Raw genomic sequence first — 144,179 nt, forward strand, 5'->3', positions numbered from 1 at the left:
GATTTCAAGGTACAGCAGAATGCATATTTCAAAATGAACCAATGGTATACAAAGCAGAGGGACAAAGGAGCACATGGAATCCCAAAACCCCATGTTGCTACAGATGTTCAGCCATTGCCAGGAAAGCAGGGCTCCATCACATGTAACTGTGACTTGGGAACACAGACACCATCACTCCAGAGGTCCCTTCTTCTACTTTCCCCAGCTTTATAAGCTGACCATGACACCCCATGGTGTTGGATATACCTTTGGTCAGTTTGGGCCAGCTGTCCCAGCTGTGTCCCCTCCCAACTTCCTGTGCACCCCCGGCCTCCTCACTGGTGGGGTGGGGTGAGAAGCAGAAAAGACCTTGACTGTGCAAGCAATGCTCAGCAGTAATGAAATACAGTTATCAACACTGTTTCCTGCACAAATCCAAAACATAGCCCATACTAGCTGCTATTAAGAAAATTAGCTGTATCCCAGTCAAAACCAGTACAGTGTATTAGTGATTTGTTCCAGCCTTTCAGAAATGAAACTATTCTATATGTATAGAAGTTATGTCACAGTCTATTGTAATTTTGAAATTTAGAAAATGAATGTTTCACCTTAAAAAAACAGTGTGGTTTGCATATTTTTACATTTGTGTTGTGAGATTATAAAAAAATCCAACAGGATAAGCTAGAAAAAAGGTTGTAATTGTAGCCACTGATAATGTACTGTATTTATATTAGAAAATTCCATTTACTCTTATATCTGAAGGTAATGTGTGCAAGTAGAAATTTCCTTTACTTACAAAGAGAAGTAATCTAATGTAGCTAATATTTTTACAAGGTAAAAACGTTGTGTACTTTATTAATACAGGAGTGCCTGGCAAGCTTATTGAACTGTATGCTGGTGTAAATATTGGATTTGTTTGAAGCTTATTCATTGGGCAATGAGTACAGAAGTACAGAAAATACATTGCGCATCACTTAAGTTGGCATGTATTGGGATATACTCATTCTTTCTTTCTTTCTTTTATACTGTTTTAAGACCTTTTCTGGAAAGATATAGCCAGATAGAGCATAGCTCTTTCTAATACTCTTTTGTTAGAAATAAAGTTATATAACATCTTAGTGAGGGGAAACATTTTTTTCTCTCTGCCCATAAAGAAAATTGTACACAAAGAATTTATATAGTGTTTTCAAGATTTCCCCTGAAGTACGTATCTACCTACAGATGTATTTTATTTGGATTCTAGTCTCCTTCAGAAATTAGAAGCCTGGTTTTTGTGCATCTTCTCAGGTTAAATAAACTGTGATGGGACAATGATATTTTCTTCTTCTGGCAGAAATCATAATTCAGCTCAGGTAGTCTTGTGCACTCATTTTTCCTTTTCTATTTTTTTGGTTTTTTTTTTTTTTTTTTGGTAATTTTTTTAGCAACTGTAGAAGAAGAAATAGTTCTTCAAAGGAGACGAGGGATACTGAGATTAGAGGGTGATACATGCTTTAAAAATATCTGAGTTCGATGATATTGGTAAAAAAAGGGATCGAAGCAACGGGGACTTTAAATAAATGTGACACACTTCGCCAGGGGGTACCCTTTAAAAACATAAACATTTGGATTCAGGGTGTTTAAATACTATTTAACCATCCTTAGCTGGGTTAGTATTAAGAAAGGACGTAAATTACCTGAATAATATTTCATTACACTTCCAAGACTAATCAAGCATTTCAGTCTCTAGACATGCATTAATGCGCACAGACTTTCAGAATAAATAAGTTCTCTTCTTGTTGAGATGCGAGACAATTTACGGGTAAATACAAGTACACGTGTAGATTTCCCTTGCTGTGTGTTCAAACAGGCTGAAGCCATTTCAAGAAGCTCATTTTTATAGTGCTAATTAATTGTAATGTTGGCAGGATAGTTCTGCAGGGTTAAAAAGTATTCTTCTAGTCTTGTAAGGGACCCAGTTGAGATTGCATAACCCTCTACAAAGGGTTCATTTTTCAAAATTCTGAAGTTTAAAGGGACCAGGTACTTAATTGCTGCCTTTTCAAATCAGTACTGTCATAAGTAGCATGACTTTTTTTTATTTGGTGGAACATCAGGATGAAAATGTAAAAGTATCAAATAATGTACTGTACGTGCACATCTGACTTTTTACTAGCTTTTGTTTTAGGAATAAATGAATCATTATTAAATTTCACATTGAAACATGTAGCTGTCATATAAAAGTGATTCCATTTTCATTTTGACCACTAGGTACACGATTAATCTATAGGTAAATGAATAGTAAGAAACTTTTTTTTTTTTTTTTTTTTTTTAATTTAAGGATTGCCAGTAAGCAAAGATAAACAGTTTAAATGCTTTCACATATTAAGCATAAATATTGGTTCAGGGTAAGCCAAAAGTATCTTAAACCACCAAAAAGTATTGCATGAGCTGTTAATGGTAGTGCAGCTGCAGTGACAGCAGACTACAAAGCAGTGTATATTCTTCGTAATTAGGCTGCACTGTTAAAGATGCTGGCATTGAAGCAGTCACAAAGGAATGGGAGGAAATATGCGGAATGAGATGATGGAATGAGAACTTCCAATAATGGAAGCACTACAAAACACAGATTTTCCTCATAAAGAAAAGAAAAAAAGATGCATTTGTGTTAAAGTATTTTTGTCTTCCATTCCTACTAGTTTGAGCTCATAAGCTAGTATGGAAAGTGTTTTACCATTTTTATTACAGTGTTGTTCTATAAAACAGCATTTTTTCCATCTGTATGTCTGTGTGAATGTAATTGAGATGCATAGAACATTAGGTGCATATTACAAGCATGGAATCTGTGTTGTTCTTTCAGACATTTTCTACTGCACTTGGAGATCTATTCTGCGTACAAAAACATTTTTCGGTATTGGGGGTCTTGTTGTGGATCATTGATAGAATTTGGAGTAGGAAAGTAATTAGTAATAAGGGGAGTTAGTAATAAGGTGCATCAGTTCACAAAAAAGAGTCTATACAGTATAGCTAAGCATTAGTGCCTGAAAAGTTGCCAAGTGAGTGCAGTAATTTCCATAATTATGCAGTTAAAACTGTCTGCATCATGAAGGCATCTGAGTAATGTGATGATCATATTGTTTTATAGGATGAGAGAGGGATGAACTCCATGCAGCTTGTTAGTAGTTGCCTCAAGACTGTAGACAGACTTGTCATCTGATTTATCACAAAGCGAAGAGGAACACTGTCAGAGCTAGCAAATTATCAGACATTCCAGCTTTCAGTATTACAAACACTAACAACTTTTGACATAAGATTATTGAAAGTGCTTCTTTAATAATAACTATAAAATTTATTACTGTAGCACTTAATTGGATCAAAGTGCTTCTCAAAACAGGTGACAAGGAATACTGCCTATCCTGAGGGCTTCTCAGGCATGATTTATTGCTGTGTTAAAAGTGAGATGCAGTCACAGACATTGATAGCTTTATCCTGTATAACTGTCATTTGCATATTGACATTTCTAAAAATGGAATGAAACACTGGTTTTATTTGGCTAACTTCTTGTAGGATCTGCAAAAAAATTGGTCTGAATGAGGACCTTGGTGGTACTGTAGGTCAACTCAGAAGAAAATATATGTAGGATATTGGAAAATATAGGCAATTTCATAGATGAGTATGGAAGCTTTGAGCAAAATATCAAATGGGAGCACAGATTTTGCCTTTTTGTTGTGGTTGTTCTAGTAAAATAAATAGTCAGGTGTGTAGCTGTTCATGGCTTAGTCTCAGGGAACAGTACTGTCAAGAGACGACATGCCAGTTGGTGCTCACTTGGAAATATTTAGACTACTTAATTTTGCTGTGGAGTGTCTTTCTTTGGGAAAGAACAACTTTCTCTACTCTCTGTAATGAAACATACGGACTGTTCACTTTTAAGACTTATTGTAGGATTTGTTTTCTACCCGCTCCTTTAAAATCAGCTTATGTGAGCCAAGAAGTTAATCAAAATACAGTTCACAACACAAATGATGACTTGAAACTAATTTTGTAGTTACTGATTTTCTGTTGTAAAGATAATCCTGCTTAATGATACAGTATTGTGCTGCAGGCAATATAGATGTTAATTGGCAACTCTGGTGTGAGATTGAATGCCTCTTAGGAAGACACTGGAGAAAAAACAAGCATGGAATAAACATATCCCTTGATTAAAAACAATTCAAGTCCATTTCAAAATTTTTGCAAATTTCCTACAAATAAGTAGCAAATCATGAGAAATTACACATTCTGTTTTGCTAAAGTAGAAACTATTATAAAAAGCTTTTTATCCACAGGAGTCAGCAGAGGGTCAGGTGTGCTCTGAAAAGCCAACACAGCTCCAAAAGTATTAAAATAAGTTCTGAGCTGTAGGCACATTTCAGCCTCTACTCTTGGTTCAAGGACATTGCTTTATGTGAACTTGTAGTATGAGATCTGCACAGATAATTAATCCTACTACCTTGAAGGTATATTAGGTAGTTAATGGACATGACTGGCCATCATAATATTTATATGGGTATTTTCTTTTATGTTTCAGGCATGTTTTAGTCCACAGTTAAAAAAAACCAAAACAACCTACAAAGCAAGACTCATTTGACTAGCCCAAAAATTACTGAATCTAAGATAATAATTTCTAATCTATCTTGCACTACGGTATCATGAGAAGCAGAAACAATGCAGCACAAAGAGGGAGATAAAAGGAACGGTTTAATGTTAGCACTGATGCATTTCAATTGCTGTTTTCTGAAAGTTAATCTTGAGATTTTGATGGCCTTCTAGAATTCTGTTGTGTTAATTTGTGAGTAAAAGCAGCAGATGCTTGGAAACAACTGTTTGCCTCAGCCTCGTGTGAAAAGTGGATGAGGAAAAGAAAGGCAAATGATAGTTCACCATATTGGCTTTTCTCAGTGGGGTTGGAAGTGACTTGTTCTCCAGCTGGTTCTGAAAAACAAACAAAAAAATAGGTTAAAAATCTATATATTAAACATGATATATTGCATATATAGTGATTCTTTGTATGCCTGTTGGAATCAGGGGTCAAATACACATTTTGACTGTTTTCTCTCCTGAGTGGTTAGCAACATGCTGGGAACTAAGTTACATAACACTGCATTAGAAAATAGCACAAAGAAAAATCCCTTCTATTTCTTAACTTATAATTCATTATTTATTAGAAAAGCCTGATGGACTGTGAGCATTAAAATTTTAGGGAGTAGGAATGAACTTTGTGTTCTGTACATGCAAACTATGTAGAATAAATCAGTTTTAGTCTTTGATTATAACCGGCACAAGCTACTGAAGTTAAATTAAGCGTGTTATACAAATGTGTTTTTTCTGTCAGTATTTTCCTGTATCACTCCAGTTTTTAGTCTGAAGCAGAGCATGTTTAGTTCAAGTTCTCAGTCATTCAGGTTTTAGAAAGTGGTTTAGACAGTTTCTGTACTAGCTTAATTTACCTCCACCACAACTATGACAAAAATATCACCAAAAGATTTAAAAAATAAATTATTAGCACTCAGTGTTGTGATGTTACCTAAACAAAGACACTCAGATCCACCACTAAATTATCATAAAAACCCCCATACATTTGGAGCTGGAAGTTTCAACACAACTACAGACTTCTTTAGGAGGTAACTAAATTCAAACTTTGAACCTGCAGTGATTTCACTGGGCAGTGAATCTGTAATTACTTCTTTACCTATTATTTATCCTTCCTTAAGGAAGGATTGTTAAGACTGGTCCATCACAGGAGATTCTCACTGCCTCCTTCTGGTAAAACAGCCGTATCTCAGAATTAAACATGCTGAACAAAAAGACATCACAAAGCTGAGTATGTTTAGATGACCAAATTCAACATGCATTGCCTCCCTAGTGTTTTCTACCTCTCCATATGGGACTGCAAGGCTTCAGTCCCCCTTTCAAGGGTGACATCGATACTTATGCATTCTTGAAATCCAGGTTCACTTTCTGGATAAGATTAAACATAAGGTTAACTATACGTTGTGTCATGTTTCTGTCTGTATTCAAAGTTCATAATGTTTCTGTCTGTATTCAGAGTTCATCAGGTACTTTGAATACTTCAACATCTCGGCTCCTGCCTGCTGATGTTGCATCTGTGACATTGAATGAAAGTTCATCTTTCAGTAGGTCAATAGAAAACTCTTGTTCTGGATCTAAATTTATAGTTAAACTAGGCATAATTTTCATATCTGTTTCTTTAAATGTATGTGTCCTATTATAGTCCTTGGTAAATTACTTTGATGTTTAATTGTTAAAAATCTGTGCTCTGTGTTCATTGGCTCTTACAGTGCCTTATATCCTAGTCTGCTGCTTTGATGATCCCCTTACTTTTGAAATTTACATTCTTGTGGAGGTAGAGAGACTAAGTCACTCTTTGCCCTTTTGTTTGATAGGTTAAATTTAATTCATATCTCTAGAAGAGATGCCTCACATGGCTTTGATCATTCTTGTGAATCATCCCCAAATGTTCTGTGCTTATATCTAGCATGAACTCTAGGAATAAGAACTAGATACATTATGTAAACCAAAAACATTTTTTCTGGTGGCATTTTTTTCTGGTGGCATTTTTTTCCAGGGAAAATACTTACGTGTTATAGGGATATATTTCCAGATATGTTTGATCCCCGGAATAATAGATAGGACTACAAGAGGTTATTTTGTCCTTGGACGTATTTCTTGCATGAAGACAGTATATACTATAATCATGTCTTTGCTAAGAGCTGCTTTTAAAAAAATTTCTTTAACAGATTGCACAGCCTTTCTAAGCAACCTGTTCTTTTACTTCACTGTCCTCACTCTTCAAATATTTTCATGATTTCTAATTTAAATCTCCTTTTCTGGATTTTAGCTCATCACTTTTTCTTTTGTCTTCAGACTACACAAAAATAGATGAATTTTCTTCTTTAAGATCTCCTTTTGCATTCTTAAAAGATTAGCATGCATGTTGTAGGTCAAGATATATATACCAATTATAATTTTTTTAACTTCTTTTGTACTATCTCAATTTATTCTATATCCTTCCTTATCTGTATTCCTTCAAAATGAAAAAGAAAAAAATAGCCACCAAATGCTTTAAGAGTACTGAGATGACTAAAAGATGTTTTGTGGATGTTTTTAATGCACCACTCTTGCATATAAATCCAGAATTACATTTTAACAAAAAAAAAAGATATTTTAACTTCTGTTCAGAGATGCAGTGTATTACTAAATAGTTTTCTGAAGTATTGATGGCTATCCAGTCTAGTCCTGCATTCTTCCTTACCAAACTGTAAAGGTTGCTTTTCCTTTTGTTATCTGACATGAAACCATAATTACTGCCAATTTAATGGTGATCAGACTGGAAAATGTTCTATTCACCAGCAGGCTAATAGTAGTGACAGTTTCTTTTACGTCCCTATGTGTTTATTTTTAAAGTTAAAACCATAGGTTTAAATATATATTATTTCTAGGTCACTCAATTTTCATTCTTCCACGTGAAAGGCAAAAATAAGGCATTTGTCGCTCTTCAGCATCAGGACTAGGCTTTGCATAATTTCCACGTATAATGCTGAGGACTATGACATCATTAGAAATTTATTTTATCCTTTAATAAAGAAAGAGAAACAATTCCCTTACGTCATTTGCCATAAACAAGGTTGTATTTTCCTGTTCCACTTATTGCTCTGAATTTGGTAATCCTCATTCAGCCAGTAGCCCCACGGAGGCTTATTTTTGGAGGACTAGTATGTGGTATGTACAATCACATAGAGGAATATTCAAAAGTATTAAGAAATAATTGGAAGAAAATTACAACAAATTAAATTTTTGGTCCCTTAGAAGTTAGTAGAAAATATATAAAATTAGACTTCAAGTAATCTGTCTTCCATGCTGAGAAATACCATCTCCCAAAGCAGGGAAATTCAACTCTTCTGGTACTTTTGTATGTGTTTATTATGGTTTGTTTTACCCAGCAGGACAATAAATCACTTTTACTTTATTGGAAATCTACTTCATGTAACTTCTAAAAAAGAGATGAGATGTATCATGTTCTTCTTTTCTGTCATGATAATAAATGAATGCACAATAAATTAATGTTTTGTTGTTCTTATTTTTAAAATAGTATGCCAATTAGGAGTAGTTTCATACAACATCCTTAAGACTGTAGAATCTGCAAGTCTTTTGCAAAATAACTAAGAAAGAGTAGTTTTTATGTGTTTGTATTGTTTTAATGTGTCTCTTCCCATCCCTGATAGTCACCATAGTTTTTTTCTGATAAATTACAAATTTGTTTTAGATGTACAGATGTCAGAGTAATCTAGGGTAAAGCTTTAAGGTGTATCTGCCCATTTTTCCAGGCATTATTTACATTAAAATGGGTGGGAGGAGCATTCCACGGCTAAATAACATATTGTTAAACTAGAAAAAATAACCTGAGGAAAACCCACCTCACTGTTAGACTTTAAAATGTGAGTTTGCAAGTAGATCTTTGCATGCCATGTACTGCTTTGCAGAAAAGTACTTTCCTTCCAGATTGCTACTGGTAAAGTGTCTTTTATCTGTTTTATGTGTTTCACCACACTCTTGACATTCTGCTTTCAAACTATTGTGTAAACTTCTAATGTGACTTGGCAATGACTGCTTCCTGCCAGCATTAATAGTGTCAGTTTTTTCACTTATGTTGCAGGTTGTTTATGTTTAGAATATCTGCATTCTTGAATATTTTTGGATATCTCTATAGCTTTTCTTTGAATTCCAGATGGTGCTCCCAAATGGTCATAATCACATGCAGCACAACAAACCTCTTTGGTTTAACAGCAACTTCTAAATTTAAGTAAAATATATACAGTACAATGCAAATAGCAAATAAATAAATAAACTAGGCATCATTATTTGGGAAACTCTCACATTTCTTTTTTTTGTTACCACTTAAGCAGAATTTTAGAAAGTATTCATTGTGCCTTTCTTTGATCTTCAGAATAGGAGATAAGGTTAGAATCTGACAGGTGAGAGAAAGTCTTGGACAACTGCAATATGAATGGCAATTTGCAAAGCCTTGACAGAAGCAGGCTAGAGCAGGGAACGTGGAGGATGGTCAAGAAATGGGTTATGTGAATTCTCAACTGAGATACTGCTGTTCCGAGGCAGAAGGATTGTGTTTATTGGGTAAATGAGCTTCAAGTCTGGGAAGGACTGTGGCTGTGTGATAATACTGCTTAGAAGTCACCACACAAAAGGGCTTCTTGAAAGCATGTGATGCACAAAGCTGGCTAAAAAAATCAAACAAAACATGAAAATAATTACTTTAGGAAGATCAGTGCCTGAGAAGCAGCATGAAAATAATGAAGACTAAAATGAATGGGAAACTTAACAATGTATTCAAGGATGAGAGTCTATTAGGATTTCTGATGCAAGATAATATGGAAAGAGAAAAATAATATTATAGTAGGAAAAAGGGAACTGAAGTTTTTTCTCTTCATTATCTTCAGAGAAACACATCTTTAATTAATAAATACTTATAATAGTCTTCAAATTTTTTTGCATTGACTTTGTTACAACTGGCTCTCCTTATGAATAGCAACCTAACCCATTACAAATTTCTCCAAATATGTGTAAACCCCATGATATGGCAAAAAACTGGATAATAAAGGGACTAATGGAATAATTATAGTAATATAATAATAAAGGGAATAAATAGATCACATAAGTGAGGAATATGCCTGTTTTCTCAGCTTTTTCTAACATGATATTTTCTCTGACAGCTTGAAAGATGAAAAGTAGAGTATCATATTGTCTTTAATTTCCTGCAAGATAAATCTGAATACCTCCACTGAAATTGTAATTGTAGTTTTCTAAGAAAAGTATCATTCAAATCTGCAATTTCTGCTATTTCATATAGTGTTTCATAAGACTTCAGTAAAATCAAACACTTTAAGAAAGCCATAGTCCCCTGAGAAGTTTCAATACTCAACAGCAGAAAATCTATTTTATAGCAGAGTTTCATAATGATTTTCTAAGCCATTGACTTAAGAAAGGCCTTATAGTTTCCTTTAGTCTCACATCATGGATTGTGATATAAAGTAGACCCAAATAAGGTATTCTATAACTTGTTTTTTTTCCTTTTAAATTAATCAATGATTATGGTATGAAATAAAAAGTTGATTCTACCTGTTTTACACAGGGTACTATGCTATTTATCACTGTAACAGCTATCCTCCAGTGTTTCATTAAATCTGGGGACAGCATTTGTCATGTGCTACTTGATTCCCTTTTTTTTCTTACAATGAAAAATCGTTTGGCAGGTTTTGCCCTATTATTAGTATTGCAGCTGTGCTACTGTTTAGTGCACATGTTGTTTTGTGATAATTTAGTAGACAATAAGTTCAGAAGAAAGTGCTTGTATTACTGCCAAGTTTTGCAATTATTTTAACTGCTGGGGAAAATTATATTTTGCACATCTGTTGTGAACTTTGTAAACAACACGTATCACCTCCATCTGGAGAAACAGCAAACTGTTGATATCCATTTTCTCTCCAGAACTTCAGAAGAGTTTGAGGAGATGTTATCTCCTCAAGGATCAGGCGTATGAAATAGTTTGACATTCTTCACTCTTTTTGGTACTGGGATGGACAAAAAGTATTTTTCAGCCCATATTGTCTTTTTTCCAGTGATGTGTTAAGTCCATGAATTGATCAAACCTATCCTGACTCCCCTAGAACATCCTGCTTCCTTCCAGCAGTCAGCTGTGTACCAGAGACTGTGTTCACAGGTTTTTCACAATGGATTTGTCAATTTACATTTTGAATTCTTTTCTACCTTTTCTTTTATACCATTGATTTATGCAAGTTTGTATGGTAATGTGGTTCTACATTTCAACTGCATGTTGAACATGTTAGATGAAAATTCTTTAATTTTAAAAACCTCCAACTTGTCTGATAATTTACAATTTGGTTTTTGTTTTTTTTTTTTTTGATCTTGCACTGTGAGAAAATGGAAAATAGGTATTTCAGTTTTATACGATTCATGATTTTATAATAATTTATCATGTCTTCCACCAGGAGTCTCTCCTCCAGTAGGAGAGTTGTTATCAATTTGATTCTTCATGTAAAGAAGCTCTTTTGTTTCTGAGTTCCTCCCTGCCACTTATGTACTTTTAATGTTTTTATTATAACTGCACTGAGATGTGGAGATCAGGACCATACACAGTATTTGTCATAGGTACTCACTCTGAGTTTACATCATGGCGTGGTACTGGTTTTGTGTTTTGTTCTTTATTTCTCTTTCTAACCTGCTATTTGAATTGCTGATCTCTCTTGAGTGACAAACTTTTTTGTAAGACTATCTCTGTGGACCCTTTTCTGAGCAATAAATAGATACTTGATTTTGGTATTTTGTTTGTTTTTTATTTTAAATCCCTTTTACAGTTTGTTTCATTTTGTTTTGAATTTATTGACATAGAGTTTCATCTGATATATTAATTCCAAGTTGATATTATCATAGGTAATTCTTTTGGTCAGCTTTTCTTTTGATAATCTATCCTCTTTTAATAATCTATCCATTTACCCTTTAAAGATTGTTCATATATTGATATTAATTTACTAACAGACTCTGAATGAATGCATTTGAACAGTGTACAAACCACATTTTTCTCTTTTGAGCAATTAAAATATTTTAAAAATAAATGTAATTGTTATAATTCTTTTTTCAAAAGTTAAAATATTACTATAGTACATCTAGTACTATATAAAAGTTTAATTTAGAGTTTTATTTAAAAGTTAAAGAACTTTTAAATTTGCTAAATGATATGGAATTCGAGTATGTTACAATCTTCAAGTGTCACATTCTGTACCAAACCTTATGCCAAACTGAAGACAAATCTCTCTTCTGGTGTGTTCCCTCATTAATCACTTCAAGAAGTCATCAATAGGAGACATAAATGTCACCTCCAATGGATGTAACTGTTATGGAGTCTACATATGCCAGCCAAATCTTTCATTAATATTTTCTCTGACTTCATAGCAAATTGATCTGATTGTTACTATCCTGGGTGTTTAGGCAACACTATAACCTAAATATTTTCCTCCATCTATATTGCTATGGTATCAGTATGCTTAGTTTCTGTGGTCCTTGTTGATATGGGTCATGTACAGTTAACATGATTTAATGTATATCTCCTTTCTTCTCCTGGTTTAGCCTTTGTTCTGTCTCTCTATAAATATCCTGCCATCCCATTCATTATCACCTTCTAGTAAATTTTTGGGATGCATAATAAATATTAATTAAAAATCCTGTTACATAATATCTTAACACGCCTATATGATAAAATAAATTCATAACATCTTCTATCTGAATAAATTGACTTTTAAACTATGAAAACTGGATTTGGTCTCTGCAGCTGAGTTTTTCATTCATTGCATGTTTTAGCTGAGGAAAGGTCTAGGCTAAGTAAAACTGAGAGACATAAAAATCATTTCAGTGGCTGGTTAAAATGGCTAATTTTAACACATCTACTGGCATTATCTTATAGAACTGAAGTCAGTCCCTCAAAGTTAAAATCGCTTAGACAACCACAGAAGCTGATGCTTGCTTTGAAATATTTCTTTGGAGGATTATCTATTAGGCAGGATTTGTCCCCTGCTTCTTACAAGTCCCTGTGTTATAGCTATCATCTATAAAAGTAATAGTTGGCCTTTACAGAGCCTCTCACATCCCCTGAACATTACACAAATACTAATATTCAATAAGTCCATCTGAGGTAGATGTATGTATTATTAAACAGTTTTTCTTCACATGATTAGAAGATGTTCTGACAATGCAAAGCAGTATCTGACAATTTTAGAAACTTGTTTCTTGTGCACTTGGAGATTTTTTCAGATATTGTTTAACATTTTACTATTAAATGACTAAGTGACTTCTTGGTTTCTTTCAAAAGCAAAAGGAAAAATACTCAACAGCCTTTCCCAAAAATTTAGGAATGGGCTTTATTAAGAAAAAATGGTTTTACTGAATCTATCCAAGAAAAAAGGACGTCCTATCTGGTCAAACAGATTTTAATTTTTTTTTGAAAGGGCTCACTGAAATCTCTGTATTTAAGTAAGTGCTGAATCCTTCTGTCCTTCATGAACAACTACAACTCTTCTGAAGACTGAGATAAGCCAAACAAGTCATACTATCTACAGCAGAGGAGAGTAGTGTATTTTAAAAAACTAAAAATCCAAATAGAACTATACAGGAAAGATTAGCATGGCTCCCACTCAAAGATTGCCTACAATTTCATGGACAGAAATTAGACAATGTCTTCCTTGAGAACAAATGATGCTACTCACCTGAAAGAACCTTATGAAAGGCAGGTTGGCCAAAGAGAAATAAGATAAATGGGGATGTTGGAGAGGAGGGAAGTTGAGCAGGGAGTCAACAGACAGCTCTCAGATGCTTGGAAGGGAAATCTTCTGAAGGCATGTAAAGCAAGCGGATAGACAATGTTTAACACAACATTAAAAGCCTTTGGAAGTTCCTAGGATAAGGACTGAGTGCAAACTTTCAAACAGGCCTGGAAAAATTTGTTTCAAATCTCTCTCAACTGGGAGAGTCACGCTTTGTCCCTTTAAAAGATAACTTACTGTAATTTGTATTCTAATAATATGTGAGCATTAAAGATTCATAGGGCTATGCTTGCTTTCAGAAAGTTGCTGGCAACTCAGCCTATACATTTGATCTATACATAAAACAAAATCCTTTAGGGTGGAAGCTACAGTTTCTCTGTGCGATAATGTTTATTAATCTTCCCTTGCAGTAAGAGCACATTAAAAGATTAGGCATTTCACTGTGTAAGACATCATTTCTGTCCCTGGCTCAGGTAATGGAGTTTCTTGATTGCCTTTATATTCTTAGGTGCTGTACACTGTCACTAAGCAGAGAAGTATCTAAAGTAACAGCCTGGAATAAAATCAGAACTTTTATCATCCAGATGAATTTATTTAAATAATGAGACTTTGACTGTGATAAAGGAGATTTATTTGAGAAAACAGTAAGGTGGATGCTTTTTTTTCTTGTCCATTAGGTCAAAGCTTTCATGCACAAGGCCATTAGTTTATTTCTGTTTCACTCTGTTCTTACAGATTTAACATAATTCTTTCACCATTTAATGACTAGACTTGCATTATCAGTATCACCTGATACTGCAGGTATCAGCATCAGCAAACTTATTTTTGTAATGCGCTTGCTTCTGCAGCTTTTTAAAAATAGTATAAATTATTGGAAATGGTTTGAAATCTCTATGTACAATCAATTTAGTATCACTCATGTTTTTTTTTGCCTCTGATATCGTAGTATTTTTCTGTATATCTGCAATATATTTTATTATTGCTGTGATTAGTGTTTAGAAATCGGTGCCTGCAAGATGGCAGATGTCATCAGAATAACGAAGGCCTCTTCCTATACATTTTGTAGCAAAATGCAGGTCTTTTGTGTTCCTTATATATGTTTTTCAAGCTCTAGAAATCAGCACATGGGTTTTGGCACAAATTCTAAATTAAATGATCCGCCTATCCTTGGAAAATGATTGCTGTCATGCTTTGCAGTGGGCATGCAGTTACTTCAAATTATGCTTCCTTAACAAATATGGAAGAGTACACGTTAAAAGCAATGGTATTCCTTAAAGCTTTTAAAAGGTAATATGTCAGTTACTAATGCATTTGCTGTAATTTAAATGTTTAGAGAAGACAAAACAGCAGACTTAACATATATTACCATTGCAAATGAGAACAATTAAGTGTACACAGATACATTGCAAGTGATTTGATTAAAAAAAAAATAAACCTTTCATTTTGGCAGTTAACCTCTGTTGTTCATATGACTTTTGTGTTTAATTGAACTTATGGTTCCAGTACACATTAAACTGAATCATTCTATTCAACATTATATAAAAACAGATGTTTCACTGCACTTGTTGCAACTTTGGAGAGATGTTGTAAGTTTGATGAAAGATTTCAAGAGATGATGATGTGCTATTGAACATCATTGATATAAATTAAAGGATCAATGGGTTTGACTTGATCTGAGTTTGAAATTCTATGATTTAACATTTTAAAGAAGATTGGGGAAAAAAAAACCCTACAGCTTACCTGTTTAAGATCATAGGGGTTTAAATTAAATCTTCGTGTTTGGATAGGTAAATGTTGCCTCCTAGATTTGCATTTTGGCAGTAGAATGACACATGATATTTGGTGGACACTGATATTCTGTTCCTGCAAACAACAGTAAAATTTGAAAGTGATGTCTTTCCTACTAAATTCTGCCCACTTTTAATTCTAGGAGAAAACCTAGCTTTAAACAAATGGGTGTAAAAATTTTGGGTTTCAAGTCTGGTGCAACAGAAGCTATCTTTGAAAGGCTATTGCAGTTATTGCCCATATGGGAGATCTGAGTCATGAGGCATTAAGATCACATGAGTGCAGACAGGATTAGCAGTGAAGCTAGAAAGGGAATCAAAAGTCTTCTATTCCTTGATCAGGGTCCTGTTCATTGGACCACAGCCTTTTATCCTCACTCTTTCCACATGGGAAAACATTTAGGTGCATTAGGGGTTTCTTGTATTTTGCCCTTCATGTTGCTCCTTGAGCCTTTGTGACAGGTGGAATTTGATGACACTTTCCACTGTCCATCTATTTTGTGTAGTGTCATTAGAGTGAAAGCCGAGAAACATTGATTTATTTTCCCCCTTCACTGACAAAAGAGAAAAAAGTATGCTATATAACTTTAATGGAGCACTGACAAGAATCACTGCCAATATCACAACCCCTTCACTTTTTTTACCTGCCAGCAAAGTCAGAATTTAGGAAACCTCACTTGAATAATTGGGTTACTTGCTTAAACTCTAACTAGAATGCTTAAGTGTTGTTGTATATTCAGACTTTTGGAGGCATTGTCCTGGAAAGTGTTCTTCTCCTAGGAGCTGGGGTGAGTGGTAACTGCCACTGTACCTGTGATTTAATTTCAGTGGAGAGGTGAGAAATAACAGCACTTTCCCCGCAAAGCTTGTGCTTGCCAGCTCTTGGGAGAAGCAGAAATGAGAGTCAGGTCTGCAGTAGGGGTGGCAATATCAGCTGGTAAGAAGTGTTGTTTCATCTCACCTTAGTCTGACCCCAGCTAGAAGAAGTTATTCTCCATTCTCCTGGCTTTAGGAAACAGCAGTTAACAGCTTCAAAGTAGCTCTCTAAACTTGCTTTTCACAAATATTCAGCTGATGTATCAGTTTGGCGTGGTGGGCTGAGATACAGGATTCCACAGAGTACTCAGACCTATCCAGCAGTGCAGAGACCAAGCAGGCAAAAACCCAGAGTCAAACCAGCTCTGAATGTGTGATGCATGTGTAATATAATCTGCTAGCCATTTGTTTATCATTTAGATGTGATTGACTATTGATTGGCTATTGTGTTGTCATTGATCGATGAGACAACATGCAGAAAAGGGAGAGGGCAGAGCAGTCTGGAGATTGAAACTTGAGGACGAGGGTAGGAGGGTGGGAGAGGAAATAATTCAGATTTCCTTAGATGCATAAAATGACCCTGCATTTCGTATTCAGAGTGGAGTATTCCTCCTTGTCTCAGTATTCAATGCTTTACAGTATAGAGATGGGAATCCTGGATATGAAATAGACTGAGAAATTCTTGGGGATAGGATAGGAAGGAAAAACAAGTTCAATGCTGTGTATGTGATAACTATATAACATGTTTCTTCCTGAGGTAATTTCTGATGTGAAGGTTTTCTTTTTGAATTCTGTATTCTATATGAATAAAGATTAATTCCAATGTCAGCAGAAAATGCTACTTTTAGGCAACAGGGCTTTTTTACCACATTCTTTGAAATTTCAAGAAATATTTTTCACTACACTAGAAATCTTGTCTGCAATATTTTAAGTGAATACAGCGCGAACATCTGACAGCATATAGTTTCCTAAGAGCTGAGGAAGGGATATACACATCCAAACTCTCAGTGGAATTGTTTTGGATTCTCTCTGCTTATTCTGACTGTCTCTGTATTCCTGCCTTAGCAGTTTCCCATCTGTGCTCACATCCCAAAAAAGCCCCCAAACCAAACAGAAAAACCTGAGCCCCTCCTCTTCCCACTCCCACCTCCCCAAAAACCCCCAAAAAACCAAAAAAAACCAACTAAAAAACCAGCAAAAGCTCTGGACAGAACAGTTTTTACAATGTGAAGGGGGAAAAAAGTCTTAAAGAACAAGAGTAATTTCTGAAAGAAAATTTTTTAAAAGTACATGCATAATCTTTCAAAATAAAAAGAGACAAGAAAAAGATTTTCATCTGTTTAAGAAGGGGTGGATTTTAGCACCACTTATTTTTATCTCAATGAAATATTACTTCAATACTTTAAATTCTCTGATTAAAATTCACAAAGTTTATTAAAAATACATCACACCTCTCTCGATGGGAGCTTCTCAAAAATTCTAGGGGTCATAAGAAATTTCTTTTTCTCCCTTCATTCTATAGTCACAGTGAATTCTCCAAAGAAATAAGAATGAAAACTTCTTTATAAAGCTGAGCAGCAGATGAGGTTTATTTTAGAGATTTTTTTTTTCTTTAACCTAATGGACACATTGACATTTTCAATTTTAGATTTTATCATTTCTCCTTAATAAATACTCTGATTGTCCACATAATTTCAGATTTTATGAACATCTATTTTTTTAAATGCCTACATTTTTAAATGTATGCACACCCTTTTTTTATGTACACCTCCATTTGCCTTCAAAGATGCTTGAAATTTACTGGAATTCTGTATACTAGAGGGTAAAACTAATTTGATAGAATTAGCAGAAGTCTATTTTAATTTCCATCAAGATAGAAAATAAAAGGGCTTCAGTTACAAGAAGCAGGTAGTGACTGTGGAAGAGCAGCTGCTTGCTATTTACTTTAATTAAAAAAGTTGGAACAGCTAATGGATAATTTAGGAATAATTAGTTTTGAAAGTGATTGAATCACTATTTTGATTATCAATAATTGAACACAGAGATCCCAAAAGGGAATCTGGAAATTACATTTTCATTCAATACTTTTTATTTTAGCTCCTGAACTAGGAAAACTATTGAATTATGCGCAAAACCCTGCTTGTGATTATGTTGTATGGTACCATTACTTTCTAAATAAAAAAGTTTAAAATACTGAACTTAAGTCCTTCTTTCTAATCATTCTATTTTTTTTCTTTAAAAATATGACTAATTCAAACGAATTTGTAAAAAAAGTAGCTGCATGATCCATCATTTTACACATTAAAAAAAAAAGTTTTTACAGGAAAATATAGTTTGGTTATAGCCAAACTAACCTGCAAAGGCACAGATACAGCATGCCCCAAAGGGTGAAAATCAAGGCCAAATTCAAGTCTAGGAATTTTCAGATATCCTATATATTGTGCATTTCACTGTGAGTAAGATAAATTTCTTTAAATAAGATAATTGAGCTGTAATAATTTTTTCTTTGAGCATTTCTGTGCTGTGGACATCTTTCTCTTGTTATTTTCAGAACCACATGGGAGAGAAGAGCCGTTGGGTATTTGTGGGAGGGGCAAGGCCTTTCAGGTCCCTCAAGACATCCCAGAGATGTCTTCAACATCTGGGAGCCTTCGTGATGTCCATATGCTTTGGAGGCAGACTATTTTCAGATGAGATAGGGCAAATCTAAAGTCTCAGACAGAATGGTTCCTGGGGGGCTGCACATGGAAATTACTCAGCCAGGTGTATGATGTGCCTCAGAGGCCTGGCTGTGTCCCAAATTACACAAAAAGGAGCTTGAGTTCACCATACTGTCTTGTTTATGCAGTTAGCATCAAGGGTCTTAAAGAGATGCAAAAAAGTATTCCCATTAACAATTTTTTCCCCCTAAATATAATTGATGAACGAAACAGTGAAGTGTAGGAATGACAGTATTATAAAACATTAAGTTCTACTGCTTCATTCCTTTTTAGCAGGGAAAGTCAAGCCTGACTGGTCAACTTCAAATTTTCTGACTTTAACCAAATTCCATTAGAATCACTAAGGTTATTGGGTAATAGCTAGCTTATCATGGAGAACAATTACCCTGACTTGCCTTTTTTGGTTTCTAATGGTGGAAAATATCATTAGCCTGAAGCTATGTTTCTTGTTAAAAGAAAGACTTTCTGGCCATGACCTGATTTTTTTTTTCTAATTATATATGTACATAATCATATTGCCTTTATAGATTGTTCAATTTCATATTATCAGAGGGTAATTTAGAGATATAATAACTTTGAAGCTGCTATTCCTGATATTCTATAAATGTGGTATCAGAACATACATATGGACCATATTTCTTGTCACTGGAACTGCCTGAAGGGCTTGGAAAATGAGAGGAAGGAAGATAGGAAATTATTCTTCCAGATTTGAAAAATCTTTTTTTTTTTTTTTAGTACACATTAAATGTGATTTGATTAGTGTTACTGTTTTATGCTTTCTTTTCTCTTTGAATAATATTTTTTCTTTCTGCATTCTGTTTCTTGGAAATGATATGTGACATACCAGGAGGTTGAGGTTTTTGTCATAATTCTCTCATGTTCATAACCAGTTTGTATTCTTTCTTGATTAAATCATGGAATATAGAGTACAAGTTCTGTATTTCAAATTAGAAGCTTTGTCCCAGGTTTAAATATCTAGAGTGTTGTTCTTCAAATACATGAAGAATAGCAACTAGAAATGGGAAAATAACACTTTATAAACTACGGTACATGTGTGGCAGCTGCCATAAATATGAGTTACTTCTGTATCACAGACATTTGCTTTGCTTTGGAAAAAACCTGTGTGCTTTCTGTGCTGGGCAAATTGATGTATTGAATTTGGTTTTAAACTGAACTTGTGGGATTAATGGGTATTCAGCGGTGCTGAAAATACTGTATTGGCTGACTTTAGTTGTCAGTCACTAAGACTGGTGATAATGTTCATAGAATCGTAGAATGATTAAGGTTGGAAAAGACATCCAAGGCATCAAGTCCAACCGTCAAACCTTCAACAGAAAACCACCATGTCAACTAAACCCTAGCACTAAGAGCCACATCCAGTCATTTCTTGAACACTTCCAGGGAGCACTCTACCACTTCCCTGGGCAGCCCATTCCAATGGCTGACCACCATTTCAGTGAGGAAATTCTTCCTGATATCCAACCTGAACCTCTCCTGGCAAAGCTTGAGGCCATTGTTGCCTGGGAGACCAATTCCCACCTGCCTACAACCTCCTTTCAAGCAGTTGTAGAGAGCAATAAGGTCCCCAGCTCCCTCAGCTGCTCCTCACAGGACTTGTGCTCCAGACCCTTGACCACCTCTGTTGCCCTTCTGTGGACTCTCTGCAAAACCTCAATGTCCTTCTTGTAGTGAGGGGCCTAGAACTGGATGCAGCACTCGAGGTGTGGCCTCACCAGGGCCATGTACAGGAGGACTATCTCTTCCCTGGTCCTGCTGGCCACACTATTGCTGATACAGGCCAGGATGCCAATGACCTTCTGGCCACCTGGGCACGTGCTGGCTCATGTTCATCCACTGTTGACCAGCACCCCCAGGTCCTTTACCACAGGGTCACTTTCCAGCCACTCTTCCCCTGGCCTGTAGCATTGCATGGGATTGTTGTCATCCACGTGCAGGACACAGCACGTCACCTTATTGAACTTCATCTATCATTGGCCTCTGCCCATAGGTCCAAAATTGTTGAATAATATTTTAGTGGATGACAATAAGAATTCTTGTTAACCTGGCTGGAATTCATGATGTTAGCTTCTTCCTATATTTGAAGCTTGTAGGGAAATTGTTAAATATCTTGAGTCAAAACAAACTCAAGGTTTCCTTGATTGTGGAGTATTAACTTATATACAATAAGGAGGAAAGTCTATTGCTGAAATCATATCTAACTATCCATCCCATATTTAGTTGTGTTCCTATTTCACAAACTCTAAAATTCGCATATATACTTCCACCTTCATAAATAGAGAAGAATCATCTATTTGCCTAAAAAAACCCCTGTACTAATTTAGTTTTGTTCATTGTCATCAATTTAGAGAATTTACCATTTAAGAAATTCTTCTTTTGTGAAAGTGTTGCAGTCGCCCTTGCAGAGCTATCTGCTCAGGGCATGCCACCTAGCGCAGAGGCGCCTGAGGAGCCTTGGGAGCTGAATGAGGTTTAGCTTGTGGTGACTCTTTGAATCACTCCCAAGATCCTCTGTGCTTGAGCTCATGAATATGCACCTGTGTTGTATCTGATTGGCTCCCCGCATCTCCTCCTCCCCTCTCCTTATATAGTTAAGCTTCTAGAACCTTTGGCTTTGTTCTACAGTTAAGTTGATGATGATTGGTTCAGTCTGATGTTCCTCCCTCCTCCAAGTTGTATTCATTAGTCCCTTTCAATCTTTCCTCCTTGTGATCCTATTGGCCTGTGCGCCAAGACTCCTCCCCTTTGAACCTTATAACCCCTCTCAGTGTCCGTTAAAAAAACGTTACACAACCCTTCTCAAGGCTCTCCTGTCGATGCCTCCAGCCTGCTACCATCCTCCCGTCACCTCTCCCTTTTTCCTATAATAAATCCTCTGGAATCCTCACTCGAGAGCCTACATCTCTTCCTTCATCGTGCCCTCGCCTCCCTTTGCTACGCTTCCCTGGGAAGCTCCGCGCTACCTGTAGGCCGGCTCCCTGCGGGTCCGGCTGGGACTGGGCTCTGCGAATCCAGGACAGTCACATGAAAGAATGTGGCACACATATCTGGTGCCTAAAATTCTGTAATTTTACTTTTCTATGTTTTCACAGTCCAAATACTCCTTGAAGTAAAACCCATCTTCTAGAATTACTAAACGTCTTCACATTACCCTTGGTTACCATTTTAATTCCTCCAGCAGTGTGTTTCTTCTGTCTGTATCTGCCCTTTGACATGTCTTAGCTAGTTCATTTGTTTATAAGATCTAAAGCTAGAAGTCATGGAACTTTAAAAAAAAAAGCCTTTCAAGCAATAAAAAAATTATAAATAGCCTCATAGTGATGCCTTATATGCTGGTAAAAAAAATTTGAGATGCAGACAGTATAGGAAAAGGGTATTATCTTGGTTTAATAGGATTCCAGGTGCACCATCACGAAAAGAGCCCCGGGGTACAATGAGTGTATAATTTTATGGACCTCACCAATTAGCATACCTATCTAAAATTTCCCAATAAGAAACCTAACAAATGAAGTAATTGCCCCCTCATTCAAACTACCTCCCCCACAAAAGGTTACAACTTAGTTTACAAAAACATGTCCCAGGGATGGGGCTCTTTCAAGGTTGGTGCCTCATGTTCTTGAGATTGTGGAGATTGTTTCGTCTTCTCCAAAGAATTCTGAACAAGGCTAGAGTACAAGGGTTATAAACATGTGGGCTAAGATATAGGGAGTGAAAAGTACAGGAATGGGAAAGGGTAAAGAGTATATATAAAAGGGTATAAAAGTATAATGAAAAAGGACAAAAAACCCATCAGGCATCAATAGTTGCTGAGCTATCATTACCAACAAGGAAGCATATGGATGGATGGGTTAGGATGAATGCATTAAACAGGAGTAAATTATAAAAATTATAAAAACAGGTAAGAAAAAACAATACTGGGATGCAGTTTAAACATTTTGTTAGCTAGAAAATTCTAGGTTTCTTTGCCATTTGTAAAAAGGGTATTACGCACAATGTATGACTTGTGTAGGCTAGATCCAAGATTGCCTAACCACATCAGTGCCTCCTGTCATGTTCTGCAGCCTTATTAAGATTTATGTTATATAAAGGCTATTGTGCCTGGTCTAGCTACTAAACTCATGGTCAAGTTTCAGTATTACCACTATTATTCTCCAAGTATCAAAATTTATTTCTAGGTCCCAAATGTTCTGTTGAAATTCCATGTCATTTTTTTTCTTTAATGTAGTTAAACTGAGTATTTATGTCTCACAACAGGAGTGTTGTTAACTAAATCAGTTTTTGGTTGCCAGCTTCAGAAAACAAAATATTTTCCAGAAGAGGATCCAGGACTGTAATATTTAAATAATTCATACTAAAGAAATTGTTTAATGAAAAAAGTCATAATGAATTCTGATAGATGTTCTGCATTTGTTATTGGATAATGTCACTGACTTGAAATGTGTTTGTTTTGCTCCTGTGGCTGTTACTGATGCTGGGATTAGCAGATTTATTAACTCCAGCATGTCTTCAGACAAAGTGGGAAAGTAATTTAGGTCTGTGTTACGAAAGTGGAAGTTACTACACAAGGACCCTAGGAAAAACTGGGAAGAGAAATTTCCAGAGAGGTGTCTAGTGATGGCAGTTGTGTTAACCTTTGCCAGCGTCACAAAACAAGGACATGGAAACAGTTATGAAAGATGGCAGAATTAAGGAAGGTGAAAGAACACAGTTGCTTAGTGTTCACTGAGTTGGTGTCTTCTTTGTTATCCATGACTCTAGAATCACTGGAGTACCTATCATAAATTTTAAATTAATGTCCAAAATTATGCCCCAAAATCACAGCTGTACAGAAATCTATCTCTGTACAGTTGCTATCTGAAAAATAAATGTGCCTAAATTCTGACTTGGAGCTCTAGCTTAATTTGCGTGTTTTGTTCATGATTGGAATTCTACAGTTCAAAATATCCTCACTGATATCCTTTTAATCTCTTACATGAATTCCATTAATAAAATGTCCTAGGTTGCAATATAGATGCAGTTTTCTATTACCACCAGCTGTGGGCCGTTAGCTGCTATCACCTGCTAATGACCCACTCCAGATGACAGGCAATGGGCCATCCGTTAGCTGTTACCAGCTGCTAATGACCCACCCTGCATGACAGGCAATGGGCCATCAGGGACCCACCGTGTGACTCATGGACTTATCTCATCCCATTGTGGGATGCTCTGCCCAGGAGGGAGGAGCCAGGTGTTCCCAAGTGGATATAACCTGGCCTTGGAACTGCCTGAGCTAGCCCTGTCTACTGGGTTCCCAGAGGACAAGAGCCACCACTGGATCTTCAGCTGGAGACTAGACCTTCACAGGATCACCGCTTCAACTGGACTACTTCAGCTGGACTGCTACTACCACCCTAACCTGGTGTCAGGTTGTATCTGACTTTGTCAGTGCTTTTCCTTGTATTATTTCACTTATTTTTAATTTTAGTCTTGACTTGTGATCTCCCACTGGTTTGTTTTCAAACCAATACATAAAATAAACTGTGAACCATAAAAATGACAGGTTAGGTTTATAAAGCAATTTTTACAGATTCAGTTCCTTTTTAGCAGAGGTGGAGGTGGTATCAAATCAGACTGATTTGCCCAAAACCCAGCCTGTCAGAGAGTACAATCAACACATTTTCAGGGGGTTGCCTAAGCACTTAAAGGATATAATAATTTTGTAGTACTGTAAATGTTTGGCCCAATCCATAGAATAATTTCCAGGACAAGATATGTTCTTCACATTTTTACCTGTCATTACCATATAGCTGTCATTTGTTTCTTCTTTTTAAGAAAGTGTGTACACTTTTGTGTCCAGTTCCATTAATTATTCTGCCAGCAAGCCAGTCATTGTTTCAGTATGATTCAGTATGGATGTATATTTATTACGTATGTTCTTTTTTTTCACTGGATGATGAAGGGAATGCTTAATATGTCAATCCCAAAAATTTCTGTTACACTGTATTGACTTCTCTACTATGAGGTGATAATCCAAGTTTTCAGGCTCCTAGCCCCATGCTCAGTTGACTACCTATGTTAATGTCTTGCCATAATAGCTCTGTTAATATATGTCATAGAATTCAAAATACTAATCTGTAAGATTCAACATTTATATGTAGTTTGAAACTGAGAATTACTCAGAATGATGGAATTCCCTCATTAGAAATTACAGCAGTAATTAAGGTAATAATCTGTGTCCAAAAATGCTTACAGAAAAGTATTAACTTCATTATATGACAAGTTTTAGTTAACAAGAGTCAGCTAATAATTTTAAATGCTTACAATGAGAAACTGATACTTTAGTTGCTTTTTTTGTTAGTTCACCGACATACAGAGTTTGGGTTCTAAATTTCATGCAGGAGATGTGCCTGTTTATAAATAACAGAGAATTACCCAGTTGAATAACTTGTCTCAACATAGAACTGAGGTAACAACCTGGGAACATACCAAAATCACATGTGGTAAAAAACAGCATTTTTTTTCTTTTAAGTGGCTGAAGTGAAACAGAGAAAACATTTTACTCCATTTTACTCTGGCTTTTCATTGCCTAACTTTCTTCTTAAGTAATTTTAGAGATCCTAATTATCCTACGTGTTCCAGCAGAAGATACGCTAAAGAGAAGATGGCATTTTCCCAGAATGAAATGGGAATAAGATTTATTCAATCAAATGGACAATCTAAACATGGAAGTTTTAGTTCTGCTACAGTTCTTCAGCTTAGTGCTAAGCTGGGCTTGACTTGGGAACTCTGTTCTAAGGTGTGTTTTTGATCTTCATTATCAGAGCAAGTAAACTAATGATCAAGACTTTCCTTTTTGTTTGACTGGTATTGACAGATGCTGCCTGCCGCTTGTAGGAACCATAACATAGACGCATTCAAAAAAGTATCTTAAAAGGGTAATTCAGGGGCTTAAGCACATGCATTAATAATTTGAAAGTTTTGTCAGTTGGGAATAAAAGTGTCTGCATTTACTCAGCATCTAAAGTAGGCATCCTAAATTTCCTACCAATGAAAACTCATCATATTATAAAAATTATAATGACATTTTAGAAATAGTTGCTGGATTTTTTTATATATTTTGCTCCATGTTAAAATATTACATACCTGCAACTTTCTTAGCCATGAGGTACTACAAGATCCATACCTCATTTTGGCAAATGCAGGTGACTAAAACTAGATGGCAAATTCCAAGGTATCTTAATGTGTTCTGTGTTGCTTTGTCACTCTTCTATCTAGAAGAGTATCACTCTTCTTTCTCTACTAATTTGGTTTATACAACTTCAGAAAAAAAGGACTAAATATTGAAATCAGACTGTGATCAATCAAAGAGCATCAAAATGAAAATTGGAGGGGAAGAAAGAAAGTAGGGCTGAGGGGAAGATAATATACTGTGTTACTTATAGTAAGAACAAAAAGACCTTATCTGTCTGCCCTTGTACTCCCTTTCCTGAATAATTTAAAGCAATAAAGTATAACAGCCAAAATGTTATATTGACTATCTGAGTTAAAGTGGCTAAAAAGAAAATCTTGGCGTGATCAATATAAGTGAACTATTAAGCTGAGAAGGGTCTTTCAAAGTCATTGTTTATTAAGCTAAAGTACTGCTCTATGTTAGCTCTCTGTTTTGTATTAATGAAGTGTATTTCGTATGACATCATTTTCCAAGGATCAGATATCAGATATAGCTCAAACTCATAGATCTATCATTTATTATAGTTTAAAAAGTTAGTTTTAGAAGTTCTGACATGATCAGAACCTGCTGATTTTAGATGGTATTATTTTTCTTCACTCCAATGATCCTTCCAAGACTTACCTTCTACTTTTCCTAGATGAGTGTAAAATAAGCCTAAAATCATACTCTACAGAAATGCTTATTTCCTCGTAGTAATACAGCACAAAAAATTTTATAATTGTATTCGTCTGTAATAGGTTACGTCATGTGTTAAATTAAGTGTGATAAAAATGTTGCAGCTATATAATTGGAATATAATTGCTTCAGTGCACACCTGTCTAAAAATGTATTTGCCTTAGAGATGTGCATAGATGTACCTAGTCTAATAATCTGCTCTCTCCTTGTAATTGGATCTCCTGCAGCTTAAACTACAGCACATTTTATATTAACCTTTCCTAAGCTAGAAGGTAATATGGACATGCATGATGGAAGCCTATTTCTGCTGGTTTAGATGAGGTCTGTTGCTTTTGCTGAACACTGAAAATAACCACTATTTTGCTTTGATATTAAAATTGAAAAGTGCATGCAGACCACAGGATAAGGACCTCCTCAGGAAGAAGGGTGAAAATGTGTTCTGAAAGACACGAGAAGAATGCTTTTGTGTTAAAGAGCAAATAAACAAAACATTTTGAAGTGATGCAGTTCAGAGCAGTTCAGACCAAATATCAAACAAAACAATAAAGGACTGAGTGCTGCTGTAAAGCACAATAGCAAAACAGATGAGGTCGCATTTCATACTTACAATTAAAACTGGAAGTGTGTATCTGTCCAATTAAGGCAATAGTAAGGCTTTGGGACCATACTCCATTTGTCACCATTGATTCCAATTAAACTCAGAGATTCTCATTTTAAAGAATGGTGAGTAATCAATGAGCAATTAAGAGAAGAAGACCTTGAAAGTAACTTATTCTAGTAAATCTGTTATGGAAATGTGCAGGCACATTGCCATTAAACCACTTAGAGCAGTGATAACATGCTGCAGGTGATATCATTTGTTGCTCTTTTAGCCTAGACTGTAGTGCAAATAGCTTTGGGTTTAACTTCTTAAATTCCTGGGACAACAAACAGCATCTCTCTGTAAATCCTGGTCTGGAGCTTGCTGGTTTGTTCCCTGTAACAAGCCTCTATGACTCCCATCTTTATTATTAGTAGCTTAGAAAAGATAAATCAGGTCCTCAAGGATCACATAAGGTTAAAGTTATTAAAGGCAGAAAAGATGTCAATACAGGGAGTGCCAAAGGTGAATTTCAAGAAAACTGTAGCAGAAGGTTCAAATACATTAATTTGCCCTTAGGTACTGTAATTAGTTTTTATTCCAGGACTGAGGCAAGGAACTAAGGTCAAATGAACTTCTGGCAAGCATCATGCATGCAAACATGATTTGCATAATAATCTAAGGTTTTTTTGTCAAACACAATATATATGTTTAAAAGGTGTCTTGTCACTTCAAAGTGTCTTTGTCATGCTGCCTGTCTGTAATCTTGTTCAATTAATATATTCCTTTTTTTTTTAAAATTACTTCAGTAACACCTAATTAATCTTGTTCCAGATTTTGCTTGTTGGACTTTGTACCTACAAGGTCAGGAGCTGTTTCCTCTTGAATGTGTAAATGTTTTCCCTGGAAAATTACACACATGTATGGAAATATAAATATAATTATTTATCAACATAGTTTGAATTTATCATATTGCCACTTTAACTATCCAAGGTAATTTAGGAAGTTATTCTACAGAGTGCCATTGCATGACTAGTAACTAATTAATGACTGGAAAACCACTGTGCTATCTGTATGTCTGGACACTTGTATTTTCTCTATTTTCTGATTTGTATTTTTTTTCATCATTACAGCATTATGTAACCTTTAAATTACATTCCTGTGTATAACTTACCTGCCATAGTTGTTAAACTCAAAATCTTGCTATTGAAAAAAAAGAAGGCTATATATGAAATGTAAACCAAGGAAATTTATTTTTCATTGCCTAAAAATCCTAATAGATTTTACTAAGACAAAACAAGGATATTATGATTAGTCCAGTTGAAATAATACTAACAATTACTGTCCAAATTAATATCAATGAATCCCATTATTTATATGGTTATAATGATTATATCAAGCCTTCCAGTCATCCTTTGTTGCATCTATAGTCCTTAAGGAGTTGGGGGTGGAGGGGGGGTGTTGCACTGAGTTGTCAGGATCCTGGATTCCCGACAGGGAGGAATTGGATAATTGGATGCTGGTGATGAATTTTTTCCTCTTCTTTGAAGGAGTATATATATATTTTTCTTATTATTCTAATGTCTGCTTGGGGTAGTTTAATGTTTACTCACATGATTTACATCTTGCCTTTTTTTCACTGGTCTGCAATTCTATGATATATCTTAATTTACAATACATAGTATATTTTATGTAGGTGAGATACTTGTTCTTTTTTGGGGGCTTTGTTTGTTACTCCAACAGCAGCTTTTGCCCACCTCTGAAGTCTACATTTCACTGATGACCTGTGAGCTGCTTAGAGACTTGGGGAATCCAGTGTTACTCTTTGACATTGTCCTTAAGATCTTTTTACACATAACAGAAGATATTACCTTTTCTTGACATTTTCAGACCATCAAGCTACAATGACAACAAAATCATTTTCTCATGAAAAGCTCTAATTATATATACCAGTGTAGTTTATCACTCCCAGTTTATACACCAACCCAGCTGAAAGAAAAACACCCAAATCTAGTATTTTTTAATGATAAATGCAAAGACTGTTTTTAGGTGGTTTTTTTTTTTTTTTTGGTTTTATTTTTTTCTTTCAGAAATAACTCGTATGCTATTTGGGAAATATATAGGTATTTTTTCACTTACTATGTACCTATACAGGATTTTTCTTCTTTTTAGTTGGTAGATTCATTATTGGACCTATGATAAAATTATTACTAAAAATGAAGAAAGATTTTTCTTCCATAATCACATTTTAAAAAATCACCCAGATTTGAAAAAAATAGAGATTAATTATTTTTAAATATCCTCTTACTGAAGCTACTTATGTTAATATGTTTAGATGGAAGTATTTTTGCAAGTCTGACAATGAAATGACATACAGAAAATTGATTTGAAATAGTTCATGGGCAAATCAAATCCTCCCTATTTCAAATACATTGTTTTGTTATTTTCTCTGGCAGATTAATTGCATTTATATACCCCTAAACAGGGTCATAATGCTGGAGGAAGGAAGTATGTGTGGTTTCTCTATAAGGCATTCTTTAATCGGAAAATGAGAATTATGTGTGTTGACAGATTTATGTGCATTCTGTCTTGTAGCATATGGTGGTGCTGATAAGAACTTGTAATAGTCTGTCTAAAGACCTCACATCTTTGCAATACACAGTGCTGAGTGCCTGACTTTCCATGCTCATTTTGAACTTCAGGAGGAAAAAAAGTGAAATGCAATATTGGAGATTGAATGATGGAATTCATGACACTCAATGTCTTTTGCTGGACAAGACTGATACGGTGAAAAAACCCCCACCATAACAAATCACTTGAGTTACTTTTGCCAGTGTGTTCTGTTGTGCCAAAATAAAATATCTTGATTTAAGTAGAGAGAATTGATCTACACATCAAGTAAATTCTTTATGATAATGTTTTTTAGATATCTTCGATTTAGGTAGTACAATTTTCCTGGTGTCTCTGGTGCTCTCAGAATATATTTACACTAATAATACAGCTTTGTCTTGCATTGCTATATGTGTGCATGCATCAGTGTAGCTCAGCTGTTGCTCCTCTAAGGAGCACATGCAGAGGCAACTCAGTTTAAAATTTAGGCCAAGAAATTTCAGAAATGTATGGACTCATCAACAGTGCTAAACTTGAAGAGTTAATCTTCTATACTGTGTTACTGCACAGTCATGGCAAATGCTGTAGGTAAAGGAGTCAGCAGTTTTAGTCTAAATGCCAATTTTTTGAGGTTATGATTTATCCACTGCAGGGGTGGGAAAAAGGTGCATGTTGAATTATCTGCCACTTTGGAAACTCTAGGCCTCTTAGAGAGATGTGATTGTTCAGAAACTGTGAAAACAATTCATGCAGCTTGGATAGTTTTGGGCTGGAAGCATAAGCAGGAGTAATGTGGAGGAGTTATGTGTCAAGTGGATGCCAATAATTTTGTCCTTGATGCTGTGAAATATTAAGCCCTTACCTCAAAAGTCTCCAGAACCTACAGAAACAGATTTATTTGTTTTTGTGAATGTACCAATTTTTTGTAATTTCTTGGATTGTCTGTAAGGTTCAGATGTTTTAATAAATGGTTCTTCATTCTGGGATTGAGTGAAGACAAGCAGGGTTGTCGCAGGTTTTTACACTTCATAAAATGCTCTCATTCTCTACAGCATAAGATAAATTTTTGGCATGCCCCTATGAGTTAGGGAATACTCTCCAAAGAACACAAAGAATAACTGTGATTGTTGCTTTTTTAACACAAAAATGGGTAGAGCATATGAGGAAGAAAAATTTTAATAGTATGTGAAGGTAGTAATGTGGATGACATATAATTCATCAAGTCACTGTTTTCAGTGCATAAATCCCTCAACTTACTTGAAGGAAACCATTTCAAATATATCTACATTCATTGGTAATCTGTACATAAAGATTCTAGTTAATGTTGAAACTGTCAGGATGTCTTGTGTAAGACTGAATTTTAAGTTTAATAAAGTAAAGTAATGCTATTTTAAGGGTTCATTTTGGCTTGTCTTACTGGTAGTAAATAAGTAGAAATAAAATTACATCTTGTGTTTCATATATATAGTCATGCTATCTCTTACCACTTTAGCTCACTTGTCTGTATTTTTTAGTCTTTGTGACACAACTATTTAGGAATTACATTATACACAATAGATTTTCATATTTTTAGAGGTAGTAAACCTGTACATGTTACAAAAAACCGAATAATTTTGTATATTTGTTACAAGGGACTGATATGCTGGGGATTACACATAAAGACAGCCAAATTGCAGGAAGTAGAACTTTTGTAAGATGATAAAGTGTAACACTTTCAATACAGGCAAATTCCAATATTCGTAGGCATGATTATTCACAAACTGAATAGAGAGCTTTGAAACTCTGTGTACAGTGCCATTCTCAGACAGTTACCCTTTGCTAGGGTTACTTTATTCAGTTCCATCTCACTAATGTTGCTTAAAACAGGGTCACTGACAGCACATGGTACTTTCCAGATGGTATATTTGTACCAGACGCAGGGGTAACACAATTTTTTATACAGCACACACCTCATTTTCTTTAGTTATATTTCCATTATAGTATCCAGCTAGGTAGCCTGAAACCACCCTTAAGCCCAAGTGATTCTTTTGTGTTGGTACTTTGATACAAGCTCATACTCAGATGTAGGCAGGCAGGTTAGTGTGCTGGTTTGGACAAATTTTCTTGCATTGACTACATCTGCCATCACGTGTGCCTCAACAGATCAGTCAGCTGAGATATTCCTACACAGTTCTCAGCATTATGTGTTGAAATGTCAGCTGATACTGCAGTGGCTCCACCAAAGAGTACAAAGTTGTGGCTTTCTCTCTGACAGTGAGGACAGTCTGAGCCTGGGTAGGCAGTCAGGCCAGGGACCATGCCACAGGTCAGCCAGCTTGCTCACAGGCTTCTCTGCTTCTAATGACAGCTCTAGAAAGAGCATCCGTCGAGGAGTGCCACAGTGAGCTCCATTTTTCAAGCAGAGGGAGCACCTTTCACATTTACTTGGTGACAAAAAGTCTATGATAGATTTCATCATCTTCAGGTCCGTGTGTTTCTAATTCTTCTCCTTGAGTGTATGTGTATTTTTCTTTCATGGATTGTTCCAGGCAATAAGGAGCGCCAGTGTTCAATGTATCTTTCTAGGTATGACAGAAGGGCAGAAGCAGTGACAAATAGAGTCAGCACAGAGAAGCAGAGTTATTAATTCAGCTTCCTCTCTTCCTTTCTTCTGACGCAGAAATTTGTTGTCCCACAAGCCTAGAGCAGAGCAAGGACCTGTGCCAATTCCAGTTGTGGGAAACATATTCTTGCAGTAGAGCAGGTGCCTTTCTGAGAACATTGATTCAAGAAGGAGGAAATGGAAAGTAAAAAATAGGCAACGAAGTGAATTATCAGGAGGTTATTTTACAGGAGGTCTGATATAGTAGAGAAAGCAGATAGCTGTGTGTGTCTATATACAGGGACTGTAATATCCTTGAATATTAGGGAATTCGGCAACTGAGGAATTATGGTAATGTTCAATTGTTACTTATCCTCATGTCCTTTAGTCTTTACCATTGCAATTATGATAGATATGAAGATGGAGAAGATTGGACTGAAATTTGGGGGAATCCCCCACCCCTAAAAATAAAACACTTCTCCTTAAGATTTATCTTTTATTTTGCACAACAATAAATTTTATAGGCTTACTGGAGTTTTAATAAGACCATAAACTTTTTGCTCTATATGTAAATTGAAGCAGTTGATTTATTTTATAATGATACAAATGAGAAAAGCTACTGTAAAATATATGTGATTCTCTGAAGTATGTATTTGATTACAAAGAATAATGCTGGAAAAATACGCAGCATCTGATGCAGCTAGACAAAAGAGGCAGGAGAATAATTAAAAAACAGCACACTGATTTATTTAAAACTCAAGGGTCTGCTTTGCAGCATAAACCAATATATTCTGCAAAAGACCATTTTGGAAAGTAACTTAAGTTACCAACCAGTACAAACTTCAGCCAAGGCAAAATATGTATGCCTCTTCCAATCTCCTTGCCTGCAGGAGTATGCTTTGTGCCAGTCATAGTTAATTTTGAACTAGAAATCCATGTGGGACTGCCAGCTGGAAGCAGGGGAATGAAAACTATGCATGTAAGTGCTTCAAACTGCTGAAAATACAATGCTTGGCATTTAGATGTCAAAAAAATTGCTACTTGTTTATTGTCAAATTAAATGCCCTCAGACTAAGAGCTCATCTATAATTGAAGTTTATTTTTAAAGAAAACTTCAACAACCTCTCTTTCTGCCCTTGCCACCCAGTTTTATTATTTCAAGCTTATGCTTTTTCAAGGAACTATAGATTATACATAACACTTCATCTCATGGGATGAAGTTGAGATCAGCAAATTTAGTAGTTTTCTATTATTTTCACTAAAAAAAAAACCAAAAAACAAGGGGGAAAAAATGCTATTACAGAATCATGGAGTAATTCAGGTTGGAAACAACCTCTGAAGGTCATTTGGCCTAAGTTCTGCTGAGAGCAGAGATTTATATTGTTAGCTGAAATTATTTAAACAAAATTACCTCAACATGGCTGAATGACAGGAGACGGTTTTTTCCACCTCATCTATCTAGAGTGGGTCTGAAGGCTTATAAGTCAGTTTTGAAACAGACAGAGATCTAGATTTGGAAACTGAAACTGGTGATGCTAATCTGAACCAGTGTTTATGCAAGAAAATAAAATTTTTATTTCTTATCTATTGTCCCTGCAGAATTCGTGTCTCTTTTCCCTTGTACTTCTCTAATGGTGCACAAAGCACAAATTCATGAATTCTGGTGAGTGGAAGTCTATTAGTCTCTTGTTTCCACTTTACAAGTGGTGATGGATCACAGTGGAATCCTGATGTGTTTGAAAAAGTGCATTAGGTTGCTCACCTAATTAGATCATCTGATTAAGAAAGATGCATATCACCTAGTTGATCATTCAGTGAGAGCTCATCTCTGTTGAATGTACTGGCTCTGTCCTTCATGAGGAATTCCTCTGACCTTAGGGATTCTCTTGACAGAATCTGACCCTTCTTTCGAGCTTTCATTTTATGGTTTGATGGTCCATTTCAGCTCCTAGCTCATATGCATTCTTAGTGCACATTCTAACATTCAGATTCAAGAGCTAAGACTCTCAGTAACTCCCAAGCCTGCTATAGAAATTTCAACTGTAACTCTATGAAATTAAGTTTTAAGCTTCTCAGGGTTTAAAAGCTTTGTCCCAGACACCTTTGGCTCTTTGGCTGCTTCTTGTAGCAAAGCAATGACTTTATGTGCACAGCAGCATGGCACAAGCACAGCCTTTTGGGATCCAGCCATCTCCACCAGCTTTTGGGTGATAGAAAGAGATGGGAAAGGAGAAATGTAATACAAAATAGAGGAAAGGGCAAACAATCCAACTAGTTTCTAAAAATAATATTGGCAACTGTTAAATAAGATAAAATTATTTTTATTTCAGTCAGGCAATCATATAAGGGTAAAACACATACTACTTTAAATCAAGGTGTTTTAAAAAGGCTGAAGTGACAGTTTTAACAGCTACTTAATTTTCTTTAAAGAAAACCAAACAATAAAATTTTAAATTTCTGCTATAACTTCTGAAATGTAACACTGCAATAAATGAATTAATTTTTCCACTACTTGCAGTTTTATGGTGCTATAAGGCAAAGGCAGCCTGCCTGGTCTAGGATATTATACTGAACCTCAGCAAAATAAAAGAAACCCTGGAAACTTCAGACAAAGCAAAGAAGATGAATGAGAGAGGTGGAAAATAATTCCATAAAGGCATGATTTATTAGTAATGGAGGTGGGGAAAATAGACAAGTTTTGGGTAAAAGGAAGCAAATGAAGCAGTTGAAACTGCTAAAGAAACATCAGAAATTAAGAAGCAGGGAGAGACAGAGATTCAAATTTCTGAATGTATTTTTTCTCAGGGAACATAGTACTTTCTTGCAATCATGCTAGTGATAAGGTCGATATTGTTACCAGGGCATTCCAAAAAGTATTTGATTTTACTAGGATTGTCGCATTTTAAATTAAAGATTTTCAGTCTGCCATACAGATCTTTTGAAGTTCCTTCATAATTTGAGTGATATTAAGAATTTTTCTATTTAAGTATGTTGGAAACAAATGTGAATCATGTCAAGGATAATTATGAATTTGTTTTCAGTGCACCTGGAGACAGCTTTTTGTGTGAAATATCTCCCCAAAGGACTATTCAGTCACTGAAAGCATTCTTAGGAAAAAATATCAAATCCAAAATCCTACCAGAACAGTTTTCAGAATTTATTCCTGTTATAAGTACCTGGATAAATTATATGAAGTAAATTAAAATTATCATTTTTGTAAGTTATTGAGTATGTAAATACACATTCTATAAATTTTGTATCTAGTCCACTTTCATGGTAACTTGCTGAAAGGTTTTACTTTCTATTGCAATAGAGCAGAGATTTACATTAGCTGTGAGAATTTTTTTAACAGCTCTACTAATGAGACAGCATCTGCTAAGCCCTGTTACATGACTAGTTTTAATCATGTGACTATCCATCCTCATTTTGTTTTGCTTAAGGATGGTGACACTTTGGCATAATTCAACATCCTCACCTTCACAAAAGAAGGATTTCCTGAGAATTCATCAGAGTGTTCACCTGTTTCTTTCCAGAAAAGAAAACCTTTACATGATCACCAAGGTTTGGCTGAGGAGTAAAAAGCAGTAGAACACTGTCATCAGGCTTAATTTTTGTTTCTGTAGTCTGAAAGTGAAAGCCAACCTTTCCCAACAAAGAAGAAAGAGGTCACTGGGTCTTTTTTTTTTTTTTTTTTTTTTTTTGGGAAATACCTTGATCCAGAAATTTGGTATTTGACTTTAAAACCACTGTTAACAGAATACAACAAAGTTTCCTTCTCCATCCATCTTTTCTACCAGACACAGGTCTTATAGAGCACCTTTCTTTTTGCTTTTCCTCTGGCAGTATTTATTTTCATGTCCAATGTAAATTTAAAACTTATTAAATACTAAAAGTTTGTTTTAACACCCTTTCTCAGGTGTGTTGTTATTCTGTCCCCTAAACCTGAAGCACTAAAGTAATGACAATAATGAAAGAAGCATTAATCATTTGCTTGGTTCAGTAGGTATGCCTGTCTTTTCATACTTTTTTCCTATTTTTCTAGAATGTACATTCTCTGAAAGAAGAGACCTGACTTTCTATGTGTGCTACTTTGTAATAATACTGAAATGTTACTAGAGCTCCCTACTGCTACAGATTTCTTTCCATTACAGGCAATATTTTTGGTGCATGTACAATGCAAACTTCAATATTAGGAAGACCTAGCTGGCTTGGCTAGTGGAACAGAAAGCAATTTAAATGATTTATCATGATGGAGCTGCGTGGTGCCACGTAGTTTATTGTGCAAATGCGTAGATCACTGTAGGCTAGAGCCCCTTACAGGCCAATGAGTGAAATTTATGCATCACTTGAGATCCTCAGATCTCTCACTTGCTGCCTAACTTAATAAAATATCTAAATTTCCTCAGAGTACTGGCACAGGTATTGCCTAACTATGCAAATGCTAATCCAGTCTGCCAAATTGTTGAAAGCATATCCGTATGCCTGTGTGGTAGCTGAACTCTCGGTACAGTTTCTATACTCCTCTGTTTATAAGATCTCAGACCATGCCCACAAAAGACCAGGACTAGAAGAGACTTTATAGATCTCTCTGAATGATGACTGCTATAGCAGAGGGCTAGAATATATTTTCATAACTATATCAAACCCCATCTCAATAGTACTTTTATGCTCTTCCCTTACCATTCCTTTCTGCCCCAGCTACCATACAAAAGTTGCTTGAGGGCTTCCCCTGACTTCTCCTTGAAAGTTTATTCATAGCTGTATTTGTGCTAACAGTGTTCCTCCCTTAAAGTCACTATTCTTCCTCTTTAGTGTATATCTCCTGCAGTATTTTAGGAAGAAGAGTTAGATTGTTCCTCAGCCTTCATTTTCATCTGTGGAGAAATCTAGTGGTCTTTTTAATCCTTTCCCATGACAGATTTTTCATTGTCTGAAATAGTTCTTACCTTACCAACTGAATAGTTCTTACTTAATTCTCTTCCTTTTTATTTAATATCTTGAGATTGACAGTTACCATATTCTGAATGCTGATGTGCCAGTATTGCATTTGCCTTTTAGATAGCTGTATCACGTTAATATACCAATATCCCATTAACCTATTGTTATGTGAACTATTTCAGTCTCTGACACCTATGATCAACAAATACAATCAGGAACTTCTGTTTTCATATGGTAGAAATAAATATGAAATTATAAATGTTTGAATATTTTCAGTTATTATTGTACAGCTGTGTATTTAGTATTGCTGAATATCCACTAACATGGTCCTTCAGGTCATTTACCCCTATGTTTTGTTAACATTGTCTCCTGTCTTTGTGATGAGAACTCCTTTTCTAACAATGGTAATTTGTAAAGAGATCAGGCTGATAGCTAATTTTTTCTTCCCTAATCAATCCCACCCAGGAGTTTCCTGTTTAATTCTGTTTGGTGTTGTCTCCTGTTAGACCAATTCCTTGTTCAGGTTATATTTCTATTAATCTTTATCTTCGTAGCAAGACTACTAGATTTCAGTGTGTCAGAGTGTTAGAGCCCTTATGGATGAACTCTTAATTCATTACCCTGCAGTGGAAATAATATCATTTTTTAAAAGCTTACATTAAATTTTTACATCTTTTAACAATCAAAATTGAGTCTATAGGTAGATGGAAAATGTGTCCAAAAGCCTTGCATGTTATTTCAGTAATATGAAAAATTCTATATTTATCTGCTTATTCTTTTCTCCTGTATACAAGTATTTTTTTGTTTTTCAGAAAAATTCCTCTTATGGAAGCTATATTTAAATACATGCTGTCTGACCTGCAACTTCATTTTTCACAATTCTTCCACAATTCTGGGCTGGAGTTCAGCTTGTGATTATGAGTAATTCATATATGTTTAGTTCCTTGAGATCTGTCTTGATTTCTGTTACAGTATTTTTAGGGTTTTTTAAATATACACTTTTATCTGCCTTGCTGTTGTCTACAAGGTTGATATGCTCTGTTAAAGACTGTAAAAGACTATTTATTTAATTATCATTCATTATTGTTATTATTATTATTATTATTATTATTATTATCCATTCTGCATAGCTTCCACCTCTTTATAGCATCTTCTTCTAGCTCTGATAAAAACAAGGTTATGTATCTTCACTACCCAAGGTCATTAATAGCTGCCTAGCTGAGCCACCACCTCTCAGTGCTGCTCACAGAACCAGAGTTGGGTTGAGGTTGGAAGGGATGAGGTGTGGACATCACCTGGAGCTCCTCTGCTCCAGCAGAGACACCAAGCCAGCTGCTCAGGGCCATGCCCAGCTGGCTTTTGGGCACCTCCAAGAATGGGGACTGTACCACCTCTCTGGCCAGCTTCTACAGGTGCTTGGTTACCCTCACAGTGAAAAAGTGTTTCTGGATGTGCCTCTCAACTCATGGCTCTAACTCAGCTGGAGACAGAGGTGCCCAAAATTTGATTTTGGCGATGGCTTTAATAGCTTGGTCCCAATAAGATTTTAGTCTCAGATTTGAATGTGTAACTTCATCATAAATGCAATTTAACTATACAGCTGGATCTTTAAAAAATTGAAATGCATGTTTACTCTTATAGCTGGACAAACCAAAAATTAGCATTAAATTAAGGTATTTCTCCTGTGACTTTTTGTTATCTTTTTTCCCTCAACTTTTGGTAAACTTGCAAGTTCAAGTTCCTATTATTCCCAGATATCCTAAACCAAAAGGGGTAGTGCTGAGAATGCCAAAATATTTGCAGAAAGCAGCTATTTGTAGAAGCAAGAAAGAAAAAGCATTGACCTCATGAGGACTGTCACCTAATCATCTCCTTGACAGAAGTTAAGAGAAAATCATTGTATTATTAATTGATATTTGGATTACAAGCTTCTATTTAATTTGGGAGGAAGGAGAGGGGAGGGATGGGGAGAAGAAAAAAAAGGGTTTTTTTGGGGAATTTTGCTTATCTCATTCACATGCAGAGGTCAGCTATGCTTTTAGCAATGGACATTTTGCCCTCTAGTGGTTTCTTTCGGTTACAAAATATCCGAGGAAAATCTGTGCACTCAAATTCACCCACTTAGATTCTGGTGTGGACCTGCAAAACAAAACTTTTATGATTATTTTAAAAATTATGGTTTTTCTTTTATTTTTTATGTATTCACTAATACACCTTTATGACTCTACCTTTAATTGTCCTCACACTATCCTCAGGATGTATTTTATTCACATAGATTGTTAAGGGGAAGCTAAAAGCCACTGTATTTCAATTTTAAAGTAGGGGCAAGAAAATTAACTGGCAAAGATTTTGATTTTACTTCAACACAGTGACACTGTATTGAAATTATGGATAATATAATTTGTTGCTTTATTTAACAAAACAAAGTAATGAAAGCTATGTAATAACTGAAGCTGTAATACACTTGCTAGAGCAGCATATATATGCTGCAAAGTTTTTCTTTAATTCCATAGCAATTATCCAATTATGCTTATTTGGGACATGAATTGTGGATAGAGAGAATATGCTTCGTTTTTTTCTAGAGTTCGTGTCACTGCTTTGGTGCTCTGGGAGTATGAAAATGAAATGGTACCACTTATATTTTAATTCTTATGACTCCAGCATACTGGTTTTCTGTTGCAATAGTTCTATGTATTTTTTGTTACGTGAGGTTTTGCTGAAGTGAATGGCATGTTGGCACCCTCAATTTGTTTGGAGCTATGCTGTGTAGAAATAATAGTGCACAAAATATGTAATATTCTTATGAAAGATAAGGAAGAATCCTAATTAACATGCTTGATGCAGCACCAGTTGAGATTAAATATGCATGCTACTCAGAGTTGTTCTCTTCAAGGCAACGTAAAAATAAATATTTAGGGGATATTTCAAAAAGTCGACTTCAATACTAAGTTTCATTGCATCTATGAATTCAAGTCCTTTCTGATTGGAATAAGAAAGATTAATGGATAATTGCTCTCCAGTTCTCTGTGTCATGGTTCCCAAAATACTCAGTTTAACTAGTCCCTGAAAAGAACCACTGATGGATTGATAAAACTCAATAGTTTTAGAATGATTGGATTGCAATAAACCTGAGTTAGGTGAGGCTATAAATCAACTGTAAAAAAAATTGAAATCACATTCTTCCTTACATCACAGTCAAATTTCCATAGGTGATAATACCCTGAGGAAAAAAATGTATTTTGTTTGTTCTTTAAGACTTTGCAATAAGTGAAAATGCCGTGCAATTCCTTCCAGTGCTCTATTTTTACATCTAAAATGTTTGTTAAAAAATACTTATTTTTTAAACCCTTTCCCTCCACTTTAAATTTTTTAAGACAGTATCATCCAAAACACAGTATTGATTGAAATGAGTATTTTTTTCAAAAAAATTCCCAATTTTATGAGAATAATGGGATTTTTAGAGAAAAGTAATAGAGAGGTCTTTCTATGAACAATGTAATTTTGAGTACTGGTCTACAAATATAGGACAAAACCGCTACCAAGTAAAGAAAATTGTTCCTGGGTCTTTTAGGTGCTTCAACCCTGAAGAATAAGGGCTGTAGGTCTGCTAAAGTGGCATGAGCTGCTATGGCATGGGGAGAAAGTTGGATTAAGAATGTTTATGGTTCAAGAGTAACCTGTTTAGGAAGCTGAGAGAAATGTATTAAGATCAGAAAAAAAATATCTGTATATCTTGTTTTAAAAAGCAAATTTTTCAGTAGGAAGATGTTCTAAAAAGGAGAAGAATTTTAAAATGAGGATCAGGAGAAAAGGTATAAAAGAGATGTGTGTGAAGATCAAAGAGAAAACAATGCAGTACTCTCCTAATTAATTGTAAATGTTCATAGGATCACAGAGTCACAGAATATGCTGAGTTGGAAGAGACCAATCATGATCATTGAGTCCAGCTCCTGGCCCTGCACAGAACACCCCAGGAGTCACACCATGTGCCTGAGCATGTTGTCCAAACGCTTCCTGAACACTGTCAGGCTTGGTGCCTTCTCTGGGGAGCCTGTGCCAGTGCCCAACCACTGTCTGTGTGAGAAACCTTTTCCTGATATCCAACCTAAACCTGCCCTGCCTCAGCTTCATGCTGCTTCCTCAACTCCTATCACTGGTCAGGAGAGTGGAGAAATCACTAGGGATACTTTTTTGTCTGTAGCCGGTTCTCTGGTTTCCTGCTGCTGTTTTCTTTTCTCATTTTGTTAATTTGGGGGGTGGTGGAAGGCAAGGCTCTGCCTTTTGTGTGGGAAAAGCTCTTTTCCCAAGGATCTTACAATCTTTGCTACCATTGCTGATGATGCTTCAGATCACCCATGGTGGACATTTCTAGTAGTCAGGTAGACTCTGCAGCTCAAAACCATCATGTGTCATATGTTACCAAGGTCTCTGCCCAGAGCTGCAAAGCAGCCTTGGCTGCTCCAATGTAGCCATTATTGCCCAGGACCACATTTTCTGTCTTCCTCTTGAAGGCTTCTACCCTTGTAGCTGGAATGAATGGGACAGTTCTGTGCCCAGCACCTCGGGACTCTGATCTGTGAATTCCTTCTTAAGAATTACCACTGGAAAGATGTGCTAATAGGAGGGGCAGTTTAATCATAGTGGCTGAGAGATGAATAATACTCTCACAACTTCAGAAGTGCTCCACAAGAACAGGGGATGTTTTGAGGTATTTATCACTTTGGTACCACTCTTTGGTCTCCCAGGAGGATTTCAAGTCTCCAAAGTTGAACCTGGAGAAAATCCAGTGAACCAGAGATATGTACATATGCAAGGTTCTTGTGTATCCTTCAGTGAAGTCAAGGCTAGTATAAAAAAAGTTTATTTTGGACAGGTTGCCATCATTTTTATGTGAATACAAGCAATTTTTCTGAACATTATGTGAGATGAACTACAGCAAGGATTTTTGTTTTAATTTTGTTTTTCCATGATAATTGCTACCCTTATCCCTAATGCCTAGTTGTAATTTTTAACATTAAAAATTTTTGCTCTCTTTTTGAATATTTTAACAGCACAAAATATTGCCATTTTTCCTCCTTTACATATAGTACAAAAATGAATACTGAATCAAAAATGAAAATTGTATGTCAGTTTTGTTCTTCATGAGGACACCATAAATCTTATGAATTGCTGTGACATGCTTTAATATGCTCAGCAGTAGGTGATTGTTATGTAGATTAATCAGATGATGTTAATGTTCAAAAATCTTATCACAAATAGCATAAATCACATATTGAATATTGAAAATCATATAATTATGGCCATTTAAGATGCAATTAAAAATAAATTATCCCAAGCAAAGCAGGTTTAATAAACAGAAGAATGCATTAAACTTGATTTTATTTTAGTTTTTCTTTCTTTAATTTTATGCTAGAACATTAAAATATCCCCTGAGGAACAAGCACTGTAGGTTATTAAAGAATAAAATTATATTTCAAAGTTTTATATTCATGTCATGTGAATATCTATATGGAAGATAAACAGCTTTTGAAAATTTGCCTGAAAATAGCAATCCATCATGTTTAAGGAGAGTTTTCTTCCAGTTTGCTATGCTAGCATTTTTGCTATAGTGTCAGTGGCCTTAGGAAAAATGGGATTGCATAGAGATATTCTTTCATCGTAGTAGAAATTTTATCCAATCTAAATGCTTTTAGAATGAGAATGCAGTTAATTCTGAAGAAAATCTTTTCTCTTCATTGCACCTGCAGCTATTATGTGGTGCTCTGTGGTTGCAGTTCTGATATCCTTCTAACCTTTACCTAAGGCTGAATGCAAAAATGGAGCCTTCAAAAGTTTTAATTTATTAAATTAGCTAAATGAAATAAGAGTTTCTTTCCTGATTTGTGAGTCTTTAGTCCTTTCAGAACTATGCAATACTTCTGTACTTTTGTGCTGCACATATCATCTTCCCCCTCCAAAGTTTAATGTCTGATTATGATTTTAGGACACCATAATTCTTGCTTTAATCTGTCTCAGGGACTTTAGATTCAATAAAGATTACTGCAAATGGTACTCAGCAAAGCTTCATGCACATTGTCTGATCTCCAGAGTGAACTTGAGTCCTAGCTCCTAGTAGTGAGGTGTGCTTGTGAAGAAGGGAAATGCCAAGCAGAGTATTTCAGACTCCCTTTCCCACTCTGGAGGTTGTGTGCCTAAGCCAAGCCTGCAAGCACATCTTCACCTACTCAAGCCACAGCACCAAAGGTGGGCCCTTGGGAAATTAAGGACTGTTGTGGATTGTTTCCCTCGTTAATTATCAGAGGATAATTAAAAGATTTTCCCAGGGAGTTGAAAATCCCATTGAATGTGCTTCTCAGCCACAAAGGATTTAGACCTTGCTGCACATCATTTTAAGCATTAACTTTAAAATATGTTTGAAGGATCTAAGATGAAAAGTTGTACAACAGAGTGTGAGGTGATGCACTTTAGCATTAATAAAAACATTTCTGCAGTAAGCCCCTCAAAGGAAAATAGAAGTGTAAAGAGTAGATCAAACTCACTGATTTGATACTGAGAGTATCTGCAGTGATTCAACCATGAAAATAGCCAACTAAAGTCTGAATTGTGTCAGAAGAGGTATTTACAGTAAAGAAGGAAAAAGTTACAGTAATGGTATGATATTGTCTAATCTGTTATGTTCAAGAAAGATAAATTGAACATCTGAGTTCAAGATAGGATTGACAAATCTCCCATTAGATTAGACAACTTACAAGAGGGGAGCAGAAATAATTTTCTTTTTTTTAGATCAGCACAATGCAGGCTGAGGTAGGATATATTTGTTTCCTGCAAATATCTTGGAGCAGTATGACCAAAGGTTAGAAGATTTGTTGAATTAAGGACAATATTTTCATTAAAACAGACATGTACATATTTTATTTGAATTAGGCTTGAATCTGCGGTTCCTTGAAAGCAGGATATTTGCAACTAGCTCAGAAAAGATTTTATATTGGATAACCTCTCAGGCTCTGGGTTCAACCTCTTGCTAGTCATCCATGGGGGAAAATTAATGTGAAGCTTCTAAATTGTAAGAACTCACATTTTCTGATGAGTCTTACTGAGAAAGTGATCTACAGAATTAACCACATCACTCCCTCTACTGTGTGAATCCAAAACATTTTGCAGCTCAGTAACTGGCTGTGCATCTTGTTCTTGCTCATCATATGGTCTGAGAAACAACATTTCAAGTTAGATGCTTCAAGCTCTTTGAGATCACTAAGAAAGTTTCTGGGAGTGTGTTTTAAGGGATAAATGCCTTTCAAGTCTGCAACTTCAAGCTCAGGTTTTCCTCATGCCCATCTACTGGAGACCAACCCAGGAGCTTAGACTCGTGGGGCTCAGTCCAAGACTGAATTGTTTGAGATCACACTGTAGGAAAGATAAGTGCATATTCTGGAGATATGGGCACACAGGACATGGACAAGGCTGCCTGCACTGACAGCACAGGCGAGCTGTTCTGTAAGCAGCACAGAGTTGTAGGACTTACAAGTGTTGTAGCTCCCTAGTGGCAGCATGCACAACACTCACTGGGTTCAAAAGTACACATGTATTTCTGGATCCCCCAAGCACCAGCATGACCCCTTTGTCCACCCAATACCTTTGCCTGGATACCTCTTACCTGTCCCATGGGTCCCCTACTTGCCACCCAGTCTAGTCTGCTGCTTGCTGCAAGCAGGCATTTGTCACACAGGCAGTCCATATTTGCAGGATCCCCCAAAAAGCAGCACAGAAAGCTTCCACCCAACTGATACCCCTGTCAGGAACCTCCTGTGGCTTTCTGCTCACCAGCTGGTTCAGCTTGGTGTTTGCTTGTAAATACACACACAGACTTGTTCCTTCCTGATCCTCTTCCCCTACACTTTCTTTCATTAGTTTTGTGTAGTATCACAATGTATATATCCCAAATCTGTTATTATTTCCTCTAATATCCCAAATCTGTATTCTTTCCTCTTGTCTTCCACCTCTTGTCACTTACAAAGTCCAGGTTACTCCATCTCAAAGCTGCACCTGTAGTTTCCTAACAGCCCATCCTTTAGTTATTGGAGATTTTTGGCCTTTGACATTGTCCTAGTTTTGGCCAGGATCAGGAGTTTATCCTGTACCACCTCACATCATTTCTGGGGGGAGGGAAGGAACTCTCTGACTTCTGAAAAGAAGGGCGTGACTGCCAGTCAAAAAATGCTGGCATTGTCTGCCATTGTTCATTGTCATGGGATCCACTGTGAGCATTTTGCATGTGAATCACCCTCTCTTTAGTATACTTTTGTTATTAATATTGTTGCTATTGCTGTTAATTTTCTTATTGCCATTTCCAATAAAATTTTCTTATCTTGACCCTTGACCTTCATGTTTTGTGCCTCCAATTCTCAACTTCTTCCAGATGGAGTGGGAAAGGAGAGGGTAAGAAGGGAGTAAATTAGGGTTTCTTGTGTGTGAGAGTCTTGGTGGAGGCACTGAATTTGGGTGTAGCGTCCATAAAACCATGGCAGACATCTTCTGTTATCCCTTTCCTACTGAGGTTGTGTTTCTGTGAGGTTTTCTTTATTTCTTGCACCTTTTCTTACTATCCCTTTTTGCTTGAAAATCTCCTTCCTCAGGTAACCATAATGAAGAAGACACTGACCGTCTGCTTACCCTTTCCCTGTGCTTGGGTTTATTTCAGCTGGATGCTTTGGTGCTCAGAATCTGTGGTGATAACCCTTCTTTATATGAGCCATTGGTTTACAAGTCTTTTTCTGGTCATTAGAGAGTAAAACACGAAAGTTTTCATGACCACCTATGGAAAGAGTCTTTGGAGATATTTCTCTCTCCCCACCTGCCTACTTTAGAAATACAGTAGATCAATAGCTCACAAGCATGTAATAAGCATCATTCCTGGGCACTGAAATATTATCTCCCACAATATTAAATGCTCTGAGAGTTCCTTGCATGCTTTTAGCTTGTCTCAGTACCTTCCCAAAGCATACTGAGATAAAACCAACAACTGGCTTTCTGACAGCTCTAGTTTTTAATGCCAGGATAGTTAGATACCAGTATAAATGTATTCCATGCCTTTTAAAATTCATACCTAGGACTCTTCCTGGCCAAATTTAATTTACTAGAACAAGCCTTAGAGATTTTCTAGTAGCACCTGACACTCAAGATTAGTTAAAGGAGAGTCATTTAGCTCTCATTTCCCTGAAAACAGTAATTTGCTGTCATGTTGGTTGCTCTTAGCTGTCTGAGCTGGTAGATATGACACAGAACCAGAAGAAGATCTGCAATTATCTGGAGTAGCAGTGGGAACCTGGGAAGATATGCTGGGACATGTCCCAGGATGGTGTTTTGTTTAGATAACTCAATATCACCCTTATTACCTCTGTTCCCTGTCACACCTAGGATGTAACTGTGTGAAGTTTAATATTGCTGATTAGGACAGGGGAAGGACACTTTGGGAATGTCCAGGTAACTCAGAGTGGTCCAGCCAGTGGTCCACAAGCCAGATCTCATATATTTCAAGTTTCCAGGACTGTATATATAATTTCTATGGCACCTGTGCAAGCTGAAGTACTTGTCTGCATGAGGTGTCTCTAACAGCATTACTACATGTTGTGTTCATGCTCATATGTGATGTAAAATAGAAAAGTGGTTGGATCCCTCTAGGACAGGGGTTGGGAAATGTGGATTTATCTGAGGGAGACAATACTTTCTTGCTCACCACCCTCACATTGATTTAATCAGTGCCTCTTCCACTATCCCCGGCAACCCTTTAAGACAGTATACCTATGGAAATGTTCAAGGGTGAAACATCTTAAGTTATGTTAAAACTTATTTTTATAGTTACATTATGTTTCATTTACATAAATCCTGTTGCTTCAAGATTTATGGGGGAGACATATATTAATTTGTGTTTATCTCCTTTTTTGTGTTGTCATCAATGATGCAATTCCTAATCTGTGTTTTTCTAAACAGTACAGTTGCATTGACTATAGCAGCGACACCAGCTGGTGTGCCAGGGTGAAAAATATGTTTTCCTTTTTTGTCTTTGTCTGACTAAAGCTATATAAGCAATTGTATTCTTGAAGCAGATTTCATAACAGCTGCTTCCAACTCTAATTCTTTCTCTTTCCATCTGTCTTCTCCTAATTCTGCTGTTGGAATGGCTAACAGAACCCCAAGGGTGCTGTGAGTTTCTGAAAAAAAAATGGGCACTCTCTAGCAGCATCTGAACAATGAAAGCACAAAGTTGCATTTGAATTTAACTCTACTTTCCTACTCTAAATAAAGACCTGGGGGAAATGAGAGCTGCACAGATGCTTTGTGTGAAAAACACAGACTTAAAAGAAGTCTGAAGTTGGATTAAAAAGCAAAATAAAAGTTTATGGAACCCTTTTAAATGAAATTAACACCACCACCCAGGAACCTGGATTTGACTAATTCAAGGAAAAAAATCCTTCTGCTAAATGCTGTTTTAAAATGTTCTGTTTCAACTAAATAAAAACAAAAAGGTAAAAAAAACCCTATACATATTTAAATCAGGTCACCACACCAACTCTATGTAGCACTTCATAGTGCTACAATAAGTAAAAAGTGCAATATCTTCAGAAAATGCTCAACATACCCTACAGACATTTTAAAGATGGAGGTTCTCATAAATTAACCTTTCATGTAATGTGCCTATGTAACCTACCGATTTACATTTTCCCTGTCACTTAGAACCTATTTTCAGTTTTTAATAGAGTAATATTTCTTGGTGATTTCGTAGTGATCAATGTGTTTTACAGAGGCTGGCAATCTGTCACAAGTGAGATGTGCCCCCAGGATTGATACCGAGCTCCATGCTGTTCAGCACCTTCATAAATGATCTGGAGGATGGGAATGAAGCTCAGCAAGTTTGCTGACGACACTAAAGTGAGTGGTGAGGTGGACAAGCCAGCAGGGAGAGCCATCCTAAAGAGAGACCTGGATTGGCTGGAATGATAGCAGTAATGGTACAAAATTTAACAAAGATGAATACAGTCATGCACCTGGGATGACATAACCAAAGAGTTCAGTACAGACCAGGATCTGTGTGGCTGCAGAGCAGTCTTGCTGAAGGCAGTCTGGAAGCCAAATATGTCAGCTGGGTGGCTACAGCAGATTAGATCCTGGGCTGTTTCTGCAGGGACATTCCTGGCAGAGTTAGAGCCAAGAGCATCACATTGTACTCAGCATTTCTCAGGCTGCACCTGGAGCACCATGCCTGGTCATGGTCCCCACAATTCAAGGAAGAAGCCAACTGGAGAAGGTCCATGAGAAGAGACTGAAGAAATCAGGGTTTTTTTCCCTGGAGAAGAGAAGGTCTAGAAGAGGTATTTCTTAATGGTATTTCAGTCCTTAAAGGATAGCTGCAAAAAGGATATAGGCTCCCTTTTCACAAGGAGCCACCTGGAGAAGATACAGGGAAATAGATGCAACTTGTATTGGGAGAGGTTTTATCATGATATAAGAAGGAATTTTTTACAGCAAAACCAATCATTCAATGGAACAACATGCCCTGGGCTGTGGTAGAGACTCCATCACTTACAGTTTTCAAGGTGCACAGAGTGCTAGATAATCTCATCTAGGTTCCCTTTTCCCCCAAAAAACTGGATCAGATGATCTTTTGAGGTCCCTTTCAGCTAGAGGTGTTCTACAGTTCTGTCACATCCATCAAATGGAAGGGCAAGGAAAAAGTAGCTTTTTAGGAGACAGCCTCAGTTCTTATTTCAGTAATAATAATTGTTTAATATCTGTTTCTACTGAATTGTCTGACTACCCAATATCACCTTCCTTCGGGGTAAGCAGCAAGGTGTTGACAAAAGGCAACCACACACTAGCACTATTACTGACTTGCTCTTCCAGTTAGTCTTACCATCAGAGGCTACTTTAATTTTTTCTTCTCTGATACCTGAAAGGGAGCAAACATCTCTCAAAGGGAAGCGCCTCCTACATGTACCCCATACATGTATTTTATTCTCTTTTCGCCTCCTTGCTATTTGTTACTATTTTTTGCTGCTGAAAAGGAGTGGCAATTGGAAAAGTTTGCAGTCTGAATTTCACATAAAAATAGCCTTTTTTTCAGCCATTTAAAATATGAGATTGGCAGAGTTATCTGCTCAGATCTGTTGCCTATTTACAGTGCATGCATCTTATCTATTTGCTGCAAAGTCACTGAGGTAGGACAACAGTGATCTCTCAACATCTTCAATTACTCTGTGTTAGGCTTGTGTCCTTTCTAAGTTTTATGTCTAAGTTACTCAAGCTTCATTCATCACATCCTTGGCTCTTGATAAAAAAATCCCATTCTACTCAATTTTAAAGCTCACTACATCCACAAATAATTTTTTCTGTTTAATTATTTTTCTACATGTCAATCAATAAATATATACACACTTTGGTGCAAATATGATTACTAAGAGCTTTATTTATTATGCTATTGATGTTGTATAATATGCTGTATAATTTGATGCTGTATAATATGAAATATTGAACATTTGTTCCCATTCTTTTCTGTAAAAGACTGTCTTTTTTTTTAAATGAAGCCAACAGTATAATAATGGGGATTATTTTTGGCTCAAAAATTGGGACAGAAATAATTTTTTTCATCTGTTCAACACAAGGAATATAAATTACCTTGTAGTAGTGAGAATAAGGAAGATCAGTCATGCTTCCTGAGGGGAAAGGAAACAAGGGAGTTGCATTTTAGTCTATTCTCAATGGAATATTTAATATCAGACTCCAATAGTTCATAGAACTGAAATTCAGTGCATCATTTTAATTGTCTCCTGACAGTGCTAGGCAAAAACGGATTAATAAATTAGATAGTACTTAACTTTCTCACAATGAAAATTCATTCTTTTATATAGAGTGTTGACATAAATTGCATTTGGGTATTTTTTATGGAGTAATTATTCTATTGGCTTTTAGTAAACTGACATCAGATTTAATATTTTAGGGTGACATTCATCTTACCTAATTTTATTAATCTAAAAATAGGTAAATGTCAAAAGAAACTGTCTGGGATTCTTGAACAGCCAGTTGACAAAGACACATGTAGTCCCAAAAGCAGATTTATACCTTTACTTTAAGTTTGTTTAAACTGTAATTTGGAAGAAAACCCATCAATTTTTCTATTAATGTAGCTCTTTATAGCACTGGAAAAGCCTAAATTAAAGCTATGATCTAATCAAAGTTTGTTGATGTCTGAGGTTGCACACAATTTCATCTTTTATCTTCACACAAGCAGTCATTTGATCAGCAAGGATAAAAAGACTGCATTTAGTTTATGTGACTTTCCTGATATTCTCAGCACAATGAGAATTTTATGGGTCTTACGTCTTTCGTAATTTTCAAAGCAGAACCCAATTTCACTTGACAACAAATCTTAGTATGTCTGTGACTTATCTGATGTTAGATGGCTATGTGAGAGTGTTATTATCACAGGAATGTCTTTAAATTTTTTCTGTAAATTGGAGCCAGGGTGATGGGTTGATTTACAAGAACTATTGTCGTATATTTTCAATAATTTAAAAATGTCTAAAGAGGGTTTATTTACACTTGCAACACATGCTATTCTAATATGACAACAATAGAGGCCACTATGGTTCCAGAATTCAAAATCTGAAGAAGTCTATAAATTACTGTTTCCTGCAGAACAAAAACAACAACAGTGATTTTCAGGTAATGTTTGCCTTTTAAATTCTAATAAAACATTAAATAAATATGTCTTGATGATTGTAAACACTCCTTGCTTGAAAGTAGATTAAATTCAGTGGGAAGAAGATTTTGTTTAAACTGTATTAGAAGTTTAGGAATTATATAGGAGGATTAGGACATTAGTATAGGAATAAATCTTTGCAGTTGGAGGTCCTGGGGTGTCTCCATGAAAGTAGAGAAGTCAGTATCATTGTTTCTACTTTTATGCTGTACTGAAAAATGTATTTTGACACTTATTCTGGTTAATATTGGTTCAGAGCCTGCTAGTGGATATGTGGTAGTAATGAAGTGGCTGGTTTTTTTTTTTAATTATTTGTTTGTTTGTTTGTTTGTTTTATATGCTAACATGATTATTTAGTCTTGCAAAGTAGCAAGGTGTCATTATTAAAGATTAGGCTACTAAATGCATAGGTAGATACAAGTTCATGTTTACACTGAGATGTTTTTTCGACACTGTCATGAAAACTCGGAAGTGTTAGGTGTGAGTTACTCTGAGCACTAAACACTGGTAAAATAAAGGACCTCTCAGGGATTTCGCTAGGCTTTGCTTATTTTCTGTTGGTTACAGTGGTTTGATATTACAACTCCCAGTTCCTGAGCACAGCCACGGGGAACAAGTAGAGGAGTGGAAATTTGTTCAGGGTATGGCAGAATGCCCAGTAATTAAATATTCTTTTAAAATTCAAAATCCTCACTTGAATAGTTGTTTCTTTTGGAATTTGTCTGGAAATCGGGTGTGTTAGACTTGACCTAAAATACAACCTGATGCTTGTCCACTTAAAATGCTCCATGTGGGAAAGGCTTAAATTTTCTCAGAGCTCCAATAAAGGCAGTGATGCTTGATGCGGCCACAAGCACAGAGAGCAATTGGGACATAGTTGAATTGTTATAACTTTGATGCCTATCAATTTCACCAGGCAAAAGGCCAATTGCTGGAGGAGCTGTCTAAGGGAATACAAGATTTAATGGTGATACTATCAGTGAAAGTGTCGCTCATCAAGTTGGAGAAGATGCATATTTTATTTGGGTATTGTCCAACACTAAATTAAAGTAATTTCACTCCATGAATTGAACAGTCATCAGATGGTTGTTGGCTGCTTTCAGGTTGAGCTGGATTTAACTGTCAGTTTAAAGATGGGAGATTCAAATACTTGAAAATGAATTCTGATATCACTTCTGTGTGGTAGCTAGACAACACCTTTAATTTTGGAAATAACTTCAGTGAAATTTTCTCTCTGCATTGAAGTCATCGTGTTATTTCACAGTTACAATAGCAGAATCTAGAAAAAAAGTAATAGCAAGCTTATCTTGCTTTCTTTCATTGTACAATTATTTGTGCTACGGATGATATCAGAGATCATGAAATTAAATATGGGGCAGGTCTTAGAGTAGCTGGAAGGCTCCTCTTAATCCTATATGTTTTTCTTCCAATGCCTAATGAATTCTGTATTTTTTTCATTCTCCCTATGATTGTTAGTAGGCTGTTTAACATACTCATATCTACATCTCAGATTTTTACCGCTGTATTCTATGTCCACAAATGCTGACAGAATTCCCTATCTGAGATACATTATATGTGGCAAAAAGAGAGCTTTGTTAAAAAAGCCACGTTACTTTTGTTAGGTCACAGGCTAAATTTAGAAAAACCTCTGGTTTTCTGTATCCATTGTAGAGATTTTGCCAACATGTACCAGTCAAGCAATGTGATTTTATGTCCATAGACCTTTTTCCCAAAATGCAGACATTGGCAAAACATGGTGATTTCACCTACAGAGTACATCTGATTCAGACAGATCACAATCTATAGCTCATAATTCATGAGTTTATTCAAATAATTTGGGATTTGAGGATATTGCATTTCTTTTCTTTTGTTTATTTCTTGCAAATCTCTTGGAGACCCTCTGGAACAAAAATTTACCTATTCCTTACTCAACAGTCATGATGATAATGAAAAAAAACCCCAAAAAACAACCCAGAAGAATCTGAACCTTTAACATTTATGGAGGTCAAATAGAGTTGGAAATTCCCTTTAGGGATGAGGATTGTATTTTTATAGAATAATATATCTCTTTAATTTCCTTAGTATGTCTCAGTCTAATCTAATCTTCATACTGCAATGTATCAGAACTAAACTCTCTACTACTATGGATTGCTGTGGTTTGTTGAAAACCTGCCACAGTGTAGCAACAGCACTGTCCCAAAACAGAGCAGTTGCAATTTGAAGAGGCTAACATTAAGAAAATTAATCTTCCAGCCCTCTGGACTGATTCTTCACCTGCCCAGACTAAAGCATGGTGCTATAGCATTATCCATAGGGCCAGGTTTGACCCACATGACCACATCAGTCAGTGAGGACTCTCTTAATGGTTGTCAGCAAGGGGAAAAATGTCAGAGAAAAGGCAATTACAGTAAGAAAAGTGTAGTTTGAAAAATTACTTTTCTACACTATGCTTCTGTGAATGTGAAAAGTACAGTCTGTAGTCTGTTAGGTTTAAGAATGACCAGAAGTGGAAAGATGTTTTCTCAAAGTCAGCACAAACTTAATAGGAGACAGAAATGAATATTCTGTGCTTTCAATAAGAGACACAAATGAGGGAGACAGAGGAAAAAGGGTTAAACAAGATTCGATGTAGTCACAGGTGGGTAAAAGATAGATACATAAAGTATTTTTCTAGTCCTACCATGTGTCAGTTGGCAATGCTAATAGTAAGGCATATGCTTATGAAAAGTAGGGATTGGAGTGGGATGGCTATGCTATGTGACATCACATTGCAAAACAACACACCAGCCAGTTTCTCTGTCAGCAGGGGTGTAACTCTTCAGTAGCTCAGATTAATGAGGGAAACTTCAAAATTCAAAAAAATCAAGAAGAGAGGCTTTTCTGGTAGCACTGCAGCAGGAGGAGGCCTTACTTTCTCCTAGTGATTTATTTTGAATGTGGTTCTGCCACATTTGTACTTATCTCAGCCCATATCACTGCAGGGATACCACTAATTACTTGTGGTAGAACTCCTGCCAGGGAGAGCTACAGGCTTGTAAATCTGGGACTTTATGTGTAAGGCTCTTTCATCCCTGAATGATATTAACAGAACTGACCAGAGTGCCATTCACTTAAGAAGAGTGATAAACTCTCTCCCAGACCCCTATTGCTAAAAGCATGGTTTGGAGGAAGCAAGGGAGCTCAGAAGGAGAACAAGGAATAAGAAATTGAGAATGAGTTAAAAAAATATCCAGTCCAAAAATAAGGTTATTTATGTCAGTTATCCCGATTTTATTAGGCAGGTTTGGCTGTGTTAGCAATTCTCCTGCAGTCTTTAGAGTGCCCAGAATGCAGCAGCAGAGTTAAACCTTGTCACCTTTGAATGACATAGTTCAGTTGAATGCTTGTAAGGTGAACAGTTCATTGCAGCTCTAACGCAACATTTTGATGCTCTCGAGGCAAAGATCAATAATTAATGTTCCACTAGAGACCTTAATGGCACAATTACCATCACACATTGTTATGTGTTGTAATGACATCTCTCATAACACTAATAACTTATAAAAGCATAATTGTGATAACACTTGAAGGAAGCAAGTTAACAAAAACCCCCCTCAGTATCCTCCCTGCTGTCTCCATCTTCCCAGCAGTGGATGCTTGTATCTATGATGGGGATCCTAAGGCAAAGTAAGCATTAGATAGTTTTTAATTATAGAACACTATGTAAAATAGTCCAGGGAGTAAGGAAAAAACCAGGTTTACATCATCCATGTGAAGACAGTGGATTCTCACATAGACAACAAGCACAGTGTGCTGTCAGGTGTGTTTGCATCATGAAGACCTAACAGACCTAGGTGGATATGTCCTCATATCATAGGCAGGATCTCAAAAGCTTAGTCATTGAGCACAAAGAAAATAATAAACCAGCCAACTAATTTCTCTTATTTCTGGATTTCTGGCATTCTTTATTTTTTTTTAGGAAGCATTTCATTCTTGTGGTTTCCTTGACAGCAAATTTCAGTTTTATCAAAGGTAGGACAGTATGGACAATTCATCTTTAAAATTTTACCTTAACTCTGGAACTCCAGTTAAATATCAAGTGATAGGGCTTGATATTTACAAATGGTCACTTTAGCTCAGGGAATCAAGTACCTTTAGGCTTCCTCTGTGTTTGGTGATGAGAGAGACCATGCTGCAAGGAGCAGTTTTGAGTATGTAGATATAGGCTACTGCTCTGGATCCTTTCAAAACAGGTCCTCTAGCAGTGATTCAGCGTATGAATCTAATTTTCACTTTTTCATCATCCAAAATTATTTTCTTTCCATAAGTATGCAAAAGAAATTTTTTAAACTCCATCCTATCACCATGTTCTGAGGAGATATAATTTCAGGGGAATTTTGGTGCATCACCATTCAGAAGAAATGTCTGAACTGAATTATCAGAGAGCAATTTCCTGCTCTAAGGTCTTGAAATGCTCCATTCTTCCCTTTCTTCTTAAAGGAAATATGTCTATTTATACAGGAGTGGATCTGCAGTGCACTGTGTGAGACATTCTGCCCAGCATTAGGAATAAGGGCTGTGAAACAAGAACACACCTTCTTCCTAGTTTGGACACTGTCAATACATCCAGTGCCTTCTGCTTCCTCCTTTTTCTCTTGTGCATCCAGCCACCAACAGGAATGATTTTGCCTTTGGTAAAAAATGAAAAACATGATTTTTATGCCAATGTACTTCTGCAAGGAATGATTTCATTTGTGTACAATGAAACCAAAGTAACCAGTGAAACTTCTTCATTGGGTAATCCCATCAGGCATTATAATATGCAAACCACTTCTGATGATGGGTTAACATGTTATTTCATCACACAATAGTGAAAAGCATCCCAAGGTATTCATCCTCACTGTGTTTCTCAAAAGAGGAAAATTAATAAGGTAAATTTTAATTGAGCTATTAATGGTGAAGTAACACATGAAAGGGATCACTCTAATATTACAATTCACAAATCAAAGGAAATATATGGATAATAAGTTTTAATGCACATTATTGTAATTATTCACAAGTTTGATTCATTTTAAGACATTTTATTTTTCTTTCCTTTTGCACAAATAGCACAAAGTTTAAAGTCCTTGTAAGCCTTGACTCCCACAGTTCTGAAATATTTGGATGATAAAACATGAAATTGCCCGGGCATTCAGAACTAAGATTTAAGTTGTGTTTTTCATAGCATATTGACTATGGACCAAAGTGGGATCCCTGCAAGCCTGGGATTTCATGTACTAAAAATATATTTTTGTAGAACAATGTGATAAATGTACCTTATGTTACAGCAGGTGTATTGGCCCAAAGATAGAAAGAAGATCTGGATTTTTTTCTACCTTTACAGAACTTCATGGTAGTATAAATAGTACACGTTTTTACCTGAGACACTCAGCATACAGTTATTATTGAATGTTTTTTCTCTTAATATTTCTCTTCTACTTCAATGCCATCTCAGCAGCCAGACCTCTGCACAATTTCTGACAATGTGCTTTGGTATCTTCTGTGTTTAGTAACTATAAGAGGACTCAACGGTCATTGGCACATCTATGCTATTATGATGGAAGGAGTGGACAGAAGAAGTCAGAGGACATCTGTGATCTAATTTGGGGTATTTTCCTGTCAGAGACTCAACAGGAGGATAGAACTCAGAAATGCTGCATAAGTAAATTGGCAAAACCAACTATTTTACAGTGTAAACAAAAGATCAGGAGCAAGTTTTTCTCTCTGTCACATTTTGAATTGTTCTAAGGAAAAGAACTGTCCTAAGACTAAGTCTAAGTAAGCTAGGAACCCTAAAATAGGTACTTGAATTTTCTACATAGCTGGTTCAGACTTCAAAGGCCAGCAAAGGCCAACTGAAAGGAATGTATTTATACAGGGGACAAATAATTTAAGAAGGCATTTTTCAGCTGGCATCTAGAATATAAATACAAGTCCTGTCCCATAGTCTGGGAAATATGTTCTTTTGTTTAATCTTGGAAACAAGGTTTCTCTTGTTCCATTGGCTTGGTTTTTCTAATGGACTCATTACTGACAATGGCAAAACACTTTTATTCACCCATTAGCAGTCTTTTTGTACAAACTAGAATATAAGATGTTTAAGAGAATATTTTTTAATATATTCTAGATTTTTGATTGGAAAAGGGTTTGATGTAAGACTAGTCAATATCAATAAGCTTCATATAATGACAAAGTAGTGAATGTTTTTCAAAATATCATGTACAATATTGCTGACATTTTCCTCAGTTTTTGGTGCTAACAGACAAGAAGAAAATAGTAAGAATATAATCGAGGTATGTAGTAGCATGTTACTTTGTCAGAAAAGGACTTATACTGCAACTGCATTCAGACGAGCAAAGTGAAGAAATATGTCCTTAAATGAAGAATCTGAATTTCACTTCTCTCAACTGCTTTTGTTGAAGTGCTATCCTGAATTATGATGCAAAGTTATTGATACAGAGACTTAATTTCCTGGAGGCCAGCTTGCATTCTGCTCGGGGACTGAAACTGGGGATACAACAGCTACAAACTGAAATACTAATTTTTTTTAGGCTATTGAATCTTGAACATGGGTCAAGCCTGTCCAAAATTTTGCAAGAATTAGATAATTCAGCAAAAGAAAAGAAGTTATGCTTTGGTCATTGTAGTATTGCAATTTTCAGATCTCCATGTGCTCCCTTTGTTTCCCTACCCTGTATGCTATTGGTTCATTTTGAAATATGCATCATGCTGTACCTGAAAGCTATTGGTGTATATCCTCTGCCAATTTTCCCTTCCTCCTTCTGGGACTGGCTCAGAGAGAGCCAGTCCCGCCCCTTTCCTTTCCCTTAAAAGCCAGTGTCTGCGCCGGAGAGAGGTCTTTCATCTCTGTGCTGGCAGCCCCTACCTCGGCCCTGCTTCCCTCCCCTTCTCCTTTCCCTGTAACCCTCTCCCCCTACCCCAAATAAACCTCCCTGGCAGAACAGAGATGGAGTTCCAGTTCGTTCCTTCATCCCACTATTATTTCCTGCTGAATCTCTGTGGCTCGGAGGCTGCTGCCACGCCGCGGGACCCCAGGGGCCGGGCGCCCCGAATCCGGTGGAATTATGTGGACCAGGGACCCGGTTCCAGCTCATGCAGCCTCCCCGGACCCTGCCACATCAGGTCATAATTCAGTAGGCTAGATGTAGGCAACTTGTAACATTGGAGATGCATGAGGTGTCTCAAGCAGATATAGGACTGAAATACAATAGTAATGTATAGTAGATTGTTAATAATGCCCCCACCCTGGAAGTGTTCAAGGCCAGGTTGAAAGGGGTCTCATGATTTAATGGAAAACTGGGGAAGCAAAGAAACAAACAAACCAACCGAAAACCTACTCTAGAAATTGAATGGACAATATCTTCTGTTAGGAATTGCAGACAGAAGTGAAATCACCATAAAATAAATTTTTGAAAGGGTCTGCTCTATATATTTAAGTGATTGGACAGGATATTTCAGTTATGTTGATACTGATTGTTATGATGTTGATTTCATTTAGCTAACATTTTTTATTATAGCTATAAAAGGTATAGGTTGCATCCCTGCACTTTTAACAAATCTGTGATATTGGGAAGCAAGGATAATTGATTTAATTGAGGAATTTAGATAGATTACATACTAGGATTAATCTTCTAACTGTGAGGGTACAGAAGACTACTCAGGTGATGTCCTAGCAAAATTTCTTCATGTTCACTGCCAGCACATTCAGATTATGTCTATATGTACGTCAGAATCTAAACTGTTCTTAAAAAGCTCTCTAGTTGTATAAAGGAGATACAGAAAAAAAAGTATTTTTAAGAAAGCAAATGCATAAAATATCTCTAAATGTTATTTTCAGTCATGTTTCATATGATAGGATTTTCTGGTTTTTTTCTAGGGTTGTCCTTAGAGGATCTATCCCATTCCATTTTAATTTTGCAAAGTAACACTTTAAGTCAGTATCTTTAAGATAGTAAATATTTCACTTAATTTTTTTGACAGACAAAAACGTGAATTTTTTATGCCCTGTTTAACTTGATTTTGTTTACTTTTGACCCCATTTAATTAACAAAATATTTCTTTCAAATCTGGCTTATAGGCTAAGCTTTCTCTTAGATTTTAAAAATATTGTCACTGCTGCCAGATTTATGGTCCAGTGCCACCCTAGCTGACACACAATAATTTAGTACACAGAAAATTTTGCATAGAAAACCAAAGAAAAACGTTATTTTCTTTAATTATTGAATTGATATAAATTATAATTAACATAATACTTGGAACCTAATTAGACTACCACCAAATAATTAATCTTGTGTTTATGTACCATGTCCAATTTGCTTGTGTTAACCCCTAACCTGCACATTATGACTTGGCATTATGCACTTGTAATAACAGATGTTCATTTTATTTTTGTAATTACCTGAATATGAGATTTAGGGTAATTATTTGTGCTACTTCATTAATAACATACAGTTGGAAAACATTGCTAAAGAAAAAAAAAGTATCAATTTACAAATACTTCCTATACTAAATGTATTTGTTTTCAGATTTATTTTAATTAACTGTAACCTGCTGTTTGAAAAAAACAGTGGAAACAAAATGAAATTAGAAATAGGAATTCCAGCAGAGCTATTTCATGCAAAGAAATCTGGAAATATTAAATAAATTGCCAAGAGCACTGATGCAATCAGTATAAATGGATTCATGGAGGAGAAGGAGAAATTAAAGCTGCAGTGACAGTATGGAAGGGGGAGAAGGAAATAAATTTAGAGAGCTTGCGTGCTTGGGTCAAGCAATCTGACTTAGTTTAGTAATTACTTATTGATGTGTTTCCCTCACCAGGCCTGTATGTAGATTCACACTTTTACCATCAAAATCATTTGTTAACACAACAGAAGTTCAGACAGGGTCAAAACCAAGGTCCAAAAGTTCAAGCTAGGGAAGAGATCTTTCATTCTGCAGCCCAGAGTGCAATAGCTGTTGGGTGATTGGTGACTTGTTTACCATATGTGCTGACCTAGGATTCTCAGCGGCAAGCTTGGACAGTTAGAAAAGGAAATAGTTCACTTACACAGTACAACAAGACTACCATAGGTCATGGCTATTAGTGGCCTACTAAGCTTTTTATTTGACACAACCTCATAGAGGAAAGTCTTTTTGCCTATGGCAGCAAAAAAATAACATTTTATCCACCACATTTCTTTAGAGACCCTGCTTTTCAGAAGGAATCGGCTAATAATAAGAAAAATATTTGAGGCTTCGCTGGGATCTCACGATATCATCTAAATATCTGCAGTAATTAAATATTGCTCTCAGAGGATGTTTTGTACACTAATTGGCAAATGCATCAGCTAAGAAACACTGGAATGGTTTATAGCATCTCCCTTATTTCTTCCATATAGAAATGAAAATGGTTGTGGGTTGGAGAAGGGATAGAAAAAAACTGCAACACTGACTGCTTTTAAAGCATTCCTGAAAGGGAAGTTTGGAAAAAGTTACAGAAAGTATATTTTGAAAGGTTATTTTCATTTTAAGGGATGCACATGACAGATCAGTACAAGTAATTGTTCTGTGATACACTCAGGTTTTAAAATGAAACAACTCAAAAGATCTGTGTGTGTGTGTATATATATGTATATATACTATATACATATGTATATACAATAGCTGTTTTTTGAACACTTCGGGAGTTGGACTTATTTGAAATATTCCTTTAATCAAAAAAAATCTCACTGGCCAAATGGGAGATCATTTTGTTCTATGTTTTTCAGTCACAGAAACCAATTTGAATAACCCTTTTCCTTTTGTTGTTCTCATTTTGCAGCCTAGAAAATTTTATAATAGCATCTAACTAAATTTTTAGTCAAAAGTAACCTACTAACATTATTCTGACTTCCATCTGTGGACCACAGTGAGTCACATCTCTGTTCTCTTGATATTTGGCTTAAAACCCAGCATTTTTCATTCTTGTGAGAAATATACCAAGAATAGAACCTCATGGGAAAAAGTCTTATTTTTTCAGCATTATGACCAGCCTCTGCAGGGGTTTTGGAATAATGTCTGTGTAAGCCAATGAGAGTTAGTTATGTGCTAGCGTCTGGTTTAGCATTGCCTGGGTGAGGAAGGTGCTTATTCATAAGCTGTAACTTTCCTTAAATTAAAAAAAGGTACACAAATAAATATGTATATTTGTGTCTGGTTTTGTTTTTGGTTAATAAGTTGGTTTTTTTTTTTTAATTAATTTTAAAGATGTGGGTCAAAGTTATGATAGAGGCAGAATTTTTTGGATTCAGATTTTCTTGTTTTGCAAACTTGTGCTTAATCTTCAAGTCTCTTACTAACTCTTACTATGACTTAATAACTCATTGCATGAAGTTGGTAATTTATTCAAAATAGATTTGGCCTTCATTGTGTAAGTTGTTTTGTCTCACAGGAAATGTTCAGTGCTTTATAACTCACAGTAGATGATTGTAATACAAGTTGAATGACATATATGGCTGTGTGACTTTTAAATTGTTTGAAAGGATGAGCTATTGATAGATAGCTATTAAAAGTCACTGTAAACAGCACAGACTGTCAAACTAGGGAACTGTTTATTGAAAAGAGTAGAGCAAAAATTCCCTAATGATTTTGCTAAATCAAGAAAAATTATTTCAAACTAGTATAAGACTGCAGCAATGTTTTCCATCTTGGGATTTCATTTCAAGGCTCATATTTTTTAGCGCATTGTCACAAACCCTTCACTCACAGAATCAAGCAGTTGCATGAGAATCTGCCTGTCATATTGACAGAAGAATGCTTGGAAATGCTAATTAAATGAACTATTAAAACTGAAGAACAAAAGGAAGATAGGAAAATGTAAAATTTTCTATAAACTTTGTGATTGTTCAACCAGTCTATGAGTTTTTAAAACATGAGTCATACTTTTATGATTGCCTGTGGCTGCCAATAGACAAAATTGTGTTTCAGTCCACACAGGTTTGTCAGTAAAACCAAAATATAACCAGTGTTTCTGACAGAAGACATCCCATTATCCATCACTTCTTTTTTCAGTTTGGTTTTAATTAAGAAGTTCTTCCATATAGTCAGAATTTTAGATTTGACTGTGACACAGTGTTGTCTGTCAATTTGCTTCCTCTCCTTTCATCATTAGCCAAGGCTCAATTTGAATAACTGCACAGGAATAAAAATAGTGTTGGAGGAGTACGTTGTATGCTAAATTGACCACTCAATAGATAGGAAATTCAGAAATATTTGTGCCTCTGCATTTCTAAGTTATTTCTGTCATGTCTATAATGCAGTCCTTAATTATGCCATTGCACTGTAATTTTTTCCCCCCATTAATATTTGCTTTGTTTATCACACTAGAGGGACCTCCTTTAACTGAGGCTTTGCAGATAAGAAAGCTACTGAAGTTTAGAAAGTGGAGGTATCATAGGAGTGTACCATAGGATCAGGAATGTGATACCAGATGTGAAGGCTGGGGTCCAAACCATCCAAAAAGATCCTAGTTTGAGAGCTTCTGCTCATATTGTGTATATGAAGCAGAACCCAGCTTACAGGAGGGATTTCAAATGCCTTTCACACCATCTGCTTCTAAATAATCCAGGGTCTTTTAGGATTTTGTAAATTTGTTTTTAGCTTTGCCAAATTACCCATATTAAAAAAAAATGCAACATATTTTTCTCAGTTTGTGGGTGACTTGCTTCCAGAATAACAGAAGGCTCATCCACACCCATTCATCTCCCCTCAAGTTTGTAACTGCAAATTGTCTGCAACTCCAAATTTGCTCTGAAGTGTCAGGTCTATAGCATTTCAAAGTACAGATTTGTTTTATTGTAAGTGAGAATATGCAATTTTTTCTTATTCCATGTCAGCATGCCTGTGACTAATATTAGTAAATATTGGCCCAAGAAAGTTAAAAAGAACTTTGACTTCAATTTTTTATATTAAATGCCAAATGTGCTTTGAGTCTGAAACAACATCAAACAGGTGGTAGAAAAAGGAGAATTGAAACTGGTGTACAGATCACAAGGGATGTAGTGCATTTTCCATCTAATCTATTTAGTTCTGCATATATCGCCCAGTTCCAGGATCTCTTAGCACAGCGTGATCTATAGGTTTGCACATTGCTCAAGATGCATGATCAGATCTCAGAAAACAGCAAATGCTATCAATAAAACATGAAGCAAAGTTAATTACAGGCTTCCATTCAGTCACCCTGCTGCTCACAGTCCATTAAAACGAATAATTCCTAACATGTGGGAGAGATTGACAGACATTTTATAAACTTTTTATTCTCCAAGTTGTCCCTGTGTAATAAGTACCTCCTGTACACTAGGAAAGTGATTAACTATCAATTTCAAGTGGAATAAGGAAAAAATATTTAAAGGACTAATGAGACACTATTTTTACTGCACAGTGCTGTGACTAACCAATGAGTCAGATGAATGCCTCTGTCATTTTAATTAGTCATTGAATGAACCTCTATTTTATCCTCAAACTCTAATATCTTTTTTTCAACTTTCCAGGAATGCACTTTTTGAGTGATGAGACCAACATCTTTTTCAAAGGTCCTGCTGGAATAAACACACATTACATGTTTGTCTGAAAGTAAGGTGATTTTGTCTTGCCAATTCCTTTTAGGCCTGCATTTGTATGTCACTGTCACATTTAGGATACACATGTTTACAAGTCAAAGTCATCTATTTCTGTTATTTAGTGTCTTAAAGACCTAAATATTTGGAAAGGTTTTTTCCTACTGCAGTCAGACTTCGGTCAAATGTGGAAAGTGCTGGTTATCTTTTCTTCCATTTCCATAACCCATTGATTCAATTAGAATGAATGCTAACTCATTTTTCAACACACATTCTTGCAAATTGTCTTAATCTGGCACGTTAAATGCATGAGGGTACACACACATTCATCTTCTGATGGATTTGATAACCTCATTTAATGAGTTTTCTAAAAATTCGCTGCTATATTGAGACCAGAATGGTGGATGTCTGTTCAAATTTTTGCTTTTTGCACAAAGTTCTATAGGTAAGCCATCATCTTGGGAAAAATATTCCTTGTTCCTTCACTTTCTTTTGTTCCTACTATAATTATAATTTTGATTTCACTTCGCCAAAATGCTTTAGCCCTTTATTAAACTAATGAAAAGTGTGTTGTTTCATCTGTGTTAAATTATGTTAGTATATTACAGAATTGCAGAATCAATGAATATGCTGAATTGGAAATAGTAATATATTAGTAATTATATTAGCAATTGTTCAAATTGCAAGCACTTGAACAGTCGTGTCAAGTGGTTTTGGTTTATTGGCTGTAATACTAGAACTCAATGTATTTTATTTTGTATGCATGAGTGGATTTAACATCTTTTATCTTCTGGTTTTTTTTATATATACTTTTTTTTTTATAAAATGTATGAATTTCAGAAAGGTAGTTGATATAGTAAGGGTAAGACCATCGCTCAAATTTACTGTGAACCTAGCCAGTGATGCAGCTTTGGCTTTTTCTGGGCTGAAGTGGTGAATCTAGATTTAGAAGTGTAATTCAACCTGCTCCTAATGTGAGTATTCACAGAGAGAAATGAGAGGTCTTCTCCCCATCTGTTAGTTCTCCATTGCCCACTGGCTACCTGCTCATCAGTGTTGTTAAGGAAGGGGAACTAGGCCACAGGCTGTAAAATCATATAACTCATAAGAGTAGGGGTTTTATGGTCCTTTTTGTGTTTTATGGACATAGATGGGAATCTAATGCAGCAACTAGCTGAAAACGTCTTGTACTAGCTAGAATCACCATATGAATGCCTTATGAATCACCATAAATTTACATTGTCAATTGCTTTGAACTATGCTCAAGTTCTTGCCTTATTAAGTTAAAAGCAGAAGTGAAGATTTGAGGAAAAAACATAGATTTCTCTAGGAGGTGTCTCTACCCCAGTAACTGACATAAAACAATACAGACTTTTACAACAATTTAGAGAAATACATCTAATCAAATGACTTTCATGAAATTCTGATGTGACATTAACACAACTTGGTATTTCTAAAGAGAAAATAAAATGTTGTCTTCTCTTCTGCTAGAAGTCCATGTGTATGTGGATACATATATTTGCAGACACACGGATTTCAAGTCCCCATATCCCAGACTCAAAGTTTACAATATCTATCTTGTAGAAGTCCAGTCTCTATATAAAAATTAATTTAAAGAAATGTTCCCATTAATTTCAATGTTATATTTCTTAAGAGATAATAGGAGAAATTTTGAAATTTGCAGTTGGTTAGTAGAAAGGCAATTGATAAGCATGGTGCTTGAAAAACTGAGATTAGTAGATATCCTTATTTCATAGCAATGCTGGAGAAAATATAATTCTATGTTTTTCTTAGCTGCATTGCATTCCAGAAGTCACTTTGATTCAGAACAGTAGTTCTCTGCTGGCTTTAAAAATAGTTAAGCTGCAAAATAAGGTACATTAGACATTATACATTAGATTTGTTTTAGAAGACTAGAAACTAGTTAGACCTCAAATATTGTTTCTTGTCACAAATTCTAGGATGTGGTATCTGAGACAATGTGGTATGCTTAAAGAAGTTAATACTTCCTGGCCTGGAGGCCTTTATTTTTTATTACCAAGGAGTGCAAATAAACCTGCTAGTTAGGGTGGAAATTTAAAGGTCAGTCCTTGGATGTCATAAATCATAGATCTAGGAAGAAATAGATTAAGGAATCTTAAAATACTCGCTCAGCATCAACACCACAGCAGTGTTGCTTTAATTCTGCACCAAAGAACTGAATCCAGTTATTATTCTATTCCTCAGTGCTATTCCTCAGGGAGTAATTTATTGCTAGTTCAGATCTTAACAAAAACATCACATAAGTTATAATTCCTGAATTTTGTCCAGGTTTATGTTTCACTCTTAAGGGTCCATAATCATTTTAGTCCTTCCTCTGCTTAAGCAGTTTTTCATTTAATTTTTGTCAAGAGATAAATTGATGTTTTCTAATTTATTTTTAAATCAGTACAGATTAGCTTTATTTAAATGCATGTATAATTAATAAGTGCATGTTTATTCAATTTTAATATTGTAGGCTCATAATACTGTGTGAATTTTGAGAGGTCATTTAGACTGTGATCACCAGGGATCCATATTTATGTCATTCCTAATATATAGTTCCACATGTTTCCAGTTTTGGAGATTGATGCTTTCTAGAGCAATCTAATACAGTGCATCAGTGCCTTTGCAAAAGGTACATTTCTTCTGATATCCAATCTGAATCTTCCTTGCTGCAATGCAAAAGTGTTAACCCTAGCTCTGTCTGCCATAGGCACGAAGAACAAATCTCTTTAGGGAAAAAAAATATATTTATGCATTGTGTGTATGGTGGATATCATCTTGTAGCTGTCTCTTTTGCTAGTAGTCTCTACCTCAGGGTGAGCTGTTCCTGAGAGGGCCTGACCAATAGGCCTCTCACCGTTCTTTTTGTCCTCATGGTTGGTTTCAGCTGATAGGCACTGGAAGGATGGTGCCCAGAATTTGAGACAAGGCTGCAACTGTGGCTTTACAAGGACTCGACAAGAATCTATTTTATAGACTGTGAAGCAGACTAGGTAAGCTCAGTGCTGTTCTTGGGCTAAATCCATCTATCAGTGTTGTCTTATTCTCACTCCCTATCAAGGTTACCTTTATCATTCTAATTCTGTCATAGAAGTGTACTTTGTATCTTCTTGTTCCCACTGAGAAAATTATTGTTATTTTCACTAATAGACTCTTGCCAGTGATGTCTAGTCAATTAGAGACTAGAAAAACAGAGCACAAATTGAAACACAGAAAATTCTGTCTGAATATGAAACCTTTTCCCATTTTTTTTCTGTGAGGGTCAATCATACTGTATATTGAGGTTCTCTCTTTTATCCTCATGCTTTTGTCAGTTTTGATGCCTGTAAATTTGATGTCTGCTTTCACTGCTGCTGCAGCTTGTTTTTCCTAATAAGGAGTGATTTTTTCCAAACCTGTTCACAGATATGTTGCATTCTTCTCATCTATATCTTCCACAAGATGGATGCCTGCAGAAACATTTTATCGAGGAAGATATACCTAGGTGGGAAAGAACGTTATTGCTTTAGCCATGTTGTATTATGGAATACAAAGATCTGTCAAAGCATAGATGTCATAAAGTGTAAGGTCATGTGATCCATTTTTCACATGCTGAAGTGCTACACATTTATTTGTTGTCATTATTAATAGTTTTATTAAGGTAAACACTGGAGCACTTTGGAATTTATTGTAGTTACCTGTTGCCGTTAATGTAATACTTTTATTTCACAGATTTACAGTTACATCTATACTGGTCTGAGTGACTAGAATACAAATGTATTTTGCAAAATGAAAAATTGTTATAGTTTAACTTCTATAAGTTTCAGATGGTATCCCATACTGTCTTCTAAGGCATTTCATTTGGTGACGGAAAGTTGGTATATATTTTTGTTTTCCAGATGTATTTCAAAAAGTGCAAATCCTTCTGATTTTTCTGAAACAAATGTTACAATGTATAATTGAATTTCTCGTCAAGATAATGTAGATCAAATTCTAAGACAAAGAATGCTTAGTAAAAATAGTTTTTCTGCTGATTGCATAAAAGTTATATGATTAAAAGAATTACTTTTAAAAGTATTAAATTTATATTTTATCTCTTTCTGCCTTTGGCATTGGTTGCAGTATAACATATAGACACACATAGAGTGTTTTGGTCTTGTTTTAGATGAATTAATACTTTATGTCATAGAATATTAAACTGGATTAAATTTTCTTTTGCAGAACTGTCCATAATGGCTTCAAATGAAAATTCAATTATGAAAATGGGAAATTTCCCATGCTTAGGGATAACACTGTAAAAGGAATAACTTTTGAGAGACTTAATTTTCTGTTGATGACCTGCTACTGACCTGCTTGGAAATCAAATTCCTTAATTTTTTCTTTAGAGGGCACACCAAAGCCTATTCTGAGGTCTGGTATTATTAAACAGATTGATGTACTGGAATTGTACTGCTATGGACACTGAATACAAAACTTGATATGTGAAATTAAACTAAATTACTAACCAGGAGCAAATTAACTCTATCTAGGCTTTTGTTTGGCTGCCTATATATCTTTGCTGCAGGTGGTTTTGGTTTTGTTTTCAAGAACAAATAGAGCATAAACAAATTAGGAATTAATCTTAGATTAAACAATGTCTCTTTTACAACAGCTTTTGAGCTGACAGCTGAAAAAATTTTTTGGTATTACAGCTCAAATTGGTTTTATACTATTTGCAGGTGTTTGGTGGGCAGAGGCACCTCTTCCAACAAAGGCGGGATTGGTAAATCAGTGTGTAGTAATAATATGACAGTGCCTAGGATGACCATGTATGATGTTTATTGCATTCACCTTTCATTGCATAGGGTTTCCAGAGCCCACTTACTATGTCAACATTTTCCTCCAGCTCTTGTTTCATGGAAACACCTAATTCAGCTTGTAACCTCTGTCTCATTTTCTTGTAACTGATCTCTATCTTTCACCATTTTCTCCAAAGCAGAAAGTGCCTTCAGTGCCTCTTTTGGCAGTGTTTATAGTAAATTTTTGTAAAATAAGCTGTCTTCTTTCTTCTTAGGAAATTATTCCTGCTTCTTTCAGCTTTTGCTCTTCAATGCTTTCAGTCATCATCCAACCTTCTTTTCATTTCAAGAGATGTCAAAACAATCAGCAGTTAGATGTTCTGATTCAGTTTTCTCCATCTTGCTTTGTTGCACGCCCAAATCAGCCGAAAGCCCCAATGCCGCACTGCAAGGCGATTGGCTGCACCGTGACGCCCCCTAGGCTGCACCGGGGCGGTGGAGCATGCTGGAGTGGCATGGAGCTCAGGGCACAGAAGCTCACCAGGGAACAAGGTGGAGCAAAAGAAGCGTAGGAACACAGTATGAGATTTCCAGGGAATTTATTGAGGTCCACAGGTGAAGGTCTGGGGGCAGTGAAGAGGGGCGGAAAGCTGGGGACAGCGAAGGGGCTGTGTTGCAACGTGGAGTGTTAGGATTCCATGTGCTCCTTTGTCCCTCTGCTTTGTATACCATTGGTTCATTTTGAAATATGCTCTGCTGCACCTCAAAACCTATTGGTGTGTACCCTCCTGCCCATCTTCCCTTTGTCCTCCTGGGACTGGCTCAGAGAGAACCAGCCCCTGCCCCTCTCCTTCCCCTTAAAAGGCAGAGCCTGGACCAGCTTGAGGTCTTTTCCATCTCTGGGCTGCTAGCATCTCCTTCCTGCCTTGTCTCCCTTCCCCCTTCTCCTTCCCTGCACCCCTTTTCCCGTTACCCCAAATAAACCTCTAGCAGAACAGAGATGGAGTCCAGTTCTTCCTTTGTCTCACGATATTCCTGCTGAATTGACGTGGTTAGAAGACTGCCGCCATGCCGCAGAACCTCGGGGGCCGCCCGCCCCGGATCCGGTGGGATTTACACGAACCAGAGACCCAATCCGCGGGGGCAGCCGGCCTGTGCCACCCTCCCGGACCGCGATACAACAGGGCTGGAAACCAGAAACTGTGAACCCCAAACGAAGGGGTGCAGGGGATTAAAAGGGAAGGGAAAAGGGGAGTGGTCAGCTCTGAAGAGCCAACCAGGGAAAGCCAGAGGAGAGAAGGAAAGGGGTACAAACCAATAGACTTACAGCAGAGGAGAGTACAAACTCAGGAATCCAATAACACATTGAACCAAGGAGAAACTTCTGGAACATAAACCATATATGAAATGGGGGCGGGGAGAGTGCAGAACCAATACTCTCTTGCTGATATGCATGTTTAATCTCCCAGCTCCAGGGGCTCATGGTTGGTCTCTACAAGTCTCCATAATCTAAACAGTCCAGGCTGACTCCTTATCTCGTCCTTGACCATTGCCCTCTGCTGGTCTCTCGGCTCCAAAACCTACGAACACACTGCAACACTTTGTATTATACATAAACTTCTAATATATGCACATTTTTTTACTTACTACTTGATTCCCTGTTTATTAATTAATTTCTACCTTCAATTTTACAATATTTTCATAAAGCAAAATTGTTTTAAACAATTATATATCTGCCATACTTCACAGTTATTTATGTTTGACTACAATTTTCTTCCACATGCAAGCACTTTATTTCACTCCACTGTGTGGAGAAGTCTGTTTTTCATAACACCAATGTTTTTCAAGCTCAGCAAATAATTGATGGTGTCTTCTTATTGGCTGGCACAATTAATTTGGGTGAACTCCCCACAATCAATATATCCTTCTTTGTATTGCAAGCATGCAGATTGTTCTTCTCTGGCTATTGATATTCTCCTGCTCCCAGGGGTTACAGCATTCAGTGTTTTCAGATTATTTTCCAATAATAAAGATGAAGTACATTGTAGGACTTTAGCCAGTGTAGGAACATACCCAGACATATAAAATGTCACAAGGAAAAACATGGATGAGTTTGACTCATTGTTACCCTGTCCCACAGTACTAACTTAAGAGATGCTACTTATCTATTTTAATGCTAAATGGATACATTTGGTAAAACAGCTGAGGTAAGTAGAAATCATGTACTGTGGGGTTTATCTACATTACATTCATTAAATTATCCACTTTCATATCTCACAACACAACTGATAGCACAGTTGTGCTATCACTAGGACAAGCCAGGAAATTTAATTTTTTCTCTGAGCTCATTGAGAAAGATTTGTTTTTCCTTAAAACATACCCCCCCACAATGTAGATTAAGAATTATTTCAGACTGAAGAAACTGGGCAGGGTTAAGCCACTAATATCCATGAAAAATAAAGTGCTGTATATGTAAAGAAGCAAACACCTTCTGTTTGATGCCATACATGAGACAGCGAAGTACTTATTCTTGGTATGAGAGAAATAGTTTCAAATCACTTCAGGACTCTGAGCTCTGCTAAAAGGTACTCTGGAGTGAACTTCTGTTAACCTTACTTTCTGGATTATTGAAATATTGGTTCATAGAGTGCTATAGTACAAATTCTTCAAGATCAAGAATAGGCCAGCCTTCCAGACTCAGGAGATTGCTCCCATCAGCGACTTCCCAAGGGTTTGTGGGAAAAACCAAATGCTCATCTTTATTAATGATCACAGAGAACATATTATGAAAATATGTATTTGTGTGTTCGTGTAATATGTATTTAAGAGAGCAAAACTCGAAGATATCATATGTATGTGGCTGCAGAGTTAGAAAAAAAGAATATACAATGTTGTGAAACTCATAATATGCAAATTCTTTAACCTCACACCTATGTAAAACTGATCAAAGCCTTGCCACTTCTAAAGGAGAGAAGAGGGGATAACAACATTAAACACCTCCCTTCAGATCTTCTGCCAGAAATCCTTGTGTTTGTTATCTTACTGAACCCATTTATTTTTTCTAGTCATCTAATTATTATCATGCTTCCCTGCCATGAGCCCCTATACTGGTTGCTATATATTATAAGCCAAGACCTAAAAAACTAGCTGAAATTCACTACCTACTTATTTAATCTAGAAGTCTTTGTTGCAGTAGTTCTCATCAGATGCTGTGTAGCTTTGCTGCCTTGATGATTCACTTCACTGCAACTTTGAGAACAGCTGCCATAATAAAAAACTGAAGAAGGATGCTGGAGGTATTTGTTGATTCCAGTTTATGAAAATTGCAGCTGACACTGTAATTTTGTCAACTGGGAGAATTAGACCTCTAAAATATTTCCAGAAGGATCCATACTCAAGTAGGTGCAGCTTCTGAAGTTACTGAAGCAATTTTCAGAATTTAGTTTTTAATAGCTCTAAGTGGAAGATGAAACAAAAATTTATCCTTTCCAGGTGAGATGGTAGGTTGGTTATTGTTATTAGAGCATGACAATACCATACAACTCTCTTTGTAAATGTGTAGCTCACAAACTTATCATATTCTGCTAATTTTGAAAAAAGTTTTCAAGTAAAAAAATTTTCAGCACATACAAATTTCCTTTATACTTACTTTTCAGTCTTGCAAAGGCATTCAAAGGAGTAGCTGAAAAAACATATGCCTTTAAAAGTGTAAAAGGGCTTTTCAATGTAGAGAAAAAGGATCTGAATATTTTTAACTCTTCTTCCTGACATTACTTTCACAGTACATTAGATACCATCTCTTTCCTGTTATAATATCTCTTTATACCTAGCCTATAAAACAGATTAAATTTGTTGCAGTGTGATGCTTTTCATTTCTTTGCTGCCAGACATCATGTGAAAATTCTTCATCTACTTTCTCTAGGGTATATGACCAAAGAAGAGATAAATCATTAGGGCAAAGATGAAAAAAAATCCCCAAAATAACAAAAAAAAATCCTAAAAAACTAAGAATGAGAAAATAAAGCTCTAAATAAATTGGAAATTAACAAAATGCTTGCCAACATGTGTAGCCTTCTGCCGTGCCCAAATGTGGGGGTTGTGGTACACTATGACTTTAGAATTGCCTAACAATATAGCTAAGAAAATATATTGATGTCTTCTAGAGTAGGTATTTTTGGGCTCTGAAGATTCAAGAACAGAAATTCCAGTTCTGTTCTTTGTTTGAAATCTTTGTTTCAAATAAAGTACTATGGGCTTAGTACTTGTCGAGTCGTTCTTCCATCTGATGGGATAGACACTGCAGCCTCTGTCCCATTCCATGATTTACTGCTATTTCATCACTCAAACATCCAGCAATTTTCCACGCTCTGCTGCATGCCTGTGCTCCTTAGTTCTCCAGAAAGCCACTATCTTACAGTTATTTCCAGGATCTGCAAGATTTTTAGTATATTTCAAAACTTTTTCTGTGACTCTTTTATGATACTTCCCTACTGAAACTATCAAGAGTATGTGGTCTTACAGCCCGTAGTTATACTGCAACTAACCAAAAGCAAACTGAGATAGCTACAGAAAATTCATTCTTATTTATATACAGTGTTTTACTTTAGCTGTACTAATATTAGTCTTTAAAATGGTTGCATAAGGGCAGAAAACATATATCCTATCTAGATGAGGTATATCTAGAAGCTGTTTAGAAGCAGTCAGCTACATTTTTTTGGCAGGGAGAACAGGAGGAAACCCAAGAGTATTGGGTTGAAGCAACCTCAGAAGGGATGAAAGTCTATAGTATGAATATGCTTACATCAGTAGAAAATTCTGTCCATCCTAGGTACCTAATGTATCACAGCACCAGATTGGACCCTGTGAACAGAAATATTTGCATAATATGTAAATAAGTATTTATAACTATAATTAATAATTAGAGGAGTCGTTTCTATTTTTTTTAAAGCTTATACTTTTTAATAAAGGGATTATTTATCCTGAATCTGTACAGAGAAGCTTATCAACATCCTCAGGAAGACTATTTATTACAGAGTTAAGTAAAATTTAAAATACTCTGGGCTCGAATCAAAGAGTCATAGCTCCTAAACTCAGCTCCTTAGATTGTCATTTGGTGGAAATTCATACAGCTGTCGATGTAGTTGTACTGTGCAAACCTACATCAGCTGATGATCAGGCCTAAGCTCCTCGACTTTGCATGAAAACAGTAACGATTCTGGCACCATCTAGAATTCTTTATTATTCTATTTACATAAGTTGCTTTCAATTAACCAGAGCAACTTATCTCGGGGAGACAGAACTGAACCTTAAACTCAGGGAAAAGATGTGATTTGGTCCCCAGCTGCCCTTTCTGGGGTGGCCCTGTGGTCTGTGGGCTGTGTTGACAGGGCATGCCTGTCTCTCGCTGTCTGTCTCTATTATTGTCTCAGCAGCCGCTGTGTTCACTGCTGCTCTCTCAATTACTTGTACAGACAAAACTAAGTAACAAAGAAGCCTGCTGCCACGGTGTAATTAATCCTCTGGAGTCCCATAGGCAACAAGCAACTGCACAAACAGCTGACTAATACACCAAAGTACGCAGGTATCTTGATTTGCAGCACAATCTCTTGTCTGCTGGTATTTCTACACCTAATTGTCCTTTGTCATGTAGCAGAAGTGAACTCTTCTTAGCTTGTAGGTACTTGGAAGCTGTTATTTGCTGTCTGAGTAGTTTTACAGCCTATTGTCTATTTCTAGCCTTTTTGACATACCTCCTGTTGCCTTTAAATATCACAGGGCAATACCCCACCTCACATAAGCAAGGAGAGAGCAATTTTTTAATCAACTACCCTCTAGAATTTGATGTTCATTATTCTTTGTATGTTACCTTCAGCAAACTTTTAAAAGTGTATTCTCTAACATGAATAATTACATTGTAAAAGTCCACAATTAACACTTCAGATTGAAACAAGTCAAGTGCTAAAAAATATGATGCACAGAAAATAAATTTTCCATTTTCCTGATATAGATCTGACCTTTGGTGTACAATAACCACATACTATGACAGATAACCTAAGCTGTAAACCTCTACATGTAATAATGACAGATGTGTTTAGATTTTTTCTGACATTAGGCAAACTATGTAACAATAAACATATTGTTAATATAGAGGGCACATTTTTATATTTTCTAGAGAGAGCATGGGTTTTTTTTCTCCTTTCATTTAGCACTAACAAAAACAAATGTTTTTTTCTGCCTATACTCATGATTCATAAATGGGTAGTACTCATTCAAAAGAGACTACTATTTTTCTCAATTAAAATGCAATAATGTTTGTTGAATTTGGCAGAATTTAGTGTGAAAAGAAAAATATATACTTGAGGTCATAAAAGAATCCATCCTTTAGAAAAATATAAGAGCACAAAAATGTTTTATTCCTAATTAGTATAACAATATTGTAAGAATTTAAATTACAATTTTCAATTACAATTACAACTCCTGAGTCCACTGAAGTCAGTAAATCAATGCTGCATATTTAAGGAGGAGAAAATCTTTTGGAATATAAGTTTGGAATATATTTTTGGAAAGACCAAATCAGCAAGAACCTGTCTTTGGGGCAGAAAGGAAGGGGATAAAATCTGAACTCTAAACCAAATTGCATTTTCTGAAGTGTATGAAAATGAATAGAAAAAAAGAAAAGGAAAATAAAAGTATAGTTAGAGTATTGATGGCAACAGTAGAAAGAGATCATAGAATCATTTAGGTTGAAAAAGATCTTTTAGATTGTAGTCTGGCCTTTAAACCCAACACTGCCAAGTCCGTCACTAAACTGTGTCCCCAGATGTCACATCTACACATCTTTTAAACTACTCTGGAGATGGTGACTCAACCACTTCCCTGAGAAGTCTGTTCTAACACTTGACAAACCTTTTGGTAAAGAATTTTCTCCTTATATCCAATCTAAACCTCCACTGGAACAAATTATGTATCAACATTAGATTGTCATGTCAAACTAACCCATAGATAATTTGGTAAAACTGATAATCTATTCAGATAACTGATAGAACTTGGAGGGTTGAACTAGTCTTTCTGGGGTAAGTAAAGATTTGAAATATAGGACAGCTGGATGTGTCTCCAAGGAGAGTGCCTTTCAGCTCTTTCATATGAAATATTTGCTTTTGTGACACAATATTGTGCTGATGAAATACTTACACAAAAATTGGAAGCTATTATCAAAGCAGAAGATTGTAGACTTCATAAAATACATAAAAATACTAAACAAGAAAAAAAATAACCCCAAATCCCAGATAAATGAAAAAAAAAAGTAACAAAAAAAGGGATGTAACTAAAAATCGTACAATGCATGGTCTGACCCTTGATGATCCACAGAAGAATGTTTTGTTCCAACCTCAGCGAGCATCACCTGCATATGGCAAATGGGTTGTATTCATACGTTCTATCTGATCCACAGGCTGAGTTACAGCTGCCAGGGGATTAAATTCTAAAAATACAGAATTTGATTCTGAATTGAATCAAAAAACTAGGAAAAAAATAGGAAGTGGCAGTGCTGCTGTTATATAAGAACCCTCCTGTGCAAAATCCTCATAAGACATATTCCAGAAAGCTAAACTGAGACTGGAACAGAGCAGGAGAGGGGCTGCAGAGATGCTTAGGAGTCCCTGTCTTTTAATGGAAGAGATTAGCTTGATTAGCCAAGCAAGATGATGAAAAATGGTTTTGTTTACAAACATCCAAAGGACAAAGAAATGCTCTTTAAACTAAAGAATCATTTTGGCACAAAAGCAGATTTGTCTGAACTACATATGAATAAATCCAGGCTGAAAATTAATGTTTTTGACCAGTGGAGCACTCAGATTTTGGATCTGTTATCTGAGAGTACTAGGATGAAAAAAAATAGCTGTTCTTAAAATGGAGATTATAACATGTGGTATCTCTGATAGATGGGCTTGATGCTTGCTACCAACTAAGACTTTTTATGCTCTCTTTTTCTTGGTACTTAGGAATTTAATTCATACATCTTATATTCAAGACACAAAGAATCACCTACAATTTCAAACAGAGCAAATTTTCCTTCTGGAGAATTTCTTTCAGTTTTGTTGTTAATAATTACATGTATTTTAGAACTACAGTAGTCATTGAGGTTCAGATCTGCAAAAATGCTTAAGTATAGAAAATTATAATTTTAAAATTTCCTTTTCTTGGTTTGTAACTTACAAACCTAATGTAGTTACCTAAGTAATTATACCCAAATAGTGCATCAACCCCTACACTGCAGTGCTTAAAGCACTACAATTCCATTGAAGGTAAAACTGTGGCTGATTCCTGGGTATACCTCTTAGGGCATTATAAGCAGGTTTAACTGTTCTTTTAAAACCAGATGCTAGAAACTATGGCCATCTTGAGTTTACTCTTTAATTTGCACAAATAAAATTTTTGCCAGGTCTCGGTGTGGTTAGAAGTTGTCACTTCCAACACCCCACTCAAATCAAGGTCAGCTTCTAGGTTGCAATATGGGCTTGTCTTTAGCACAGAGGTTTGTCCATTTGAGCTCTGAAACATGTCTGAACATGGAATTTATACAGGCTTTGCAGAGGAAACCTGCCATGATGTTAAACTACCTTCTTGCCAAAGAATATTTCCTTGTCTCTAATTGCCAGGGTGACTCGAGGGTCAGGATCTCCCTAGAGCTGGGGCACCAGGGTCTTCCTGGGGGCTATCAGGGCAGCACCTGGCAGCTAGCACTCGATCCACCAGGCAATACAGCCAAGGGGCAACATTGATTACATAGAGAGGCTTGGGTTTGTGTCTACTATTCTTTAAAAAACAAGGGACATATTTTTTTAGGGAAATTTCTTTCCGTTCACTAAAGCAAATTAGAATTTTAATTTAAAGCTCTGAAATTTGACAGCTGACTTAATTGGAAAGTATGATGTGGAAAAGAAAAAATAGATTGAAATTATTTGGTTATAAGATGGATATAGGATAAAGACACTAGTAAATTTAAGAACGTATGAGACCTGTGAGTACACCTCAAGAGGCTCATGAGAGACATTTGTTTAGATTTTTGTTTAGAAATGTACCATAGTTCTTTAATTGCTGTATATCTTCTTTTTTTCTGTGTCATTGAGTTTCTTTCATTGGTTATGTTCCATCAACCTGGCACTTTGAACATAGTCATTCATTGTATGCCACTTAAAGCATTGCCTTAGTGGTTAAACAATTCTTTTCTGATGTATATTTACCTGTAAAATTTCCACACTTCCGTACATGGACCATCAACCACAGTTTCTACCACCACTAAAAGAAGTCACTTGTATTGTTATTCATGTTTGTTATGAACTGTTATTTACACAGCAAGCTGTAACTGTGATTTACAGTGACCATATTAATTGACTGCATTTCACTGTGCACCTCAGCTGCCAGTAATTTGGCCATAATTTTTTACAGAATTTACATTATTCTTGTTTTACAATGTGGGAAGGCTGTTGGCCTTTTGTGAAACTACATGATCAGTGGTGTTCCACTAATTGGCTGGCAGAAATGCAAAACCAGTAAAACCATTGTTCTCTACTGTAAGCACAAAGAATGAGATCCCAGCACTGTGCAAACTTTATATCAGGCACAGAAATCAAAGTTTTGTCTGGGGAAGCTGTGACCCACATATCCTTCAAGGCAGCATATGAGGCTGCAGTCTTCTGCACCACCAGTCTCTGGTAAATACATTAAATAAAGTAAAGACTCAACACACCAGCATTAAGCAAGTCCACTGAGTTGTGCATTATTCTGAAAGTTGCTGAACAGCAGAAGGTAATCATTCAGTAGAGTCAAGATGAATAAAATAAAAGGCTATCTCATGTTACAATTGATTTCAATCTGCTGAAATATGCACTGCACATTTTGATTAGCTGGGTAACGCAGTGTACGCTTCTGCTAGGAAGGAGAAATCCAACACTTTATTGTACTTCTTTTGGATGCCTATCCATTCATCAAAGCTTTCCTAATTTACATTCTATTTCCTTTGATGCAATCAATATGAACAATAGAGGGTGTTACCTTGCATTTCTATACTTTGATCTGATTTGGCATTTGTGATCAACACAGTCTAGCAACGTTGCAGGTTAGAAAACATTTTGCTGCTGCCATCAATTACATTGTTCAGTGACCTTCCTTCTCCCTGCTGTGCTTTGAAAATACATGTATATATTTCAAGATGTCTTTTTTGCCTACACTATTTGTTTTACAGAGCAACACACTGTGAAAATGAGAGATGGTAAACAACATCCTTAATGCTTAAGATGAAGAAGCCAATGGCTACTTATCCACTATTATATTGATGTACAGTTACTCTTACAGTGAATATAAATAATAATGCCATTAATCCTCAACGTCATAAAGAATTACATGCATAGCCTCCAGCATTGTGGTATGCATTACCAGTTCCTGGACTTGAGTTTTTTGCTCCCCTGGGAAGATGTTTTTGTTGATGCTATCTCAGTTCTTGCAAATAGAGAAATGTAATAAACCTGGTCGTGCATTATGAAATAACAAAACTGTTTTTTGGCTGTTGGGGTTTTTCTGTTGTTGCTTGTTTGGGGTTTTTTTTTTTTTAGTTCTACCTCATGAAAATTAGGAATACATGGACCTTATTAATATTTTTATAATTACACCTAAGCAAATTTATGAGTCATTGTGTGATTATTCTTCATCATATCTTTGGATGCATCACTCCCATGCTGTATACCTGTGTTCTTTCACTGGTAAAATGGGATAACAAAATTAATTTTTCATGAATTTAAAATTCTCCACTATAAAAGAAGCATTGTGTGTATTATATTAGCTCACAGGGCAAAAGAAATATGAGTAATAATTCAAGTCATAAGCAACTTCTCCATAAAGAACTGAGAGGGAAAAATAAATCTTACAATTAACTCACTATTCTCTCTATAAACATTAGAACATCTTAAATCTAAATATGATACTACTAATTTTATCATTAAGCAGACCAAAATACCTATTACAAATCTGGGATCAGAAGTAAGAATGATGCTCCAGGCTTCCCAGTCAAATTCCATCTGTAAAACGTTTCATCTTTCAAACTGTAAGTTTGCATGTGTACTCCTGTCTGCTGACATAAAACAGCTCTATAATATAGTTCTCACTACCTTCATATTCCTGTATGATTTTCTCTACAAGAAACACTTCTGAGGAGCTGGGAAGATCAACTCATCCTGCAAACATCTTCTGAACCTGGAACATCTGTTAATCCTGTTTCAGGTTGCCTACACAAAGAATCAAGAGGTGGAGAGCTGTCAGAGAGAAAACCTTGTTCAAACGAAGGGTAACAAGCAGAGCAGAAAGAAATGCAGGATTTTTAAAGAATAAATAAAATAAATAAACAAAAAAGAACTGTTGAAAATGCCTATGGAAAGTGGAAGTATCATGGCTGGATGTTTTAATACAGTTTTTTCTATATAGCTTGCACATCTTTTGCCCAGACAACACCCTCCAGAGATGTATTTGTCTTATTTGTAAGGACTACCTGGGTGTCCACGAGCATATGGGCATGTTAACATGAATGATACTAACAAAGTAAATTTACTTTTATCTTTAAAAGAGAACAAACAGGTAAAATTTAATAAAGTGCCTGTTTTTACGTGTAGGCTAAAAAGACTTGAAAATCTAAAGGGAACATCTATCAAGTGTGATGGAGAGCAGCAGGGAAAACATAAATTTCTGTAATGTAGGTTATTTATTCTACTTATTACAGCAAACACTTGCTCATAGGTGATCTATTTAAGAATGCAAACCAGTTTTCTTTGCCACCTCCTGCCTTTTCTAACAGTCAGACCTAGGGCTGAACTTTTCCATTCTTTTTCATAAGAGAGTGGATGTATCCTTCCCTTTCTTTTACCAGTTAACATTTTTCTCTAAACCCTTTCTGCTCAGAGCATCACAAGCTCTCCATTAAATTATCTTTCTTCTTGTTACTTCTTTTACTTTTCTCTCTTGCCCTCTTTCTGTGACTCCTTATTTCTAGTGTGTAGCATATTGTGATTAAAAAAATCCCACCACCAAAATCTCTAGACACCAATATTTCACTCATTGTCATTATGCTCTTCATAATTTTTTGGCTGTCTCTGGTTCTTAGTGTATTGGGTGTTTGTGCTCAGGTGTTGGCCCTGGGGGCTTCAGGGCAACCTCTCTCTGTGAAGAATGGCCAGGAATGTCCTGTGCTAGGCGTGGCTGATTCCAGCCAGCTCCAACTGACCCACAATGGCTGAGCTCTGCAGTCAAGGTGGTGGCATTTCTGGGAAAGCATATTTAAGAAAGGGACAGGCAGGGAGGAATGAGGGGGAAAAAATATACAAGAAAGAACCCTTCTAAAAAATAAGGATAACCAAATATTTTTAAAACCATAGTGAAGTTGGATGAAAAATATGGTTGCCTGAAAAATTCCATCCCTTCATACATGAAAGAATTTATCCGAAGTACAATATTGTATACAAAGGATAAAGTTGAAAAGGGTGAATAATAAGAGAGACCTTGGGGTGATTGTGGACAGTAAATTGTAGATGAACTCATTCAGTGCATCTCAAGGGAGAATAGCAAGTGGGATTTTTTGTCTGCTTGCACTAAAAAATGAAGTCATGCAGAAATGAAGTGTTAATCTCTGCATAGCTCTTTACAGGTTGTGTCAGGAATTCTGTGCTAAACTCAGGCATCTCGATACCAGAAATATATGGACAGCTCTAAGAGTTTTTCCAGGCAGGTAGCTCAGAGAGAGAAGTACTGCAATGATTGCAAACCAGGCAGATTGATTTCTGAGAAAAAAAGAAAAAGCAGTATAAAAGCTAAATACACAGCATACATAAAGCAGCCACAATATGTTTGTATAGAGGAAAGTTTAATTTACCTTGGGTTATTCATTTTGCTTTTTCTCAAGCAAAGTGTGGTATATCTGTCTGTGGCATAACCAGAGAGAAAAGCTAAAACTACCATCAGGAAAAATGGACAGTGACTTGACTTTTGGACTAACTCCAAATACAGGGATGTACATTATATCTCTTGGAATTTTCACTCTAAGAAGTATTGTTATCTCTGTATGAGGGCAGAATCCTTGTGGTCAGTAGAGACTTTCTTCCATTAGGAAATTATTCCTTGTAATTCCTCCTCATCTACCTCATGTGCATAAAGCCAGAGAACCAGTTAGCAGAAATTAATGCCTCAGAAGGAAGAACTTTTTCTTTAATGAACAAGACTAAAAAGGGAAATGCACAGAAAACTTTTCCAATAGAAATGCTAATAGATCTTCATGTCTCTATTGGTTTATATCTTAAAATGATCCTCTTTTGTTGTTTCCTATTCATACTTTAGACCTTACTCATAAGTGAGAGAAAACTTGAGTCCAAGGGCAGTCCCAACTATCAATCCAGGAGAAAAAGATGAGCTCCTTGATTCTTCGTGCAATCATTTCCTCACTGCAATTTTTCTGTAGGAGTTGAGAAAGGTGTGTTTTGTGAAGCTGCATTGCAAAAGTTGAATGACAGGCATCTATGGTTTCATTACACTGAAAGTAGGCCACCTTCAGTATATTCATCAGTTTGTATGCTATTCCTCCTGATGGCAGGTGAAACAATAATAAATAATGCACAAAGGAAGTTAATCTGTTTCCAGAGTATTGTAATAAATAAAATGTACAAAGCCATTCAGGCCTTGGGCTTCTTGCCAGAGCCTGATGTGAGAGAAATATCAAAAGCACATGAACCACCTCCAAAACCTGTTAAGCTGCTTGTTCCAATTTCAAATTTGTATTTATTTTTTTCTTCTCCTACACTGTGATTTGATTTCATACAGGAATCACACTAATAATAAAATGACTTTATAAGAAAAGATAAAGTTGAACATCTCTACCAAGGGAAATTATTGTTGCATCAATTTCTAATTATTCCTCCTATTCACCTTTTATTTTTTTGTATCTAGTACTGTAGAGAAAAAAATAAGACAGAAAATCAGCTGTGCCTTGTGTCAAGTGCTCAAGTGTGAATCAACTATACATGGAGAAGGAACTGAAGCTGCACACACTAAGAGTTGTAAATTCATGTTATGCTGCTCAAGGAGAAGATGTTAAGAAGGGATGCAAGATGTTTCCCTTCACTTTCATGGGGTTGCATTGGGTCACTGTTTTCACCAGACTTGTGTATTTCCCAGTAAACTGCTCTCCTATGTCACCATGGGCATCTGCAGCCACCTTTATTCATTTAGTATCACAAGAGAAGGATAAATTCTTGTGTAAGCACTCTAAAAAATACAGATCTATGGATATTCACACTTTGCACCTCAGTAGAAGAGGTAGAATATGCCACCACCTGCAAGTAAGTTAGACACTCTCTGTGTACATATACACAAATAAGAGCATGAATTGCATTGTTCAGGGATTGAATAATTAAAAAAAATTCTGTGTATTTTTCTGCTGTTAATCAAATGCATTTCATAGAATCAAAACAAGCACTAACATTCTCTGTAGACTACTAATCAGTGTAAATAAAAGTAAGCACAAGTTAACATGCAACTGTTGAATCACAATATTGTATAGCATCATTGGTTCAGCCTCCGAACATTCTTATTTCAGGATGAATTTCCTACAGGTAGTTTATACATTATCTTGAATGATTTTTTAAAGGGCTGTGGATAAATGGATGCGTCTGTCCCAGGTTTTGTGTTTTGGTTCAGTCTATTAGAAATATTTACATTTTCATTTATTTAAATTTAGTGGCTTACTAGACCAAAAATATCTTGGTCTAGTAATAGCTTGGTTAGCTAATAAATGTTATCAATATAGAGTAAGATTTATTAATAATTGGGAAAAATCAATAATAAAATCTAATTCCAGTGATTAAAAAAAATCTTAAAAATATGTCAGGTGATGGAAAAACCCACAGCAACGACATGATATCACATTATGTTTTAGAAATTGTTCAATTGTCCCAAAAATATAAAGTGGCAATGCTTAATTATAGTCTCAGAATTATGACTGAATACTAATGGATGCTGGAAACATTATTATGGGTAAATATGCTTTTACAAAGGTGGAAGAAGCAATTATTAAAAATTCTGAAAGTATACACAGCAAGGGACTTAATATATCCCCTGTACCTTATATTTTTATTGAAAGAGGTACGGTGGGGTTCATTGTGAAGTTGAGAGCTCTGCTGCTGCAAAGCATGAATTGTCGAAATATCACAGTATATTTAAATCTAAATGAAGTTAAATATATCTAACTGAATTGCACTCTTTATAAAATGTTATAAAGTGGACATAGCCAATTCAGTGTCTTCAACAGTTGCTCCATGACGTGCATTAATATATCCATATTTTATATAATTTTTTTGTCTCACCCTGTTAGATCCACTGTGTGAAAAGTCCTGGAATCAGGGACATAATCCTCTCATCACAGATGAATGTGTGAACTCCCTGACTGTTTCCAACAAAAAGGGAGAGAAAACCATGCGGATCAGTTTTCTGTTTCTTTGTTATTTTTGTCAATGTCACTGTGTTTGGTGAGCTTTCTTTTCTCCTATTTGGCATGTTTTAGGATTGTTCTGACAACAGCTCTAGGTTCATGGATATTGAAGAGAGTTATGTAGTGGTTTGGGATAGCAGTTCTACTTGTGCACAGAAGTGGAGCAGCTCCTAAGTGGTTCTAGGTGGGAGAGATCACAGCTGGGTCCTGAGGCTGAGCATGAAGGGCAGCATGAATTCAAGCACTTTCACATTAGGCAGCAGAGGTCTGAAAGCCAGCTTAAGTATTCTCAAAATGCTTTCAAGTTTAAAAACCAGCAAAACCAAAAATCTCTCCCCAGATGATAAAATCATGTGAAATACATAAAAAGAAAGTTTCTAGTGGAAAATACAGAAAACATCATGAATAACCCATGTAGCTGTAGTTCCAATGAATGTTGTAAGGATCTGAAATCATTCCCTGTTTCAGATGATGCCACAACTGTTGTCCTTGGGATTTTTAATTAAAATGTTAATTATATCTTCATTTCTTTTCCTGTATTCCCCTTTTACTGTTTTTAGCCTCCTTCTTTACTTTAATCTTCATTTTCTTGTTATGTACTGCTTTCCCACTAAACTTTTAAACTGAAAGACTTAGAAATAATGCCAAATTATCTAGGAGTCTTTTTGAGCTCAGTTGAACTGGTTGCATATATGCCACATCAGTTTTCTTTTAATTTCTGCAAGCCATTAGATAAAAATACCATTTTTTTCCCCTAGCATATCATACAGGTTGTTAACTCATGAATATACCTACTCAATTAATTCTGAACACTCCTTGCCTTCTGAAAAATAGGGTCAGCACTTACAGTTATGTTGATATCATAATTCCAGCTGTTTTGACATTCCTTCATATTCAAACTTATATATTCTACAGGTCCCATGAAAAGGACCCTTCGGAAAATCCTGTACCTGAGAATTTGTCCAGGAGTATTTATAGGCATGACATTAATAATTAAGGGTTTTGATACATATACTGAGGTTTTAAAATGTTGATATTAGCAACAGTTGAGGTCAGATCCACACTCTTTTCTGAATATTAGAAATGATAAAATTTTTGTTTCAATAATTCAGTCAGCTCCAATGACAGTCAAATTTTACTCTTAGAGCTTGGAAGATGAGTGACATAGGAAAAATCAGCATTTAGAAGTAGAAAAGTCAAAATCTGTAGTGGAAGAAAATATCTCCTGCCTTCTCCAGGATGTTGTAAGCAATGGAGAGGAAACAAAACAAGACATTATACTGTACTTGACTGCAATTTTAATGAGTTCCACTAAGGAATCTTTTAGGTTTTTTGACTAACATAAAGCTTTAAAAAAACATATCTAATTGAAGGGCAGTTTTCCAACCATCTTTGTTTTAGCAACCATGACACACCAAGGATATGTGAGGAAATAGTCCTCTCTCTAGCAAATACTTTCAAAGATTAATTGCAAACAATTCACATTACAAATATAATTCTTTTTTTATTGACTGTGGCTTACAAATAGATCACAATTTACTTTTATTATATTATTCCATTTTCACCGTGCAATTTGCAAAAATAATTTTTCAGCTGTGGACCCCTTATCAATTTGGTTTTTTTACTCAGTAGTGGACAGCTAGTTACCTTCATCATATTGTATTATCTCTGCTTTCAATGATAAACATTCATAGTGCAGCAGAGCGAGTATCAGCTAATGAATACAATTGATGAATAATTTATACAGACCTTTTTGAAAACATTTTCACCTACATCTATCACCGTTTAGCTAACAAAACCAAGCACTATGTTCCTGTGGATAATGCAAATCGAACCTAATCTTTTGTTTTGCAAACAGCAAAACACAAGGGCCTTCAGTAATGAAATGAAACATACTTTAGCTCAAATACTGGTAGAATTCCCTCTCACAATATTAACCTAAAACTAGATTTGTCTTAAACCAAGGTTTCAAGGCTAAATGTTCTATTTTGACATTTCTAATACAAAAATATATACACTTTTCTGGTGAATAGTTATGTTTCCATGCATATATATGTTACACAGCCACTGAGATACTGAATAGCTGTAGCTTTATTTTAGGATACAAGGTGGTGCTGTTTCTTTTTAGAACTGAAAATAATGTGTTGATGTGATCTTGCAGAAAGCAGTAGTAGGGACACAACATCTTGTGGAGTGTAGTTCTTTTAAGAAGCCAACTTCTCTATCTCCAGTTTATTTAATTTTTATGCAGTTAAATAAGTCATACATGCATATGTATGTTCAAATGTACACATATTCATACATTTCAAAAAGCAGGTTTGAAGCAATACCAGACCTTAACTTTGTACATAATGCTGAATTTGAGTATTTTCATGCAAGGTCTATGTCCTGCATTTAAATTAATTTACATTTTATTGTAGAACTAAGGTACTGGCAACTTCTGAAAGAGTGATTATTTTCTCTATACTGTACATGAATGAAGTATATAGGAACACCTGAAACTCTAATTTTACATAAATATTAAATTTATCTGACCTATTTGCTTGGGTTTTTTTTAACTTGATGTTCATTAAGTCACTCTAAAAGATTGTCAGAGCTCATATTTTTAATTAAAGCTTGGAAATGTGATACCTTACTTCTCCCTAGTACTGCTACCAACAGTAAATGTTTACAGTAAATGTTATACTGTAAATTGCAAGACTAATTTTCTGAGCTGTATGGTGATAGATGTTGTCATATTTTAGATCTTTTTTTTACAAAGTTCACTGTGCAGCCAGGTGTTGATAAACATTTTGAATTGCTGAATATATTTGGTACCTAGCAGGGTACCAAATATAGGTACCAAATCAGGCCCTTGCACAAGGTGCATTTGGTCCTTGCATGGCCCTTCTGAAAGCTCACATTTTGTGAAGGAATTCAAGGAACTTAGATCATGGGTTAATGAAATATCAGACTAAATGAAAATAAAAAAAACTATTAAAATATACTAATATCATCATACTGCTTCCATTAACACAGATTTTTCAAAATGTCCATCATGTTAAGATTCATGGTCCTGAGACGAAATTGTGTTATAGTCATACTGTGCATATAAACAGTTTCACTGAAATTGATGTGATTACTTACATAAGAGACATTCATGGCTAATCCTTTGCTGAACCGCAGACCTTAACTTCTATAGATAGTGTTAAAATGCATTGCTCATCTTGACAACAGATTCTTCTTATATAATCAGGCCAAAAATAAATATTTTCAGACACCTCCACAACATGCCCATGTAAGTTCTTACATCCTGAGTATCCTAAACAGCATCTTCTGAAGCTAAAGTACTTTATATTAAAAAGACTGTTAAAATATACTACTAACCTCAATGGGTTTGCTTGTTTTTGGTTTTTTGTTTGTTTTTCGTTTGTTTTCATTTGTGCCTTCCGTTGAACAGTAGGCAAGGTAAAAGTTTTATTGGTCCATCTCTGCAGTTACATAAAGTTATTTTGAGCACAGCCGTACATAGCCACAGAGTCCTGATATTTGATTACACTCTACATCTTTTGCTATATATGGTTAGATCTTTAGCATCTGTCTCCAGCACCTACTTTTAACCTGTAATGTGTATGTGCATGTGCACAAAATATATAAATAATTTTAAAAAACAGCCTTAGTGAATCACGGTTACCTAAGTAGGTAACTAAATCACTTCCACAATTATCAACACAAAGAAATACACAGACTTCAAGACCAGTAGCTACTATCATAAGCTGTTTAATGAATGATAATTTAAATCATTAAGCCTGATAAAAACCCTGGGTGGTTATGCCTAAATAGAGTGCAAGTGATTCTCATATTATGGGGTAATAAAGAGGGGAACAGATCTTTCAGACACACTCAGAATACAGTTTAACAAAAACTTGCAGCGAGATATAAATTCTCCTCCCTTCTGATGCCATGACTGGTGCTTCCCAATATTTATAGTTGATAACAATCATTGGGTTTGAGCAATTTTTGGACTTAGAGGTTAATCAGGGTTAAAAAAAAAAAACCAAACTAAAAAAACTAAAAAAAGGGAATAGCAGCATACCGAGATAATTCTCTGTAAAGGATGTCTGTTTGGAGCTAGTGACAGCCTCTAAGACGGGAAGAGCTCCTTCTGGGTCTTGATGTTGGCTACTGTATATTAGTCTCTCAGTTTCGCCACAAAGTAGCAAAAACTTTTGTAACCAACTACTAATTTGAGAACATTAAAGCAAACATGGTAGAATTTACCTTCTGTGTCATATCTCTCTTTTTTAATACTTTCTTTTAGACTGTCTTTTTCTTTCCTTTTTATCAGGTTATGTAAATGGGAATATCTATTTAAAGAGCAGTGTAGAACGTCCAAAATTATGATAAAAGGTATAATTTTCTAGCAAGCAAAGGTCAATAAAGCTAAGTCATAAAGCTAGATGACTACAGTAAGGTTAATTTAACTTGGTCCAGTAAATCTCTGCTCAATAAAATGTGTAGAAATCTAAGAGGAAAAAGAAGAAATAATTGAATGAGAAATGTGTACTACAATATTATCATATCTTACATAAAAATGTAGCAGTAGGAATAACATTAGTTATGGAGAAAATTACCTTACTGGCATGGATAAAGTTGTCTCTAGATAATGATGAAGACTAGACAAAAACATGAATCTGACAGCTTCTGAGTCCTAAGGGAAGAGTTTGAGGTAATGGAAAAGATTTTGTCTTTATCAGGACAGAAGCACAATTGAAATCTCCACTGAGTATTGTACATATTTAGAGTGCAGAGGGGAAGGAATAGACTTGCAAATACGAGAAGTCATTATTTAGAGCATGGGTATATATTTTAAGGTAAAATTCACAGATTTTAAATACATACGGAATCACATACTAGCACATTAGCTGTGAAACATTGCTCCTTTCCCCATATGAACTAATGATTGATGGACAAAGGGGAAATTTGAGCTTTTGGACTGTACACCAGAATGCATAATGCATTACATTTTCCAATTATGCTTATCACCTAGTGGAAGGTCACCAGCAAGCATAAAATTGAAATGCTCTGATTGAGCATGCTGTTCAGGATTTCCCATTTGTGGGTTTTTTTTCCCCTACCTGCAATTTCCCATTATGCATGGTAGTTTTCACACTGTATTCATAAGATACAGGTTTATTTTTCTTCTCTTAGTGATTGTTTGTGATTATTCCTCATATCAGGAGGTCTGACCCAAATATCAATGAAGACAATAGACCTAAGTTTGCAACTTTCTTGAATTTTATGGTGATTATAGTAAACAGTAGAAGATCTTAGACATTATAAGTAACTTTTATTCAAATATTAGAGTGATGTTAGGTATTGTTATATTTTTTAACTGTTAGGGAAAGGTTAGCAAATTTTATTTTGCTTTTTGAAAATTTTCTTAATATATTAATTTGTAAAACTGTTAGTTGTTCAATCACTAAGAATTCATTTGAAGTATTTGGGATATATGCTGGCCACCCAGGAGAAAATTAATTGCATAACGTCAATGGATTTGGGGCATATTCAGTTGTGTACAAAACAGGCATCCAATGCTGACATAAATGACCACATGAAATAAGGTTTGTTTTCCAGAAACCTCTTCTTGGTTTCCCTGAATCAGTCAAAAATATTAGTACAGACAGATGTCTGTTGTTGTTTCTCACCAAGATCCTGGAAAAGACAGTGGCCATTGTTAGTGTAATGGTGAAATATAGTATGATTGGTAAGAAAGGTTTGAATTCAAGTCTACCACTAATAGTAGAGTTTCCAAATGTCCAGGTTTCATTCTCCAGGCAGATACCTTAAACAATTTGGCAACCATCTCACCCTGGCATTCCTGGTGGACTGCTGAGCCATGGAGAATGATCCTTATCACCAGAGTTGAAAATGAAGAAAATACAAACAAGCACTTCTCTGTATTAACTAGTGAATGCTGGCATTCCAGTTTGGTGTAATTTGTTTATGTTTATGGGTTTTGGTTTTGGTTGGGGGTGGTTTTTCTGTTTTGTTTTGTTTTTTGTGCTGGGGAAGGTTATGGACACAAGGAGATATGCTATGTCCTGCACATAGATCACAACAATCCCATGCAATGCTACAGGCCAGGGGAAGAGTGGCTCAAAGCAGCCTGGTGGAAAAGAACCTGGGAATGCTGGTCAACAGCCATCTGCACAGGAGCCAACAGTGTGCCCAGGTGGCCAAGAAGGCCAATGGCATCCTGGCCTGTATCAACAATAATGTGGCTAGCAGGACCAAGGCAGTGATTGTTCCCCTGTGCTTGACAGTGGTGAAGCCACACATTGAGTGCTGTGCACAGTTTTGGGCCCCTCACTACAGAAGGACACTGAGGTACTCAAGCAAGTATAAAAATAGGACAACAAAGCTGGTGAAGGGTCTAGATCTAGCAGCTGAAACTTACAAGGAGCAGCTGAGGGAGTTGAGGGTGTTTAGCCTGGAGAAAAGGACGATCAGGGGAGACATTATTATTCTCTACAACAGAAAGGAGGTTGCAGCCAGGTGTGGGAGAGTACCTTCCCCCAAGTAACAACTGATAGGAAAAGAGGACATGGCCTCAAGTTTCACCAGAGAAGGTGTAGATTGGATGTTAGGGAAAGATTCTTCTCTGAAAGGGTTGTCAAACATTGGAACAGGCTGCCCAGGAAAGTGTTGGAGTCACAGTCTGAGGAGATATTTAAAAGATGTGTAGACATGGCACTGAGGGACATTGGTTGGGCTCAATGATCATACAGGCCTTTTCCAACCTGAATGATTTCATGATTCTGTATAAGCAATTTTGGCTGATATATATTAATTTTACTGAGTTTCAGAAACAAAGAGGATTATCTTTGTGGCTGCAAGATTATTTGTCTTTGTTGAGTTTTAAGGTTCAACCAAAGTAAAGGACTAAGCCATATACCTGCTCATTGTGAGAGTCCCGTCCGTGGGTGCCCCACCACCCCGGAGTTCAGGGAAGGGAGAGACTGCGGGAGAGGGCAGGGCTCCGAGGGAGCGCAGGTGCTGTCTGCAGGTCGGCGAAGCAAACAGGAGATGCAGTCCAGATTGTCGGTGCTCCAAGAAGGGTTTATTAGGGTAAGGGGTGAGGGGAGTTGGAGGGGTCTCGGGGCATCGACAAAATGGCCCCGAGCCCTCTTGTACAGTAACTTTTATAGGGGGAGGGGAAAGGGAAGGAGGAGATTTGGGGAACAAATGGGGAAAGGGGGATTTCTGAGCGACAAATCATATAACCAAACAAATAACTGCTTAAATATGAACAAAGAAGAACATTCTTGAATCATAACCATATAAGGAACCAGGGGAGGGGGAGAGAAGTGGCTGTCACCTTGTCAAGCCTGGGTGCCTTCCAACTGGCCTGGAGAGCAGGGGGTCCTGGGAGTGTACCAAGCCCAGGATCCATCCCCATCTCTCTCCCAGGGGCTTGGGGCACCCAGGTGAGCCATGAACACTGCAGCAGCTCGTTACCTGTTGACCAACTCAACCTGCCTTTTTCCATTGAATGGATTTTGATGGGCACCATGCTGTGGTGGTTTTTGTTTTTTTTTTTGGTAGGACATCAATTATTGTGACAAGTAAAACTATTTACAATTTCACAATGAGTTTTCAAGTCCTGCTCTCTTCAAATTTTATTTTGAGCATTCAAATTCTCAAAATAGTGTGTTCTACATTATTCAACCCAGTTTCTGCTTTTCTTTATGAGATATTTTGTTGCAAAGTTTAGGTTTTTGTTTTTATAAGAAGATTTAAAATTAATTCTAATGACAAAGATATTTCATTTTGGGTTGAACAACATGCTTTTCTTCAGGTCATACAAAATCTTTCATTTTTATTTACTTTGATGAGAGAAAAATCAAAGCTTTTCCATCTTTAACGTAATCAAATAATTTCTCTCCTCAAATCTTGCATCAATCAGCAAGTCTAAATTCTTGTTTATTATCCATGTTACAAATATAAAATAAATTTGAATTCAAAGCAAAGTAAAACAGTTTGTTTGGTTTGTTTTCTTGTAGAATAAAAATTATAAGGATGATCTCCTGATGTAATATGAAATAATTGTTTCGGGAACTAAGATCTCTGTTTTGGTTCAATTTCTAAATAACTTGTCTCAACTCAGTTTTTAAATCTGATGAAGTTAGGGACTTAACAAAGTGGTAGAAATATTTTGGTAATATTGTAGCCTTTCTTGCCTCTTACTGAAGCTTGAGAAGATTCTTTCAGGTAGCACTTATGCACTGCTGTCATATCTCTGAACATTAAATATGGTGGAATTAGCAGGACATTACATATAACCTTTGGTGGAATAGAGCCTGAAGTTTCTCCTTTACTGAATGGAGCCAATTCCCTCCTTTATTAAGTGGGATCACTTTGTCGTCCCTGTAAAACTGATTATTGTAAAATATTATTCCAGGTAGTAGATATAAATTAAGTGAATTTTGAGATGTCCACAGTAGGGAAGTAGAAATATAATCGTTTGATGTAGAGAAGATGCTTCAAGAAACTAAACATTAAACTAATGTCTTTTATTTGTAACCAGGTGACATAACTTATTGTTACACTTAATTACATCTAGCATTTGCAACTCTCAATTATGTTGGCCCTCATTTACCCAAGTAAATACTTATTAAAACGAATATCTATGCTACAAATAGGGATTTACCTTACTCTTGCTATTGCAAAGATCTAAGACTGGAAATACCTCAAGGTAAAGGAGCATCAAGAGACATCTTGTAAGATCAAGTTGAGAAAACATATGTTGCAAAGAGACAGAATATTTGCATGCAGAAGTTGTACGGGGCTTATAAAAGGACCACAGGCTTTGGAAATGGAGATGCATTATTTTAGTCCAGATAAAATACTATCAGTAAAAGGTGAAAGAAACAAATGTCAGTTGATTACAAAACAATAAGTAGCAAATATGTCCTCTGGGTTGCCTAATTCTAGAGCAAGTATCAGAGTTCTTCCATCTAATTCATACTTCAAAGACATCAACAACTTTTTCTATTTCACCCGAACTGGCTTGCGAGAAACCTGTATCAATACCAAATGTCAAACTCAAAGAATTCACTTTGAAATTTAATAACATGTTATTTGCTAAAGTAAACATTTTGGTCACAGTGGTGACAGATGTGCCCATATAATTGTGCATTTTTTAAAGTATCCCAGAACTTTTAAAGGCTAGCTACTATAACATATGCTGCTAGAATAATTGCTTTAAAAGACAAATATGTCAGCAGTAGATGTAGATACACATTTTTACATACAAAATTCTTCAAATCAGGTATATATCTTAGGTATGTTGTTGCATTCTATATTATGTTGGTTAGTATGATGTTGCACTTTTCTTTAGTTGAAAAGGGAATTGGAAGAAGCTACTACATCTTTTCTAGTGCTTGATCTCACGAAGAGTCAAACCCTTTACATTCATTCAGCAAAGCACTTAAACACATACTTCAGTTTAAATGGTAAAACACAATCAGCCAGGAGTATGAACATATTTAGAATTACCCAAGTACAACTCAGGACATTTAGTGCCTTGCAGCACCAAACCCTTATGCTCTACAAGTAGCAGACATGAATGCATTGTTTAGCCTTGGGAAAAAAAGATGCATGGGTCTGTTAGTGACTTTCAAAGTATGCTGTAAACATCTGCAGCTGCACTATTTTTAAAGCTTGGCTCACTTCTGCAGCTGAGTGAAAGGTACTGCTTGGTTTACAATGCATAGCAAATCCAATTAAGGGAATGGAGCTGCTGGAATTCTTTTTACATTGAGATCAAAACTAGCTTTGCTAAACCATGTAATTTTTTCCAGTAAGCATAGAACAGAGACATTTACATGCATTAAAAGGAGTTTCTCCATGCAATAAATGCTAGACATTAGCCATTATCTTCTTTTAGTGGTGTATTTGTCATTCATATGAAAGGTTTGAATAATTGTATGGTGAATGAATCTCAAGAAGAACATCAATTACAGGTACTGAGGAAAACATTAGAATTCTGAATTACATCTTTTTCATTTATTGTTATTGTACACAGCATTTGTATTGTCTATGAATGTGTCTACAAACATTTCCACTTATCCATACTCTGTAATGACAACAGTTGTAATTAGTTCTTTCACAGTGTATTTGGTACTGATATTTCCTCTGTCTTCAGTGAAAGGAAAAAAGAAAAATGAGGGGTGTACCTTAAGGCATGGAACAGGAAGCATAGCAAATGTGACAAGTTTCTTGAATGCCTGAAAAATTTGTCTTGGCATTTGGATGAGGTGACATGGAAAGGTAGGCAGAATGAGAGATAATATATCTAACCTGGCTTGTACAATGTGAGATTCCCCTCTTCATTCCAAATGCCTCCAAGCAGCATCAGCAAAATCTCTTGAGTTAATGTACCAAAAAATAAACCAAAGCAGAACCTTTCTTTAAAAAAAACCCCAAAACCAAACCTTTAAAAGAGAAATGCAGAAGGCAAGGAAGGTAAGATAAAGAGATCTCCTTCTGTTATTTTAATACATTTGTGATTCTTTTAGTTATCATAGGGACAATCTTGATTTAGAAGTGTGTATGATAAGAAGCAGATGCTAAACAAGGTATGCTTTCCTCAGATGAATGAAGGTGAATTTTCTGCTATGGAATCGAGTATAAATGAAAGATATTGGATTAGTAATAATTCATGTTTCTTTAGGAATATTGCTGCTAGCAAAGAGGAGAGGGAGACCATTGTGTGTTTTTAATGAGTTTCAGTTTACTTTTGAAACTTCTACAAACTCTTTGAAGTGGTTTGGAGATTAGGAGAGTGAAGATAGTTTTGAAATACTTATTTAATTCTGTATTTTTTCCCAAAGTTTTTTTATCTGTAATCAATAGTTTTGAAATACTTATTTAATTCTGTATTTTTTTTTCCAAAGTCTTCTTATCTGTATACAAACAAACAACCAACTCAATTTTATTGTATGAATACACAGCACTTTAAGTCCATACATACTGTTATGGGTTTAGCCATTCACTTAGCTGAAAAGTAGTTTAGGAAAATATTAACATTGTTACCTTTCACAAAAGCAGAGGGGACTACTTTAAAATATATTTACAAGTCCTGCTTCTCTAGTAGTTTTATTATGATCCTTACAAAATTTCAGTTAAATTAATAACTTAATATCATGTTGTACTAGTTAAGTAATAAAGAAGCTCATTTGCGCACATGAAGAACAGAGAAACAATGGCAGGAGGACTAACTCAATAACCTCCCTCAGCAGCTCCCAGGTCATCTGCAGCAAAATCCCCTCCATCTCAACCAGACCAGCAAAGCAAAGGGGCACAGTGAGAGTCAAAAACCCAAATCAAAGGTTGTGGAGGAATGCTCACCTTGCCCAGGCCCCTCCTGTGACTGTCCCAGAAGAGTCATCAGACTGGCTGTCCTGGCATGAGACATCACAATGATGTCTGCTAGAGATGGGGAGCAGCTCTCTGGCTCACCTTCAGGCTAGGAGCGGGTCACTCCCTACCCTAGGAATGCAAAATACATTATTGGATGCATGGAAAGAGCATGTTTGGGATTGCACAGGGCTTACTTTAGCCTCCTTCAGGGGAGGAATCATAGGCAAAAAAAGGGTGGTATTTAGTTTTGCATAGAAACAAGTGTGGGAAGTAGAGGGATTGTTGTGTAAATGGTTTATTGGTCAATAAATTTGCCTGTCCATGCCCTGCCCTGTGCCTGATCACCTCAGTTTGTCATATCTTCTTATTTTGTTCTTCACCAAATATTTTTCAAAGAGGGATTCTTTAGTCTGTGTGTATGAGGGATGAGTGCAGATGTTTCAGTGAGTGTGTGAGCAATAGCAAAGGTCAGGCTTGACTAGACAGCTAGCAGGTGAAGTGTCCTGAGAGCCAGGAGGGTGTGCTGTGTGGGCCTCTGAGGGACACCTCTGGGTGGGGAAGCACTTCTGTCTCCAAGGCCAGGAGCACAGCTAAGTCAGCTGTGGGAACAGAGTGTGTGTGTGTTTATGAGTGAGAGGGTCTGCACCAGCCACTGGAAAGGGACTGAGGCCCTTGAGGCTTGAATACCAGTACACAGCAACTGGAGAGACTGGGATCAAGGAACAGCCACTGGGCAGAATGAATGTCTGAGCCCAGCTGCTGGATGGACACACCTCTTACATACACAAATAAAGTTTTGCACGGACAGAACTCCATCCTCTTCAGTCAGAGGGGGGAGCAGAATTCGAGAATTGGTGCTCCTGGTGTTCATGTGAGTACTCTGTGTGTCTGCTGTGATCTGTGGCCAGACTTTTGTGTATGTATGTGTGACTACATTTTGTCGATGGCATAAACTGCTTGTCAGGTATTCACACTCAGACTCATTCCTGGAGAGAGTGGGTGACTGAATCAGACTAGAAGGAAGCCAGACCCTAGAGACTGTCACAGGAGGTCTGGGCAATGCAGGGTTTCCAAACTTGCCTGATTGTGTAATCTCTATATCACTCAGGACAGAATACCACCTGAAATTCAGAGAACTGCATTTATTTTTTCTATTTTCTGATCTTCTGTCACCAAGGACACTTCTATTCACTTTAGCTACATTACTGAAAAGTCAGTGTAAAGTTAGTTTGTCTTTTTATAAATGAGTAAAGGTATCCAGAAATGACTTTTTTACCAAAGCTTAACAACATTAAAATTCTTTTTAGATGGCTGAAAATGTTATGATTTTATTGGTTTGTCAGTTTTTGCAAGAACAGACAAAACCGATAATCATGAAAAATAAGCAGAAATATAGATTTTCTTGCTATTTTGGAAGCTTTTATTCTTTTATTTTTTTGTTTAAGGTATGTTTTCAAATAAAATCCTTTTTTTCATCCTACTTTCGTTAAATAAGTTCATTATACCCAACACAAATGCTCAAGAAACAAGAAAACATAAAAACCTGTGTTTTACAAACAGGGTCAAATCAACAAGGGAATTCCAAAGACTGAAATTAGGTGTCCTGCTTCACAAATAAGTTCTGCTTTATTTTCAATCATTTATGACCTTTGCAGTGGGATATTGTGTGCTTCACTGCAGTAAATTAAGCATAAAGGAGTCAGCATATCTGTGTCAGCTTACAAACCCTTCTGTCATATCTTTGAGGAGGCCATATCTTTTCTAGAGAGATTTTCATAACCAACTCTACCAGACCCACCAAAGAACATAAAGGATTGTACTGTGTGAACAGCAGACACCCCAGCAGGCACTCATGAGGGAGTGACCATAGGAAAATTGAAGTGTTTGGTGTTAAATTTGATCTCCTCTATCTCCTCCCTCAAGTCAGTATGAACTGCTCCTATTCAGTTCCTGACAGACCTTTATCTTCTCTGTTTCTAAAGCCCACCAGTGGCAGTGAAGGCCCTGCTTCTTTTGCCTTTCTCATCTGGTGCCCATGAGTCTGACTTTCTGTTCCAAAACACTGTTGCCTTCCTCCAAGAGTTTCTGTGAATACTTTGTAATGCAGTTTTCTGGTTCTCATATCCACTATGGTAAAAGGAAAAAGACAACTTTTTCACCTGCAATAGCTTCTTTTGTACTTGCGTAGTGTTGTCCTTTCTCCTTTTTCTTAGACTAAACAACACATAATTTTAAAATAATTTATATATATAATAATTTCTTCCTCCTGTATTTGTGCATGGTGCCTCTGGAGGCTCTTATACTCATTCCAGAACCATTTTTCCCCATCTTGCTTACAATATTGTCATATTGTGTGAATATGTATTGTCATCAGTGTGAAAATCCATGCTATAGTTAAGATACATATATATCCACACAACTTCTTTCCTATCCATGAGACCTATTAATCAGTTGCAGTAAGAAATGTACTTTGCTTAACATGGTTTCACCTGACTAATATATATTAGTTGTGTTTTATCTTCCCCATATTTAAAAACTGGCTATTTGGTTATTGGTTTTGGAGTTTTTTTGAAACTAGAATCTAAAATCATTGAAATATTCTCCTTTAGTGTGCTGAAGATCAGCACAGCATTTTTCCTCTTTCTGGTCTTTTGATCCATTTGGCATTCTCCACAAATTCTTAAGAAAATAACTGACGTAATTTCAGAGAGTATTCCAGCTATCTTTACATTAACCCAATGTGAAAATCATGAGACCCAAACAATCTAAAAAACTAAATACACCCTTTTAATTTTAATTTTCTGTCTGGAAAACTCGGTATTTGTTATATACACAATTTGTTATATATACAAATAACTGGAAAACTCAGTTATTTGTACTAATTGGAGTTCTTGTCAATTGGACAAATGTGTCCTAAACTATACTTAGGCCACTTGTTTTTTTAAAGTGTTCCCCCTTGTGGAGCCGTGACCAATTACTGCCTCGATTTAATTTTTTTTCTTATTATTATGGACTTGATTCTTCATACTTTGGATGTCTCTTCTTGGGTCCCATTTCATGTCTGTCAAAACAAATTCCAGTTGGTTCCAAGGAGATTGGTTGGTTTGGTTTTTCATTTACCCTTTGTATGCTTTCCCCTTGTTTTTGAATCAATTAAAAAAACCCCCACATTTATCTAAACAGGTCTCTTGCTACATCTCTTACCTGTCATAGTTTACATGAATGCCCTAGAACTAATTTTTTTTGAAAATACCAAAAGAATACCATTATGCTTTTTTCTCTCTTTGACTTTCTTCATGTGCAGTGTCTCATATGAATTGGATTCATTTATTGAGAACAATTTCCCTGACATTTTCTTCAAGAGTCATAACAGGTTTTGAAGATCACTCCCTAACTATCTTTCAGCTCTTAAACAACCCTTCCCTTCTGACTGGGAATAAATCTACAAAAATGCCCCCCCATCTGTTTTGTTTCTTTCAATAGCTTCTCTGTCACTTCCTGTAGTCTTGGACAGTATCTTTAATTGACCTAGATTATATTTATGAATCCTAAATCTATGTCTCTTTAATAAACAGTGCCTTGAAATGTTCAATTGCACTGAAATGTGATTGTTCATAATAAAAAACTCCTAGAATGGATCCTGTCAAATTTATTCTAAATTGTCACTCAAAAATCAGAGTATTTTAGGAGTCATTCCCATTAGGGAGCTTCATGCAGTCACCCTGTTCTGGAGAAAAGCAAGTTACTCAGAGATACTGACAGTTTTGTGCCAGCTGGTCTTAGTAAATGAATCCATTTACTATTACAAATGCATTCACTGAGTCACCATGCTGAATGATACATTTGGAATTGCACTTGATTAGTTCTCAGAAGTTGCTTACTTGGTCATTCTTGCCATTCCCTTCATGAATACTGAAAATTCCCTCTTTTCATAATGTAGAAATATTAGATGCATCAATGTCCAGGGATGGCTCAGATTGCAGTGTGTGGCAAAATAACCCTAAGTCCCATTGTTGTACAGTATTTCATTCCTTTACACAGAATTTGCACAGAAGCTTACTGAGATTTGTGCTTGTTGCACCAGATAAACTCGTTATTGACCATCCAAATTATTTCTCTTTTCTATAATCACAATACTTCACAATAAAATTTCTATTACAGTTTATCTCTTGCTTTTACTGCTTTATTGCTAAATTTTTGACATTTATTGTTCTCCAGAAAATAACTTTGTCTCTTTATCATTGTATATAATTAATCATACATTAGAAAAAAGTCATCAATGAGAAATTCTTCCTCACTTCTAGTAAGGAAATATAATAGCAAAACAATTATAGGGCCAAAAATTGATCTGCTCCAGGGTTCTGAGTGCAGCATGCTTTATAGACTATTTGCTGAGAGAAAAAAGTAAAACTCTGGAGTAACTTTGTAATATATACGGTATAATGCATTTCCACAGTATTAAACATGTTTTAGTATTTTTTCAAGCCACTTGTGCTGACTGGATGATTCATGTACAGATTATTTTTTGTGTAGAACAACAGAAGAATAAAAAATATCCTCATAGACCTGCCAAGACAAAAGTCCTGATTCAGCAGAGTATGTAAGTCAAAAATAGTAAAGGACCTGTATGATTAAGGGACGCTATGTTCTCTAGCCAAAGTGTGGAATAAAACAAGATAATTACTAATATATCTAATAGTTTTGAATCTCCAGACAAAATGGCTGAAACATATTTATAGCTGTTTCATCTGGGGAAAGATCTCATGGTTCCTGAGGAAAATTCAGATTCAAGTCTTTGGATATATAGTGAGATATTAGAGATATTAGAGTAATTCCACTGTTATAACATACTTACAGAAGCATTTGGTAACTCCATTAAATAATGTTTAAATTAAGCATTTTTTAAAATACTTTAGTGATAAAGGCTCCAAGTACTTACAAATTAGAATTATCAACAGCTTTTGAACAGTTCCAGACATGATGACCCCACCAGCTCTCTGTGCAGCTTATTCCAATGCCTAGCCACTCTTTCAGTGAAGAAAATTTTTCTAATATCTAATATTAACCTCCCCTGGTGAAACTTAAGACCATTTCCTCTTGTGCTTTCACCTGAGAAACGGCAGAGACCAATCCTCACCTGGCTACACCCTCCTTTCAGGTAATTGTAAAGCATGATAAGGTCTCCCCTGAACCTCCTCCAAGCTAAACAATCCCAGCTCGCTCAGCCACTCCTCATATGATTTATTGTCCTAGACCCTTCACCAGCTCCATTGCCTTTCTCTGGACTGTCTGCAGCACTTCTTGTAGTGAGGGCACAGGACTTGAGGTGTGACAAGGGGAAGAATCACTTCTTCTTGATACAGGCCACTATGCCATTGGTCCTCTAGTACTATGAAGCAATTATGTTTGCTTAAAAAAAGCAAAAAGTGTTGAATCAGAGGGTTTTTTAATTCTGATAAGATTTAAACAGAAAGTGCTGAGGCCTAAATGTCTCCTCAATAACATGCATTTGTTAAACTCAGAGAATATCTGAGTCTAGAGCACAATGCTACTTGATGCCCTTGATAGAAGAAGGTGTAATGACACAGGTGAAATCTGGTGCTGATATAAAGGCATTTCAACACAAGGGATGATCAAAACGTTACACAGGAAAAGTTGACTACTTTCAAGTTTTAACAAAGAGAAATTGGAAGTAATATAATAATAAAAGCAAGTTCAAGGTCACTTGCTCGGGAGTTAATAGGAAAATCCACAATAAACTCGGGCAGAGTAGATGAAAATGATAGAGGAGGAAAAGGATCTGTCCATTTTGATAAGTCAAAGAACATCTCTGAGATTCAATATGATGAAAACTGAAGTTTAATAATTATGCATGTCGTATGACCATAGAGAAAGTCATGGTTATCCCTGAGCATAACACATTAGGTGTTATTAAAAGATTAGAGAGAAACAGGATGTATGTGCTCACCATGAGTAAATTTAGACTAGAAGTTAGGAGAAATCCCTATGTTATAAAGTACTCAGGATCATCCTTTGAAATGCCAGTGATGGTAAAAAATTAAATATGTTTCTAGGTGGAATTAAAACAGCTAATGACAAAAATAAGGTGCAATATCTGATGATGCAAGAGGTTATTTCCAGTCCCATGTTGTGTAAGTGCCGTTGTTTCCAAAGAATACATTTATTTGAGATAAAAATAAAAACATATTATAAAGTTTGTCTTATTATTGTGGATGCTGTATCATAATTTTGATTTTTTAATTATTCCACATAAATGATCTTCAAAGATTGTTAGATACAGCAGTTAAGCAAATAGCTACAGTTCATGTCCCTGATGTCCTTCACAAAGGAAAATATCTCACTTTTTATCAGTTGTTAACCTACTCTACTGTGAGTGCACTGCTTACAGAGTAATAGGTGGCTGGAAGTTTGATAGCAATGGTGTTACCAGAAGTCTTCTGCACCTTATTACAATGTCCTCCCTGCCATTTAAGAAACCCTGCAAGCCTGTAGTCACTGAGATCTTGGTAGACTTCGAGGGTTTTCAATTATATTTCTGGTGTACATCAAAGCTGGCTGGATACCTTCATGCAGTTAAATATGCCATGTCTGGCATTTTTACTTTGTCACTGTGCTGTGTGAAATCATTGGCCTGGATATCCTTTAAGACTTTTTCCGTGCTGTTTTATTTGCAGATTCCTCTCAACATACTGTTTCCCAATAATACTTTCTTTCTGTCACAGACTGTCAAAGTAAATTGAACGTTTCTTTATGAAACCTGTTTTTCTGTATTCTGGAATGCTTATGAGGACCTATGTTAAACTATTAGCACTGAAACTGGGAAATCGACAGATGGGAAAAGATGATAAGGCTGAATTAGCAATGTTTGGAAGCAAGCTGCAAGATGGGAGAAAAAGAGCAGGAATAGAAGTAGGAAATAAAAGAATGAATAGCGAAGGCACCAAAAGGGCTTTCCTTCTGCCTAATTCTTTAATTTGAAGTATTTTGGAATGGGAAATTCTGTGTGCCTCTGAAAGGGGAATGGTATAAAAGAAAGCAATTGTTCAGTTTTTACTTCTCCTGTAATCATCATTATTTTGTAAAAAATTTAATTATTTCTAATCTAGACCAATTTTCCAGATTTTCCCTTAAAATTATCAGGAGTTTATAAAGACTAGTTTGAGGTCTGGAATAAAGATTTTGGTATTTTTTATAAAAGTTCCACTCATTTTGAAATTTGAATGAATAGGGGAGAACTCTGGATATTCCAGAGAATGTGAAAGTACAAAGTGAAAGAGCAGAGGGGAAAGAAGGGGTCAAGGACACTTTCAAATTTTCATAAATCTAAAGACTATTCCTGTTTGTGAAAATGTTGAGTTTCAGCAGAGTCATTTCAGCAGAATCATTTGTCTGTCAGAGCAATGATTACTGTGGGTGCATGTTTAATCCTAAAGAATGACTGTTTCTGATCTTATACGCAAAAAATCATAAATGATAATTGTAATAATTTATTTTTGAATATTAACATTTACAATTCTGTTCACTTGCTGATTTTTAAGCTTATTTTTAATATGCAGAGTGTTTGGTACATTTGTTCATCCCACAATGTTTTTTCCTGATGATTTGAGGAATGTAATTCCCTTTCTTATCATGCATCAAAGTCCTAAAGAAACATCTCTGGCTATTTAAAACATGAGTTCTAACACTGAAACTCAGGTGGTGGTGCCTCTGGGAAAGCATCTTTAAGAAAGGGTAGTGAGTAAGGAGAAGGCAGAGTAAGAGGGGGAAAAGTGTAAAACAGAACTATGAACACAAAAGTGAGGGAAGTAGGGTAGGAGGTGCACCAGGCACTAAAGCAGAGTTTTCCCTGCAGCCCATGGGAATGACCACAGTGAAGCAGATAACCATAATGCAGCCTTGGGAGGACAACACTGGAGCAGCTGTCACATTCCCAGAAGGAAGTACCCCCCACAGAATGTACATGTGGGAGCAGGGCAAAAGTGTAAGAGGAAGGAGAGGCTGAGAGGAGTTGCTATGGACTGAATATCTGCCATCCTGCACTGCTTAGAGGTTGAGTGTGAACAAAGGGAAGAATGAAGGAATGAATTTGGATTTGGGAGAGGGCAGAGAAAAAATTTTGTTCTAGTGTTTGACTTTATTTCTCTCCACTAAAATCTATTTTACTTGTCAATAAATTAACTTTCCCCAAGCTGAGTCTACCTTGCCTATGATAGTAATTGGCAACCGATCTCTCTGTCATTACCTCCAGCAACAAGCTGTCTTGTGTTATTTTCTCCACCCTTTCCTATTGAGGAGCAGGAGTGAGAGAATGACAGGGCAGGCTTCTGGCCCTTAACCAAGGCTAACCCACAACATGTATTTTTTCTTTTTTACTCAAAAAAGTTCTCTTTTCTTGATTTTATAAGCCTTGAAATCATCTTTGATTGCCTCAGATAAAGAAAAAGTCTGAGTAGACTTTTTATCATCCCCCATATTTCTGGCCAGCTTAATCTCCAGCTGAGCTTCGACCACACAAATTTTCTCCTACAGTGGCCATCACCATCTCTGTATTCTTCCCATGTAACCTGACCTTACTTCCCCTGGGCATAGACTTTCCTTTTTTGCCTTATTCCCAAGAGAAGGTTCCAAGCTGGCCTTCTGCCTTGCCTGTTTGACTTCTGGTATTTGGGAATTGTCTCTTGTGTGCCCTTAGGAAGTGATGTTTAAAAAGTGACCATCACTGATGGACCCCAGCACCTGCCAACACACTTTCCCAGGGGACTTTACTTACTAATTCCCTGAGCAACCTGAAGCCAGTTCTCCTCATGTCCAGAGCAGAGGTTTTTGCTGGCACTTTTCCTCCTGTCAACAGAGCTTTTAAACTCAATGGCTTTGTGTTCACTGTGGCCAAGGTAGCAATCAATCTCGACTTCACTCATGAGATCCACTCTGTTGAGAAGCAGTAGTTCAAAGAGGGCATCTTTCTGATGCCCTCTTCCTTAGGACCTGTTTCATGAAGTTGTCATCCAGGCTTTTAGGAATCTTCTGGACTGGGTTTTAACAGCTCTGTGATGCTCCCAATTAATTTCTGGCAAGATGAAGTCCCTCATAAGGACAAGAGCAGTTGACTTGGAAGTGTCCCTTAGTTCCTCTAAGAATAATTCATCATCATCATGCTGGCTAGAAGGTCTGTGGTAGACTCCCACAATGACATCCACATTATTTGTTTGCCTCTTGATTCTTACCCAGAGGCTATCAACTCTGCCACAGTCAACTGCGAGCTCTATACATTCTAAACCTTCTATTACACACTCTGCCACACCTCCACCTCACCTCCCCTGACTATCCCTCCTGAAGAGCCTGTAAGCATCCAACACGGCATTCCAGACACAGGACTCATCCCACCAGGTTTCACACCATAGAAAGGGCCCTGTATGTCCTGGCCAATGTCAAGTTCAATATGAATCAGCAGTGCCCTGGCAGCCAGGAGGGCCAACTATGTCCTAGGGAGCATCAGGCACAGCATGGCCAGCCAGGCAAGGGAGGGGATTGTCCTGCTCTGCACTGGGGCAGCCTCACCACCTACTTGTGGTGACAGTGACAGGACCAGAGGGAATGGTCTGAAGTTTTTTCAGAAGAGGTTTAGGTTGGATATTAGAAAAAGATGCATTGTTCAGAAGGTGGGTGGGCACTGCAATGTCCTCCCCAGGAGAGTGGTCACAGCAGCAGCCTGACAGAGTTCAAGAGGTGTTAGGACAATTCTCTTGGGCACATGGTGTGATTCTGGGGGATGGTCTTGTACAGGGCCAGGAGTTGGACTCGATGGTCCTTGTGGGTCCCTTTCAACTCAGCATATTCTGTGATATGGAAATCTTTCCCTGAAAACTTACCTCTGACTGCTTAAAAGGAACTGTTTATGTAGTCCTGACAGTGCTCTGCTCTTTGATGGTCCATCAGTGTGTCACTTAAGAATGTGTTTAAAAACCACAGAAATAAATGCTGATTTTCCCAAATGCATGGCTGAACTGGAACATGGTATTGCAGAAACATGCCATACATTACAAAAAAATAGAATATTTTTTTCCATTTTTTATTCCTGTCATATCACTACTGCATTCAATAGAGGTTGCAGTTTTATGTATGCTCCAGTATTTATTCCAGAGTGAATTGAACCAATTCTCTGAATACACACTTACACAAGCTACTGCAATAGATTGCAGTACATTTCACCACTGTATTTGATATACACAATCTAATTTTTATAGGTCTCTCTTAAGTTAACTCAATTTTATGACCATGAAAACTACTACCTACATAACATTAAATTTGAAAAATAACTTGCATGAAATATGATCCTTATGCATGGTACTTACCACAGTAAATACAATCTTCTTTGTTACAGGCTGATTGTCACAGTGAAATGGAACTGGGAAGTTTATAGGTAAGGATGGTACAAATATTAAGCACAAACTATTCTTATGTTCTTTTTATTTATTACAAAAAGCAAAATTGAGACAACATAATTGCTTGTTTAGTGTGAATATTTCTTTGTTCATATAAATTTTGGTAGTTAAGAAGAGGGTTTTCTTCACACAGGAAATATTAAAAAAGAAATTAGTATATATTGTCAGACCTGAGGGCCATATGGTCCTGTGCCTAACTTGCACAATCACCAGTACTAGAGCCTTCAATTAAAGGGAAATTTTTTAACATAAGCAGGACTGAGTCAAGTCCTTGCCATGTTTTGCTCTAAAGTATTCCAAATCTGGTGGGCTTCTGGACCTATAGGTTCCTTCCATCCCTCTCTGATAGGAGTTGCTGCTACAGCTCACATTTGCAGGTCTGACCAATGACAGGGAGCTCCAAACCTGCAGATGGCACACACAATACCTCCATCACACAGCTCAGCACAGCCACAAGAGCAGTGCCTTACTGCCACCCCCAAAAACACCAACAGCACTTAGAAAAACACAGAGAAAATAGCCCCCAGCTCTGCGGATCCAGCTGGGGCTTTGCTGAAGTCTCTTGCCCACCCACACACTCAGACATACACCCAGTAGTCAGCCCTGGTCACATTGTTTGTCCAAGGCAGGCACCCATACTGCTGGGGGACCAGCAAACAGGCCTTCTCCAGGGGTTGCCACCCTGCTTGCCACCTGGTCTGGCTTGAATTTTGTTGATGACTGCATGAATTCACCACACACACACGACTGTGGGGAAGATGTGACAGCAGTCCAGTGCAGGCTTGGCCATACAAGAATAGTGACAATTTGCTTATGTTTAGACAGGTTTTTTTCCCAGTTTCTCTCAATTTTCCCACAGCTGATCTTCTCCAAATCCCCTGCATGTCTTTGGTTCTTCTTTTAAGTGTTCCACAGAAAGTTTTATATAATCCAACATGACACCTCAGCTACCCCACAATAAATCTGCTTTTTCCCATGAGATTAACAATAATCTTGCATCGCCCTCCTCATCAGATAGGAAGTTCAGTTTGAATTTCCTCAAGGCTTTGTGCAATTCTTTCAATGGTCTCTCAGTCAAGAAACTGAATTCTGGTCTCTGGTGTTGTCTCTGTTATCTCTTGTACCTTAGGGGTTGTATACCTGGGTGTTTAATTTTTTTCCCCTCTCTCCCTTCTAAGTGCCTCACACTAGACTCTTAAAATGGGTATGGAGTAACCAGATAATCTCACAAATCACAGACCATTGCACTAAAGTTATCTCCCATGGTAAGTGTCCAGTTTATGTCTTGAGGCAAAGGACTTACACAGTAATTCTCAATTTTCTCGTTAGTATTCTTAACATGCTGGAAATGAATCCCAGAGTTTAATTACATACCATGCTAGGAAATATTTTTGCCCTAATGTTTTTTTTTTTAAATTCCCTGATTCTTTTGTTACCATTATGCTGTCTTTTTAATTGTGGTATAAGAACAGAAAAAAAAGATCTGTATCCTCTATAGGCCCATTTGTTATTTGATGTGCTTACATCATAGCTATTTCTTGGGAGTGCTTTTTGAAAAAAATCCCCATCCATTCAATCACTTTTCAAATTATGGCCTTCCTTATCTTGACCATTCTCTCCAGGCCTCCCTTTTCCATGTAGTTTTTTTGAGGTAGGTAACCAAAAAAAGAAAATGAACCTTCTTGGGACAGGAAACAAGACATTTAAGTAGCATTCACCTTCATCCCCAGCTGCCTTATTTTGAAGTTGCAACCTATTCCCTTCACCTGCTCACAGAGTCTTCCTTGATGTTTCAAAGTCTGGTAGAAGCTGGAATATTATTCCAGAAAAAGGCTGGGATCTCATACTAATCTATCTCCTAGCACCATGCTGCAGTGCACACATGTAGTGTTCCAGATGACGCCAAGATACTGGTTTATACAAAAGAACTTTGAAACTCTATGCTATTCATCATCTTACTTCTTATGCAGTTTAATGTTTTGTTTGCTTTCTGACTGCAGTTGTAAATTAAGCAAATATCTCTGAATTACTGCAATGACTAATGGTTCCTTTCTCGAGATAGAGGTAAGCAAGCAGTTTAAGATTTTCTTCATGTATAAATTATTTTGCATTTATTTATTCTGAATATAATCTCTCCATTTGTTTACGTCTCTCTAACATTTTACTTAATCTTCTAGTTTGGATTAAATAAAATAATTTTGTAAACTTCAGATTTTGCTGTTACATTGCTTGTCACTTACCAAATGTAATAAGCACTGTGGGATTTCAAATGAAAATGAATGACTTGATAGCAGCCAGCAGATTAATACTCTGTTTAGCTGTGCATATCAAAATTTAGGAAACAAGTTTGTCTATTAGTGTAAATTTGTAACTGCATGAAATATGTGTAAAAGAATTGCAAAGCCTAATTATCATTATTGTAATGTCATTTGAATTCCTGAGTTTTCCAGAGTAGAGAGTACAGGTTTGCAGGGTTTTGTTACCAAAAAAAAAATTTAAATTTTGTTGACCTGCTTTGACCAAATCTTTTTCAGTTTTGCAGACATCACTCTCTTTAAAAAGAGATCTGGTTTTGCAGACTGGTTTAGGTTATATTTTTCCAAGTGTAATTTACATGTCATCCAACTGTAAATTAATAATCCCTGATCCAGCATAGCATTCATCTGTCCTCATTTTCCTAACTATTCTTGTGTCCTTTTCCTCTACTAAAATCTTCCATGGTTATGGAACTGACTGTGATAAAATAACCTTGGAAGCAGCTCCTAGTATGAGAAGTCCTGACACTGAACCTCTAGAGAATTACAGTTAGTCAAAGGTGTATAAATCAAATCAATACTTTCAGCTGACTTCATTAGGGATGACACCTGGCTTGTTTTTGGGAAATAGTCAGTGCTTTCTAATATTATTCTACAATTAAATTCCATCCTAAAATATATACTTAATACTGGTATCTGACACATATTCTGAATGTGTTTTTTTTCCCCTTTAACCAGAGAAGAGAGCCTCTTACTTGAACTAACTGTGATTGACAGTAGAGGTGAGATGAATCCTAGTTTTAACCACCCATTTTTATATAGGAAGAAGCCATAATTATGCAGTGATTAAATATGGTATTAAAATGTCTAATTTAGACAACAGCTCACAATATTTTTGCAGTAAAAGACAAACAAACATATTTTTGGAAAAAGTATGAACATTATGGAAATTAAAAGTATCTTAGCAATAAGTGACTAACAGCATTTTTGTGTTTATACTAAAGAGCAGTGACAGATGCTCTGACATATATTCAATCTGTTTCAGTAGACCATCACAGGAAAAAGATACATTTCTTTTGCAAATTAAAAAAGATGGAAACATCCTTTTTCCATAGACCTTCAAATATTTCAAGACACATTTTCACTTAAAAACTTATTTTTTCTTCTACTGTCTTGTTTTAATGCTGAACTGTTCTATAATACAGCAGAGTGTAAACATCTGCACATATTTTGGAAAACAGCATATTTTAACCAGCACAAAAAGAAAGAACTCAAATACTGTTTCTTGAGAAACAGCTTTAAAACAATGTGTAAAACAGATTTTTCCTTCCATGTCCTCTACTTGCACAGATAACAATCAAGTCTAATAAAACAAATCCGAGGACACTGTCCTTCATACAGCACTAACCTCAAGAGACGACATAGCGGAGATGTTTGGTAAAATAAAAGCAGGGTAATGCACAGCTGTCCCTAAAGCTGTCATTACTGCCTTTCTCTTTTGTCATAATGGCAACAATCAGTAAATTTTGCCAGCAAATCTCTCCAACCAGGTATCTCAGAGCAAAGTAAGAGTCTTGAAAATATCTTTAACTCAGTTTGGTAGGTCTTAAGCTAATATATTAAAAAAGAAAAAACCAACAAAAAAACCCCCACAAAAAACCAAACAACCAAGCCTGATGTTATTTTCTTCTTCTAAAATGCTCTCTCAACTTTCAGAGGGCAGTACACTACCTAGAAAGGAGGATAAGGATAATGGTAGAGCTCTCTCAGGCTGTTAATAGACGTATTTCTGTTGTGGGACAGCTCTCATGTGCTTTCTCTTCCTGCTTGGTAACATAAGGAACAGAGGACTGAGTGTCCTTTCCTATTTTCCTCTGTCTCTTTAGCCTGGCTGCTGGGTTTTATGTTTGGAGTCCAGAGCAGATGTACCTTTCTCTGAAGCAATAGCTATTTTACACATCCAGAGAGCAGATACTAGATTTGATGCACTACTAAATTTGATATTCTAAAGTCTGTAAGTTTTATTTGCATAAAATTTTACAACAGGGTAGTGCTACACATCTTATTGAGTCTGTCTTTTATAGAAACCAGTGTAAGTATTCAACATCATATTAATTTGCCATATTGAGTAAAGTGTGTCTAGGAAAATGAACAGTTCTTCTTTTAAGGTAAAAGTAACCCTAATTTGAAAACATTGTCATTTCAGTGTGAGAGAGAGTTTGTACATCTGGCTAACATATATGGAAATGTAAAACTATTCCTTTTACTGTCATAAAATTTCCTGACATTTGTTTGAGTTTTATAGAAAACAATGAAATTGCCATTAAATAGAAAATATAATACGCTCTTCAGGAAAAAACCCAATCAGTATCTAAATGTATTTAGTTGGGCAAATAAAATGATTGTTATGGATTGAAGGATGTATAAGCACACACTTAGATAGGTTTTTCAAATGGTATATATTGTACCCAGAATAAGATTTCAGTGCTTTTCACCATCAGGGTAATGACGAAGATTTCAAATTAAGTTAAATTCTGTAACAAGAATAATAAAAAAAATCCCAGTAGTGATCTTGACTAAACTGTGATCAGCTCACTAGCGTAATTCAATTTGCCATCAAAACACATGCTCTAAAGTGAATACAATGAACATGTTTAGAGAATTAAGAGTTTCAGTTATTGTTTCCTACAGATGTATTCAGTGAGATGCTCATTAATCAGTATCTTGCCTTGGTCTATTTAGATAAGGTAATGTAAACCAAGGAAAAGAAACCAGTAGGAAGATATCAAAGAAAACAAGGATAAACACACAAAACATCTTCCCTACAGAAGATAGTAATTCCAGGTTTCTCTGAAGTCATCACTTAATATGATTTCTAATGTTTCAATAAGGTGCACGCCTTAGGAAAAAAACCCAAACATATCACTCTTTTATATTTATTGTTGTTTCTTTTATAGTTCATGGATCTAGAAAAAAACAAAAGCAAAAAATTCAACACCAGAACACTTTTCCTTGCTGATACTGTGTTTTTTTAGAGAAACAGTGGCAAAAGAGCAGAGGGATTTCAGGTTTTACTGACTGAGCCGAGCTGTGTACCTGATTAGACAAATTATGTTGACATAACAAAAAAGATGGTCACATTTAAATTGTTACAAGTTGATAAAGGATTATTGAAGAAAAGGATGTAAATCAGCATATTTTAGCTGAATATCTGGCCTACATATTTAAAAGAAACTAGATAATTAGTTACTGTATGTCACTGACTGAGCCTGTGAAAAGAAGGTATTTTCTTTTTCATTGCTGACAGTAGATTTCACAGAGGAGCCTATACCATTCTTAATTAGGACTTTTAATTTTTTAATAAGCTTACTAGAGAGTCACTGAATTTTACTTCCTTGTCTGTAAACCTATTATCATACACTCAAGAGGCGGAAAAAAAGTCCACCATTTTCAGTGGAATTTTAGTTTGAGTAAATATTGCATGATTGGACCTCAGAGTATGGTTCAGATCAGTATTCCATTTTGCTACTCTAAAGCAAGAAGATGGTATCAAAAATTAACTTTTTTACTTTTTTCAGGGCTTGCTGAGGTCACATGAGACATTCTTAATGACATTAATATATTTTGGATGAAACTTCACACGTGAGAATAGAGTAGAAGTACAATATTGGGATTTCCATCAGTTGCTGGTGATCTGCTGATTTTAAATCTCATATTTTGTAACAGGCAATATGGTGCAGCACTTTATCAGCTGTGACAGGGTTTTCTAGGACAGGGCTTCCCCAAGTGTATGCCTGTTCACAGTCTGGCAGGATGCAGCATAACAAGAGAGAGGCCCTCAACATTGCAAAAGAACAGTTTTATGGGGGAAATGAAAGAACATGCTGTTAATTATTGTTTTTGAGAATAAAATTACTTTTAGCTTAGTCTCTAGCTGTCAGACTGCACCTTTTTTAACAGTGCCTCCAAAAAGTCACATTTATGAAAGAAAGGAGACTAGATTTTTGTGTTATACTTCTGGCTTCTTGTGAAGAGGTTTTCATCCTGATGCACTTTTCCACTGTTCAGACTTCTGAGACGTGAGGTGGATAACATTGCCACATGCAAAACCACCTAGGCATGCATGAGCTGTGTGAATGACAGGTGTGGAGCTGTGCTGATGCCACATTACACACAACTCAGGCAATCCAGCTCACAATAGGCCATCCTGATGTAGTGGTAACAGTTAGTATAGAGGTTAACAAGATTTCAGACATTCACCAGAAATTCTATCAGTACAGGAATAAGAATCATTCTATGACAGAAGAATTCCTCAAAACTTCTCACTGGGAGAAATCATCTTCCCACTCTGGGCAAAGGTAATTTCAGGCCTGGGGTAAATGGCACAGACTGGACAAGGATTAACTGCAGGAACTGCCGTGTTTTGTATTACCTGAATTAAAGAAAAAAAAAAAAACCAAAAAAAACCAAAACCAAAACTACACTTCTAAAATATTGCTTTCACAGAAAAAAAACCCCCAAAAACAAAACAAAACAAAAACCCCAAAAACCAACTGTGCCCCCCCCCTCCAAACCCAGAAGATGCAGGAAAATTGTGTCATTCTTTTAATAAGAATATTAGGTCTGAATGTTTATTTTTTCTATGGATTTTACATACCATGAACAACAAACCCAAAGATGTGATTTGAATTTGCATAAAAGCGGGAAAATATTTCCTGAAAACACTTTCACTTTCCTGTAATTAACATTATTATGTAAGATAATATAAATACAGTTTTTCCATCACTCTCTGTTGCTCAGCACTAATGATAACAGAAGTTTCAATAGCCAGCCTTTCTGACTTGTTATTTGTTGGGTAGACACTTTTTTATTGAAGTCTCTGTTTAGAAAAATATCTCTATTTTTTCTGAGGGGCAAAATTCTGATTGAGGCCTTTCAGTACCCAAAGGGAGACTACAAGAAAGATGGAGAGAGACTATTTACAATGAAGTGACAGAACAAGGGGCAATGGCTTCAAACTGAGAGTAAGTTTAGAATGGATATTAGGAAGAAATTTTTTACTGTGAAGGCACTGGAATACACAACCCAGAGATGGATGCTCCATCCCTGGAAGAGTTCAAGGCCAGGTTGGACTGGGCTTTGAGCAACCTGGTCTAGTGAAAGTTGTTCCTGGTCCTCTGAAAGGTTGGAACTACAGCCTGTGACTCTGATTTTTTAATTGTTTTGGCAATTATTGTCCCTTTGGTTTCACTGTGGAGTTCATTTAGAGTTCTGGTGTGGATTCTTATCATCTGTCTTACTAGAAGTGTCTCAGTGTGGGGGATGACTGTTAGCTCTGCCCAAATGTCTCTGCGAGAGGCAGGGATTGGTCAGTGAGATGTGACACTGTATGGTGATTGGATGGAAAGGAGTGTGATTGACAGCAGTGCAGCCAATCTGTGCCTAGCCCGCCAATTGGAGGGTATAAAAAGGCATTCTTTGTTAGCGAAGGATTTTCTGAACACCATCCAAGGAGATTGTGCCTTGCTCCCTGATGCTACATCTCAACTACTTAATCTTTTGGACACTTTTTTTTTTTTTTTTTTACACACAGATTAAGGCAAAATATTTTAAAAATATATTCTTTGCAAATTAAAAAAAATTGTATTGGCTTAACTAGCATAAATATTAGCTATTCACAAGGCAGAAGTGGAGTTTCACAGGGTTTTCTAAGTTTCCTCCAAATACAGTTGGAAAGATAGATAAACATCTGCATAATTCACCTCAAAATAGTAATACATAGTGATCAACCTTCTGAGTAGCCTGCATTTTCAATAAGCAGTAGCAGGAGCCCCGATAATAAAGCATCCTAGACTTTAGATGACTAAATTAACTGAGGTAAATGCCACCATTAGGATGTCACATTCTCATTCAGTTGTTTCATCTCTTGCTTTTTGAGGCTTGGGACTTGCATAGGCCCAGTGACATAATATTCTTTACGGAGAAACAGTTTTACATTCTTTGCTTCTCCTGCTGCTTCCTATAATAATTGGTAATTTTAAAATCCCCATCATCTTTCAGATTCCTATAATAATTTTTAGTTTGTAATTTTATTTATAGTTCATATCACTCCCTAGATATAAGACTATGGATTTCGCCTACATCCTCATTTTCCTCTGTAGCTCAATTTCTGTTGATGTTTTAGCCAACATAGTACATGCCATTGCTCTCAGTCTGTTTATGCTAATATATGAATTCTATTATCTTAACCTGCTATTTAGAATATAATACAGTAGAGTTAATTATATTCTGAGAGTAATGTAATTCTGAACTCTGTGGGATGGAAACAGTACTTGAAATTTCCATCTCTTTGCTATCTTATTATTTCTGAGATTTAAGCAGATTTAGTTGAGGTGAACTAGTACTCAGAGACTTTATAAGTGAAGTGTAGACATCATCTTCATATGGGCTTAGTTATGACTTAGTTTCAGTCACAAAATTGCAATGAGACCTTAAGTGACTGGAAGTGTAAAGTAAAAATCAAATTCCAATCCCTTCAAAAAGCCACAAATATTTGAGACCTGGTTTGTTACCACTAGTCATACAACAGCTTTAAATGTGTTTTCATAATTTAGGGGTTTTTTTCCACATGATCCAGCAAATGTATTGCCAGTCCTGAGCAAATGTGTGTACTCATAGCAACATTTTACTCTCGCTGTTTTTGATATGCTGTATTTTAGGAAGCTAATGGCAGAAAGCCCCAAAATTTTCTGTGGTAGATTCTAGTGCAATACTCTGGGTAGTGCCTTACTACCCAGGCAAGATTATTTAAGGTCAATGTTTTAGATGTTGCTGCAATATTTTTAAAGAAAATTTTCAAGCTGTAGCCTTCCCTTTTTGTCTATCTTTTTGAATGTGATCGTGACTATGAAAGTCTTGGAAGACCAACTCTGCCACTGGACCTATTATTATTTTTATATGCAATTACAAAACTATACTAAAATTAGAGGCTATGACTTTGCCATAAGTTTTTAAGAAAAGTGTTTGATCTTTTCTTAGAGACAGGAGGGGATTTTTTTGTTTGTCTTTTGTTTGGTTGGAGGTTTTTTGTGTGTATGTCCTAGGTCTGAAGGCTATGTAATATACTTCAGCACAGCTGTGCAATAAAAATGTTGGATCTCCCTATCCTTGTTACAATTTTCAAATGTTTCTGAAAACAGTATTAAACTGTTTGGAAAAAGAAAGAATAAAGGGGCACTGATTTCACTGCAACCAAAAAAAATTAACAACAACAGGACTTAACATTTTCGTCCCCCTAGTATTGGGATGGAGTAGGTGATAGTGAATGAGATGGAATTCTTAGATTGAAACATATATGTTCCCATGTACTCACCTTATGGACCCTTAAATAAGTCTCTCTCTAGATTATTGGAAGTGTGATTTTCCTTATTGTCATGTGCTGTGTCTATTCTTGCAATAAAATATTGAGTTTGATAGATCGTGTTGTTTTCTTCTCTAAAAAAATGCAGTGTGTTGTATCTCTGGCTGTCCCACAGAGCTCTAAATTGCTTCCATTAGTTTCCTTGCTTTTTACTTTTGTTGTCTTGGTAACAAAACATAATTTGTTCTTATACGTGTATTATAGTCAAACTCTATAAGTTAAGGTTGCAGAATTTCTTTCAATAATAAACTCATATTTCCACCTGGGTATAACTTTTTGGAGAATTCTGACATTAAACTAAAACTTTCTTGGCTGAAGTTTATGAGAAATGCATTTTATCTTTAAAAGTTAATAGAAAATAATTTGCTTTATATGAATGATGCACCATTGCAAAAAAATATTTCCTAAGGGAAAAGAAAAAGTAATAAAGATGGGATTCTTCTCCACCAATTTAGTCATCTAAAAGTTAGCCATGTATGTCTAATAACTTAAGGGTCACGCACAGTGAAGAGAAACAGACACCTCCAGACATCTATTCATTACATTCCAAAACAAGATTTTAAAATAAAGCAAAGTGAGAAGCTGAATCGCTCTCTGGGGGGTGTCCATGTCTCTCCTGTAATGGTAAGTAAAGTATTGTGAGATTACCTGAAATTTTTCTGGCTAAGTTTTAAATGCCTAAAGAGGGGCAGATGAATCCCATTCAAGCATTCCATTCTCAAGAAGGGAAACTCAAATGTATGTGATCCAAGAAGCTTCCTAGTTTGTGCATTGCCAGTTCTAAAGAAGGCTTTTTTTCCCATGAATGTGATTTCAAACAGTTAAGAAATTGTTAATTAAAGCAGAGATTCTTTGAAGCAACAGGAGTCACACATTCCTGGCTATACACTTTTTTTTGCGTAGGGTTTCATATAAGTGTTTTACTCAAGGAAGATTGAATGTCAACAATTTCATTTCAGCCCTTCTACCCAAATCATCTAATAATTTTAGAGTGCTTGCTGGATACTTTTCACATTTGATCATGACAAATAAAGATAATATTCCAGGAGATGGAAAATTTTCTGCTGTATTTCAGGCCACAGAGTAGTCAGGGATCTTTAAGCAGTGATTGAGTCTATCCTTCTCTGTCAAATGTATCATCAGATTTGTGGCTGATGAAGAAATTGTACTGATTGCTTTTCAAATTGTTTTCTCTTTCTTCTTTAAATTAACATCCTTATATAATTGAATTGTCTCTTGTCTGTTTCTGTACACCACTCTAAATATTCTGGTCTTCTCCAGAAGAGTTTATAAGAATTTCATATTTTTAGGAGTTTTTAAAAGATCTTATATTTCTACATTTCTACTCTGCACATTAACAACAACATATTAATTGGATTGTAGACTAATAATGCATAAACTCTAGTAGCAGACATCCTGTGTCTTACTCAAAGCAAGTTATATATTTCCTGGCTAGACATGTTAGAAATTTTTTATTCTTAATTTTGATCAAAGGCCAGTGCTGGTCCTGGAGAAAAGAAGCTCTATTTGGTTGCTTGGGTTTATCTCTTTCTTTGTAGAAAAATCTGAGATCCTGAATCTGTAAAGGTAGGTTTATATATTTTTCAATAAAAATCTATATTTTCTTTATATTGTTTGAACACTCAAATGTGAAACATTCCCTTCTCTTGATGATCTATGTCTGTCCTTTTTTTAGGCCTTTCAAGGACTGTCCCTTTTGAGATTTCCATACAGACTTCAAATTTCTCTGCAGGTTTCCACAGACACACAATGATATTTTCTATTTTGTTCTTTTATCCTTTTCCAATACTTTTCAAACTGTAATACATCTTCAGTGCAACAAGTCCCTGAGCACTGAGCTTGAGAGCTTTATAAATCTATCCACAGTGACTCCAGCTCTCCTTTCAGAGCAGTAAAAGCCACCTGTTGCTTGCAAACAGAGGAGCACTTGTGGATGGTGTGATGGTTAGAGGCTGTCTGGGACATAGTGATCATGAAATGATCAAGTCTTCAATTCTAGCAGAACAAAGAAGAGGATTCCAGAATACAGAGGCCTGTAAGGGAGCCTGGTTGAGGAAGTCCGTGAGGAGGTTATCCAGAAGGGCAAAGGTGTCCCAGAAGGCTGAGCATTCTTTGAGAAGGAAATCTTAAAGGATCAAGCTGTCCACGTGCACCAAAATGTGAACCAGTAGGGAGGAAGACCAGCCTGGCTGAACAGAGTATGTCTGAAAAAAGGGCAACAAGCTGGTGAAGCATCTAGAGCACAAGTCTTATTCTAAGGAGCAATTGAGGGAGTGTGTTAGTTTGAAAACAAACCAGTGGGAGATTTCAAGTCGACTATAATTTAACAAGAAAATTAAAGATAAGTGCAATAATACAAGAAAAAATACTGACAGAGTCAGATACAACCTGATACCCTGTTAGGGTGGTGGTAGCAGTCTGAGGGAAGTAGTTCAATTGAAGCAGTGAACCTGGGAAGGTCTGGTCTCCAGCTGAAGGTACAGGGGTAGCTCTTGTCCTCTAGGAACCCAGCAGACAGGGCTACTTGTGCTGTTCAAGAGCCGAGGTTATATCCAGGTGGGAATGCTTGGCTCCTCCCTCCTGGGTGGAGCATCTCACAATAGGATAAGTCCATGAGTCCTGTGGTGGGTCCTTGATGGCCCATTGTCTGTTATCAGGGGTGAGTCATAGCAGGAGATAACAGCTAATGGCCCACAGCTGGTGGCAATAGAATACTTAAATGCATCTGTATTGCAACCTAGGACAGGGAGTTGGAGATGTTTAGCTTGGAGAAAAGGAGGGTAAGGAAAAAGTTTTTGCTCCCTACAGCTGCCTGGAAAGAGCTTGTCGCCAGATGGAGATTGGTCTCTTGTCCCAACTAACAAGTGATAGGGCAAGTGTGGGTATGGCCTCAAATTGCACCAGAGGAGATTTTAATTGAGTATTAGGGAAAGATTTAGTCATTAACAGATTTATCAAACTTTAGAATAGGCTGCCCAGGGAAGTGGTTGAGTCACCTTCCCTGGAGGTATTTAAAAGATGTGTAGATGTGGCTCTTGGGGACACAGTTTAATGGTTGGCTTGGCAGTGCTGGGTTAACAGTCTGACTCAATGACCTTAAAGGTTTTCCCGACATAATTGATTTTATGATTCTGTAACAGCTGACTTAGAACATATGATTATGCATCAATACCTAATATTGGTTTACTCATGGGCTTTTACATGATAATAGTTTTTTTGTACTGTGAGATTTCCCTGCATCTCTCTGCAATCAAATTTCATTTTTATCATGTTGCATAAGTATGCATAATCAGGGAACTTTTTTTGTCTTAATACTGTCTTATCAAAGGCTTTTGGAAGTCTAGTGTGTTTAACAAAGGGATCATCAACCTGCACTCCTGCAGACTGTCAGAGAACTCAAATGTGTTTGTGAAACATTGTTTCCCCCCTATAAAAGCTGTATTGATTCTTCATTTTAGTTTATTTAACTGAGTATTTACTTATTTTATTCTTATTATAATTTTAGACAATTAACCTATTTCTGAAATCAAAACTATTAGTGCATATTAGTTTGACTGGCCCTGAAGCACTTCTCCAAAGTTGCTATAATTTTAGCCATTAATTCCTCCAATTTTCCAGCTAATTTGTTAGTTTATATAACACAGTTACTACTTAAAGAAATTTTAATTCTGAGTTCCTTTAATGCTTAGAATTAGACAGTGCCTAAATTTAGCACAAAGTTACTTTATTTAATTTATTTGTTCTTACATTCAGCTGACAATGTAATTAGAGACAGTTGCTCTGAGATACTCCTGTAAGGAAGAACTCTCAAGTGGGACTCTTCCTAAATTTTTCTGTAGTGAAAAGTGGTGTAAAGCATTGCTTCAGATTTTCTACCATGCTATTGTTCCTTTCCTTTATTAACTACCCTTCCTTTCCTATATTAAGTGTCTATTGACCCTGCAGACTTTGTGTCAAGTATTTTCTTCTAACACATTTGAAAACATCTAATTAATAACTTCATGCCTTTGGCAAATTCTTCTTCAAAGTCATTCTTTGGCTTATTAAAGTCTCAGAATTAATTTGCCAGAGCTTATTTCTTTTCCATTCACCTTATCTGGACACAATATTCCTTTTCTGAAAGATAACTCTTTACTTCTGCTATCCATTTTATTTTTACTGTTTAACTATTGTTATTCTCTACTGTTTCTGTTCTTTAGCGAGACAAATTTTACAGTTATTTTGTCCCTTCAATAAGGTGTCTTGAAGGAAACTCCATACTATCTAAAGAAGATTTGTTCTTTGGCTGATTCATTTATGTTTCTTTAAGTTTTCTGGTTTTGCATAATTTCTCTTTTTAGAAGTGAACATGTCTGCAGTGGTTCATTTTGTGTGTATGTTTCACTCCTGCTGTGGTTTTGAACCAGATTGCATCACCCTTAGAAAGGCTCTTTCAGAGATAAATTCTGAAACAAGACCAACCTATATCTCACAAGAATTATTGGTTACTCCCAAAGGTACTCTTTCTGAGTAACTGTTTCAAGAAGCTGAAGTCTAATAAAGTAACTTCCATAATCTGAAGTTTGATCACTTCAGATGTTGGATTGAACCACTTGTTCAGATGTCTATCTAAATCTTCCCAGAAATAACTAAAACTCCCCTCTATTGCAGTATTGCTCTTGCATCTTTTCTGGTCTCACTTAGTCACAGTTAGTGCCTGAAGGCTGAAAATTTATATGAGAGTTTTAACATCATTCTCATTCTGTTTAAGTAATTTTTAAAAAAATATTATTACTTATTTGTGTCTTATTACTCCATTTGCTCTAGAAAAACCTTTGGCCTACTTGAGTAATTTGCAACCTGACATGACATGTTTGAAAGATCAGCTTACTCTCCTCAAGTCCATAAATCTTATAAAATTATTGTCCTCATCAAAAATCAGGCAAAAAAATTCACCTGTGCTATGCTTTATACTTCAAACATTTAAATAGGTGAATGTATTCATTTCCTTTTGGGATGGTTGTCTCCTCATATATGACATCCTGAAAAAGGAGGTGGGTTTTTTTAGAAAATAAACTTGACTTTTTAATTCCTCTTTGTTTTATAAGATCTTCATTCCTCTTTACTTAAAAAAAATTATTTCAATTGCATCTCTGTGCTCTTTTGCAGCTCTGAGCTTTCTCATGGTGTTTGGTGTAAAAGTTCCCCATAAACTTTTAAGTTTCAGCATCATGGTTTTATTTTCACTTAGATTTAGCTCATCTGAAATAACAGACAGTTTCATAAAACAGACATCCACCTACTTAATGAGATTTTTTTCCAGTTTCTATTGAGTCTGATTACATTTTTCTCACACAACTCTCTACAGATGAAGAGAAACTCAATCTGTCCAGACTAGTGCATGACTTTGATTAGTCTTGGTCTTTTACTTCTCAGCTGTTCATTTAATTTCGTCTCCAGAATCTCTATTCTCCTGTCCCATGTCATGCTGCACATGTAAGCCATATAAGCCATATATGACCATTATTTCCACTGCCAAGACCACGATGGGCTTTTCTGTATTAAGTCAGTATACTCTCACTGTTGTCATCACAGACACATCTGTCTATCTACATGATCTATGTCCTATTATTGTTCACTTCACAGATTGCTCTGGAAGTTCATGGTATTCCTTTATATCTAGTCAGATCTTGTTTGCTAAATATTTTCAGCCTTTTATGGAATCACAGAATCCTAGAACATCTGAGGTGGAAAGGGGCCTCTGGAGATCAGGAATCCACCCCATTGCTCACAGTAGGGTCCACCAGGAGGTTTCCCCATACCATGTGCAGTAGGCTTTTAATCTCTCCGAGGCTCAGGACTCCACAGTGTCTCTGACCACCGAATGGAAGGAGAGATGCTTGTGTCCTGCTTTGCTGTTGGAGCACATCATTGGCTCATGTTCAGCTTGCTGCCCAACCTGACTACCCCTTTTCTGCAAAGCTGCTTTTCATTGCTCAGCTCCTCAGCATTTACTGGTGCATGGGCTTATTTCCCTCCAGGGTCATGGCTTGGCATTTCCCCTTACGGAACTCAATATCCTTCTGCTAGGAAATGGTTTTCCCCAGTGGCAGTATTTGCTAATGGCCTGGAAGTGGGCCTGCTTAGGATGTGTGTGCACTTTCTCTGTGGACAATAATGCCATATCTGTGCACTTTCTCTGTGGACAATAATGCCATATATAATTTATGTCACTTACAAAAATGAAAAATAAAAGGAATGAAAAAACAATAGTGTGGTTTTGACTGTGATCAGTGGTTTGTGGTAGGTATATTTTACATCACTATGCAAGTTTCTTTATTTTTAAATTTATCTTTATATTTCTATACCAGTTCTGCTCAGACGTGTTCTACTTTGATATTATAGAATTAATAATTCCAGTAGGCTAAATTATTCTCATTCAGGTTCTCTTAACATTTAAAATCCTAATAATTCAACTTATACCATATGTTAGCATAGTGGTTAGCTGGTATTGTTCAGTGTCTTCTAGTCACTTCTGCTTAAAGAAGTAACAGAGAATTCTTCAATAAAAATCTCCATCATTTTTTCCCTCATAAGCAAAATCTATGTATTTCCTTAATTTTTTTCCCCCCACATCCTGCTAGTGCTGTTTCTAAACACTGAGTGATAGTCTTGCCACCACAGTACTGCTCAACAGAGCTTGAAATTAGCAAGAGGAGCTCAGGCTGTCTGACAGCTAGTCCCACCACAGCCGCCAAGTCTGAACAAACAGCAGCAGCTATTTTGCTCACAGGGGAAATAAGGTTAGTGAAAATATTAAAGAAAAGTGAATGCCACTGCTGGCATGGCAACACTTTGCAGTAATTGGTTCCTTGTGATTCATGCTGGCCTGATTCTGAGAACTACAGATGGGAAGCTTAGAAGGTTTAGTTTGGAAGCCCTAGTTTGGAGCTTGTAAGCTCTTCTTAAGAAATGGTAAACAGATCAAAGGTTCACTGAAGTAAGTGTAATTCTGTAAATTCCAAGAACATTTCTTGCTAATTTGCTTTTCTTTGAGAGAATTCCTTGATTTGAATATCGAGTAGTAACTACTGCAACCATTCAGCTGCAGGTGCTGTTTTTCATGAAAGACTGCAGTCTTTGATTTTTTCCTAAACTAAGATCTATCTCATTCATCAACAGTTAACACTGTCCTAACCCATTCCTTCTTTTTACAGAAAGCAGATTTCTATAACTAGATAATATGATTCATTTTGAAAGACGTTGCCAACAATTTCTTGTAAATATTTTTTAAATTATTAATAAAGAAGAAAACTTGTGTTCATAGATTAAATACAAACCCAAAAATCATTAACTAGCACAAACAAATGATGAAAACAGCTTACAAAAATTAAATTTTCTAGCTCAGATATGCAAATATGAACCATATCTGAGCTGTCCAGCTTAGCAAACCAAACTGGAGTTCTCAAATGAATTGACTAGACTCTCAGTAATGTTGAGGAGGTTGTTTGCTTTTGGTACTCTGTTGCTTCCCTAGGAGTGTGGCAGTTGATAGTGTTTATATTTCTCTTCCTAGTTCTGCCTTAAACTGTGAAATGGATGTGAAAGATTGGGGAAAAAAAAAAGGAATTTTCCAAACCGTTTCCAAGCCTTAAGTTTAAATTTGACTTAAGTTTAAATTGCAGACTTTTGGAATGAATTTACTTTAGTCATTTACTGAGGACTAATTCGTCTTTCTTGACCTGATCAGACTTGTACTGATTGACAAACATGATAATACTACAGATTGAGGAAAATAATTAATAGGTATTCCAGAGAAGTTGTAGGTCTCCATCCATGGAGGCACTCAAAGCCCAGTTAGACATATGCTGAGCAACCTGCTCTAGTTGACCCTGATCTGTGCAGGAGAGATGCACCAGGTGACCTCCAGAGGTCCCTTCCAAACTCATACCTTCTGTGATAATCTAAGTATCATCCCCTCAAGAAAATCTTGATGAATTTAATGGCTGCGATATTTTTCCTAATACACTTTTTTCCTGCCATGTTACCTCAGAGCCCTGATCTTTGAGTCAGAGTGGGGTCTTGTGAGGCAGTTATTTATACTGAGATTTTTCATTCACTCCCAGTTTACTTACATGCAAAAATATGTAATTAGTCTGAAGGTGAGTATACAACAATATGTCAAGAAAAAGAGTACTTTAAAGAATATTACTTTCTTTTCAAATCCACAAATGTTAATCTGGGAATGTAAATGTAACAAAAGCACACAGTGTGAATTATGCAGCACAAAACAGTTGCCTTTATAACCCTGACAATTCAAAAGGAATAGAGAGGAAGAACAGAGTGAAGCAGTGTGTTTCAGTCACTGTATCAGGTAGATGTAACACCACCCATGTGGCTGGCAGCTACTGAGCCAGAAAATCAAGCTTTACCATGAGTGAAACACTAGATCCCATGAGCCTGTTTTCCATTCTAAATGGTTAGTTGCTTTAGTGGTATTTCATTAGGACTACTCACATCATCACATCCCAGTGATCCTGTTCCATATCTGCTTTACCAACAGTTTCCAACAAAATCCTGCTATACTCTGTTTTGATTACCTGCAATACGAAAACACATTCAAATATGACCTTTTAGTGAATTATTTTATGAATGCTGAGGTCAGTTCTATTTTGACAGCTGAATTACAATGGAGAGAATATAGTTAGTCAAGGCTTCAAGCATTTTGTTTTAAGCATAGTAACTGCAAACAAAACTGCTTTAATTTTCCGCAAATAATTTAACTTTGGAATTAAATACACATGTAAATGAGATGGTCCCACACCTCAGCTTGTGTAGACTTTTAACTATCCACTGGATTATTTGTGTTTCCAGATGCCTTAGAAATTCAGGTTGCCAGCTCAATTCCTTCAAGACTTGTCATGCCTACCCAGCAAAGCAGCACTACAGTTGTTTGATTAATGTCCTGATATTCCACTCAAATTAGCAGTACCATTTCAAAGTATTTCATCTCCTGAAGGGAAATTGCAGCTTGATATTCAAGGGATTAAGCTGCAGATAAAACAATTATCTTTTAATGACATCTCCCCTCCTCATTTTCATGTTTTTTTCATTATAAGGCAGTAACATAATTTATAAACAGGAGAAGGCTATGTAATCTTACATATTTAGAGATGTTGCATATAGAAGTCTTCATTGTTTGTCTTAGCAATCAAACAAAAGAAAATGTGACAACTCAATCATTCTACACTTCAGTGAAACCATCTTTTATTAAGCCTGTAGAAATTCAGCACAAGTCTCAGTCTTCCTATAGAACCTTTGTCGTGTGGCTATTTTAAAATAAAATGTTGAAAACCAGACATATTCATGACATATTCTAGCTAACAGGAATCGAATATCTTGTTTAGATTGAGCAGTCTGACTGAGCTATCTTAAATAAGTCAGTACTGTAAATAAACCAGCTTTTACTATCCTCTAAAGGGACAATAACAGATACATAGATGAATGTAATAGGAGGAAAAAAGCTTCTGAAGAGTGTGCTTAAAAGAAGAACACTACTGGAAACTCAATATGATGTTATAGGCAACAAAACTCATTTGTACAAAACAATTAAATTTATTCAGGGTTTTATTGATCAGAATAAATAAATACATTTTATCTACATTCAGTTAATGTGGAGCACATGAGACAATTACATATGAATCCACTGTTCATACTCTTATTTGAACCCTTTTTGTGCAGCAACCCAGAGGGACGGCTGTAGCTTTAATCTGAACGAGCAACTTGTCTGGCTTTGTGGCAGTTATGATATTGTATAATAAAACCATTCCAGATACCGCAGTGAACATGGATCAGTGAGGCTTCTGAACTATGGCAGGACACACAGTGTTTTGGACATGGGAACAGTACTTTGGATGTTGGTCTCCTCATCCTTTCAGATGAGAAGCATGGGATGCCAGGATTTACCAGCACTTATTTTCCTGTCTTTTCCTTAGCCAGTACTTGGTGGGGGAAAAAAAGAAATTACTTGTAAATTCTTCTCCAATTGTTTATCTTTTCTCAATATGTTTAATGAAAATGACAGGCAGAGCTTCTATAAAACACAGGCCAAGCCTTACCAGTGAATACAAGGCCTTTTCTGATCTTCTCTGTTAATTGATCTCTGTTGCATACTTTAGTTTTGCATCAGTAACACCTCAAGTGCCTGTTCCTGTACATGTAAAAAGAGAAAGCGTGATTTTTTTTTTGGAAATAAATAAATAAATACCAGTGCCAACATGCAGCACAATCACACACACACACACACACACACACACTCATGTTTATATGCTCACAATCATACATATAAAGAAAAAACATTAGAGAACATATGGCAAAATCAAACACTGCAGATTGTGGAAATGTCAGGCAGTTTCCCTTCCTTCCTTTATTCTTTGGAAAGAAGAATACCTATAAAACTTCTGCAAGCTTTGTTTTTCTTTTTCCCAAACCCAGAGCAGTCTGACTTCACACTGATGGATATTTAGCAGCAGTAAAGTCATATCTCAGACACAAAGATCATCTCCATCAGTCAGCAATGCATACCTTGTCACTCTGAAATAAGAATTGCTAAACAGTCTCAAGAAAAATCTGCCAGAGTATTTTTAACATAGGCAAAGAAAATATTTTTACTTCACGTGTTTTTAGAAATGTCTGAATCATTTTGGCTGAAAATTTTTGGTTGTTTCTTCAGTGACAGATGGATTAAAGATCTGACAGATGAGCTAAACTTTCTACTAGAGAAGAAAAATCTTGTGTGTGTGCCTTTTGGGTATTCAATCTGTCTGCATAAAAAGTTAAAATACATTTTTCCATGTCTTTACATATGTATTTCTCACTCAACCAGACCACCTTTGGATGTGGCTTTTGTTGTTGTTGTTTAATTATTCATTTATTTCTTTTCCCCCTTATTTTTATCCATAAGTCATTAGATAGTTCAGTTCCTTGGGTGTTAAGACTGTTCTTTTTTTTCTTTTTTTGAAGAATTGTCTCCTTTTAGGAAAAGGAGATTCTAAGACAGGGATTTGAAGGCAAGCAACAACACAAAGAATCTTTTTTTTACATATGAAGAAAGATATTTTGTAGAAATAGGGTAATTGTGCAAAAGAAAGAAAGAAAGAGGAATTGAGGAATGAATTTTATATTTTGCTGATCTAATACATGGAACATATAAATGGCATTCATGAATATTGTATTGAATCCTGCTCAGGTCTCTTATTTTATGAGTGACCTTGGTTTCTTTGTTGCTCAACTCCTGTGTGTTAGTTGGGGACACTGTTTCTCCAGTATAACTAGGTCATTAGAGAGAGAGAGACACCTCTGGAGGCCACTTAGCCTATTCTAAAACAGGTGTTTAAAACAGAGGAAATAAATCAGCAGAGGAGATGGCTGCCTCTCTCCATTGTCTTAAAAGGAACTGGGAGAAGTTACTTAGATTGGCTACCAAATTTATGAATAGATAAAAGAAAATGAAACAAATCACATTATTTGGGAACAAACTGCTTTTGCTGGTTAAAGAATTGTTTGAATTTTGATGTAAATACTTAGAAGTAAATATATTTGAGAAGCTTCTATGTTTTCAGGTAGTAGATTTTGTTTCTTTCTCTGCTTTCCTTGGATACCCACCATATAACTCATTATCATTGGTTTGGTTTTTAGTATTTTTTAATACATTCTGTGTCCTGAGTTTTAGTCAGTAACCTTGAGTCTTTGCAGCCCTTTAACTTGAGTATCTGGTGCCACCAATATGAAAAGCAAATAATTTATTTACAAGCTCTCTAAGTTAAATGAACACTGTCTTCTGTATATAATTGAAACCAGATCTTCATCAGAGTCTTGTCTTTTCCTGAGTGTTATTTTTTTACTTCTTGTTCTTCTTTTTAAAAACTATTTTTCTTTTCCTAAACTGTGTCTGGCAATGCAAGAAATGTCTCTTTAACTGAATAAAAAAATATCATCTAACAAGAAATAAGTTGTTTTAAAACAGAATTTTTTCATATACACAATTAGATAGGAAAATAATTCCCAAATACACAGCATAAGAGGTCCTAAAGATTCAGTTATTTCCTCTAGAAATTATAATTTAAAACCATATGATCCCTCCAAAAGAACATTGTTCATTTTAGAGTCTATCATGCTTACTTAGCCCCCAGAATAATTATATAACATTCATGAGTTTACAATACACCATTATAAGGGAAAAAGGAAGAACTGTTGTGTTGTAAACAATTTTTTCAGGAAAGACATCCCTTTTTCACTTTAATACATTCAGAAATCTCATAGAACTATCTGTCCAAACAGCTATTAAAAGCTGACTACAAAGATCTTGCTGTCTGAATGCAAAATACAGAACACTTATGGTAAACATAAGCAAAGTCTTTTATCATATTTAAATAGTTCTCCTTCATAAACATAATGGACATTTGAGAATAGATTTTTAAACCAGAAGGGATCTTAGACCCATTGATTTGGAGTTTTCATATGGTGGACCATAAAATTTCATCAGAATTAGGCCAAATTACTTACAGTTGCCCAAAACAGATGTCCTAGACATTTTTTTAATCTTCCCTTGAAAATTTCAGGAAAGTCTGAAAAAAAGAGAACTGCCTATCTATTTTCACAGGATGAACTGACTTTTGACCAAGGGTAAACCTTTGTAAAAGTAGTACAAGCTATCTAGTAGGCTTGACCAGAAATTGTGGCACATCTACATTATATCCTTGGTCCAGGGCAAGATTGCAGCTGATTAATTTCTTGATCTGCCGCCTTTGTCAGTGCTTGTGAATTTCTACATGCACGTCTGAAAGGTTAAAGAAATAAAGTTCAGAGAGCAGCTGAAGGTTAGCTGTGCCAACAACAAACCTTAACAAATCTGTATCACAGATCTTTCTGCATAACAGGATTTGTGAAGTGCCGCTATTAGAATTACCTTTCTGAGTCTTCTGTCTTCGAACTAATGCATGATCTCAGCGTGCTCCCTCTTATTTTTTTTCTCCAACTAGAAATCTAGCAGATTAGTTGAAACCACTAGTAAAATTAGTTTTAGCAAATAAATAACTTCATTGGAAAGGGCAAGAAAAGGTCATGTAATCAATCTGGAAACAGGTATCTTCCTCTGGATCAGTCTGTGGCAGTAGAAAAGGTTATTTTGTTTAACTGTCTATGTCTTCCTGAAAAGTTCTGGCCTTCATTGATCTGTCAGTAACATAACTTGTATGAATACTCCCTAATTTGCTGAAACAATTCAACACCACATTTTTTTTGTCAAAAATAATGGAGCTGGTATTCATAGTGCTGCAATGATGGTAGGTTTGCAAAAGACTCATGTGCTTTATGAAAATGTTGAGGAGAAATGTCGGATACTGAGCCAACTGGATGAAAGAAAGACATCTGTCCAACAGCATCATTTGCATCTTAGAGACAGTTTAAGAAGCAGCTGACTACTTTCTCAAAGAAAATGAGGTACTGACGGTAACGTTTTGTTACAAATCATGTTAAAACGTAAACTGGATGATAGCTCATCTGCACACAGATGAGATGAAGATAGTGAAATATTTTAACAACTTTGCCAGTCATCAGTTGCAGTATTTGTCCTTATCTATAGTTTTAAAGAAGTCTTTTTCACATTAATAGTTTTCTACTTTGCTCCGTTTCCTTCACCACCCCCCCTCCTCCTCCAGTAAAAAGGTATATTTGCTTGAACAAATCCTGATGTTCAGTTCTTCTCATGGTATTGTGTTCACCATGATGTGACCTGACGGACTCCAATTGAGTGTGAAGCACATTGTGTTATACACAGTTTTGAGCACTGAGTTCAACTGCAGTTGCTTGATACATATATTTTTATCTTTAGGTCCACTGCTGTCTGCTGCTGACTACTTGTCATACTTCTCCTCATTTTAAAAAATGATGATAAATCTGACATATATTTAAGCCACTTGCCAGCTCTTATTTTTCACAGCTATTGTGTAAAGGATTGCGATTTTTACATTAAAAGAAAATGCTCTTACTAGAGCGTAAATCCAGTGTTCCATCCAGCACCATTTAAATTCTGCATTTTTCATGGAGTCACTAAGTGTTATAACTCTTCATTTTGTTGGTCACCTCTTCTGATTCAAAGAACAAAAGAGAAATGAACATTAGTTTTAATGCCTTTCATTATAACTCTGGTGATGTGTAAAAGGTTTGCTAGGATTCTTTTCTGGAAAATTTCAAACCAAGATTTTTAAAAATTACATCACCACCATTTTCCATCTGAATTTAACATGGTGTGGGATGAGAATGAAGTTAGTGCCTCAGCTGGCAACACTTGATTTGATGGTACTGATTATTAGACTTGTTTCAAGTTCATTGCTCATTGTTAGGTAGGGATCCTATGTCATACTGCAATTGAAAAGAAAAACTGCAGATGTAGCCAATAGACTACTTTTTTATCACAAAGGAACAACAAAGGAAGATTTATTACAACCTCTAAATTTAACTAGATCATAATTTTTCCACACAATTTATGCTTTGCTTACATTTCTCAGAAAATTCTGTAATTCAAATTAACCATCTTGATACCTGTTTTTATGTATTTATTTATTGATTTATTTAAGAGAATCGGAATATGTAAGGCAAATGAACATTAGACAAAGGAGTCTTTCCATTTCACTGATTTGTGGATACATATCTATGAGATTTATGAGGTGGGACTGTAGCCTGATTTTGCTAAAACTGGAAAAGACACAGCTAAATAGGGACCTTAGTGTTCATCTTTAACATTTTAATGGCAGAGTAAAGTGGAGATGGAGTCAGACTTTTCTTGGAGCTGTGCAGCAAAAGAAATTTGTGTCCGAAGTCAGTAAATTTGCTGAACAAACTCTCAGAGGTTGATAGGAAAAAAAGAAGGGAAAAAAAGCACCCCAAAGACAGTCAAACATGAAAGATGCATGTGTGAAGCGATCTTTCCCAAATTTGTGTCATACTATAAAACAATGAAATAATGATTACTTGTTCATGAGATCATAAAACATTTTGCTGGACTGAAATGGAGAAGGTGAATTCTCAAAACCTTACATGTTCATAGCCTCAGTTAATATGCATAGAAAGAATCATGCTGGAATGGCTAAACAGAATATTATAAAATTACTGTTTTATCTACATGAGTGTTTTTCAGGGAATCTTCTCTTAAGAGGCATAAAGCTTTTTAAGTCCACTCTTAAACAGAAAAACTTTCAGTTCTTGCTGTTATATAACTATTCAAACCTGTTCAGAGACAATTTCAGAGACAAAGGAATAGAATAATATTAGAATTTCATGGTACTAGCTCTATTAGAAGTCCTGCTGGCAAAATGGGAAAAAAAGTTTTGACAGATACTCTGTTTTCAAACCAACTAGCAGTTATTCATGACGTCCAACAAATTCTAATGATTTTTGTTTTATTTCCTTCTTCATCCTGGCACCATAAAAGTATATGGGTTCCTCATATTCTACCACAAGTGTATCCAGTCACTTATGTAATTTATGCTGATCTCTCACAACACCATAAGTCACCATAAAATTCATAAGGTGCAAATATGTTATTAAATCTTGTACGTGGTATACTCTCTAGAATGAAGGACTGAATGTGAATCTGGGTCTCCAAAACAGTTGTTTCATTCTCAGTGCTGACACTACCATTAGGTAATTTTTCTCTTGTTTTTAACTTTGCCATATGTAAAAAGTGTTCTCCTTTTTCTGTGTCAAAATATCTATTGCTAGTGCTTTTAAAAAATTCACAGTAATATGTAAGTATCAATTATTTTCTCTAGTTTGGGCATGATGATAATGAATCAGCTCAGTCAGATGAAATAAGGTGCAACATCACTTGGTAGACTTAGTGACTGGCAAATTAACCTGGTAACTTTCTTTAATAAACTTATTTTCTAAATTAAAGAAACAGAGGAGATGCCATGCTTCTGGACCTTTAGTAAAATATCAGTTCCATGGCAGAGATATATAAAATCATTAGCTAAGTCAGAAAAATGCATACGAAAAAACTAGCTGAAATGAAAAGTTTAAATAGACAGTGATATTAGGAGCACTATATTACTGTCAGAACTCCTTAAGGATCAAAATAGGATAAATATTACCATGAGTGTTGCTCAAATTTGTTAATATTCTAAAATTCAGATACCACTACAATGAAAGCTTGATGGAGTATCAAAAGAAATTGAAAAATTGTCTAATGGCTATGAATGAAATTTAATAGTAAGAATTTCAGAGGACTCTTAGGAACTAATAATAACAATCTAAGTATTACTCTGCAAATATCAGCAGTTGGAATGTACTACAGAAGAGAAAGAAATTTCACATTAATTGGTTACAGGTTGACTATGAGCAACATGTACATGGAGTACAAAATGAAAGTCTGGTTAGCAAAAGACTAGAAAAAGGAAGAAGGAAGGAAGGAAGGAAGGAAGGAAGGAGGGAGGGAGGGAGGGAGGGAGGGAGGGAAGGAAGGAAGGAAGGAAGGAAGGAAGGAAGGAAGGAAGGAAGGAAGGAAGGAAGGAAGGAAGGAAGGAAGGAAGGAAGGAAGGAAGGAAGGAAGGAAGGAAGGAAGGAAGGAAGGAAATGAGATGTCAGTCAGTGTGTAGGTGTGTGGAGAATGAGTAATACTGAGGAAACCTGAAGCAAAGCTGATTTCATTAGAGGACAGTACAGGATTAATTAGGTTATCCTGTACCTCAAACTTCCAAAGGGGAATATGCAGGACGAAAAGTAATTCGTAAATGCTATTTGAGTCATTAACAAGTAACTTATTAATAGCCTTAACAGGACTGGATTCAATAGTCCAGAATTGTCCCTTCCTATAAAAAGTGTTCTTTTCTATGAGAAGCACTCATGAAGTCGGTTGCTGCAAAATGATCTGCCTTAGGACCTTTCTTAGCATTAAAAGGGCAGACAACAGGAGCTGTAGAGTTGTAACTTTCCCTACCTTAAATGGGAGAGATGCCTCTGCTGAGAGACGGTAGCTTTAGAGTAGCGCTTCAGTTTGGATTGAGAACATGTATTTGCTTTCATTTGTGACACAAGAAGATCTTGGGCACATAATGTAGACTTCTTTCTGCTGAAACTAAAATAGATAATTTACTTTTGGAGCCACTTAATACACTTCATGCCCAGGTGACTGCCCAGTCCACAAAGCAGCAAGTCAGAAGTAAAATTTCCTGAAATGTGTTGTGCACACTGGATCCTTACCACCAGATGCTCCTCTGTGTGGATCTGCTCCCTTTGGGTAGCTGCCTGTTAATGCAGGTATAACCTATGCATCCCCCAGAGTTACACATGACAAAGAAGTAGCAAGCCCCACACTGGCTCTGGAAATCTGCCAGTGGATGGCAAAGGACATAGCTACCACTTGAGTCCCAGCGGCAACTGCTCTTGTCACAAAGCTGTCAATATCCTTATGAGTTGATGTCCTTATATTTTGTTGCAAAAACTGCAAGAATGTTAGTTGTAAAAATGATTGTTTATAGCCCACAGGAGTGAATCATGCTAATGTTTGATTTGGTTCTTGGTAGTGGGTTCCCAGCCTAGTAACTATTTGCTCAAACTGTAGTGAATGAAATGAGCTAAATTCCACCCTGCTGCAAGCTGTCTCAGCAAGATATTTGACTTTGGCTCAGCTATGTCTGTTAGAGAAGCATTGGTAATCTTAGGATGGGTATTTTCAATGAGCACCTTTTTTATTGTTGTGTGAAAGGTTCTTTCTGGCATCTTTAAAAACAATAACATTAAAATCATAGCATAAATCAGATATGGATTTTATTTACTCTCCTTTTCTCCTTATGGTACTCCAATGTCTTTTTTTGTCTTTTAAAGATGAAAACAGCTGCAATCTTTGTAATTTGCTTTCTGCACTGTGCAAGACTGTATGAAGAGTACATATGTGAGTTCATTATGCAAAAAGGAAGAATTTATTGTGGTAGCAGCATGCTTTCCTAGTAAAGATAAGCTGTTAAACACTGTCTCGCTTACACATGGATTGCCTGTGATGAGTGATACCAGATGTAGATAAAAGTAAAGCGCCTGATGTAGATAATCTACTTTCATAGCTGTAAATTATATAATGTTTTTGCATTTTCTTTAGAGTCTATCAGAACAAACAGAAGATAATGATGACAGGTGGTAGAAAACATGTTGACCTTTTCATGTTGACCTCATCTTCATACAATTGTGACTAACTCAGTAGTGTTTGCTATATGAGGATTCCTGTTGGAACTTGTAATATCATTTATGCTGCAGAGGGAGATAAACATTCCAGCCAGGTGATATCTTGGGCAAAAGACAGTCCCAGAAAAGGATTCATGCTGGGACCCTATTTCCTCCCAGTTTCTTTTTCGTAAGTATCTCATATTTGGTTTGATACTCCCTAAGGGAACCCATTTTCAAATATTTAACTCATTCCAGGGCTAGAGTAGTGTAGCTGTGTAAGACTGTATGAACTTCAGTCTCTTCTGTGGAGTCACTGTATATTGCAAGTCAATGAAATATTCACTGGTGGAAAGAAAGATTGAGCGGATACTTGGTCAATCTCTAAATTTTCTCTTTGATTCCCCCTGTAAATATTTACTCCATTCACACAAATATGATGGAGCTTCCACAGCAGGAATAAAAAGAGCCTTTTTAACTCCTGACTTCTTTCTTGGTGTAACAGCTATATAGAAAATGTGACTTCCCCAAACAGCAGAAGGTATTGGGACCTCAAATACTTAAAATTTTAGTTTTTCAGACTAAGTCTACTGCATAAAATAGGACTGGTAGAAATGTACTGTCCTGGTGTTTTCTTTCCAATATGAATTTTGTATCATTCTCAAACTAGTGAGGACAGACTGAATTGCCTAAACATAGGCTATTTTACATACTCTGGGTTATTCAAGACATCTGTTTGGAATTTACACATCCCACATCCTTCTGGGGTGGCAGCTGAAGGTATTTATTTAGACAACTCATTACTAGTGCTCCAACATTTCTAATTCTCTGTTGGGTTATGTTCAGACACTGTGATTATGGAATCTACAAGAGTTGGGGTAATATCAGTGCAGGCTCACTGACAGAAGTAAAGGACCGAATGAAATCTGTGGGTATAATTTGTGGAAATGTGGGCAACCATTATACTTCAAGATACTTCTAGGATTTGAGTTCTGAAACTAGCATTGTGAAGCTGCTGTTTGAACTGATTCTACATTTGAATATGACTTCGAGGGGCAGGGTAGCAAGCTTCTTGGGCATCCACACAAAGGACAGTGACTAAATTCAGCCAGGTTATCACAATGTTTTCCTTAAGCTAGTGTTTCCTCATCTAGGCAGGTCAGCTCAATAGAGAGTTAGACTAGAATGGCTTGAAAATCATCAATTATTTTTCATGTGATAAAGCAATAAAAAAAGACCCCCAAAATCAGAAGACATTATTAAAAATGGGTTTGTTTTGTTCTTTTTCTAGCAAAACAACCCCTCCCCCCCCAAAACCCTAAGTTTATTTTTAAGATTCCATCTTCCCATTTTATAGTTTAACTTCTGCCAGCAGCCAAGCCCTACGCAGTCATTTGCTCACTCCCCCACCAGCGGGATCAGGGAGAGAATTGGAAGGGTAAAAGGCAGAGAAATCACGAGTTGAAATAAAGACAGTTTAATAGGGAAGGCAAAAGCCAAGCACTCAAGCAAAGCAAAACAAGGAATGAATTCACTGCTACCCAAAGGCAGGCAGGTGCTCAGCCATGTCCAGGAGAGCAGGGCCCTGTCACAGGTAACAGTGACTTGGGAAGACAAACAACATTACTCCACATGTTCCCCCTTTCCTCCTTCCTTCCCCCCTCCTCACACTCTACATACTGAGCATGATGTCTTGTGGTCTGGAATATCCCTCTGATCAGTTGGGGTCACCTGTCCTGGCTGTGTCTCCTCCCAACCTCCCAAGCACCCCCAGTCTCCTCCCCAGCGTGGCAGCATGCAAAGCAGAAAAGGTGTTGGATCTGTGTAAGCCCTGCTCAGGAATAACAAAAATATCTCTATATTATCATCACTGAGCTCAGCACAAATCAAAAACATAGCCACATACCAGCCACTATGAAAAAAAATTACTCTAGCCCAGGTTAAAATAGCACACCCCCATTTTGATTTTTTTCCCCCACTTCCTTTCCCTAGAATAATGTTCTTGGCTCTCCAACACAAATACATTTGGTGTTTGAATTCTTTCTGGTGAAGCAGGAATTATAAAATAAAGTAAAATTTCAAAGAAAAATGTATTTTAAGAAATTTGGAAAAAAATAATTTTACTTCAAGGTGTATGTTAATGAGAAATTTTCATCTGTTCTATTTAAACCCTGTGATGTTATTGCGAATATTTCTAATATTTTTATATACTTTTGCAGTTATGTTGTCTACATATATATATTTCATAAACCAATTCTCTACTAATTATTTGAAAATTGAGGGAACAGCTAAGAAAGCTGTGAGGATATTAACTTTTCTGTTGAACATTCACAGAATTGTTAGGGAATGCTCTCTATTTTCTAGAAGATATGCAAAAAACCTCAACCCAAACTTCAAACTTAAGGAAAGTTTAACTTAAATAGTAGTGCTACTGAAGTACATGTACAGACAAATTTACTTCTAACAGTTTTGTAAAATTATCATTCTGATACAAAATATAACTTTTTGTTACTGATATGAATAGCTTTTGTTTCCTGTTAAGATATTGATGAACGTTATATGTTTGGTATAATCCTTTTAAAGCAGTTTTAAGTGGGCATACCATGAATATCTTGTCTTTTTATTCCCCTGACAGAGCGTATTCTCTTTCTCTAATGAAAACCAGAGTTATTTTTATTTCAGTAATTTTGTTCAATATTAAAGAAGGATGCTTATAGTTCACTGCTGACAATTTCTAAATCCAGAACACTACTTCAAAGGAAATGGCTATGCTCCTTCTTTCACAATTCTGACTTATATGGAATCTGTAAATTCTCTTGGGACCTAGAATGTAAAAACAATTGCTGATATTATAAGAATGAAAAATAAGAATCATTACTGTGAGTTCAAAAATAAGCAAATAAATTTGAGTGAAACAACTCTGAATTTGTATACAGCTGAACATGTAGACAGAGCAAGGTTTTCGGTGTTCAGTATTTTACTTGTGGCTTCACAGTAATTATTTTCTCAGCTGGTGAAGGAAGACAGGAAAGGAGACACAGGAGGATGTTAAGAAAAGTGCTGCATTACCCTTCAAGAAAGTAGGGTACTGTCATCCCACACTACAAGAACAGGAACACCCATGTTCCAAACTCTGATACACATGTAGCTGTGGGCTCAAATGGCTTTGAATATTTTATTCATCACCTATTTTTCTCCCTTTAATATCCGAGAAGTTTTATGCACACAAAGAAAGGAGCAATGCTTTATTACTGCAGTCCTGGTGCTTAGCTTAGTTTCTTATGCTTGTGTGGGATTGGAGCTAATGCAAATGGGAGTCACTCATTATCTTCACAACTCACAGACGGACAGTCAGATCATTGCGTTATTTATAAGAGTCATATAATATTGTGAAACAAGGAAAGCATCTGCCTCACAGTTGCAGCAGTGTAGCACAGATTTATCAAATGAGTAATATAAAAATTAATTTTTAAATAGTTTTGGTAACAAGTTAAATTAATTTATTAACAGATTCCATAATACTTAATTTTATCACATCCTTAGTGTCTTTAAATTTCCCTCCCTTTTGTAAATTTATTTCTAGTGTCTATTTAATAAAACCCAATATTCACATTCAGGCTAGGGCTGTGTTTTGCACACCCTTAGCTTACACTTAGTTGATTGATGTAAAGCTTGAATAGCAGGCTTTTTGTCTTTTAGATTGTGTGGGAATGAATCAAAACCTTTATGTTTAACCTTACAATTTTTTTCAGTCTGACCTCTCTTTGGTTTGGATGGACAAGTCTTAAAGATGGTTAATTTTTTCCCATACAATGTCTTGTTCTATTTCGAAAGTACACCAGTTTTACTTTAGTAAAAAGATCTTATGCAGGAGAGGGCAAGTGTGCCTGGAAGGATTTAAGATACCAAAAAGGACCAGATTTTTGTGAGGAGATAACTTTTTTTTCCTGTTGATCCTCTCCCGTTTTATTATTTCCCACCTGGTAAGTCTGTATCAGGAAACTTAAGTCTTATGACTAATGACTTGAGTCTAGACAGCTTACAATGTAATACTGATGGGACCTGGCACTGAATAGGTGTCCTGAGGGTCAGATTCTATTTCTATTGATCCATAAAAGAACTCAAAGGAGTAATTTTGGTCATTTCTCCTTCTACCTTTGTAGTTCTCTAACTGCTGTGTCCTCTGTGTGTATTGAGATAATTTAATTCATTGAGGCAAGAGCAACTTATAAACTGGTTGGGATATTGGATCCCTTATTTCATTGAGACACGCAAAATAGTGGTGCATTAATAAAAACAGCTGAGAGGTGGGTGGGTAGAAAATGTCACCTACAAAACTGGTAAGTACAGACCCATTGGAAACACTCAAGTTTTATGGATCAGCATGTCACTTCTTCACTAGGGAAGCAGTAGGAGAATCAAGACTAGTCGGACTCGGGGAAGGCAAAAAGAACTGTCTAAAAATTGATTGTCTGAGAGAATAACAGCATGTCACTGGTGGTGTACTGTTCATGGAGAAGCCTTGGTTTGTGAATGAGGCATCATTCTTTGGATTAGATAAGGTAAAGGCATACAAAACTGTGTCTTAGGTTTGTTTGGGTTTTTTTCTTTCATCTTTAGAAGAACAGAAAAGACAGGAGCACTTCACTCAGTATGGGTCCTTTTTGCTTATTGAAATAATAGATATCAGCTGGTTTGCTATAACTAAATTTTCATTAAGACATTTAAAATGTCAGTGTGTGTTTTGGATCGGTTAGGAGGAAGGAAACTACTATTGTACAACTATTTAACATTGAACAGGTAGTTATTTTGAAGGCTGTAATATAATGAGAGGAAAAAGAGGTTCTGAAAATGTGTGAAGACTATTGTTAAAGTCTTATTATTGTTCAGCAATGTACATGCTAAGAAAGGATCCAAACTACACAGAGGCTACAAAAATGTACTTTAGATGCTATTTATAAAGGTTCCATCACCTCACAGTGTAGCTGATTAGAATCACTTGTAGCTATGAGAATGATTGTGTAATCAAAGACATATAAACGTGGTGGGTTTTTAATTATTCACACCTGCACACATTCTAAACAGCACACCCTGATGCATCTTTCAGATGCTTGTAAAAACAAACATTCTGTTCTGATTCAGTGTGCTATTTTTAAATATCCACAATTTGTTAGTTAAGGCACAATTGTCACATGGTTTGGTTTTGTTTTTTTCCTTAAATATAGCAAAAAGCTCTGCTTATCATGCAGAGAGAGATACATTTTTGTTTAATTTCATATTGAATTAATTATTTCTTCATAACTTAAAATGTTTGGTGTTGGGCTCTTGGAAGAAAACTAAAGGTAAATAAAAGTGGATTATTTGAAAGCGTATTTCATTCAGCAGTTTGGGAATTACGGAATTCCCCCAAGACTGTGAGATATAAATTCAATTGTTTGAAGAGCGCTGAAGACATACCAACACCTGTAATGTTACCTGCAATTCTGTGTTAAGGCTAAAGGATTGTGGGATGGTGAAAAGAAATTGATTGTTGTCATATAAATAATTGGACTGTTCCAACACCTAATTGATATCACCACCTTTTCTAGTGAATGTTTCAGATAAAACCCAAGTGAACATTTCAGTGCATGAGTTCCTGACCCACAGAATATATAAACAGTCCTTACTGAGGATGTAGAGAAGCCACTCTAACAGGAAAAATAGCCATTATAGTGCTTAATAGCAAGTGCTTAGCTTCATGCTGGTATCTAGACCAACTCTGATTCTGTAATTTGTCTTTGTCTGATTCAGAAAAGGGATCTGACTTGTGTCTTCCACTCTCTGCTTGTATATGTTAACTACACTGGGATACCAGCCCAGTGGTGTCTCATGAGAGTAATATATCAAAAGAAAAGATACTGATATTTTGTTTTGACTGTGATTTTATATGAACTGTCCATTGCTTCTGTTTTTCCTCTATGTCTTATGTATTCAAGGAACCCCTGGGAGTCTGCTTGGACTGTCCAGGCACAGCAAGGTTTAGTATTTGAACTTACTGAGCCCCAAGGAGGCTTCTGGACATGCTCCAAGACAGTTGTCATAGCCACAGAATCTTGATGCTCTTTATTTGCATATGTTCCCCTATGTCATTCCCCCCATGGTGATAATTCACATTAGACCTCCAGGATGTTGCTGTTGCTGTTGCTGTTTCTGTGCCTTAAACTCTGTCTACATCACCTATCATTATTTTCAGGTCAAACTACAGCCAGACCTTTTTCTTTTATGGTTAGTTGGTGCTGCTGCTTTTCACATTACCTCATCTGGCTCCCTTTCTGTGAGAAAAAGCAGAGAAGAAACTCATAGCCTGATACTTTACTTGCTCTTTGCTTTCTCTTTTCCATCTTCCCTCTGGGTGGGCATCTTTTCTCGCTGTTTTTTTCTTTTCCATTCCTGTCCAAAGAATGACAAAAAAGAAAAACCAGCCCAACAACAGCCCCTAGATTTCTCCCCACTTCTTCAATATATATAAAACAACTTTTTAACATTCCCTCTACCCAAACGCATCCATTACTTTAAAATCAATCTATGCAGTACACTCTGTGTAGCTGGTGACAGCAGTTCAAGCCTGAGCTTGCAGCATCCCCAGACATGGCAGAACTGAACTACCAGACAGAAAAAATTCCCTCCTATTGTGGGAAAGAAGAAAGAGGGAGGTGAATAGTGCGAGTCACACAGATGGGGGCTGCATGGTCACCCATTATTTTTCTACTCCAGCCTGCTTAGTTCAGCAGTCAAAGCCCAAAGGCTGCAAGTGCCCTCAGTTTGTGACCTTCCCACAAAGGCACTTGGCATGAGGGCTGTTCACAAGTGCTCCTGTAAGACTTTTGCTGATGTATCTGCCTAGAAGCTGGTGGATTTAGCCCAAGTACAAGTACCCTTTCACAAGCTTTCCAACAGCAGCAATATCTGGCTAAAGTTTTACTCCCTTATACCTAATGCCTAAAGGAGAAAAATCAAAAAGGGTATTGATGAGCTCTCTACAACATTTTAACAATTTCATAATTAATTCTAGTGAGGAAAGATTGTGTGAATGTATTTCTTCATAAAGCCCTCACTGGTGGAAAGCTGAATCCAGCTCACATGTGAGGAGCCCCACAGTATGTTTCAGTTTTGATCTGCTCACGCTCCTCTCCTTCTCCTTCTTCTGAAATGCACAGGCAGCAATTTCACCCATTGAACAATTCCTGCAGATAAAGCTGTTGATTATGAGGGTATCCAAGCCCACTGCCAGCCCTTGCCATCCCTGCCCACCCTTCCCAGGCTGCACAGGACCTGTCTCCAGCTCCCCACAGCTCTTTATCTCCTGACTACAGTCCCCCTAAGCCAGCCTTACTTGTGGGCTGATGTCACAGCCTGACCTCTACCTGTCCCCATCCCCAGGGAGGTGCCCTGTGCCCCCTGGCTGCCCTGTCCCTGGGAGTGGCACTGGCTGGTGGCTCTCCAGGAGACCCTAGCTCTGACTGAAAACAGAAAACTGAAGGAAACTTCATGAAAAGGCCTTTTACAAAAAGCGCAAAAATTTAAATTCATTAAATAATCCTTTAAAATTTTCTTATCTTGAATTTCATATAGCTTTACATAAAAACCTGCAACAACCTCATTGAACTACCATGATCCTGCTCTGAATCAGGCATGGAAGTCTCCACCTGACTGTTTCCCAGTTAATCTGTACCCTGACTGTATGTTTCTGTTGCTTTCCTTACGCTGACAATTTCTTAATTTTTTTTTTTCCGGAGGCGAGGGCTGGGAGGCAAGCATGGCCAAGGGAAAATGCAGGATGTGGGTGGTCTATCTTTAGCTGCAGCAGCATGTTTTTAAAATGACTTAATCTTATGGAGACACCTAAGAAACTCTAGGTTCACCCCTGCTTCTACTAATACTGAGTAATCGTGATTGTACAAATATAAACCCTCATGAGAAGAGTCATAGGTGTCTTAAATAGGGAGTTATATCACCTCATGGATGGAAATCATGTGAAGATAGGACAACAACATGAGAACAGCTGAGAAGAGTTGTATGAGTACACCCAACACTGAATAAGGGAACAACTACTTAGTTGCACAAAACCCTATCAACTTATGTTTTGCTTGGGTTTTTTTTCTTTTGTTTTGGTTGTTGTTTATTTTTGTTGCTGTTGTTTATTTTTTTCTTTTTCTTTTTTTTTTTTTTTAAATCTACAGATTTTTTTCCAGACACGTCTTGTCAAATGCATATGAATAAAGGTAATTTATGGTTGATGGAGATATAAGTCCCAACCTCACAGCAGCAATATACTCCTATGCTGATGGATTCTTATCTTAGCCTTAATGTACTCTAAAACTAACAAATCCTCTTCACCTACACTCCGTGGTATCCCTGGTATGTATGTATGGAAAAAATGGTGAAAAACCCGAATGTTAAAATGTAACTATGAAGACTGAGAAATATTATAAGCAGTGTGCAGTTTAACATGAGACACACGCACAGAAACCACAGCAGAGAGCACTCCTAAAAACCTGAATTAGAGTTTCCACAACGTATCAGAGGATAGTGCAAATAAAATTATTAGTGAGTGACTTCATTGCTGGCCATTGAAAAGAGCTAAAAATTACTGTTATATAAGAGCAGGATTAAAAAATAGGGCAGGGATGACGGGGGAAAGTGCAACTGTACTTGACACATTTAGGACAAAAGACTCCTGATGGACTGTTGTTGTGTGCCATTGCCAGGTCAGAAGTATCTGCTCCAGATATCAGTCAGGAAAATTGTCCAATTTCTGTCTGTCTAAGTGCATATACCATACTTGTGCAGGTGGCTCACAGAGTACCAGCTGAAGCTTTTTGACTTTTGAAGTGGTCTCATATCTGTTAAAAGAGAAAATCCAGGTTTGTCTGATGTAATGTTACTGCCCACACTGAATACAAATCTTATATGTACTAGCGTCCCTTGTCTTCATCCTCCCCAGTTATCCCCAGCATCACTGGTGCAGCAGACTTCTCTTTGTGTCTTTGCTTGCAGAAATTGAAGATTTGCCACAGAGGACAAGAGAAGAGGTTTTTTGTTGATGAGAGAAAAACCTTCATTTCTGAAATTGTGTTATTTACACACAAGATGATATACATAGTTCTGATTGAATTCGATAATGCCTAAATTTCTTTATTATTTAGTTATCAGCTAGGAAGACCTAGATAGATCATCAGAACTGAAGTAACACCTCTGTCCTCTCCACTTCCTCCACTCCTCTAGTTTTAGAGTCCTAGGAGTCACTGCATCTTCTTCCTGGACATTTTGTACCCTAAAGAGTGTCCTATGGCCCATTGCTCTCTGTTCTCCTGATGGAAACCACCTAGGTCAAAGCCTTTCTTCTCTCCACTGGCATTTCTTTAGAGGTACATGGGAGAAGGATCTATCTTTCTCTCAGGTACTGCCTGCTAGTCAGTGAAAGTAGCACAGGGAACCTAACTAGTCATATTTGCAAGAAGTGTTAGTATTGTTATTCCTGATAACTTGACACCTTGCCTTCTTCATACTGAATGTGTTTTTACCCCAATATGCTGTTTACTACTGCAGAACAGCCATAAAAGGAAGTTAACATGCTTATAGAAGAAAAAATATTCCTCTCTAATTGGCTGTGGTGATGCACTCGGGTTTTTTAGCCCCTTTTGTTATGATAAGATTTCCAGGAGTGGTTTTCTTTAGGTAGAAAATCAAACTAGTCTTTTTTCTGCTAGAAAGAAGAGGGTCTGCAGCTGACTGTGGCATTGATTCAGTGATGGATGAATCTGGAGGACCAGAAAAAGACCTGTACATACAAAAGTCCTGTATTACTGATTTTTAAAAAAAGTATGGATAATTACATGTGTGGCTAGCACAGGTTTTTCCCACGAGAATTCTTCTTGTGTTTTATAAATAAAGATAAAGTTTGGATGTTGTTGGAACAGTGTCCCAGAACTTGGGCAGTGCAGGCCTGGCCAATCAGGCCTGGGGGAAGGCTTCTGACTGACCAATCTGGGTGACTTTTGAGAACTCTATATATGTGATGAAATCAAAACAATAAAGGTCATTCCTTCTCATCACTGAGAACTGGTGCCTTCATTACTCTGCTAGCATACATACATGTATTTTTTTAAATAGGTGTTTCTTTCTGTTTTGTTTCATATGACAGGTGCAGAACTTTCAATCTTGAGTGCTCAACTGATTTTAAGAATTAAAATCAGTCTTTCTTAAAACTTTTTTTCTAAGCAAACCTATAACAAGGTAAAACATTCAATAAGTGGTATTTAATAATCTCTAAGTAACCTGACCATGCACCAAATTCCCAAGTCTTTATTAAATGTTATTCAGCATTAGCCCTCACACAGGCAAAGTCTCCTAATCTCTGTTCTCATGATCCTATCTGTTATATTGAATTCTACTTTACCAGTATTTACC

Source organism: Lichenostomus cassidix, chromosome 3 (genome assembly GCF_008360975.1).
Source record: "Lichenostomus cassidix isolate B80296 chromosome 3, HeHo_3.0, whole genome shotgun sequence".
NCBI lineage: Eukaryota > Metazoa > Chordata > Aves > Passeriformes > Meliphagidae > Lichenostomus > Lichenostomus cassidix.